The sequence below is a fragment of the Chiloscyllium punctatum genome, chromosome 39 (genome assembly GCF_047496795.1).
Source record: "Chiloscyllium punctatum isolate Juve2018m chromosome 39, sChiPun1.3, whole genome shotgun sequence".
Classification (NCBI taxonomy): domain Eukaryota; kingdom Metazoa; phylum Chordata; class Chondrichthyes; order Orectolobiformes; family Hemiscylliidae; genus Chiloscyllium; species Chiloscyllium punctatum.
In genome coordinates this window covers 45,298,635-45,442,813 of record NC_092777.1, presented here as the reverse complement: position 1 = coordinate 45,442,813, position 144,179 = coordinate 45,298,635, and the positions used below count along the sequence as shown (strand labels likewise).

The 144,179-nt window shown below is 43.8% G+C and overlaps 1 long non-coding RNA gene across 1 annotated transcript; it reads left to right on the top strand.

Moving 5' to 3' along the window:
• Window positions 1–36,501: 36,501 nt before the first annotated feature.
• Window positions 36,502–135,034, top strand: LOC140464229 (uncharacterized). The gene is made up of 4 exons (XR_011954887.1): window positions 36,502–36,601; window positions 53,319–53,429; window positions 97,920–98,005; window positions 133,763–135,034. It is a non-coding gene; the product is annotated as an uncharacterized lncRNA (long non-coding RNA).
• The last annotated feature ends 9,145 nt before the right edge of the window (window positions 135,035–144,179 follow it).

Below are 144,179 nucleotides of genomic sequence, written 5' to 3'. Positions count from 1 at the left end.
CACCTTTGCCCGGAGTATCACATTGATCCTGCAGTGGGCATAGCACAAGTAATGCATCCAATGAATTCTGTCATCAAAATAAACTTTTCCCTGTCTTTCTTTCATGCATCATCAATCAAAATTTGCAGTGGTGGGGATGGAACAGATCTACAATGAGAAGAGTTTATGCCATTCTGCACACTGGCAAGATGTGCCCAAAACATCAACATTACTGTCTGAGTAAATTGCAAACAATAAACGATTGCATCCAGATCTCCCTCATACCAGATCCAGCTCACTGTTTCCCACAGTAATTTTATTAATCCCCCAACACGGGGAAACATCTGTACTTTCTCACCACAGCTCAGTGAAGGATCCCTCCCCCTGAAGCGGAAGCAGATGGCACTCTCTCACCCAGCCACAGTGGGTCAAAGTACTGTGGGAGACAGCTCAGGCTGAAAACATATGTGCTCACTCAGACACAATCGAGAGAAATTCTTCAGTATCTGGTCATCACCCCCTGACCGACTTGGCAGGAACAGATGACCGCACTATATACTCATGACTGCAGACAGAGAGCTTGAACAGAGGCCCAATGCTCAAGGAAATTCAAAAGAAATTAAGAAAGGCTCAATGTATGTTTTATAACAAAAATAATTTACTGCCATTCCCTACAGCCTGGCAAAACCCATTATCCAGGAGCTGTGACCTATTATTGTTCTCGACTTCTCACCCACACTCTCTACAATGTAAGCTGAGAAAGTTGAAAATTGTGCACTGTTCCAGGCATCATGGATATTAAACAGTTGTGAGACATATCCCACTGATTGTTCTTGCACCTTCTCCACTGCTCTGAAAGAAGTAAGTATCAAAAATCTGGAAGTCCTACATGCTGTTAAAGGCATGCTAAGCCAAGAAACTCAAGTGTAAATATTACAAAAATGAGGCATAACATTGATCTAATTTGTAAGCAACACAAACTATGTCTAATTTCTCCCGGGGATCATCTTGTTTTTGTAGGTCACCTGCTAAGTCTTCAACTGCAACTACCAGAGGAGATGAAGAAGAGCTGTCTCCTGGATGAAATATGAGTCAGCCTCTAAAACAACAATAACACAATAAATAAAAAAAATTATACAGCACCACAGCGCTTGTCGGACATGGCATGCCCTGAACTGTTTCAGAAAATGGAACAAGGGGACGACAGACATCAAACATGAGCTGGGATGAAAAGATACCAAGCAAAGCTGCAAAAGTCACTATTTGAAGAAATAAATGTTGCAACATTTCAGAGTTAAGGAAGGTGTGGTATACGAGTCTGAAAGAGTTAATACCAAATAGTACCAAAAGCAGCTCCCACAGTGATGATGTCTTATGGACTCTCAGAGGGGTGAGACATAACATTCAGCTCCCCGTCAAAGTCTGTAATGATGTCTGTCATAGCAAAGTAACTAATTCCTAATATGAAATAAACTATGTCTTGTTAACTAAATAGGTCAGGAAGAGGTTTTTCTCTATCATACTAAACAAGCAGGGCTTGTCATTTATTACACTTAAAGAGAATGGTGTCAGTAACCTATATGCACAGGCTGGTGTGCACATACAACAGTAGGAAAGCATAGATTTTTCAGGAGAATACAGCAGAGTTCAGGGTCATTACCTCCGTCAGTGACGGTCGAGTAGAAAGCTGAGGATTGCACAGAAATACAAATTTGTAAAGTAAGCTGAGACACAGTACTGGGATTTTTTTCAGAGATGGACATGAGAGATTCCTAAGCAAGGACAGCAACATTTGATTTCAATGTACAGGAAGCATGTGAAAGTTGGCAATGTCTGGGATTTTGCCTGGGTGATATTTAGCATGATACAGAGTTGGGGCAGCTTAGGTGTTAAGGTAATGGAGTTGTTGCGGAGCGAATCTCTGGCAAACTGGGAGAGAGTGGCACATATTGTCCTGCCGGAAATATCGATGAAGGTTTCAGTGGCAAGTGTAGGTGAAATGGGGATGGGAACAAAAAATACTTTAATGACAGACTAGATATGAAGTTTGAAGTTCAGGTCATGGTTAAGTACAACAATGGGTAGTGCCTGAGAGATGCCCTTTCCTGAGAAGAATCCTTCAGATATTCAAGGATTGCTGTTCAGCAGGTAAACAGAAAAATGTAAATATCGTTCAACATCTTTACAACGTCACCAATATTTGAATTAATTTAACAGCTACCTCAATTGATAGGTGACTATTTTTTCCATGATATAATAAAGAATGACTTGCATTTACATAGCATTTTTCATGACCACTATACTTTTCAGAACAATTTACGGTCAATGAAATACATTTTGAATTGTAGTCACTGTTACATTGTCAGATACAAAGCAAATATAAATAACAAAAACCCAATGACGACAATGTGGTTATGATCAGATAATCTGTTTTTGTGATGTTGATTGAGGGATAAATATTTCTCAAAATATGAGGGTAACTTCTCTGTTCTTCAAATCAGTATCATTAGAAAATCTGCAGTAGGTGCAGGCAAATGTGGCCTCAATTTAGTATTTCATTTAAAAGGTCCTATATTGAACAATGCAGTGCTTTGTGAAAACTACACTGGAGGCTTGATTTTTACTCTCAGCTCCTCGATTGGAATTTGGTCCTAGAATCTCATGATTCAGACACAAGGGACTGAACCTTATGGTTTTGTTTTTTGGCTAAGTCCAAGTTCTGTGGAGTTTTTTGGAGGGATTTCTGCCATGCAGCCTAGTGGGTTCTCCTGTCGTATCTTAACCAAACGTATTGTGTTGTCTACCTTCCCCCTCATGGCATTCATCATATCTGATTCTGGCCCCTTCGCACCAGATGGCATCTTGCCAATGTGGCCAACAGTGTGCCACTCAACAATATCCGCAAAAAGTCCAGCAGCGGTTGCACCTGAACCAATTTCGAAAGTCCAACGTGCACCCAGAGAAATATGGCTACAGTGCTATGCTGCCCACATCATCCATAGCTTATGTGGTCTTCTCTACATCAAGGAGACCAGACGTAACCTCAGGGAATGGCTCACTGAGCATCGCAGCCGGATCCGCAGGGGCTGACCTGACCTCCCAGTCACTGCCCATTTCAATTCCCCCAACCACTCCCTTTCCGACATGACCATCCTTGGCCTCCTCCATTGTCAAAACAAACCACAGCTCCGATTGGAGGAACAACACCTTATCTTTTGCCTGGGTAACCTACAGCCCAGAAGACTCAACACTGAGTTCTCCAATTTCAAATAACCTCCCTTCCCATTCCCTGACTCCCTTCTCAGCCACTCCCCAATCCCTTCCAGTGCACTCTGCCACCAACCAGATCCATTCCTCCTATTGATCAACCAGGTCATACCCTCTATCTGTCTTCACCTATCCAAAATGGTCCAAAATGGCTTGTTGCTTGGGCTCCCACCTATGGGAAGCAAGTGTCAGTCAGATCCTGTCTGCCTGTTAGTGCCTGACCAGCTGACCTCTGTCATCAACAGGGCAAATTTCCCTCTTGCCCAATGCCCTTGTCGTCTTCCAGTGCACAACACACCAGGATGTTGCTGACATCGAGATTCTCAGAATAGCAGTGACAACCTTCAGCATGAATGGTGGGAATCTGCAGCTTATTTCAAGAATGGATGAAAAATTGGGTTAAAAGTACAAACTACAGAGGATATGAGCAGGATGTGATGGGAACAACTTTCAACTGGAGGGCACACTCACCTAGAATTTTCCAAACTGTTGAGCAAAGGCTGAGAGGCAGGCAGTGTGGGAGGGGATGGGTTTGTAAAAGAGTGAGAGATGGAGTCTGTGGTGGTTGTAACAAGGTCAACCAGATGAACCTCAGAGTATGAGCTCTGAGGCAGCTGTATAAGTGTCAAGGACTTTCCACATGCAAATAAAAGGTTTCTTGGTGACAGCCTTGGTGGAGTGATTTCAATGGCGACGAGAGAAAAGCATGCTCCTGAAGATGATTTGCTTGCAACAATCATCTTTGAGTTGGGGTAAGCATTTCTGGCGACGTGCTGTTATTTAAGAAACTTGACATATTCGATCGTGCTGTCGAAGACTGGGCCTAGCAAGCGGAAAGAATGCATTCGTTTTTTTCCGGGCAAATGACACTGGGGGAGATGACAAGCAATGAGTAATTCCCCTGACAGCTTGTGAACCTGCAGCTTTTTTGGTATTAGAAGCTTGACTTTCCCTGAGGCACCAGACACTAAAACCTTTCAAGAGCTAATGGATTTAGTTGAGGAATATTATGACTCCAAACCTCCTCTAATTCTGAGATGCTATCGGTTTTACTCAGCAGTTTGAGAACCAGGTGGGATACATGTCGGGATTTTTGACTAGATTAAGACGGCTGGTAGAGGAATGTGATTTTGATTTCACCCTTAATGAGATGCTGAGAGACCATTTGGTCTGTGGGATTAGCGATCTTACTATGAAAAAGTGCCTATGAGCTGAAGCCCAACTGGACTTCAAACTGGCTTTATCATTGAAAAATGCAGCAACTGGAGCATATGTATTTTGATGGAAGTGGATTCCCTCAGCAGTCCAACAGAGTTTGGGAAACACCACTTGATAACTGCATAGCCTCACTCAGGACATATTCTGAAGAGAGACCCATAGAAACACCCAAAACAAAGCCGAGCCTTGGCCAAATGACTAAAATTTTCTTCAGGATCTGCGCCAACAAGCCATTGTAGTTGCTGCTGGTATGCAGACACAAGCAACAAAAGAGTCCCACAAGAAGTAAGTTAAGTAAGAGAGGTCATAGGCTGGTATCCAAGAGTGTGCACACCCTGGAAAGTCCACCTACATCTGGTTTGAAACAGGGAAATTGCTTAGAAAAATCCAATAATCGTCTGGCTAAATGGTCACCTGGTTCTAGAATCATGGAATCCCTACAGTGAGGAAACAGGCCCTTTTGGCCCAACAAGTCCACACTGACCCTCTGAAGAGTAACCCACCCAGACTCATTCCCCTACCCTATGTTTAGCCATGACTAATGCACCTAACCTCCACATCTCTGAACACTATGGGGCAATTTAGCATGGCCAAATCACCTAACCTGCACATCTTTGGATTGTGGGAGGAAATCAGAGCACTCCGAGGGGACCCATGCAGACACGGGGAGAATGGGCAAACTCCACACAGACAGTCGCCCGAGGCTGGAATCAAACCTGGGTCCCTGGCACTGTGAGGCAGCAGTGCTAACCACTGAGCTGCTGGGTTCTAATGGAGATAGATACTTTCATTTATCTAAATGTCATGCTAATAACAGGGGAAAACTAATAAGGAGCACTTAGAGAACTTGAACATAGTCCTTAGATGTTTCTCCCAGGTAGACATTCACCTTAGAAGGGAAAAATGTGGGTTCTATGCACCCTTAAATAATCTACTCGGGCTACAAAATTGACAAGACCAGGTTACACCTGTAGGTAGATAAAGTGCACACGATCCAAGATAGCGGCTCCCACATCTGTAAGTCTTCCCTTGGACTGGTGAACTATTACAAAAAGTTCATACATGACCTGGCCCTCATCCTGGCACCTTGCATCAACTCTTTAAACAAAAAAGTCAGCGTTGGAAATGGTCGTGTAGTCAAGCCATACTTTCAGAGAAGAGTAGAAACAGCTATCATCCTCTAAGATGTTGGCACACTATGATCCCAAGCAAGATATGGTATTGACGTGTGATGCCTCCCCATATGGCATCAGGGTAGTATTAGCTCATAGGTAGCCCAATGGAAAGGAACACCCAATAGTGTACGCATTCAGGACTTTGGCTAATGCAGAGCGTAAATACATCCAGAGAGAGAAGGATGGTTTACCGGTCATTTTGGAATCAGGAAATTACACCAATACGTTTATGGATGTAAATTTGTAATAACAACAGACCCCAAACCCTGACTTGGTCTATTAAAGAGGACAAAGAAGAGCCGTTCATAGCTTCAGGCCAAATTTAGTGGGGGGTGGGTTCTAATCCTAAGCGTGTATTATTACAAGTTGGAACAATGGGAGGTTAAGTAGCAAAACCGGATCCATTGAGCCACCTCATGCTGTCAGATACACCATCAATGGCACCACCACTGAGAGAATCCGTAATGGTTTTGAATTTTCTGGACACACTTCCAGTCACAGTTGAAATATCAGACTTTGGACGCAGAAAGGTCTGGGCCTGGCAAAACTGAGACAGCTGGTAGCGATGGGGCAAACCAAAGGGCTGTTACAACCAGAATTGAAACCTTTTTGGAGCTGGAGAGACCAGATCACAGTAGACGGTGGCATATTATGGGGAACAAGAGTGATTGTTCTGAGCAGAGGTTGCCACCAGATACTGGCTGAACTCCACCAGGGTAATCCAGGGGTTTCCAAAATGAAGGCGCTGGTGAGACATTATGTCTGGTCACCAGGATTGGATGCAGGCATTGTCGTGCTGGTGGGGCAGTGTCCAGAGTGCCAACAAGGAGAAAAATTACCTCCAGCAGCTTCGTGGGAGTGATTGGGTAAACCTTGGACTCGTTATGCTTCGATGATGCAGGTCTTTTCATGGACTCGATGTTCTTAGTCACTGTGGGTGCCCACCCAAAGTAGCTGGATGTACATAGAGTTCATTCATCAAATATGGGGACAACGATGAAAAAAACTGCATGCAACTTTTACAGTATACAGACTCCTGGAAGTGTTAGTCACAGATAATGGGCCATCGTTTATCAGCAGGGATTTGAGTATTTCTTGAAGTCAAATGTATTTTGCAAATAAAGATAGCTCCATACCATCCTTCATCCAATGGTCTGGCAGAAAGAGCAGAACAAACTTATGTCCTGGGACTCAGGGAGAGAGATGTAATGATTGTAACTCACTTAGATCTCAGAATGAATTCCCTGAATGGGGCTGTTAATCTTTTCCAATCAGGGTTCCCTGGCTGACAGATAAGAACAGGGATGTCAGAGCCTGGGTGTCCTTGGAGAAGGAGCACGCGGGTGTCCACTGACACCCTGGAGTTGTGACTGGCCACTTGAGTGTTTCCTTCCCTGCTGGAGAGATTGGACTGGTTTTGTGACTGTGACCGTGCAAGGACTGTTCCTGTTCCTGTTGCTGCTTGGGGCCTGCCTCCCTGCTGCTGCCTGGGACTTGCCTTGGAGCCCCTCCCCAGGACCTCCTCCGCTGCTGCTGCTGTTGCCAGAGGCCTGCCTTCCACCACTGCTGCCTGGGACTCTATTTTGGGGGCTGCCTGGGACTTGCCTTTGGGGCCTTCCCCAACAGGTCTGCCCCACACCGCTGCGACCGAGGGCCTACCTGGGACTCGCCTGAGGCCTGCCTCCACCGCTGTTGCCACCTGAGGCAGGTCTCCACAGTCGTTGCCTGGGACCCCCCCAGCAACCTCCGCCACCCGGCGGCAGAGGATGGCGAGCCCGAAGGTCGCGGGGCCCAGCCGCACCTACGCCGGGGTAGCCGCTGCCTTAGGCTCGGCTGGCCCAGCCCCGGCTGCAAACCACACCCCCTTCAGGCACCTGACGAAACGCCTGGGGGTCAAGGCCTATCCCCACCCCAATATGACCATCGAGGCCTGCAGCAAGGCCATGGCTAGTGTGGTCGGCCCACTGGCCATCGTCGCTGCGGCCCGGATGTACGGGAAGGCCGTATTTTTCCTGAAGACCGAGCAGGCGGTCCACCTGGCCGTGGAGAGGGGGCTCGCTGTGGGCGGGACACATTTGCCCGTCGACCCTCTGGAGGTTACGGCCCAGAGGGTCGTGATCTCCAACGTCCCGCCCTTTATTGCCAGCGAGCTCCTTCTCCCCCACCTCACCACCTTGGGGGAAATCCGGTCAGGGATCCAGCCGCTCCTGCTCGGTCTGAAGGACCCCGCCCTTCGGCACATCTACTCCTTCCGACGCCAGGTGTTTATTTGCCTGGCCCGGGAGGAGGTCACGGAGGGCTCCTTTACCCTCCTCCACGAGGGCGCGGCCTACCGCGCCTTCTGGACGGCGGACGGCGTGCGGTGCCACCTGTGCCGCGAGGTGGGGCACATTAGAAGAAACTGCCCCACCCAGAAGGCTGCCCAGCCCGCGCCAACGGCTGATGGTGGTGCCGCCGCACCCACTCCCCCTCCCCCAAAGTCAACACCACAGGCCCCGGCACCGGAGCCTGAGCCGGAGGCTTCTGATCCTCCAGCCTCCGGCAGGGAGGGGGGTGAGCGTCCAGCCGGCCGGAAGGCGCTCAGGAAGGCGCGACGCGTCAGGCCCGCCCACGGGGAGACCACCCTATCCCCATCCCCGACACCAAGCCCACGTCCTGCCCCGCCCCGGCACGACAATGCCCCTGCGGCCGTGCCAGCGTCGCCCCGGCGCGGGAACCCTGACCCCCAAACCCCCGAACCCGTACCCGACCCTGACCCCACTGACCCCATGTCTACCCCCGACCCCCACCCTGACGGAGAAACCCCTGGGGCTGCGACGCCTGCCCCAGGCCCTGCAACACCTGGCCCCGGGGACCCCAAGCCCGGGCCCGAGCCCGAGCCCTGCCCCGCCCAGCCACACCCTGGCACTAACCTCGGGGGGACCACCGCTGCCCGACCTCCCGCAGCCACCGTGTCTCCAGGCCCCGGAGAGGGAACTGGGCCCCTGCCCCGCCCGCCATCACCTGATAAACCAGGGGCGGGGCAGGAAGTGACACGGCTGACCCTCCCCGCCCTGGCCACGCCCCCTGCCTTCCCCCAGCCAATCGTATTCCGGGAAAGGCTGGGGGGAGGGGCCTCAAGCCCCATGACCACCGAGGCGGGCGGGGAGGGAAAGGCCCATAAATCCCCCCCTGTCTCTCTGGGGAAGAGGGGCTGGCCCTTGGAGGGGAGAGACAGTCCTGCAGCACGCCGGCGGCGCTGCCCCTCTCCAGGGGACGGGCCCACGGGACCCTCCGACGATCCCGCACCGCGGCCTGACCTGCCGAAGCCCCCAGGGGCTGCAGCAGGGCTTCCTGCTGCCTCGACTCCACCGGCCCCTGGGGGGGACTTTGACAACCACGAGGGCCGCGGTGCGGGTGATGACAACGGACCCTTTACTGGGTCACCGAGCGGCGGAGGGGAGGTAGGTGTTATCCCCGCTCCTCCCTCCCAGACTGTTTTTCCGGGTGCCTTGGCCCTGGGGGACGACCTTTTCCTGGGGGATGACCTTTTCCCCGAGGAGCCAGGCGTCCCGGTGTCGGGAGGAGAGCGGGGCCCCGAGCCTCCGCCGCCCGACGACCCGAACTCGGGGCGCTCCGGGACGGGGTGCGCCGAGGAAGGTACCGCCGGTGACCCTGGGGGTGGGGTCGCCGGGGGTTCGAGGCCGGTTGGCGGCGCCGGACCAGCCCCCATCCTCTCGGTGGGGGAGGGGTCGGCGACCGAGGGCGACCTCCCGGAGGAGGGTTCGGGGTCGGTGGCGGACACCGGGGACGACGCAGACTCCGTCTGCAGTGACGTTTTTGAGTCCCAGGTGCCCCCCGCCGGTCTCCCCCTCATCCCCCTCGAGGAACTCCGGGAATTTGTCGAGGAAACTCGAGGTCGCCGGGATAGAGCCCAACTGGCGCTCGACCGCTGGAGCTCTTTTGAGAAAGTTTATTGGTCGGCCCACGCTGCTCACCAGGCGCCTGGGCTCGACGTCAACGAGCGAAAGCGAGTCAGGAACTTCCTGGGGGCACTCCTGGTGAGGGCGAGGGACTCCTGTGCCCCTCCCTCGTCCTCCCAGTAACTGTATTTGGTTTTGTGTACTGGTGGTGGTAGCACAACGCTTCCGACATGGAGACTACTATAGCCAGCCTCAACATCAACGGCAGCAGGGAGTCACAGCGCAGATTCCAGACCCTCTCGGTCCTTCGGGACGGGAGGTATGCGGTGTGCTTCCTGCAAGAAACCCACACCGCCCCGGGAGACGAAGCCACCTGGCTCCTGGAGTGGCGAGGGGGGGTCTACATGAGTCACCTCACCCGCAGATCTGGCGGGGTGGCTATCCTGTTGGCCCCGCATTTTCAGCCCGAGATCTTGGGGGTCAGGGAGCCGGTGCCAGGCCGTTTGCTTCACCTGACGGTTCGGCTGGGGGGCGCGGTGCTTCACTTGGTGAACGTATACGCTCCCCTGGCCGGGCCGAGGCAAGCGAGCTTCTTTCAAGAACTGTCCGCTCATCTGGCTTCCATCGACGAGAACCAGTGCGTCGTCCTCGGGGGAGATTTTAACTGCGTCCTCGAGGGCAGGGACCACGGCGGTGCCCGCACTGGCTGCGCGTCGGGGAAGAGGTTGGGGGACTTGGTCAAGTCCTTCGACCTGGTGGACGTCTGGCGGACTCTCCATCCCGACTCCGTCGCCTTCACCTTCGTGAGGCCTGGGGTCGGAGCGTCCAGAATCGACCGCCTGTACGTTTCGCGGGCGTACGCCTCCTGTTTTCCGAAGGCCTCCACGCGGCAGGTGTCGTGCACGGACCATCACCTGGTGTGGGCGGAACTCCTTCCGTTCGGCGCCAGGCTCGGCTCCGCGTACTGGCACTTTAACAACCTGCTGCTGGAGGACGAGCGGTTCCGGGACTCGTTTCGTCGTTTCTGGGCCGGCTGGAGAAGGAAGCGGGGAAGCTTCCCCTCCCTGAGGCTATGGTGGGACGTGGGCAAGGCTCACGTCCGCGTCTTCTGTCAGGAGTACGCGAGGGGGTCGACCAAGAGGCGGAAATCCAGGATCGCGGAGTTGGAGAGGGAGATGCTCGACCTGGAGTCACGCCTCGGTCAGCCCGACGCGGACCCGGCCCTGCGCGGGGTGTACGAAGAGAAGAAGGCCGCGCTCCGGGACCTGCAGCTCGTCGGGGCTCGGGGCGCGTACGTGAGGTCGCGGATCCAGCTCCTGCAGGACCTGGACCGCGGCTCCCCCTTCTTCTACTCGCTGGAAAAAAGGCGCGGCACCCGTCAGCAGCTCCTTGTGCTGCTGGCCGACGACGGGTCCCTCGTCTCGGATCCGGAGGGCGTCAGGGCCCACGTCCGAAACTATTACACGGCTCTGTTCTCTCCGGATCCGTCCAGCGAGGACGCTCGCAGAGTTCTGTGGGAGGACCTGCCGCAGCTCGGCCCGGAGGACGCCGGAAGGCTCGACGCTCCCGTCACTTTAGGGGAGCTGACCGGCGCCCTCGACCGGCTCTCGAGGGGCAAAACCCCGGGGCTGGACGGGCTGACTGTGGAGTTCTTCAGGGCGTTCTGGGACGTCCTGGGGAACGACTACGCACAGGTCCTGGGGGAGTGCCTAAATGCCGGACAGCTGCCCCTTTCTTGGTGCAGGGCGGTCATCGTCCTGCTGCCGAAGAAGGGGGACCTTCGTTCTCTGAAGAACTGGCGTCCGGTCTCCCTCCTCAGCACGGACTACAAAATCTTCGCCAGGTTGTTGTCTTCCCGCCTGGCTTCCGTGCTGGCCCACATGATTCACCCAGACCAGTCCTACACGGTCCCGGGCCGGAGGATACACGACAACGTCCACCTGGTCCGGGACCTGATCCATTTCTGTCGACGGGCTGGTCTGCCGAGCGCCTTCCTGTCTCTCGACCAGGAGAAGGCGTTCGACAGGGTCGATCACGAGTACCTGCTCGGGACTCTGCGGGCGTTCGGGTTCGGGACGCGGTTCGTCGCCCGGATCCGACTTTTGTACGCCGCCGCAGAGTGTCTGGTTAAAGTTAACGGGTCCCTGACGGCGCCCCTTCGCTTCGGGAGAGGAGTGCGTCAAGGCTGCCCCCTGTCCGGCCAGCTGTATTCCCTGTGCGTGGAGCCTTTCCTGCGCCTCTTGCGGAGGAGGTTGTCGGGGCTGGTTCTGCGCGGCGCGGGCACGGGGGTGGTCCTCTCGGCCTACGCCGACGACGTGCTCCTCACTTTCACCGACCCGGCTGACCTGGGGAGGATGCGCGAGTGCCAGGCCGTGTACTCTGCGGCATCTTCCGCCAGGATCAACTGGGCCAAGTGTTCCGGACTACTGGTCGGCCCGTGGCGGGTGGACTCTCTGCCGGAGGAGTTACGGGGGTTCAGCTGGAGTACCACCCATCTCCTCTACCTGGGGGTCTACCTCAGCCCGGCTGAGGAATCCTGGCCGGCCAACTGGCAGGAGCTGGAGGCCAAAGTCTCGGCTCGCCTGGGCCGCTGGACAGGACTGCTCCGAGTGCTATCTTACAGGAGTCGAGTGCTGGTCATAAACCAGCTGGTGGCCGCCATGCTGTGGTACCGGCTGGTCACTTTGGTCCCTCCTCCTGGCTTTGTCGCTGACATCCAGAGAACGTTGGTCGACTTCTTCTGGGACAAAAAGATGCACTGGGTCGCCGCGCAGGTTCTGAGTCTCCCTATCGAGGAGGGCGGTCAGTCGCTGGTGTGCGTCCGCACCCAGGTCGCGACGTTCCGCCTTCAGACCTTGCGGCGATACCTTTACGTCGAGCCTCCTCCTAGGTGGTGCGCCCTGGCGACGTATTTTTTCCGCCAGGTGCGTAACCTCAACTACGACACGCAGCTCCTGTTCGTCGACCGTGACGGTTTGGAGGTCGCCCTCAAGGTGCTGCCTGTCTTTTACCAGGACCTGATCACTGTCTGGAACATGGTCGAATCGCGTCGCGCCTACCCTCCGGCTGGAGTAGCGGCTGTCGTCAGGGAGCCGTTGCTCAGGAATCCGCACCTCCGTACTCGTGGGTTCGAGTGGCTGTCGGAGGGGAGGGCCGTGGCGGCGAGGGCGACCAGGGTCGGGGACGTGCTGGGTGCCGGGGGCCTGGGCTGGACGCTGCCGCAGGACATAGCGAGCAGGGCAGCGGTAGACGTCCGGTACGTGGCCACCGCCATCCGACGCCTTAAAACGGCGGTGCTCGGACCCGACGTAGTGCACCGGTTGGAGGACGCTCAGGTGTGCGGTGGGATCCCGTCCGCGCTCACCCCGGCCCGGACGGAATTTCACATTGGCCCCAAGGTCCCGTACTTCCCGCGGGAGCCTGTGCCCCACAACCTGAGTCGCCTCCGGAATTTTAATTTTGTCCCCTTAAGGGATATACAAAGGAAGGCCCTGTATCGACTGCTGCTGCACACCGTCCACCTCTTCTCCCTCATCCACCGTCCGGACACGCCTTGGCGTGCCCATTTGCCACCGGGCGGTGGAGATCCCCAGTGGAGGGCTCTCTACGCGGGAGTCCTCCCCCTTTCTCTCGGGGATCTGGGGTGGAGGGTGCTGCACGCAGCAGTCCCCTGCAACCGCAGATTGCGGTGGTTCACGGACTCCCAGCCCAACTGCTTGTTCTGTGGCGCCGTGGAGTCCGTGGACCATGTATATATTGGGTGTGGGCGTTTGCACTCCCTTTTTGATTTTCTTAAGAACCTCCTCCTCTGTTTCTGGCTGCACTTCAGTCCCACGCTCCTGATCTTCGGGCACCCGGTACGGAGGAGGGAGGGCAGGTCCGAGGACCTCCTCGTGGGTCTGCTCCTGGGCCTGGCCAAACTGGCCATCAACAGGTCCAGGCAGCGGGCCGTGGAGGGGGTCGTTAGGGCCGACTGCCTGCCCCTCTTCCGGGGTTACGTTAGAGCCCGGGTGTCCTTGGAGAAGGAGCACGCGGTGTCCACCGACACCCTGGAGTCGTTCAGGGAGAGGTGGGCGCCGCAGGGAGTGGAGTGCATCATTTCTCCCTCCAACTCTATTTTGATTTAGTCCCTACCCTCCCCTTCCCTGTTTTGCTCACACAGCATTGCCCTGTGGTTTGAAGGGCAGTGCTTGTCACTGGCCACTCGGGTGTCTTTCCTATCTTCCTGGTGGTGGAAATTGAATAAAGATTCGTGCACCTTGTGTCTCTCACTGTGTCGCACACGCACACGCACACACGCACGCACACACACACACACACACACCATGGGTGCTAGGGGGAAAAAATATGCACTACTGCAGTTAGGTGGTAGTGTGGGGGTTAGAAAAGAAAAAAAAAATCACTACATGAAAAAAAAGGAAAAAAAAATTTTAAAAAAATAAAAGAGAATTCTGGCTTTGGGGCCCATTATCAGTACTCACAGAGCATCAACTAAAGCCAAGTGCTGTGGAAGCTGGAAATCTGAAATAAAAAGTGAGTGCGAAAGAAACTCAGCAGACAGCACCGTCTGTGGAGAGGGAGACAGAGCTAACATTTTGACTCCACTGTGACCTTCTTTGGAAGTAGAGGAGTTATAACGGACTTGAAATGCTCTATGTGTTTCTCTCTAGACAGATACTGCCAGACCTGTTGTGTTTCTCCAGTAATTTTATAACAGCTGAACTCTGGTCAGATAGTAGGTGGTTGCATTTCTGTGATGTCACTTATTATGCCAATTCCTTTGGCACCCACCTGAGACCCAGTGAAATGGGTATCTAGGCACAATCAAATCTCTGTTCCCGAAGTGGTGTTTTATAAGTGAACTGAATCACTCAGGAATTGTCCAATTCAAGTGCACCTCAGAGAAATGCAAACAGGCAACTGAAAACATATTTGAAAATTATAACAGCGTGAAAAGCTGAAGCCGTTATAGCAACATAATCCACCTGGATTTAGTCGTTCATTTTAACCACATTGATTTGGTGCCAAAATATTGTTGTATGTAGTTAATTCGAATTTAAGTTCAAATTTAATCAGTGTTAAATAATGGTAGTTTATGTCTTCCGTGTTAATAGACTTACAGAACAGCATCTAACCGGGTTTGAACTGTGGCAGCAATCTTTATAATCAGCTATTGTTACTAGCGAAAAGAAAAGAATGATAATATAAGTACATTACAGACACACTAGAAGCAGGCAGGCTGTCAAAATGATATACTCCCCAAACACAGTACTGAATAAATAGAGGAAACTGAATGGCAGCCTGTGTAATATGGTTTTTATTTCCGAGAGTGAGTTATGGTCAGGCATATAAGTGAGAATGGGAAAAAAAATGACAAAGACTAGAGTTTGGTTTCTAACACTCCTGTCATATGTTTTACTTAAAGCAATGTGAATTAAATCTAGCTCTAGCTGATAATACACCTGCCTTCATGGCTCTAATTTGCATTTCATTCTCTCTCTCTTCCTCTCACTCTCTCTCTGTCTCTCCCTCTCACTCTCTCTCTCTCTCTCTCTCTCACACACACACACACACAAAGTCTTTCTCTAACTCTCCCTGTCATTGTATGCTCTCAGCTCTGTGCACGTGCAGTTTTTGTCGTGCCCTTTGCCTTCATCCTGCTGCGTGCCAAAAAAATGAGCTCTCTATTGTGCACACAAGCACAGGACAAGCTCCAACCATTAATTCAATTACTGTCACTGTTCTGATGTGACAATAACAGCTGCAGTCAATCCCAATATTACACAGTTTAAGTTAAAATTCTAATTCGTTGTGTATCTCAACATTATTTAGAATAATCGAAAATAATTTTGTCCTGCATTATGAACATGCATGTAAGTTTTTGATCTGATTTAATTGGTGAGTTACTTTACACCACGGGACAGTGAAACACAAATTGCAGTTTTGCAGCTCAGCACAAATCAGAAGTAAATTTATGCTGCTGTTTATCACTTAAAGTGTGTGACTACATAACTGCTTCATTGATTCTGTTCATAACCCTCACTGTCACTGACACCAAAAGTTACTTCTGGTACTGCGTGAGGAACTCATAAGTTCTTTCTATCCAAGATTGAAGTTACCCCTTTTGTTCCTCTTCCCTGAGTAATTCCCCATGAACACAACCTCCCAATCCACCACTTCTTAGCTCCCCTTCACCCATCATCTCCACCTGCCATCTTCCAGGCCCATCCACATTGCCAGTTCCAAATGTGCAAAGCTCCATCATTCTTTCTCTGGCCTCCAGCTCTTGTTTGGTTCATTTCTTCCAAGGTTCATCTCTTGCTTCTTCAGTCCTCTCCCAGCCTATCCCTGTCCGTTAAATTATCTGCCTTGGATAGTTATGTGCCAACATTTGCTCTTTCCTCAGCTACTTTTCGTCATCTCTGTCAAAACCCTCATCATCATCAATTCATTCACTCTTCCTTCTTATTCCTGCTGGATCTCCAACTTCTGACCCCTTCCCATCAGAGACTTCAAATTCTGTGTGACTGGTTGCAAACTGGACTCAGCTCCTGCCACAGCAGTGAGGCAGACATGGTTGAATTCACTGGCTATAAGCGACTCCAATCATAAAACAGGGTGTCCCTCTTTGACTCCTCTGTGGCTTTTATCATTCCACTACATCCCTTCTATTCCCTATCACTTCTTACCTTTCCCAGTGTCAAAAGTCTCCAATGTGTCCTTGCAGCTGCCTCAAATATTTCCCAACACCCACTAACTCCTGCCCCTTGGTGACAATGGGTTAAGCTTCAATACTGACACTCAATTTTACCTCTGCACTGGTATTCTATGTGATTTTGTCTGACTGCCAGCCAACACCAACTCATGTATATATATGAAAAGCAGGGAAAATGAGCATTTAGACCAATCAGTGTTCATTCATTAGATAGTAATGGTGATTAATGTGATATTGAACATTAGCCTCATGGTGTTAGCCTGGAAGGTGTGGAAAATCAGAAGTAACACCAACTGAGCCAAGTTAGTACTCTAAAAGAAAGTTAGTTTTATGACATGATTGAAATGACCCTACAAAACACGGTTCATGTCTCTATGCTAGCTGTTAACTTACTTCCTTTGGTATGAATCCAATTAGATGTCTAAATAGTTTAGAGCTTCATATAATTGGCAACTTCAATAAAGAGAATGTGGTTTTCAGTGTTTATTCTTGATATGCTTCTTTTGACCAACTGTTTGAATATCCATTTTGCCAGGTGGTATTTATCACACCACTTACGCTACACTGAGGATGACTCTAGTTTACACATTAAGCTTTGATAGGGTACAGTACCAGCCTTCTGTTAGTCATTTCCCTGACCACTGAGGGAAGAAAAACATTCTGTTAATAGTTTTAATACAGAAAAGTGGTGCGACTACAAAATGGGGAATCCATTTTACACTCACAGTAAATGACTTTGTAATTCCATCCCAATGTTTATATTTGGATCATTGGCAGCCAAAGCAAGTAGACTGGGAATTTGATCAGAGTTGCTCCCACTCTGCTACTGAAAAAGTAGCAGAAACCTTCTCTACAAGCGCTGAGTGGAACTTGTTCCTAGGAGATTCATAGCTGATGTGCTTGAATAGTAAAGTATTCTGCTTTTGCTTCCACTGAATTGATATCAACAGACTAATAGCCATATTATACCAATGTTTTTGGTGATGTTGGATTGAGGGACAGATGTTTGGCAGAACCTTGTAGGATATTCCTGATATCTCCAATGCTTGCCTTTGAAATGGTGTCACTGAACCTTTGCCATTCATCTGAACACTGTCTTGGCTTAATGTCTCATCAGCGATCTCCAACATTGCAGTGCTCCTTCACATCAGCCTTGGTATTTTGTGCACTCAAGCCCTGCAGCTGGAGTTGAAACCATGATATTGTGGTTCCTGATGAAAGGCTTATGCCCAAAACATCGATTCTACTGCTCCTCGGATGCTGCCTGACCTGCTGTGCTTTTCCAGCACTACACTCTTGACTCTGATGTCCAGCATCTGCGGTCTTCATTTTCTCCATAGTGCTACCACCAGCCAAAGCTGATTTTAGCACATGCAGGAAAAGGACAAACAGTAATATGCCAAGTTTCAGAAGAACCACTTTTAACTTACATCACCTAAGTGCTGAGAAAGGTTAGGTTTGTGCTTGTCTGTATCCAGTAACAATTTAATCTTCAATCATCCGGAATTCACTAAATAGTGATCAGAAAACAGAAGCTCAGCAGCCATTTCCTTCCAACGCCAGGCCAGACGATAACATATTTGTGCTGGTATTTTACAGTGCGTTTTTCATCTTCCTTGTGTGTCCTCGAATAGAAGTCAACACAATGATGCAAGGCTGCAGCTCCTGTCTCAGTTAACTAGAACATTAGCCAGCTATCTGCCAATCTGTCTGCATTCAGTTGGAACACCATCCAATTCAACTGGAATGCTACGCAACTCAACTGGAGCTCGTCTGATTCAACCATCCAATTCAGCCAGATCATCATCCAAACTGGGTGGAACTGTTGTTCAGTTTAGGAAAAAGTGAGGACTGCAGCTGCTGGAGATCAGAGTCAAAAGGTATGGTGCTGGAAAAACACAGCCAGTCAGGCAGCAGCCAAAGAGCAGAAGACTTGACGTTTTGAGCATAAGCTCTTCATCAGGAATGTGTTTCCTGATGAAGAGCTTATTCTCGAAATACTGCCTCTCCCACTTGTCAGCTGCTGCCTCACCAGCTGATCTTTTCCAACACCATACTTTTTGACTCAGCTAGAACACTGTCATGTCCGCTTCAATGGGAATACCTTGGAGCACACACAGAGGGACCCTTTGACTTGTATGTGACTCCATAAAACATTTTGGATTACTGGTGGCTATAACATTGTATATACATCTGATGTGTGTCACAAATTGGTATTATCCTAGCCTGTTATAAATCTTAAAGTTTAACAGACAAAAACAGTGTTTTGAGGAAGTGTAGTGCTCTTCAGACAAGATATTTTCAATTGTAATTCCCCTCATGAATTGCAGAAGAGAAATGTATCAAGGGTTTTCTGTATGACAGGTGTTTCACTTAACTAGCACTTCACATAAAAGTTAGTGTTTTACAAAATTTAGCACATTAATCAATATACTCACTTTAAAATAAACAAAAGGACCATTATCATTGATCATTGACATTAAACAGAAAATTGTCCTCACAGGAAGGAGATACAGACCATCTCCATCTGTGACAATGTCATAAAAACATATCATGGAGAAAAGAACTAGCAAAGTTTGGGAGTGCTGAAAGGACATTTTAGCATTTGACTGGAATCTTTGTTTTGTAGTCTGTTGTTTTTCTGGTCCTGGTGTAGTTCAGATTCAAAAAGGTCAGACACAGATTTTAGAGTTATAATTGGGCTGGTTGTGTGTGATCAGTCTGTTAGTAATATCACTGGTGTAGAAGATTTGCTTGTATGCAGCGCAGCACACTTGTGACAGAAGCAGAAATTTGCATTCAAGTGTTATGCTAAAGGGATGGGGATAATTAAAAGTGGCATTATATAGTAACAAAAATATGAATGCCTTTGGAAGGGTTCAACTGGTGTCTCAACAGATCAGCAGATTGCACCAAATCTGAAGAGGGAGACGATTAAGAAGTTACAAACAAAAGCAAAAGGAAATGAAAACAAAAGCTCCAGATGACAATTGGAACTTGGTCTCTCATGTGCAACAATTACTGAAGTGAAGATGGACCAAATGAGACAGCTCTGCGGATGGTGGTCCTTTGTATCATTTTACAGCACTAATCCCACAGGTCAACTGCAAAGAATTTCTGTAAGGAGATGAATCTAGGTGTAAGCTCGTAGCTGACTGTCACTGTCATGTCAATGGATGTGCCAGCTCCATATGCCATTAGCAAATGGCAGACATCCTTGTGCTGGTTTGGATTTGGCTTTGTAATGATCTAGATGCTGTTAAGGTATGGCATTGTCAGATAGTTGCACCAATGTCTATAGATTTGGTTGATGGCATCTAAATGGGTAATGCCAACCATGCTCTGCTGGCTGTTGTTCATCTTGGCAAGTCTTCCATCATGCACTGCCACTGACAAAGTGATATAATCAGTGACGGAGTACTGCCAAGACAGCACTCAGCACTTGTTTAGTCAAACATTTGTGTGATGCCATCCAGCCTGTTCTCTGAGCTGGTTTTGGAGACTCCTGTTGCCATAAGCAGTGTTGGAAGAGCACTGACTTGTTCCATGTGAAACCTTCGCCTCCCTTTTCCAAGTCGATTAAATCTGGGAATGCGCAGGCTGGATTTGGTTTTGAGATTTGTTTACATTTTTACATCTCACTTGACATAAATTCAAATACTACTGGAGAAAATTAAAAGCTGAAAAGATGGCTGAAGTACACAATATTACTGTGTCCTCATTATGACTTTATACTGCGCCATAACTAGTGACTGGGGATGCCCGGTTCACAAGGGCTTATGTACCATTCTGCTACACTTAAATGGATGTGATTATGTGTCATAGATTATATACATATATATATAATATATATATATCATGAGAGGATTAGTGATGCAATGTATCATTTGATTCTGAATTAGGTTTGCATTTTCACAATGAAGAGCTTCTCTGATACTGCAAAGATGGCAACAGAGGCTTAAAACCAGGAGTCTCAATGCCCAGACATGACCCACCCAGTATGGGAATGGGAGTTGGTTCCAAATTGCCCATCTGTGGTTAATAGAGGCAGCAGTCAATATAAAACAGTAGGTCCTTCCAGTCATGTCTGATTTCATCAGTCAGGAGTGGGAAGCATAACCTGTGCAGATTAGATCTGGTATGCACACGTTTAAACCTTATGGAGTCCTTTGGAGAAGTAAGACCATAAGGAAGGGTAACTAGGGAAAGGCCCCTTAAAGATCAACAAGGCTGCCAATATGTGGAACTACGGGAGATGGGAGAAGATACTACATGAGTATTTTGTATCAGTGTTTACTGTGGAGAAGGAGATGGAAGACAGAGAACATGGGTAATAAATAGTAACCGCTTCAAAAATGTCCATATTAGAGAGGAGGAAGTGCTGGATATCTTAAAATACATGAAGGTGGATAAATCCCCAGGCCCTGATCAGGGGTACCTGAGAACTCTGTAGGAAGCTTAGGAAGAGATCGCTGGGCCCCTTGCTGAGATATTTGTGTCATCGATAGCCACAGGTGAGGTGCAAGATGACTGGAGGTTGACTAACATGATGCCACTATTTAAGAAAGATGGTAAGGAAAAGCAAAGGAACTATAAACCGCAGACCCTGACATTGATAGGATGTAAATTGTTGAAGGAATCCTGAGTTCAGGAATTACACGTATTTGGAAAGGCAAAGACTGATTAGGGACAGTCAACATGGCTTTGTGCATGAGAAATTATGTCTCACGAACTTGATTGAGTTTTTTGAAGAAGTGACAAAGAAAACTGATGAGGGCAGAGTGGTGGATTTGATCTATACGGATTTCAGTAAGATGTTCAACAAGGTTCCTCATGGTAGATGGGTTAGCAAAGTTAGATCTCATGTAATAAAAGGGAGAACTAGCCATTTGGACACAGAACTAACTCAAAGGTAGCTGACAGACGGTGGTGGTGAAAGGTTTTTTTCAGACTGGAGGCCTATGACTAACGAAGTTCAACAAGGACTAGTGCTGGGTCTACTGCCTTTTGTTATTTATATAAATGAATTGGATGTGAACATAGGAGGTATGGTTAGTAAGTTTGAAAATGACGCTAAAATTGAAGGTGTAGTGGACAGTAAAGAAGGTTACCTTAGAGTTCAATGGGATCTTGATCAGATGGGCCAATGGGTTGAGGAGTGGCAGATGGAGTTTAATTAAGATAAATGTGAGGTTCTGCATTTTGGGAAAGCAAATCTTAGCAGGACTTATACACTTAATGGTAAGATCCTGGGGAGCATTGCTGAACAAAGAGACGTTGGAGTGCAGGTTCATAGTTCCTTGAAAGTAGATAGGATAGTGAAGGCGGCACTTGGTATGCTTTCCTTCATTGACAGTGCCTTGAGTATTGGAGTTGGAAGATCATGTTGTGGCTGTAGAGGACCTTGGTTAGGCCACTACTGGAATAATGCATGCAATTCTGGTCACCCAGCTATAGGAAGGATGTTGTGAAACTTGAAAGGGTTCAGAAAAGATTTACAAGGATGTGCCAGGGTTGGAGAGTTTGAACGGAGAGGCTGAATAAATTAGGTCTATTTTGAAGGAGCATTGAAGGCTGAGGGGTGATCTGAGAGATGTTTATAAAATCACGAGGGACATGGATAGGTAAATAGATAAGGTCTTTTCCCTGGAGTGGGGGAGTCCAAATCTAGAGGGCAAAGGTTTAGGGTGAGAGGGGAAAGATTTAAAAGGAATCTAAGGGGCAACTTTTTCATGCAGAGGGTGGTGTGTGTATGGAATGAGCTGCCAGAGAAAGTGGTGGAGACTGGCACAATTACTGCATTTAAAAGGCATCCGAATGGGTATATAAATAGGAAGGGTTTAGAGGGATATGGGCCAAATGCTGGCAAATGGAACTAGATTACTTGTAGATATCTAGTCGGCATGGAGGAGTTGGACCAAAGGGTCTGTTTCCCTGCTGTACATCTCTGACTCTACGACTTTATAAAATAGGAACAGGAGTAGGCTGTTTGGCCCTTTGAGCCTGCTCAGCCATTCAATAGGACCATTGCCGATCTGACATTCCTCCCACCCATTTTCCTTGTAATGCTTGATTCCTCGACTGATCAGGAATCGATCTATCTATCTCAGCCGAAAATAGACACAAGCTGTCTGTGTCAATGGATTCCAAAGACTCACAACCCTTTGTGAGAAGAAATTCCTCCTCATCTCAATCTTAAATGAGAGGTGATTGCATTGAAATATATCCAATTCTTAAGAGGCTTGACAGAGTAAATGCTGAGAGGATGTTTCCCCTCATAGGAGTGTCCCAGGCCAGATGGCATCATCTCAGAATAATGGGGTGCCAATTTGGACTGTGGGAGGAAACCGGATCACCCAGAGGAAACCCACGCAGAGAATGTGCAAACTCCACACAGTCAGTCGCCTGAGGCGGGAATTGAACCCGGGTTTCAGGCGCTGTGAGGCAGCAGTGCTAACCACTGTGCCACCGTACCACCTTTGCTCATAAGATAATCCCTCCATATCAGAGATCATCCTAATGAAACTTCTCTGAACTGCCTCCACTGAAATGATTTATTTCTTTAAATAAGGGGACCAAAACTACTTAGCAACACACTATAAAGTTGCAGTAAGACTGCTCTTCTCTTATACTCCCAAACCCTTAAAGTAAGGGTCAATATTCCATTAGCCCTCCTGATTACCTGCTACACTAGTGTACTGCCTTTCTATGTTTTGTACACAAGTCTACCCTAGTCCCTTTGCACTGCAGTTTTCTGCGTTTTTCTCCCTGATCCTCACCTTCCTGCCCACCTACCTTCGTATACATTGCATCATCCTCTGCCATTTCTTCCACCTATAAATGCATTGCACCACCAGAGATATATTTCCCTCCCCACCCTATCCGCTTTCCACAAAGACCATTCCCTCCACCTCTCTCTTATCAGGTCCACACCCTCCCCACCCTCCACCAATGCACCCTCCCCTCCCGGCACCTTCCCCTGCCACCACAGGAATTGTAAAACCTGTGCCCACACTTCCCCCTCACATCCGTCCAAGGCCCCAAGGAGCCTTCCACATCCATCAAAGTTTTACCTGCACTTCTACACATATCATTTACTGTATCCGTTGCTCCCGATGCGGTCTCCTCTATATTGGGATGGTAGGACGCCTACTTGCAGTGCGCTTCAGAGAACATCTCTGGGACACCCGCACCAACTAACCACACCGCCCCGTGGCTGAACACTTCAACTCCCCCTCCCACTCCGGCAAGTACATACAGGTCCTGGGCTTCCTCCATCGCCACTCCCTAACTACTCGTCGCCTGGAGGAAGAATGCCTCATCTTCCGCCATGGAACCCTCCAACCCCACGGCATCAATGCGGACTTCACCAATTTCCTCATTTCCCCGCGCCCCCCCCCATCTTACCCCAATTCCAACCTCCCACCTTGGCATCGCCCTCATGACCTGTCCTACCTGTCCATCTTCCTTCCCACCTATCCTCTCCACCCTCCTCTCCAAGCTATCACTATTATCCCCAGCTCCATCTATCTATCTCAGCTACCTTCCCACCAGTAGCCCCCCCACCTTCCCCCAGTCCCATTTGTCTCTTCACCTCCTTGGCTCACCAGCCTCATTCCTGGTGAAGGGCTCTTGCCCAAAATGTCAATTCTCCTGCTTCTTAGATGCCGCCTGACCTGCTGTGCTTTTCCAGCACCACAGTTCTGACTCATTTCTCTTTCCATGCCAATATACTACCTCCAACACAGTGGAGGTAGTACCTCCTATCTTATGAATTAACCTTTTGTGAAGTATCTTATTTTTTCAGCAATGTCTTCTGAAAGTGCAAATGCAACACACTTACTGGTTCTCCTGTATCACTCTGGTTGAGACTTCCCTGAAAAAAATCCAATGAATTAGTCAGACATGATTTCCCTTTCATGAATCCATGTTGACTCTGCTTCATTAGTTTATGAGTTGAGCAACCTTTTGGAGAGGCAAGGTATCTTTATGAATCTGATCCTACAATATTTTTGGTAGAGGTGGTGCATTTGGAAGTAAGGCATTTTTTGGAATTGCTAAAAGTAGACATGAATGTGTGTGGAAAGTGTAACTATGGAACAATGAAGCTCATTGGAAAAATCAAAAGAACTGTCAAAAACAGTGGTAAAAATAACTATAAATCTGTCAATGCCTTTACTAGTTAAAATATTTGAGAAAGAACTGTGCAATGTAAAAATACATAATTGTTTATGATTGCACTCTGTTTGTGGACATAAACTTGAGGCTTATCATTTCTTGATTAGTCCTTCATGGCTGATTCACAACTTTTAATTATCGCATATGAGTATCCACAATTTTACAATTTAATTGACAGTTTCAAGAAGTCATGACTCTTTGATATGGGTCTATTAATTGCGATGCTTATTGTTACGGGGTAAAACATTTGAATAAAATGGTTTTATATGGGATTAGACACCTGAATTAAATAATTGTTTTTATCAGGTATTATGTTGTTGATGAAGTGCATGTATAGTGAGTAGGTTTTTATGAATTAGTGTTCTTTTTTAAAATAAATAAAATTTGCAATAGGCAATACTTTTATTTATTTCATTTCATCATGAGGTCTTCCCAGAGTGGATATTGAGGAATGGGCATGGGGGTGTTTATACAAATAGAGGTGGGTGAAGAATATGGGTTGGCATGAGTTAGGACTGTTGGCATAGAGCTATACGGGGAAATGGAAAGGGGGCATAGGTTTCAATGAAAGACATGAAAACCCTAGAAGTGGATATAGGGGACACAGGTTGGTATGGAGGCTATGAGAGAACATTGGGGTCTGTGGTGAAAATAGATTGATGTGGAGGGTGTGGGGGATGGGTAGAGGCCATGTGGTCACGTAGTTGACATGGATGGAATTTGGAAAGTGTATGGGCATGCGTGTTGGGAACTGCTTTACAAAAAATTTATAGGCGGTGCCAGTGTCCAAAGACAGTTCTACCCAGTCTGCCTCTGCACATGGCGACATCTGCACTAGTTCTGGGGTCACTTACCACCCAAGGTGCCAGAAATCACATCCCCCACAAATAGAAACCCAAAATGCCAGGGCTGTCTGCCTTAGGTACATCCTGAAAAACGCCTGTTTACGTTCACTTACCTGGCTTCGGACCTGATATTACTATCGGTACTGATACTACCTGATATTGGCAGCGATTCGAGTGCCACAGTGACCAGGAAACTGTGGAACTGTCAGGTAGGACTCTCAACTGTGAAGGTAGCAAGGCATTACAGCAGGAAGGCTGAGTAAGAGTTCTAAGGGAATGACCCACAGCAAGGAGAAAAGCTCCATGCAACTGTTCCAAACAACCAAACGTTTGTTTGTTTGATCACATAAACCCTCAAGACATAATCTGGTTTGCTGACATCCTAAGGAAACTAAGGTTTTTTAACATAGCATCTGCAGTATCTGGTCTTTCAGGTTCCACCCTGTGGCATGTGTCTGAGGTTCTTCAACTATCTAGTATTTTGTTTCAATGTCTAGGATCTATTCCAATCAGAGAGTGGGGGCAGATGGTAATTACTGTTGCTATAAGGGGAGAGGGATCATCTATAGTCACTCCTGCTTATCATCTTTCCTTAATAAACACAATGTTTGTATAACTTTCAGTCACCTTTACTTGATAGGAACAAAGGAAGCTGACATTATGCTGTGAACCAGCTGTTGTGGTTATAATCCATCCTCAGTAGAAAAGATGGATTCATTTCTCTCAGGGAAGATGCAGGAGAGCAGTAATGCACCAGGTTTGAAGCTGACACACTGCAAGGTGTCAGGCCCACAAATACTATTTAATGAAAGGGTTAATTGGGAGTGAAGATACCACCAATGTTAATTGGTGAGGAGGAGATACTGACTTTTCCATTCCTCTTTGAAAACAGTGTTGACGAAGATGCACCAAAACCTGAAGATTTTCCTATTGCTAGTGTGGCTGTTACAAAAGAAATGATTCCAACTGATACAAGACTTAAAACAACTGTGCATTCCTTCAAGATCTAAGACCAGAGGGCTCAAGTTTAAGGTGAGGAGTAAATGTTGAGAGGGGATCAGAGGAAAACCTTTTTTTTTCACCCATAGCATGTAGAAATAAGGAACACACTGTTGTTGTGGTTCTGTTCGCCGAGCTGGGAATTTGTGTTGCAGACGTTTCGTCCCCTGTCTAGGTGACATCCTCAGTGCTTGGGAGCCTCCTGTGAAGCGCTTCTGTGATCTTTCCTCCGGCATTTGTAGAGGTTTGAATCTGCCGCTTCCGGTTGTCAGTTCCAGCTGTCCGTTGCAGTGGCCGGTATATTGGGTCCAGGTCGATGTGCTTATTGATTGAATCTGTGGATGAGTGCCATGCCTCTAGGAATTCCCTGGCTGTTCTCTGTTTGGCTTGTCCTATAATAGTAGTGTTGTCCCATTTGAACTCATGTTGCTGTCTGCGTGTGTGGCTACTAAGGATAGCTGGTTGTGTCGTTTCGTGATGCACCAGGAACACACTGCCTGAGATGGTGGTGGAGGCAGGTACTCTTACATGGCTTATGAAGTACCTTAATGAACACTTAAATTACTAGGGCACAGTAGCTTATAGACCAAGTGCAGATAAGTGAAATTTAGCGTTTATTGTCGGCATAGAAGGGTGGGCTGATAGGCCTGTTCCTACGCTGTGAGACTCTGTGATTATGATGCAGAAACCACAAAACAGATCAGTTATCTCTGGCTGATAAATAAAGTTAAGGATTGTATAAGATTAAAAGAAAAAACATAAATTTCCAGAAACAGTAGTGAATCTGAGGATTGGGAGGTTTTTCAGAATACACCAAAGGAGGACCAAGAGACTGATAAGGGAGAATAGAATATGAATGCAAAAATCATAGAAGTGGAATTATAAAATCTCCTGTAGTATGTAAAGAATAATTGTTTGTCTAAGACAAACGTGGTCCATTATAGGCAGAGTCAGGAGAATTTATAATGGGGCATAGAGAAATGGCAGATAAGTTAAGTGATTACTTTGTGTCTCATTTCACTAAGGAAGGCCTCGGAAGTCTCCCAGAATTAGAGACCCAAGTGACTAGGGAGAATGAGAAGTTGAAAGAAATTAATAATAGTAAGAAGCTTGTCCTGGAGAAATTAATGGGGCTGAAATTTGATAAGTCCCCAGGTTCTGATATTTTAAACCCCAGAGTGTTGAAGGAGGTGGCTATGGAGATAGTCAGTGCATTGGTAATTATCTTCCAAAATGCTGTAGGTTCTGGAATGATTCCTGTAGATCAGTAGTTCCTAGAAAATGTTACCCATTATTAAACAAGGGACTGAGTGACGAATCAGACAACTGCACACTAGTTAGCCTTACCACAAAAGAAGGGAAAATGTGAAAATTTAAGGATATAATAAAGGGACACTTGGATATTAATAAAATGATTGGCCATAACAAGCTTTGATTTGTAAATGAGCAATAGTGTTTGATGAACTTGGTATTTGTTTGAGGATGTTACTGACAAAATTGATAAATAATGTCACTGGACACAAGATACTTGGATCTTTAGAAGGCTTTTGATAAGGCCTCCACAATGATTGATTAGCAAATTAAAGCTATGATATAGGAGGTAATATACTGACATAGTTTAAGGATTGGCAAACAGAAAGCAGAGTAAGAATAAATGGAACATTCTCAGATTGGCTGGCTGTGACAAGTGGGATACAACAAGAATCAATACTTGAGACTTAGCTGTTCCTAATAAATATGAATGAATTGGATGTAGGGACTAAGTGCAATATTTCCAAATTTATGGATAATACAAAGGCAAGTAGCAATGTGCATTGTAAGGAAAATGTAAAGCAGCTTCATGGAAGGAGGATTTGGACAGGCTTAGTCAGTGGGCAGGAACATTGCACATTAAATATAATGTGAAAAAATGTGAGGTTATCTACTTTGTAGAAGCAACATATGTTAAAGGAGGTTTGAAAGTATAGATGGACAAAAGACACCTAGCTGTCCTTCTTAATAAGTTTCTGAAAGTGCAGGTGCAGCAAGTTATTAGGAAGGTTAATGGAATGTTAGCTTTATCACAAGAGGTTCTGAGCACAGGAGCAGTAAGGCCTTGCTTCAATTTTAGGGGAGCTTGGTTAGACTTCACCTGGAGTATTGTGTACAGTTTTTGTCTCCTCACCCCTCAGGATGGACATTATTGCCTTGGATGGAGTGCAATGAAGGTTCAGTAGACTTGTTTCAGGGATGGCAGGTCTGTCCCATGAAGAGAGATTAAGCAAACTGGACCTGTCAGTCTCAAAGAATGAGAGGCGATCTTATTGAAATCTACAAAATACTGAAATAGATAGAGAAAGTAAATGCAGATGTTACCCCTGGTTGGGAATCTAAAACTGGGCAGCAATTTAAAAATAAGCAGGATGTCAGTGAGGACTAAGCTGAGGAGAATTTCTTTTTATCAGAGGGATGCAAATCTTTGGAATTCTGTCCTCTAGAGAACTGTAGAAGCTCATCCTTTGAGCATGTTTAAGGTAGAGATTGGTAGATTTCTGATTATCAATGGTATAAAGGCTTATGGAGATAATATAGGAAAAAAGCAATGCAATTGTATTGTGAGATCGCACAGGCTCAATGAATTAAATGGCTGACTCCTGTTCCTATGCTCCTTTGCAGAACTTTGCAGGGCGGCACGGTGGCTCAGTGGTTAGCATTGCTGTCTCACAGCACCAGGGTCCCAGGTTCACTCCCTGTCTCGAATGAGTCTCTGTGTGGAATTTGCACATTCTCCCCGTGTCTGCGTGGGTTTCCTCCGGTTTCCTCCCACAGTCCAAAGATGTGCAGGTCAGGTAAATTGGCCATGCTAAATTGCCCACTAGTGTTAGGAGGGAAATGGTTCTGGGTGGGTTACTCTTCGGAAGGTCAGTGTGGACTGGTTGGACCGAAGGGCCTGTTTCCACGCTGTAAGTAGTCTAATCTAAAACTCCAGTTCGAATGAATAGAAGTTTTGCATGATAAAACAGAACCTTCAGTGTACGCCCCATCAAGAACATAGTCTGGGAAAGGAAGACTTAGAGAATGAAAAAGAACTGTTTCCTAAAGAAAGCAAATGTCTGCAGCAGCTACTTGATAAGGTAACAAAAGAAAATGAAGACCTCCCAATCTCAAACTCCAACATGGGTAAGCTACTAGCAAAAGGTCAGATTTGCATTAAGGTGACTCAGTGTGAACAAAAACAACTGCTTCAAGAGCAGGAAGAGTTGATATTGGTCTGCAGGCAAGTAGTTAGATAGAAAGAAGGAACTCATAGCTCAAAACACTGGTTTGGCCACAATTGGAGTTCTGCTGCGAACTGGTCACAACTTTCTAGAAAGAGTGTGATTGCACTGGAGAGTGAGTGCAGAGGAGATTCACCAGAATGCTGCCTAGGCTTGAGGGTCTGAATTATGAGGACAGACTAGATAAACTGAGATGAAGAACAGGTAGCCCACGCAGTCTTTTGGGCTTTGCTGACGCCTCATTTAAATATGTGGACATATGATTGATAAACGTACAGGCCTGTATATACAAATGATAACTTCTGATCTCTGTATGCAAATGTTTACGTATGTATGGCATGACCAACTGTACAGACTATCACATTTTTTTATGTATAAAGTATATTTTTGAAATAAAAAAAAGACTAGATAAACTGAGATGACCAAGTTGATGATCCTCCAGGCACACTTGATTTTCATCTCGGTGTGTGTCCCGGAGAGCAGACCGTAGAGCATGGAGTCCCGCGTCACGGAGCTGCTCGGGACGAACCTTGACAAACATCACTGCATTTGTCGCCAGACTTCCTTTACATAGGCACATTCCAGAAGGAGGTGTGTGACAGTCTTGTCCCATCTGCAGATGCTTCGTGGGCAGCGTGCAGTGCGGAGCGGCAGAAAACCGGGCGTGCATAAAGGATCTCACAGGCAGAGCCCTTCTCACCACCAGCCAAGCCATGTCTTGGAAAGTTCTGGCAATGAGGCATTTTGCCAAATGACTTTGACAGTCTGCCCAGGGAACTGCTCGACAGGATTCACCCTCTCCTTTTCCTGAAGGGTCGCAAGGACACTACGTGCTGACTACTTCCTGATGGACTTGTGGTCAAAAGTGTTTTTCTTCATAAATTTCTCTACGAAGGACAGGTAATACGGAATGGTCCAACTACTTGGAGCGTTCCGCGGCAGCGAGGCCAGGCCTATCCTTCACAACACCGGGGACAGGTAGAATCTCAGTACATAGTGACACTTTGTGTTTGCGTACCGGGGATCCATGCACAGCTTGACGCAGCCACACACAAAGGTGGCCATCAGGGTGAGGGTGGCATTGGGTGTGTTTTTTCCCCCATTGCCCAGAGCTTTGTACATCGAATCCCTTTGGACCCTGGCCATCTTTGATCTCCATACAAAATGGAAGGTGGCCTGGGTGACTGCGACGGCACAGTTTCTGGGAATAGGCCAGACCTGTGCCACATATAACAACACTGACAGTGCCTCACACCTGATGACCAGGTTTTTACCCGCGATGGAGAGCGATCGTAGCTTCTATCTGCCCAGTTTCTGCCTCACTTTCTTGATATGCTCCCCCCAAGACTTGGTGCATGCCCCAGCCCCTCCGAACCAAATACCCAACACCTTCAGGTGGTCAGTACTGACAGTGAAGGGGATGGAGGATTTGTCGGCCCAGTTCCCGAAGAGCATGGCCTCGCTCTTGCCTCGGTTGACCTTGGCCCCTGAGGCCGGTTCAAACTGGTCACATATGCATATGATTCTGGATTAGTGGTGCTAGTGGTACGCAAACACAAAGTGTCACTATGTACTGAGCTTCTACCTGTCCCCGGTGTTGTGAAGGATAGGCCTGGCCTCGCTGCCGCGGAACGCTCCGAGTAGTTGGACCATTCCGTAACACCTGTCCTTCGTGGAGAAATTTATGAAGAAAAACACTTTTGACCACAAGTCCATCAGGAAGTAGTCAGCACGTAGTGTCCTTGCGACCCTTCAGGAAAAGGAGAGGGCAGATCCTGTCGAGCAGTTCCCTGGGCAAACTGTCAAAGCCATTTGGCAAAATGCCTCATTGGAAGAGCACAGCAGTTCAGGCAGCATCCAAGGAGCAGCGAGATCAACGTTTTGGGCAAAAACCCTTCATCAGGAATAAAGGCAGAGAGCCTGAAGTGTGGAGAGATAAGCTAGAGGAGGGTGGGGGTGGGGAGAATGTAGCATAGAGTACAATAGGTGAGTGGGGGAGGGGATGAAGGTGATAGGTCAGGGAGGAGAGGGTGGAAAAGGAGATAGGCAGGTAGGAGAAGTCCGGACAAGTCATGGGGACAGTGCTTAGCTGGAAGTTTGGAACAAGAGTGAGGTGGGGGAAGGGGAAATGAGGAAACTGCTGAAGTCCACATTGATGCCCTAGGGTTGAAGTGTTCCCAGGTGGAAGATGAGGCGCTCTTCCTCCAGGTGTCTGGTGGTGAGGGAGCAGCAGTGAAGGAGGCCCAGGACCTCCATGTCCTCGGCAGAATGGGAGGTGGAGTTGAAATGTTGGGAGTTGAAATGTTGAAATATTCCTGATGAAGGGCTTTTGCCCGAAACGTTGGTTTCGCTGCTCCTTGGATGCTGCCTGAACTGCTGTACTCTTCCAGCACCACTAATCCAGAATCTGGTTCCCAGCATCTGCCAATCATTGTTTATACCACATATGCATATGAGTCTGTGCACGGGCAGCGGATCCAAGCAGAAAATGACGATGTCATCCATGTACACGGAGGCCTTAACCTGCAGGCCCCCGCTGTCAGGAATAGTCACCCCTCTCAGACTCGTATCCTCCCTGATGGACTCGGCAAATGGCTCTATGCAGCACACAAACAAGGCAGGAGAGAGAGGGCAGCCCTGCCTGACTCCAGATCTGACTGGGAAGCTATCTGATTCCCACCCATTCATTGAGACTGCACTGACTATGTTGGTGTAGAGCAGTCTGATCCAATTACAGATTCTTTCCCCAAAGCCCATTTTGGAGAGAACATCTCTCATATACATATGTGATATCCTGTCAAAGGCTTTCTCCTCGAAAGGCTGATGAGGCAGGTGTCCGACCCCCTGTCCTGCACGTAGGCGATCGTATCCCTGAGGAGTGCGAGACTCTCAGCAATCTTCCTGACCGGTACAGCACAGGTTTGGTCAGGGTGGATCACCGATCCCAGAACAGACCTGACCCGGTTGGCAATGACCTTTGCCAAGATTTTGTAATCTGCAATTAATAGTGAGATTGGTCTCCAATGTCTGATTTCCTCCCTCTCCCCCTTCCGCTCGTAAATGAGGGTGATGATGCCTTTCCTCATGGATTCACTCATGGTACCTGCCCGAAGCATACAGACATACACCTCCAGCAGGTCCTGGCCAATCAAGTCCCACAGAGCGGAATAGAGCTCAACCGGTAAGCCGTCGCTTCCGAGAGTTTTTTTTTCGAAGGACTCGAGGGCCTTGGTCAGCTCATCCAGAGATAGCGGCTGGTCCAGCCTCTCCCACGTTCTGTCGTCTAAGGCCTCCATGATAGAGGACAGGAATGACTGGGAGGCCGCGCTGTCGGTTGGCTTCGCGTCATACAGACTGGCATAGAAGGATTTGCTGATCCTCATGACGTCAGCCTGCGATGGCGTTATTGAGCCATCTTCTTTCTTCAGGCTGCTGAGCACGGAGCTCTCTTTGTGCACCTTCTGGAAGAAGAAACGTGAGCACGTCTTGTCCTGCTCCACCGAGCGGACTCTGGACCGGAAGATTATGTTGGAGGCCTCCGAGGCAAAGAGAGAGGCTTGCTGGCCCTTCACCTCCTGGAGGTCCTCCGTGACATCAACTTCCATTGTCTGCAGCAGGAGCAGGTTCTGCATACTTTCCTGGAGTTGGGACAGTTTTCCCTGCCTCTCTCTCTCGCCTCTTGAACACTATTGAGGATGAAGAACCTCTTGATGTTCCCTTTTACTGTTTCCCACCAGTCCTCCGGGGACTCAAAGAGGGGCTTCACGGTTGTCCAACCTGCGTAATCCCTCTTGAGCTCCTCGATGTTTCCCAGGGTCAACAGCTTGGTATTCAATTTCTATGTTCCCTTACCAGCCCGCTGCTCGTCCTGTAGGTGACAGTTGGCCAGCAGGTGGCAGTGCTCAGAAAAGAACACTGACGTCGGTGGATCTGACCGAGAGCGTTCGGGACACAAATAGGTAATCTATCCTTGAGCGTATAGACCCGTGACTGGGTGTATTTATGCTGCACTCTGTCTGCAGGGGTGCTGAAGACGTCATGCAACTTGGCATCTTTTACCGTGTCCACCAGGACTCTGGACAGGGTGTCCAGTGTACTGTCCCCCCCTGCCGGATCGTCTATCTGCATCAATGATACAGTTGAAGTTTCCGGCCAGAAAGGCCGGCCTGGACATAGCCAGCAACAGTGGAAGCTGCTGCAGGACGGCCAACCGTTCACTCTTACCCATTGGGGTGTACACATTAATCAATCTCAGGGGAGCGTTTCTATACATGACATCAGCGACGAGGAGGCGCCCGCCCACCACCTCCTTGACCTCAGAGATGATGAAGTTGCCTTCACGCAACAAGATACCCAGGCCGGAGGCGTGGCTATCGTTGCCCCCCCCCAACCAAACTGGTGGCCCATGGGCTCATGAGCTCGACCATCTCCTGTAGCTGCTGAGGGTGCAGTATCCCACACTCCTGAGACGCTCTTTGGTCTGTCCAAAACCTGTTGATCTTCCAGCTGAAGGAGTTGATCCCGACTGAGTGTTGCAGACTGGCACATTCCAAGGTCCAGGACTACGTGTTGAGGGATGCACTGAAGCTTGGGGCAGCTGCCGCCAAGGTGCAGTGGGGAAAGACCACCGTGTAACGTCTGCCTGCCAAAGAACAGGAGGCCCACGCAGTAAGGGGGCTTCACTGACGCTTCAGTTAAATATATGCATAGTAAGTGTACAGGCCTGTATATAGGAATGATTACTTTATCTCAGTATGCAAAGAAATGGAATGTTTACGTATGTATGGCATGACCAATTGTACAGATCATCAAAATATTTTTATGAATAAAGTATATTTATGAAATAAAAAAGAAGACGGACTAGATAAACTAAGATGGTTTTACTTGGAGCAGCAAAAGATGAGAGGGACCCTTATAAAGGTGTATTAGATTATGAGGGGCAAAAATAAGATTGACAAGAAGGCAGAGGAGTCAAATACCAAGGGCAGAGATTCAAAGTAAGAGATAAAGGGATAAGAGGAGTCTGGAGGAATTTACTTTCACCCAGAGGGTGGTGGGAGCCTGAAAAGAGGGTTTGAGTTGGAAACTCTTCTAATATTTCAGCAATGTTCAGATATTCACTTGCCTCCAAGGCAATGGGTTAAGGGTTTGGAAATGGGGTTTGTACAGTTAAATCTTTATTGACTGTTGTGAAGATGATGAGCTGAATGTTTGGTTTCTGTGCAGTAAATGCCTTTGAGTTTAGCTTTAGAAGAATATCTTGCAGAACATTTATGTATGTCATGAAATAAGACAACCAATGCTTTCAAGAAATTGACAAAAGAAACGTGAATTATTATCCAAAGAAAACATTGTGCTATAATAATAAGTGGAGGAGGAGATCCTTCCAAACCCATGACCACTGCCATTTAGAAGGGCAAGGGCAGTAGCTCTACGGAATACCACCACCTGCAAGTTCCCTTCCAAACCACTCTCCATCCTGACTTGGAAATATGTTATTGTTTCTTCACTGTTTGGGAGTCAAAATCCTGGAGCTCCTTTTTTGACAGCACTCTGGGGGCCCCTGCAACTCAAGGACCTTAATTTCAGTTTGCAGAAGACTATCCCTGAAAAGCAAGCCTTTGGTAATGACCGAGATGAACGACAGAATATTTATGATCCTTAGAAGAAGGAATAAGAAAATATGTAAGGGAAATTGTAAAAATTATAGCCTCAACTTTGAACTATTCCAAACTTTTGGGTGAGATTAAGCATTGTGGCAGATGACAGACTTCGAATGTCTTGTGATCGTCCTATCTTCCATCAAACCTTCAGATCAGAATATTGCAGAGGAACTTCTTTTGATCTTACCCCCAATAAAGAAATCCCAAAAGGCTCACTTTCATGGTGCAGAACTCTTAAGATGGAACGTGGATCTGAGTGTGTACAGTCCCACTGTCTTGAGTTCAATATCACCCTGAATAAAGTCTGTTGCTGTTCACCTAACTGTGTATAGACCTAACATTACTGCAGAACCTATAAAATTCTGGCTTACAGACAGTAATGCTACAAATGAGGTGAGCTGAGATAGCAAGATGCATCTCGTGATGTATAGGTGATGGAGCTATGCTGGATCGAAATCATCATCATACTCTCAGCTAATCAAGAACGTTAATCCCAAATTCTGTATATGTGAAATGTACAAAGATATTCTTGGATTGTATGAGTCTCATCCAGACTTCATTATGATTGGGCAACATCATTTAATACTTAAAATTGGAGTCTACCTGTTTTTTTTTTGCAATTTTCTTATGTATACTTGTTGATAATAAATAATTCCTTCAAAGTTAAATGTTAATGAACTGATTTCAGCTTTTAAGAATGATTCATAAAATATTAAGAGTGGGTGTTAATTACTTGCCTCCAAGACTGAGAGCTGGTTTTCTCAGTTTCTATATTCTGCTTGGCTGGTGTTGTACAATTCCATTCACAAGGCTGCAGCAGAACTAAAGATGCTGAAAGTAATTTGTCCATTTTAGCTCAGCCTTTCGCTTATTTTAGCTCATCCATTCAGAAATACCGTACAGTTGTCAAGCCTTCTTCATAAACAGTGAGCGCTCACTTATTTAGCTTTCAAAGTTTATTTTGCTGACTCCTCACTCTGAAAAAATAAACACTGCTCCGTGGGGAAAGATTTCGTCTAAGCACTAAGTTTAGTGAAATCGTAAACCCGTCTTTTATAAACGTGTTTACGATTTTGCTATGCTTAGCTCACAAGAGAAAATAAAATCTTCCCTCCATATGTTTAAAAGGGTGTTGCACTCTGCCTCGCACTTTCTGCTCATAAATCTCACTTGTAATATTTCCCCGATGTTCAAAGCCTTGCACATTCTCCAGTCAACACCCCGCCATGAGGAGGCAGTCTTTGTGCAGTGGCGGGTAGTTCGGGCTCTGCAATTCAGTATTGAAAAAGGAAATAGAATTCCTTCTAAACCTAAAGGCACATTTCACATTCCTGACATGATATCAAGAGGCAGAGCAATGAAACAGCACAAGAACCAAACTGAAAGTATTCAAGACCTGCCAAGTAAGTGCAGAGCAAGAAATATTTGTGAAAAGCCTGTTTTACAGCTGCTTATTTCCAACTATGTATTAATAGTTCCTGTAATTGATTCAGCGAGTTTTATGGTAGAATAGGGGAGTTTGAACTAATTAAAGCACCACACTATTACCTCATTCTTTAATTAGCTCCCTGTCCCGTAATCCAGCATAAGATTCACCACTGTCTCATTAAGTGTTAATTCCCTGCAGTAATTATCATTTGGTTACCTTGCCGTGTCTCACTACATTATAATGTGCCTTCCTTGTTTGCAAAGGGAAAAGGGAACCTAATGTTGCTCCAAACCATGGCAGACACCAAGTTAATTCAAACTCCCCACAAAGTCCTACCTTAACGACCATGAACAAAGCTGTTCTTTACAATGATATAAAGTTGAAGATACTAGTTGAAATTAAGAACACAAGCCTATGTAACTGTAGGAGGCCAGCTGCAGCCACGAGGGGACAGGTTGCTGTTTTTAACCATTCAAAGCTAGAGAGGGTAATTTCAATGCTGTAAATTATCAGGACACTGGGCAATGAAACTATCAACAGGGCTTGGCAGAATAAAATTAAATTTGTCATAGTTGTAGATGTAGGCCTATTGTTTTAGTAGTTTGGAAACTTAAGTATTATGGGGATCAAACAAAGGGCCGAATGTCCTTCAAGGTGTCAGGATCATCAACACTAAAACTTTATTATCTTCATAATTCATTGTTTTGTACAGAGAGACACAAGAGGAAAAAAGGAATTTACTACATTTGTGGTAGTGACGCATCATTGTAAATCACTCTGACTAGATATGCAGCTGCCAATGCTGGGCCAAAACCAGTTCTGTCTAGTTTTGGGGAGCGCTGGTCTGCCTCGCCCCCTTAGGAAAAAGAACAAAACCACATCATGCTTGCAGATGCTGATTAGGAGAATATGTATCATCGCAGCAGGTTTAACCCTTGCAGGTCTATAAAACAACAGGCCAGTGTATTTATGGAATGTAAAAGATCATTTCTTTCTCTATTGTCTGCTTCCCACACTCCACACTCCACACCTTGGGAAGGCAGCCCATCAACCTCTCCTGAATTTTATGAAGTGTTGGCATCTTTCCATCTATAAGAGTTGATGAATATGCACAAGTATTGCACTTTGGTGTCCGTGTGTGTCTCGGAGACAGGGTGGTGGCGGACAGCATTCGAATGTGAAGGCCAATCCATGAGAGGCAGGTTCTGCTGCAAGTGCCAGATAATGTTGTAGCTCACTGTTTATTTTGTTAGTACATGTTGTCAAGTTATTGCACCCACTGGTCATTGTGCTGGTCCGTGCAGCACTACAGGAAGAGGCTAGTGACTCCCAGTACAACAGTCAATGTTTAGAGACTTTGTGTCATGTTTCGAAGCATCCTGCCATTTTGTCGTCTTGCTCCAGTTCCCTCACCATACCGAACGTTTATTGGTATGCACCTGCTTTCCATTGTAGGGACATGGCCTAGCCAATGAAGCCACCTCTCTTTGATTAGTGCCAACATACTTTGGCAGCTCTGCCGTTAGTATATAGTGCTTTCTCTCATAGAGATGTGCAGCATGGAAACAGACCCTTCGGTCCAACCCGTCCATGCCAACCAGTTATTCCAACCCAATCTCATCCCACTTGCCAGCACCCGGCCCATATCCCTCCAAACCCTTCCTATTCATATACCCATCCAAATGCCTTTTAAATGTTGCAATTGTACCAGCCTCCACCACTTTCTCTGGCAGCTCGTTCCATAAACATGAAAAAGTTGCCCCTTAGGTCTCTTTTATATCTTTGCCCTCTCACCATAAACTTATGCCGTCTATTTTTGGACTCCCCCACCCCAGGAAAAAGACTTTACCTATTTACCCTATCTGTGCCCCTCATAATTTTGTAAACCTCTATAAGGTCACCCCTTAGCCTCTGACGCTCCAGGGAAAACAGCCCCAGCCCGTTCAGCCTCACCCTGTAGCAAAAATCCTCCAACCCTGGCAATACCCTTGTAAATCTTTTCTGAACACTTTCAAGTTTCACAACATCTTTCCGATAGGAAGGAGACTAGAATTGCATGCAATATTCCAACAGTGGCCTAAACAATGTCCTGTACAGCCACAATATGACCTCTCAACTCCTGTACTCAATACTCTGACCGATAAAGGAAAGCATACCAAACACCTTCTTAGCAGGACTTATACACTTAATGGTAAGGTCCTAAGGAGTTTTCCTCAACAAAGAGACCTTGGAGTGCAGATTCATAGATCCTTGAAAGTGGAGTTGCAGGTAGATAGGATAGTGAAGAAGGCGTTTGGTATACTTTCCTTTACTGGTCAGAGTATTGAGTACAGGAGTTGGGAGGTCATGTTGTGGCTTTACAGGACATTGGTTAGGCCACTGTTGGAATATTGCGTGCAGTTCTGGTCTCCTTCCTATCGGAAAGATGTTGTGAAACTTGAAAACATTCAGAAAAGATTTACAAGGATGTTGCCAGGGTTGGAAGATCTGAGCTACAGGGAGAGGCTGAAAAGGCTGGGGCTGTTTTCTCTGGAGCGTCGGAGGCTGAGGGGTGACCTTATAGAGATTTACAAAATTATGATGGGCATGGATAGGGTAAATAGACAAAGTCTTTTCCCTGGGGTTGGGGAGTCCAGAACTAGAGGGCATAGGTTTAGAGTGAGAGGGGAAAGATATAAAAGACACCTAAGGGGCAACATTTTCACGCAGAGGGTGGTACGTGTATGGAATGAGCTGCCAGAAGATGTGGTGGAGGCTGGTACAATTGCAACATTTAAGAGGCAGTTGAATGGGTATATGAAAAGAAAGGGTTTGGAGGGATATGGGCCGGGTGCTGGCAGGTGGGACTAGATTGGGTTGGGATATCTGGTCAGCATGGACGGGTTGGACCGAAGTGTCTGTTTCCATGCTGTACATCTCTATGAGTCTATGACCTTCTTCACTATCCTATCTACCTGCGACTCCACTTTCAAGGAACTATGAACCTGCACTCCAAGGTCTCTTTGTTCAGCAACACTCCCTAGGACCTTACCATTAAGTGTATAAGTCCTGCTAAGATTTGCTTTCCCAAAATGCAGCACCTCACATTTATCTAAATTAAACTCCATCTGCCACTTCTGAGCCCATTGGCCCATCTGATCAAGATCCTGTTGTAATCTGAGGTAACCTTCTTTGCTGTCCAGTACACCTCCAATTTTGGTGTCATCTTCAAACTTACTAACTGTACCTCTTATGTTCGCATATAAATCATTTATGTAAATGACAAAAAGTAGAGGACCCAGCACCGATCCTTGTGGCACTCCACTGGTCACAGGCCTCCGGTCTGAAAAACAACCCTCCACCACCACCCTTTGTCTTCTACCTTTGAGCCAGTTCTGTATTCAAATGGCTAGTTCTCTCTGTATTCTGTGAGATCTAACGTTGTCACCAGTCTCCCATGGGAAACCTTGTCGAACACCTTACTAGAGTCCATATAGATCACATCTACTGCTCTGCCCTCATCAATCCTCTTTGTTACTCTTCAAAAAACTCAATCAAGTTTGTGAGGCATGATTTCCCATGCACAAAGCCATGTTGTCTATCCCTAATCAGTCCTTGCCTTTCCAAATACACGTAATCTTGTCTTTCAGGATTCCCTCCAACGAGGCTCACTGTTCTATAGTTCCCTGGCTTGTCCTTACCACCCTTCTTAAACAGTGGCACCACGTTAGCCAACCTCCAGTCTTCTGTTACCTCACCTGTGACTAACAATGATACAAATATCTCAGCAAGAGGCCTAGCAATCACTTCCCTACCTTCCCACAGAGATTTAGGGTACACCTGATCAGGTCCTGGGGATTTATCCACCTTTATGCATTTCACAACATCCAGCACTTCCTCCTCTGTAATATGGACATTTTTCAAGATGTCACCATCTATTTCCCCACATTCTATATCTTTCATGTCCTTTTCCATTTTAAATACTGATGCAAAATACATGTTTAGTATCTTTCCCCATTTTCTGCCACTCCACACAAAGGCTGCCTTGCTGATCTTTGAAGGGCCCCTATTCTCTCTCTAGTTACCCTTTTTGTCATTAATGTATTTGTAAAAACCCTTTGGATTCTCCCTAACTCTATTTACCAAAGCTATCTCATGTCCCCTTTCTGGCCTCCTGATTTCCCTCTTAAGTATATTCCTACTCCCTTCACCATCATAGATGTCATCAACATCTTCATTAAAGCAGGACTCTAAAAGACTTTTGGGGAAAATTGGCTGTCCACCAGACCTCTTCCATTCCTTCTATGACAACATGCGCAATGCTGTACAGTTTGATGGCTCCACCCCTGAGAATTTCAGAGTGAAGAATCCAGTAAAATAGGGCTGTGTCTTCACGCCACTTTGTTTGGAATTGTCTTCTCCATGCTCTGGACTCTGACAACCGATTTTGGCTGACCAGTCAGGCTTGCAGAGTGATTCACCTGCATGTATTGAAAGCAATAAATATTGGTCTATGGGACCTTGTTCATTGTCGAACATTTACATGCTCTGTGCCTGTTTTATCTCAACAAAATAGGTGATAGCCACTTGGTAACTCATTTCACAGGGTAATGTCTTGACCAATTGGATTTAATCTGCTAGCTTTAAAAGTTAAACAAAGCCTGGCAGTTAACTGTCAATCATGATGAATGGATGCATTTTCCATGACAATGCCTCAACCAAGAAAATTAATCATTCTCTCATCTTGCACACTATAACTTTTGATTTTCCCCATAAATTATTTTTACTTTTGTTTTAGAACATAGAACATAGAACAGTACAGCACAGTACAGGTCCTTTGGGGCCCTCAATGGTGTGCTGAGCATTTATCTTAATCTGAGATCAACCTAACCTACACACCCCTCAATTTACTGTCATTCATGTGCTTGTCCAGATTAAATGTCCCAAATATCTCTGACTCCATTTCCACATACCCAACACTCTCTGCATAAAGAACCTACCTCTGACATCTCCTTTATAACTTCCTCCAATCACCTTAAAATTATGATCCCTCATGACAACCATTTCTGCCCTGGGAAAAGTCTCTGGCTATCTACTCTGTCTATGCCTCTCATTACCTTGTACATCTCTATCAAGTCACCTCTCTTCCTTCTTCTCTCTAGTGTGAAAAGCCAACCTCTCAGTCAACCTCTCTTCATAAGACAAGCCCTCCAATTCAGACAGTATCCTGGTAAATCTCCTCTCCACCCTCTTTAAAGCTTCTACTTCCTTCAGAAAATGAGGTGACTGGAACAGGACTCAATATTCCAAGTGTGGTTGAACCAAGGTTTTATAGAGCTGTAGCAAAACCTCATGACTCTTAAATTCATTCCCCCTGTTAATGAAAGCCAAAACACCATACGCCTTCTTAACAACCCTTTCAACTTTAGTGGCAACTTTGAGGGATCTATGTACGTGGACCTCAAGATCTTGCTGTTCCTCCACATTGCCAAGAATCCTGTCTTTAACCCTTTATTCAGCATTCAAATCTGACATTTCAAAATGAATCACTTTGCATTTATACAGGTTGAACTCCATCTGTCACTTTTCAGGCCAGCTCTGCATCCTTGTCAATGTCCAGTTGTGGCCTGCAACAGCCCTCAACACTGTCTACAACACCTCCGACCTTTGTGTCATTGACAAACTTACTAACCCACCCTTCCGCTTCTTCATCCAAGTCATTTATAAAAACTACAAAGAGCAGAAGCTCAAGAACAGATCCCTGAGGGACACCACTGGTCACCGACCTCCAGGCGGAATACCTTCCATCCACTATCACTTGATGTCCTCTGTCAGCCAGCCAAATCTGTATCCATACAGCCAAATTTCCCTGTATCCCATACTTCCTAACTTTCTTTTCCTTTTCTTTAAAAGTCTTTAAAGCCCTGGTTGCAGTGGCATCATTGACAGCAGGCCCTGTGTGGATGAAGATGACTACATGAGCCGAGGGAGCAGTGAGTAAATGTTGAAGGGTAGATGTCCGGTGGTGGCAGCAGCAATGGCAGGATGAGGGGGATAAGGCTCCATCCTAGCCCTGGTTCTCCTGGAGAGCAAGGAGCAGATCCCAGGTTTAATTCCCTGGTCCAGACTCACAAGCTGAGCCTATGCTCCAGTTCTGTGGCTAAGCCTGTGTGCTTAACAGCAGAGACGGTGACAATTTTGGTCCCAGTGCAGGACTTTGTGGCACCAGCAGTAACTGCATCGACGAGCTCAGCCCAGTGTGAACCCAAGGTGGCGCTGTTGGTGGAGTGAGATATTGGTAGAGAGTGGCAACTGTTTGCTCCAGCAGCAGTGGTGTGGCAAATTATGGTTGCAGCATTGTTGTCCTTTTACCAGCATGGACCTGAGATTGAAGTTGGAGCTGTTCCAAAGGCCACCTAACGTTATTGATATAAGACTGCAAGATTAATGTTATAGTTTCATTTTTTTGGCTTCATATCCTGTTTTCTGCATATTAAGATGGCACCTTTGTTTATAACTTGGAAAAGTGCATGACCCTCTTTAGTGTGTGTGTGTCTGTCTGACTGACTGAGTAGTAAGTGAGAGACACAATGCTAGGTTTTCCAGGCACACGTGTAAATAAATAATCCCCTTTATTTAACATCGCAAAAGCTTATTTAAACTGACCATATGGTCGGGTATTAATGCACACACATTTACCTTTTCAAAATCGGACAGCCAGCCAGTGAAAGGAAGAGGTCTTTCGACTATTTCTCATTTATGCCTGGAAGAACACCCTAAAGCCAACAACATTATTAAGTAACTAATAGAACAATTAATTCTCAAAGACCAACTTCCTAAAATATCACTATTACATAAGTCAGGTTTTGGGCAGTTCTAGTTACACTAAGAAAGAAAGAGGAGCAGGTTTTAATAGCATTCATCTGTTAAAATTATACAGCCACAGTGTAATGGAAATTTCCCTCAGTGGGACCGTTGAGTAAAAAGCTTCTAACACAGAACAATACAAGGCAAAAAAAATCAGATTTTATCATTGATTAAAAACTGCCTTGTTAGATCAAGCCAGAAATGTTTAGATTAGATTACTTACAGTTTGGAAATAGGCCCTTCAGCCCAACAAATCCACATCGACCCACCCAGACCCTACACCTAACGCTACGGGTGGACGATGCAATTATGTTGACTTGGCAAAGAGCAGAAGGAACAGATGGAACCAAAGTGCACACCCACTACTTCAGCAAACACATCTTACCCCATCTCTGGCAGATGATAGGTGGAGATGATGATATTCTTCAAGTCTTCCAATAGGACAACTCAACATTTCACCAATTGAGGAAGGGAGTATTTAAAAATCAGGATCTCAAACCTGAGACCAAGGTTATGGTTTCCTGGGCAGTGGGTGATCCCTACACTCCTACAAACCACAGCGTCTTGGATAACTTACAGCAGGAATCACAAAGGACTGGAGAAGTACCATCAGACATTTAGTAGTAAGAAAGGCAATCCAGGATCCTTAAAAAGCCACTACTTTACTCAGAACTCAGTCACGGCGGGAGCTTCCCAGAAGAACAACTTCAGGAGTGTTACTGAAGCATCTATGAAAAGGTCAGACATCCTGATTGACTGATGGGAGTCACTGGATTACGACCAATCACAATGCAGAAAATTCATTCAGCAAAGCATTGCACACATTGAGAGAATTTAAAAGGAACGTGTAGAGGTGAAATTGGTGTGTCAGCGATATAACACAATCCTCCAAGCAGCTCTCCTACACAATCCTCAAAACATCACTTGCCTCACATGTCTGCACATTGTGCATTACATTTATCAACCTTCTCAGAACACATCGAATCAAACTGGAAACAAGTCAGTTTTGATTCCAAAGTTCTGCTGTGGCAATTCCTATATTGGCTGGAGCTGCAGAATTAGAACATTTCAACAAACCAAAATTCTGTTTCCTTTATTTCAAATTATCTAAATCTTGCATTTATGTGTGATGAAGATTGAACAGATTGGTAATAGGGTTGTGACTTTACCTAGTGCCCTACAATGGGCTTGGTCTGAAGTGCTCAAATTTCTTTCATTTTTCAATTTGATCTGTTTATGCTGCTATATTTTTTCAATAGACAGCACCATGAATTGGTACCTATTTAAAATGAACCCATACCATAAACTCACTGAAGCAGTTTGGCAATGCAATTAACAATGGCACTGAACATGTGGTCAACCTCTTTGAGCATGGATTGTCTGAATGTGAGGAGTTTGTCCTTGCACATGGCTTCAGTGTTGGTATGTCTTCATCGTACATCAAAATGGAACTGGGATTTGCTGAGGTAGAATCTTGTGACCTCAATTGCCCCACCACAAACTACCAAGCAGCACCTACTGAAGACAGTGAAGCCTTGAAGGCATGCCTTGCTGATCCAGTATGCACATATTGCAGGACTCTGAATTATTTGTCTGATTTTCACATGCAGCAAGAATGTCTGGCAGTGTTGCGTGGCTTCAAAGCCAACCTAAACATACATATCAGTAAATCCGACTAACAGACTGGAATAGTCATTCTTACCAAGCGTGACTAAATCAACAAAATGCACACTATCCTTAATGACAGGTCCAAATTTGTATTTGTTGGATATGCTGCTCAGCATGACTGGACAGCCTTACTCGAAAGCAAGATAAAAAAGAATTTCCTGGAATCGTGTAAGGATTCTCCTCATAGCCCATTTATGTGTTCGAACTTCCTAAGACACAAAAATTTATGTCCCTTTATGAAGTATCTTGTCTATGACTGGTTCTGCACAGCATGGACTGGCTAAATAATCAAATAAATGACCGGTTATGTGCAAGTTTCCTTAAATGGGGAAGGATCCCTTCAGATTTGTGAAGACCGTACAGGACTTGCATATCAATAGCAATACAGTGTCCATGTGCTCATTTAACATTAGGAGTCTATTCACCAGTGTACTACAGGAAACCACAGGGCATCTGCACTGCTGCATGATATGTAAGAATTTCTTAATGGGCTCTGTTCAGTACTCAAATTCATGCTTAAAATGGAACAGTCAAAAGATCCCCTTCCTCCACATTCTAGTTGAGAAATTAGACTGAAATTTCTCCAACTGTTTATCATAAGCCTACTTGTCATAAGATACTTAATGATTACTGCAGTTCCATTCCCTATATGATTGACTTTGTCAGCAACCTCTTTAATAGGGCTCTGCACATTAGCTCACCCTGCAAAAGTGATGCTGACATGAGGAGCATCAAAACTGTCCTGTTACCCTGATTAGAGGGGAGCACTTAATTCAGTGACTGGTGTGTGATGCACTGTAATGCCAATAGAATGGGTTCAATTACTGCACTGGCTGAGGTTACCATAAAGGATTCTCCTTCTCAGACTTATCCTTTGTCTGAGATGAGGTGACCCTCGGGTTAAATCACCACAGAGTTGTCTCTCTGTAATTAAACCCTATGGTCTGGTAGGGCTATGGTGACATTTACCATGGTTAGCTCATTTCTCATTGTATATTGCACAACCTTATGTGAAAGGCCATAAGATCAAGTAATTCTTGGTCCTGAAAAGAGCGTGATTACCCTGGAAGGGTAAGGTATCTCAAATGTTTAAGCAGCAAGTGAAGCCGCTGTTTCACCCTGTTGTTATGCAGGAGAAAAATGAGTGGTGTTCAGCACTAACCGGATGCTGCTATCAAGCCAGAAAGGTGTTCTCCCTGTCACACCAATGGGCAATGTGGTATATGAATATCAGAGCTAGGCTGATGCCAGGTATGGAGGCTTTTTGTCTCAAAGACTGGCAGGTTGTAAAGACCAACAAATCCCTTTGGCTGTTTGCAAGAAGCAAACTATTGACTGTTTCCAACCTGCCCATGCTTGAAAAATGCACAAGACAGTGTCCAAGTGTGTCTCTGCGATTGAACGACATTTGCTGGTTAATCCTAAATGAGCAGAGAAATATGCTGACAAGCAATGTAGGATTGTTAGTTGGACTCACTGTGTGGCACTTCTCCATCAACTGAAGGCTGCATATAATAATATTTAGGCTCCTCTTTTTTGCTGACAGAAAGAACATATGCATGCCCTGTGCCTGTTTCAACTCTGCAACGTTTGCTGATTCATTTCTGAGGATGATGCCTTGATAAATCTGAGTCAACTTGTCTGGTTTAAAATTTAAACCAAGACTGGCAGTGAACTGTCAGTCATCATGAATTCACATATTTGGTTCACGCATGTCCTTTAGGGAGATAAATCCGCCAGACATGGTTTGGCCTACATGTAATTCCAGACCAGCAGCAACTCCTCTGGTCAATTAAGGATGGGTAATAAATACTGCCCTAGCCAGCAACTCTCAAATGCATGTATGAATATGAACAAAACAATTGTGCACTCTTCTCGGCAACTTCTCTATCAATCAGAGTACACTTCCAAACCATTCAGCACTCTTCTCATGTAGTGTAGATGTTCATAGAATCCATACAGTGCAGAAAGAGGCCATTCAGCCCATTGAGTCTGCCTTATCCTCCACCCAGATATCACCCATCCTCATAGCCCCACATTTAGTATGGCCAATTCACCTAGCCTGCACATCTTTGAATTGCAGGAGGAAACCCATGCAGACAGCTGCCCAAAGCTGGAATCGAACCTGGGTCCTTGGCACTGTGAGGTAACAGTGCTGATCACTGTGTCACCATGCCACCCCTCTTTGCATCTCAAGTGCTGGTTTTCCCCCATACATTGGTAATTCTCTGAATTGTCCTGATGACTACAGGATAAAAAGACTTGACAAAATGTATCTTTTTTTTTAGCTAGACTCAAGTACTGTCCAACCAAATGACAATTTGTGAATCAAAAGTGAGAAATGAGAAATGGATCCCACAGTGATTAATAATGCATTGCACTCATTCCCAATTTAATTCTTCTTTGTGATGTCATGGACGAAATAAACATTGTAATACATGATGGGGTAGAACTTCCAACCAGCAAAATATATGTCCAAACACTTCAATTGCCTGCACTATATTCTTGTGCCTTACACTTGAATAGTGATAACCTGACAGCCTTACATTTCTAAATCTGCAGAAGGTGGGAAAGACCATTCATCAGTATTATTTAGAAGAAACGTGCAGAGCCAGGCTTTACTTTCAAGAAGGTTTCAACCAGCAACAATTTAGCATATTTCATTCAGACAGAACCTTAATGACAAGTCTTTTCACACATTACTGTAAAAGCTGAAAGGATACAGTCACTGCACCATTTCAACCTCTTATAGTGCAACATACTCTCTTCTGGAATCTTGATTCCTCTGACACTGTATGTTCTTTGTTCTGTAACTAATTTACTGTAGCTTTCAATTTACAAATAGTTGGGTGAAATCAGATAGTTTTGCATGACAAAGAGTATGGACAGAATTTTACCAGCCCTCGTGAGCTGGATTTGAAGGTGGAGACAACAGTAAATTGTGAAGGTTGCCTGTCAGGTCTGAGCCCAAAAGCATTTCTCTCTCTCTCACTCTCTTCTGTGCCTTTACAGGAGGAGGGAGACAAATGGGAGTAGTTGCCTGGCCAGTAACCCCAGACAAAGAATGATGCAAATTTGGAATAGTTGCACAGAATGGCAGGCATTCTCATGTAAGGCACAAAGGCTGTAGCAGTCATACCAGCTCTGTGAGGTGGTGAAAGTGGACTTGGATTCAATGCATTTGTTAAGGCTGCAGAGATACTCAGAGCAACTAGAAATACTGCAGTTACTGGAAAAGTTCAGCAGGTCTGGCGGGATCTGTTGGGAGAAATCAGAGTTAGCATTTCAGGTCACGTGACCCTTCCTCAGAACTCGACCCAGAACATTAATTCTGATTTCTCTCCATGGATGCTGCCAGGCCTGCTGAGCTTTTCCAGCAATTGCTACTTTTGTTTCTGATTTACAGCGTCTGCAGTTCTTTTGGGTTTTTATTGAAGTAGAAGCACTGCTGTCTGCACCTTTCCATTGGGATATGAAATAATGGAGGCAGGTGCCTGTTCTGGTCACATTCCTTCACCTTTAGGATGCTCCATGGACAATACTCATAGCTGCAGTGGCTCCCTGCTGACCCATCAGGTTGGCCATCAGCAGCATTCACACTGGTCCTATCGTCGGAGCAGCTGGACTGGTCCATGAGATCTTGTGTACCCCCCTGCCATCCCTGATTGGACAGCAAACAAGGAGGTGACCTCTTAAATGGATTCCTCCTGTAAGATGCCCCATTGGTGTACTTCGGTCCTGTGCATCTCTGACTGAGAAATGCCTCAACTCCTGGAGGTTTTCCAAGAGCATGAGATTCTACCTGACTTACGTCATTTACGCAGCTCCTAGAAATGAGTGGAATTGACTGAACCATCAGCTAGTCTGACGGCTCCGTTTCTCCTTAGCTGTAGACACAGAATACGGGTATCAAGAGCTGATCTGCCGTCTGAGCACAATTTCTCCAGGAAGTGAGTGATTCACAGCAGTTTGACTTGGCTGGAATGTAATGCCAACTCATTTCAAACTCACCGCTGCAGTTGCAATTACAATGTTAGCATTCAGCTGACATTGTGTGACTGTGCTCTGCAAATATTAAAATCCGAACTGCTGCACCATGTAATTCTGTACACGTGGAGATTCACAGATCTGTACAGTGCTGTTGCTGCACCTGGGCACTGGTCAGAGTTTTCTGCATTCAATTAACAAGGCTTCACTGGCATTCTGCTGCTGCTGACAAACCAGTGTCAATCTAATGTTGAAGTGAGATATTTAACATTGACCTCCCTCATTACTATCTAATTATGACTAACTAGAGATTTGGAGGAGGTTTTCAACTTGCCACGAGTTAAATTGGTCTTTGAGGGTCATATGTTCCAAAGGAACAAAATTTCACAAAAAAATGCATTTTTATATATCTGCAACATGTTGGAAATATCCCAAATTTTCAGTATGACCCCCATGACATCAGAGACGACAGTGCTCCACGAACCACCTCTATGATCATGCTCCTGTTGGCTTTCCTGATCACTCATCAAGGAAGCTTCACACAGAATTCCTGTTTTTATGATACACTGTTAAATTGACAAGGTGCTGCTGGTGCCAGAAGAATAATATAATGTAAGAGACATACAACTCCAACTGCATCAAGGTTTAACCCAGAAGCAGAGCAGTAAATAAAATTTGTAATTTCCTTAAAAGGTCTGTAGGATCTGTAATTGATACCACGAAAGTTTGAAAATGACTTTTAAGAGTTTGCACCAAATATAATGGAATCAATTATAATTTGGCCCAAGTAAGCTGATGATCTTTGAGTATAGGAGTTGGGAGGTCATGTTGCGACTGTTCAGAGCATTGGTTAGGCCATTTTTGGAATACTGCATTTGATTCTGGTCTCCCTGTTATCGGAAAGATGTTGTTAAACTTGAAAGGGGGATTCAGAAAAGATGTACAAGAATGTTGCTGGGGTTAGAGCTATAGTGAGAGGCTGAATAGGTTGGGGCTACTTTCCCTGGAGCATTGCAGGTTGAGGGCAACCTTATAGAGGTATATAAAATCATGAGGGGCATGGATATGGTGAATGGCCAAGGTCTTTTTCATGGGGTAGGGGAGTCCAAAACTAGAAGGCATAGGTTTAGGGTGAGAGAGGAAAGAGTTAAAAGGGACCCAAGGGGCAACTTGTTTGCACAAAGGCCGGTGCATGTATCAAATGAGTTACTATAGGAAGTGATGGAAGCTAGTACAGTTACAACATTTAAAAGGCATCTGGATGGGTAAATGAATAGGAAAGCTTTGGAGGGATATGGGCCAAGTGCTGGCAAATGGGACTAGATTAATTTAGGATATCTGGTCGGAATTGATGAGTTGGACTGAAGGGTCTGTTTCTTTGCTGTACATCTCTATGATTCTATGACCATGTAGATGTACCAACATGAAGGCAGTGAGGAAAGAAAACTATATGACCTAGCTGACTGGCAGACAAAACAAAACAGAGCTGCAGGCAGAAAGAAGAATTTCGAGCAGAGGACCCAAAAAGTGAGTGTGTTCACCACACAGATGCAGTAAACTTGGGTGGATTTGGTTTAATTTCTCCATGGACATCATAGGACATGATGAATGGCAATCAGAGAGATGGAAAACAAATGCAGCTTCACCTGACCAGGGACAAAGCCCAGCAACCTGTATTTAAATAGTGCTTTCAGCATTATGAAATGTCCCAAAGAACTCCATTGGTCTACTGTCTCTGACTCCAGCCATAGGGCTTTTGCCCGAAATGTCGATTTTCCTGCTCCTCGGATGCTGCCTGACCTGCTGTGCTTTTCTAGCACCACTCTAATCTTGACTCTGGTTTCCAGCATCTGCAGTACTTGTTTTTACCTATATGCTACCAAATAGCTGGATTTCAAGATAGATCTTAGCGGAGGAAAGTAGAACTTTGAAGGTCACGTTTTCCAGTTGAACTCTGTTCTCCTAGAGGCAAGGCACAAATACAAAAGTACACAAGGTTCAACCACAGGAATTTGGGAAGAACCTGATATTCCAGTTGTAGTGGAGTATAGAGGGTAATCAGGACTGGTCATTGTTAATGTCGCACAATTACTACTTCCAAACTTCCTTCACATATCTCTGGGATGGGATTGTGACCACTTTCACATCAGGGGACTCTGCACTGTAAGTAAGCTGCCAGTCTGAGACTTGTTCCGCCCAGCATGTCCTCAGTGTTTGATTATGCTCCCCTCTGAGTTATTCAGGCATTGGTACAAGCTCAGGCCCCACTTCTTAGTAACTGTTAAACCATGTTCATGGTAGCACTGTACACCGTGGTAAGGATACAGAATAGGAGGCTTCAAACTTTACAAGGTTCGATTTCTGACCAGAAGACAAGCACATAATCACTGAGCTTGCTTATTTTAGATGCCTATCTACATATTCAGCAAACTTTATCATTGTATTCAGGTTGCCTGGCAACCTGCTGGCATCCGTCAATCACTTTTGATGAAATTCTGTTTGAATGTGTTCCACCTTCTTAGCTTCATGTTGGCTCTAAGACTGTTCTGCTCTCAGGGAAGGGAAATGTATTCAGCTCTAGTCCAATTGATCAGCTGTATCTGAAATGGCTAAAGCAGCTTCACATGGAATGGGAAAACTAATATTTCAGCAAAGTCCTCAAAGGTCAACACAGTTTTACAAACAAAATGTCTAATAAGCACATTTTTCTCTTCCTCACCCCCCTCCCCCCACAACCTCCAAGTTATTTAAAGTACCTTGCTACGTGTGTTTTTATTAGCAATTCAAGTTGTTGTTAATCGCATCGCTTGCTTTTCTGTGAACTTTTCATTAAACCAGCCTCCAAGTTGGATATTGATTTTTATTTTGGAGCCCAGGTGGATGCTGTCAATTGAATGTTAGTGCACAGGAAGGATGTGAACTTGGATAAGGGGCAGAGGGAAAGCAACTGATGGCTTTGCACCTTTACTTGAGCACCTTCAGAGGAGAAGGGGGGAAAGCAGTTTTCCAAAAGTCGTTCACTGACTGACGCTGTGCAGGTAAAATTGACCCAGTTTAAGAACCTTGATGTGGAAGTGCTAGTGTTGGACTGAGATGGACAAAGTCAGAAGCCACATGACACCGGGTTATAGTCCAGCAGGTTTATTTGAAATCACAAGCTTTCGGAGTGCTGCTCCTTTGTCAGGTGATGAAGGGCCTGCGCTCCAAAAGCTTGTGATCCCATATAAACCTGTTAGACTATAACCTGGTGTCGTGTGACCTCTGACTCTGTTTAAGAACAGCTGGGCAGAAGGACAAAAGCTGATAATTTGTAATTCATGGGAGTGAACAAGGCCTGTAACAGGTGGCGACAAATGTGGGCGTCAATGAGAATAAGTGCAGCAGGTCAGAATTCAGTCGTAATCCTTGGATAAAAGAAAAGAGGACGTCATAGTCTTTGTCCATCTGGACTCTGAATGTAAAATTATTGTATCAGTCTTTAAAAAAAGGCATTTGCAAAACAGCTCTCTCCATGGAGTCACCTCTTGTGTAACTGTGACACTGTAGGCAATGTTATTTTGCTGGCAGCCATAACTGATTCTATCCCCACTGACTCTGCACAGTGCTTGTATCAAATTGTGGAATTATATGCAGAGTAGGGTCTTTAGTGTGATAGATGTTGGAGACTAGGAATGAGCTAGCCCATTTATATGGACAGCACCACACGCTCACTAATTGAAAGACCATGAACTAAACGTAATGTAAGTTTCTGGTAAATGACCTCAACAACAGGGATGTCTTTCACCCTCATCTTAAACAGTACCTCTTCCTGCTTTGCTGCAACATTACAGATTCTCCTACACCATCTGTCCTTCTGAATGGAGTTGCCAAGTTAGTTCCAATTAAAGATAAATTAAAATGAAATATGCTGTAGGCCATTGTCCTCTGGGAAAGGATTAAGATTATCCAGACTAATTTTCCACAAGGAATCTTTTTTTTTAATTCTTTCAGTGATATGGGTTTCATTGGCTGAGCTACCATTTATTGCCCATCCCTAAATCCTATTGTCCTAACATAAAGGATCGAGAAAGGAGAGTATGCTTAATTCTCTTGAATTTACAAGATATTATTTCTTGCAATGTTCAAAACAAATCGAGCCAAATGTATTTGCTCTGTTTAGATCCAATATTGTGCTTCTTCCTCCCTCACAGGATGAAACTGGATAACAAATTTCTCCAGAAATCAACAGTGGGGATGTAACATGATTGTTGAGAGGAGATCTGTGATGACTGGACTGAAGCATGCTGAGAGAAGTGAAGCAGGTAAGCTTATGAATTATTCACAGCTACTTACATTAGAGCAATCGTTATAGATTTCTTTTTAAATAGATGTAGGAAGTTGCCTTGAATCATTGATCAGAAATTATGAACATGGTGGAGGGGAAGAAACCATGTGACATTTTCCAACCATACAAACCTCAAAGTAGGTATTTACTGAATGTATGCTATTTTTTAAGTGCTCCACTATCCTCACTTCTGACCATATCATTGCGTTTGAAGCTGAGACTGATACCAATGAAATGTTGGCTTGAACAAAAAGACCAATTTGTATGTCAAACAATTGTGCTTCACAAAGAACAAACAGTTAAACATACGCTGCTATATCTTTTTGTGCGGTTGTTAAACTCAACAACTGTGATATGAATAATTTAGGGACATTGACTTACCAAATTACTCCATTTGCTTAGCTGCGCAATCCACAACATAGTCTATTATGAACATCTGTGTTAATTTGTAAAGCAATGACTTTCATTTATATAGTACCTTTTGTAATCACAGGACGCCCCAAAACTGTTCACATCTAGTGAAATACTTTTGAAGTGTAGGCCCTTCTGTAATGCAGGGAATAGATTGGCCAGTTTGCACACAGCAGCCCACAAATAACTATTTCATAATAAATCAGGTAATGCATTTATGTGATGTTGACCAAGAGATAGCTATTGATCTGCACCTAAAGAAAGACTTCTCTGTCATTGTTGAGAGCTGTGCCATAGGATCTTTTGTGTCCACTGAGACAGAAGGAAGGGCCTCAGTTTAACATTTCACCTGAAAGTGCACATTTTAGCACTCCCTCACTACCACCTGGAGTATAAGCCTAAATCTTGTGCTCAAACCATGGAGTGGCACTTAATAACAAGCAATGCTGCCTTAACTTATGATCATTCAGCATGGTCACAATATCCAATTTCTATATGAACAAGAGAAGGCTGTCCAGAAAAACTACGAGAGTAACAGTAATTCCGAAGTGATCTTTCCTCTGTTTGTTCCTGTTGGCAATATCAGTATTTTGTGAAGTGTGTGTTCAATTTCTGGTGGAATAGTACAGTTTTTCTTGGCATTTTTGCCAAGGATAATCCAAAGCTAGCTGTACCAGTTGATCTGTTGATGAAGAATCTGATCTAAACCGAACACCAACAATATTCAAAAAAATCCTTGAGCTTTTATCCTCATTAAGACAATAACAAGGATAGTAACAGTTAAATTGCCTGTGCTTAGGTAAAATCTCCAGCTTCAATACCAGAGACAAAGGCTGTTGCACAGCTGAAGTTCGATGGTAGTACAAGAATGCTTATGGGTCAGCCAAAGCTCAGTAGTAACATTCCTGTCTCAGTCTTAGAGGCCATAGATTTAAGACTCACTCTAGAGAGGTAAGCCCAGAGTCCTAGGCTGTTGTTCCAATACAGCAGGAAGAAATTATTGCACAGTTAGAAATGACATTTTTCAGATCCCAGCTGCCCTTTCAGGCAGAAGAAAAAGATGCCATGATGCAACTTGTAGAGGAATTGGTCTTTGGATTGGCTTCTAACTATATCTTTGGTACCTTGTAAGAGGCTGGAAATCTACAGTTTGTCAACTGATCATCAATTTAAAGTGTGGTGCATATGGTCACCATATTATTTTGATTGTAGCATGGTGACAAGCTAGTTATGGATCGAAGAGTTGAGCCCTACATTTTAAATGGAAACACATCGAGGCATTAGTCACTGCTGTGTTTTGACTGACTCTGGGGGATGTTGGTGACTGAAAAAGGGCAAAGTTGCAAAGGTAAATGCAGCTTTCACAGCCCTGGTTGTAATTTGGCCAGAGATCAAGTAGATCAGGGCTGAAGCAGGCGATAGTCAAGATTAGAGTGGTGCTGGAAAAGAACAGCAGGTCAGGCAGAATCCAAAGAACAGGAAAATAGACGTTTCAGGTAATCAGGCATTTGTCTGAAACATTGATTTTCCTGCTCCTCAGATGCTGCCTGACCTGCTGTGATTTTACAGCACCACTCTAATCTTGACTCTAATCTTCAGCATCTGCAGCACCATTTATTCTTTGAAGCAGGCGATAAACCATCCTCACCCCAGCAACTTGGGACAAAGCCAGTTTTAAATTCTGGTGTCTCATCTGCACAATGCAAGGCAGATGTCTAATTTGGAGACAAGTGGTAACAGGCCAGTGCCAATGGGAGCGGCACTGAAGTAAGATGAGGAAGTAGGAGGTGTCAAATTATCTTGGGAAACAAAAGAAAAGGAAAAAGTAATAAATGAATTTACTTTATAATGTAAGAGGATCAACAGAACTTCCCAGGACAAAATGTGGGCAAGCTTTGAGAGGCATTTAAGGTATGTGAAAATACTGAAGCTGCTCTTCTTGGAGAGACGAAGATTAAGAGGAGAATTGATGGAGGTTTACATAATAATGAGAGGTCTGGACTATATATGGAGAAACTGTTCCCATTGGTAAAATTGTTGAGAATCAGATAAGGTGGTCACCATCGGCTAAAGAAGGAATGGTGAGGATAAGGAAAACCTTTATGTAACGTGTGGATCTGGACTGCCCCGCTTGAGATTGTGGTGAACACAAGTTCAACTGAGACTTTCAAAAAAAATTGGACAGTTCTCGGAGGTGAAAAGATTTGCAGGTTGACAGGAAAAAGATGGGGGGTGGGAAGAGATGAATTGTTTTTGCAAAATGTCTGAAAGTCTTCCTTCTGTTCCATAGCTATTCTATAATCCAACCTATTTGTTTTGGAACTTTGCAGAAAAGAAGTCAAAACAATGGCATTTTTAAAGGGAGAAGGACAGATAATAGGCAGCAAAAGGTCAGTGCAGGAGAGAGAGAGAGACCAAGAAACCCACTCTGTAAACTGACACAGTAGTGAACCTGTGCAGTTACTGCATTTGCTGTTTGAATTCATGTATCACTGGACATCAGAGTGTGTCTAAGAAAACTTAACAAACAGCGAAATTCACAACTGATCTTGGAGGAACCAGTTTTGGAGAGGTCACAGCATAGAAACAGATAAGTGAATAGTTTTAAGTATAGTCTTGCTGTAAATTGACAAAAGTGAGTAGAGTGGGTTCTTTCTTGATTGCATGTTTTATGACTTAATACTTAAGTCATAAGTATTAAGTTAGCCTGGAGCACTGTTTTGTCGAGGAAAAGATGGTGCTATTTTCTGGGTCTATAGATTGGAAGAAGCAAAAATGGCCTTTAGTAGAGTGATATGCTCCTCTTGTTGGATGTGGGAGTTTAGGGAGGGTTTATGTATTACTGAGGATTACATCTGCAATAAATGCCGTTCGTTGCGAATCCTATCAGATTGAATGGATCGGTTGGAGCGACAGAGGCAATGAGGAATTTGCAAGAGCAAGGGCGTGTGATGGATGGTAGTTATAGGAAGGGAGAAAAGCCACAGATACAGTCACAAAAATGGGTTAATCTCAGGAAAGGTAGGAAAGGTAGGCAGGTAGTGCAGGAATCATCTGTGGCTATCCCCATTTAAAACAAGTATGCTGTTTTGGAAAATATAAGGGGATGAAGGATTCTCAGGTGAATACAGCATGAACGGCCAAGTTTCTGGTATCGAGACTGGCTCTAATGCAATGAGAGGTACATCTGGTTCCAAGAGATTGATTGTGATAGAGAACTCTCCAGTCAGAGGCACAGTCAGACGTTTCTGTGGCCACCAACAAAAAAATCAGAATAGTGTGTTGCCTCCCTGGTGCCAGGATCAAAGATGTCTCAGAGAGGGTGCAGAATGTTCTCAAGGGGAGAGGGTCCAGCAGGAGGGCATTGTACGACATAGGAAGGGGAATGGATGAGATTCTGAAGGGAGAATATCAAAAATTAGGCAGGAATTTACAATGGAGGTTCTCGAGGGTAGTAATATCTGGATTACTCCCAGTGCTACAAGCTAGTGAGGATAGGAATAGGAGGGTAGAGCAGATGAATTCATGGCTGAGGAGCTGATGTATGGGAGAAGGATTCACATTTTTGGATCATTAGAATCTCTTCTGGGGTAGAAGTGACCCATACAAGAAGGACAGATCGCACCTGAATTGGAAGGGGACTAATATACTATCAGGGAGATTTGTTAGAGCTTCTCGGGAGGATTTAAACTAGTAAGGTGGGTTGGGTGGGGCGGGACCCAGGGAGATAGTGAAAAAAGAGATTAATCTGAGACTGGTAGAGTTGAGAAAAGAAGTGAGTCAAACAGCCAGGCCAGGCAAAGGTAAAGCAGAGAACAAGGTAGGACTGATAAATTAAACTGCATTTATTTCAATGCAAGAGGCCTAACAGGGAAGGCAGATGAACTCAGGGCATGGTTAAGAACATGGGACTGGGATATCACAGCAATTACAGAAATGTGGCTCAGGGATGGACAGGAATGGCAGCTTAATGTTCCAGGATACAAATGCTACAGGAAGGACAGAAAGGGAGGCAAGAGAGGAGGGGGAGTGGTGTTTTTGATAAGGGATAGCATTACATCTGTATTCAGGGAGGATATTCCCGGAATTACATGCCAGAAAGTTATTTGGGTGGAACTGAGAAATAAGAAAGGGATGATCACCTTATTGGGATTGTATTATAGACCCCCTAATAGTCAGAGGAAAATTGAGAAACAAATTTATAAGGAGATTTCAGTTATCTGTAAGAATAATAGGGTGGTTATGGTAGGGGATTTTAACTTTCCAAACATAGACTGTGACTGCCATAGTGTTAAGGGTTTAGACGGAGATGTGTATCTATTAGGGAAGGTGCAAAACTTAACCTACTCTTGGGAAATAAGGCAGGGCAGGTGACTGAGGTGTCAGTGGGGGAGCACTTTGGGGCCAGCGACCATAATTCTATTAGTTTTAAAATAGTGATGGAGAAAGATAGACCAAATCTAAAAATTTAAGTTTTAGGTTAGATGAAGGCTAATTTTGATGGTATTAGGCAAGATCTTTCAAAAGCTGTCTTGCTGATTGCAAGTAAAGGGACGGCTGGAAAATGGGAAGCATTCATAAATGAGATAATGAGAGTCCAAAGAAAGTATATTCCTGCTAGGGTGAAAGGAAAGGCTGGAAGGTATAGGGAATGCTGGATGACGAAAGAAATTGAGGGTTTGGTTAAGAAAAAGAAGGAAGCACATGTCAGGTATAGACAGGATAGATCGAGTGAATCCTTAGAAAAGTATAAAGGCAGTAGGAGTATATTTAAGAGGGAAATCAGGAGGGCAAGAAGGGGACATGAGATAGCTTTGGCAAATAGAGTTAAGGATAATCCAAAGAGTCTTTACAAATATCTTACAGATAAAAGGGTAACTAGGGAGAGAATAGAGCCCCTCAAGGATCAGCAAGGCAGCCTTTGTGTGGAGCCACAGGAGTTGGGGGAGATACTGAAGGAGTATTTTGCATTAGTGTTTACAATGGAGAAGGACAGGGAAGATATAGAATGTAGGGAAATAGATGGTGACACCTTGCAAAATGTCCATATTACAGAGGAGGAAGTGCTGGATGTCTTGAAATGCATAAAGGTGGATAAATCCTCAGAACCTGATCAGGTGTACCCTAGAACTCTGTGGGAAGCTAGAGAAGTGATCGCTGGGCCACCTGCTGAGATATTGTGTCATCGATACTCTCACATGAGGTGCCAGAAGACTGGAGGTTGGCTAACATGGTGCCACTGTTTAAGAAAGGTGGTAAGGACAAGCCAGGGAACTATAGACCAGTGAGCCTGACATCAGTGGTGGGCACGCTGTTGGAAGGAATCCTGAGGGATAGGATTTACATGTATTTGGAAAGACAAGGACTGATAAGAAATAGTCAACATGGCTTTGTGCATGGGAAATCATGTGTCCTGAATTTGATTGAGTTTTTTGAAGAAATAACAAAGAGGATTGGTGAGGGAACAGTGGTGGACATGTTCTATATGGAATTAAGTAAAGCGCTCGACAGGGTTCCCCTTAGGAGACTGGTTAGCAAGGTTGGATCTCATGGAATACAGGGAGAACTAGCTATTTGGATACAGAACTGGCTAGGTAAAAGTCAGAGGGTGGTGTTGGAGGGTTGTTTTTCAGATGAGAGGCCTGTGACCAATGCAACGCCGCAAGGATTGGTGCCAGGTCCACTACATTTGTCATTTTTAGATGTGAAATGTTTTAGATGTGAACATAGGAGGTTTAGTAAGATTGCAGGTGACACCAAAAATTGGAGATGTAGGGCATAGGTTTGCTCGCTGAGCTGTAGGTTTGATATCCAGATGTTTCATTACCTGGCTAGGTAACATCATCAGTGGTGACCTCCAAGTGAAGCAAAGCTGTTGTCTCCTGCTTTCTATTTATGTGTTTGTCCTGGATGGGGTTCCTGGGGTTTGTGGTGATGTCATTTCCTGTTCATTTTCTGAGGTGTTGATAGATGGCATCTAGATCTATACGTTTGTTTATGGTGTTGTGGTTGGAGTGCCAGGCCTCTAGGAATTCTCTGGCATGTCTTTGCTTAGCCTGTCCCAGGATAGATGTGTTGTCCAAGTCGAAATGGTGTTTTTTTTATCCATGTGTCGGGCTACGAGGGAGAGAGGGTCGTGTCTTTTTGTGGCTAGCTGGTGTTCGTGTATCCTGGTGGCTAACTTTCTTCCTGTTTGTCCTACGTTGTGTTTGTGGCAGTCCTTGCATGGAATTTTGTAGATGACGTTGGTTTTGTCCATGGGTTGTACTGGGTCTTTTAAGTTTGTTAGTTTTTGTTTGAGAGTGTTGGTGGGTTTGTGTGCTACTAGGATTCTGAGAGGTCTTAGTAGTCTGGCTGTCATTTCTGAAACTTCTTTGATGTACGGTAAGGTGGTTAGGGTTTCTGGCTGTGTTTGGTCTGCTTGTCGTGGTTTGTTCTCGAGGAATCTGCACACTATTATTTGAGGATCCGTTCTTCTTGAATACGTTGTATAGGTGGTTCTCCTCTGTTTTCCGATGTTCGTCTGTGCTGCAGTGTGTGGTGGCTCATTGGAATAGTGTTCTGATACAGCTTTGTTTGTGTGTGTGTTGGGATGGTTGCTGGTGTAGTTAAGTATTTGGTCAGTGTTTGTTGGTTTTCTGTCTACGCAGGTTTATAATTCTCTCTTGTCCTTCCTTTTGACTGTGACATCCAGGAATGTGAGTTTGTTGTCGGTTTCTTCCTTCTTGGTGAACTTTATGCCTGTGAGGGTGTTATTGATGATGTTAAATGTCTCTTCTATCTTGTTTCATTTTGTGATGACAAAGGTGTCATATACGTAGTAGACCCAGATTTTTGGAGGTGTAGAGGACAGCGAAGAAGATTACCTCAGATTACAATGGGAACTTGATCAGATGGGCCAATGGGCTGAGGAGTGGCAGATGGAGTTTAATTTAGAACAATGCGAGGTACTCTATTTTGGGAAAGCAAATCTTAGCAGGACTTATATACCCAATGGTAAGGTCCTAGGGAGTGTTGCTGAACAAAGAGACCTTGGAGTGCAGGTTCATAGCTTCTTGAAAGTGGAGTTGCAGGTAGATAGGATAGTGAAGAAGGCGTTTGGTATGCTTTCCTTTATTGGTCAGAGTATTGAGTACAGGAGTTGGGAGGTCATGTTGCGGCTGTACAGGATGTTGGTTAGGCCACTTTTGGAAAATTGCGTGCAATTCTGGTCTCTTTCCTATTGGAAGGATGTTGTGAAACTTGAAAGGGTTCAGAAAAGATTTACAAGGATGTTGCCAGGGTTGGACGATTTGAGCTATAGGGAGAGGCTGAATAAGCTGGGTTTGTTTTCCTTTGAGCATCGGAGACTGAGGGGCAACCTTATAGAGGTTTATAAAATCATGAAGGACATGGATAGGACAAAAGGACGAAGTCTTTTTCCTGGGGTGGGGGACTCCAAGCTAGAGGATATAGGTTTAGAGTGATAGGGGAAAGATATAAAAGAGACCTAAGGGGCAATGTTTTCATGCAGAGGGTGGTGCACGTATGGAATGAGCTGCCAGAGGAAGTTGGGGAGGCTGGTACAATTGCAACATTTAAAAGGCATCTGAATGGGTATATGAATAGGAAGGGTTTGGAGGGATATGGGCCAGGTGTTGGCAGGTGGGACTAGGTTAGGTTGGGATATCTGTTTAGCATGGACGGGTTAGACCAAAGGATCTGTTTCCGTGTTGTACATCTCTGTAACTCTATTACTGTATGATTGTATGAATCACTCTGATCAGGATGTTGTTGAAGCAAAGACAATGAGCATTACCATCATTAGCAAGAAAATCAGGAAGCAACTTCCAGCTTCTTACTGCAGGCAGAATGACATGGAGCAAGCAGGAGGTTTCTGATTGAATTGTTTCATCCCTTCACCAGCTTTCCTGTATGGGTATGTCACTGAGAGACCCCAGACTCAGACACATGGAGGGTGTGAGGTTATTGTGGTAACCCATTAATTGCCCATAATATGCTAGAAAATGTTAAGGTTTGTCAAATCTAGACTAAGCAAACTTTTAACTGCAGAAGTAAGTCTTAAATACTACTGAATGAAAATCTAAAAGATGCTTGAAATCATAAACAAAAACAGAAAATGCTGGAAAAACTCATCAGGTCTGGCAGCACCTGTGCAGTGAAATCAGAGTTAACGTTTTGGGTCTAGTGACACTTCTTCAGCACACAGTAAATAACCTCTGACAATGGCAATTTATTTTCACAAATATGGAGTTTCATTCCTTTGGATTTTAAGTTTTTAAAAATAATTTTACTTTTTTGATATTTTGTCTCTCATCCTCTTCATCCATCCTTCTATTTCTCTCTTTGTATTGCTTTCTGTTCATGATTTGAACTTGAGTTCAATAATCTAATTTACACTTCCTAGTTTAAACATGATGCTCCTTTGTAAGGATTCTTCAACTTGATTGGTTGAGGAGACATGTTGTTGTTTATCTTGTTCATTCATATCACAGGTCCCCTGCAGAGGGCACCATATGTTTGGGGCTCCCAGTGACTGGAAAATGCCCCACAAAATGCTTTTGGGTAGCTACAAGCCTAGTGGACACCAAGTGCTGCTTGTTCATCACTTCCTGCAAAGTCCAGATCTCATTTTTATTTGTTATTGAGATATTTGAAAGTACTTGCTGTGGCTGCAGAACATTCTGAACTCTTTAGGGATTCTGGCAATACACTTTGTTCTTTATGGTGGCCTTTCTGGCAATTCTACTCCCACCGAAGGAAAAGGAGGAGGAAGGAGCCAAAGAACAGCAACTGGAGGGAAAGCAATTTGGAGGAACTCTTCCCTATGGCATTTATAAGGTTCTAACAAAATTCCTGTAGTTCTCAGAGGAGAGGCACACAGACATGTCATAGTTCACAGTCCCAAACTACAACAGTAATCACACTTCAAAAAGTGCTTCATGGTTTGTAAAGTGCCTTAGGACATTGAGTTATGAAAGGCGCTACATTAATGCTTTTTATAATTCTTTAATTGTTTGGTTCAGTGGAGGGTACTGGAACTCTGATCATCTTTGAGTCGGTTTACTCCTGCCGCAATGATACCAGGAACACCAGCCTCATTACTCCCCCATGTTAAATAGGTAACTGATGCCACGCATGCTGGTGACACATGCCTCTGCAAGTAAACACTATAGCATCCATTGAGGTAGAAACTGGCACATTCACAGAGTTCCAATTCCATGCATCAATACCCATATCTATTGATAGTGCAGTCCTTCAGATTTTTTGATTATCACAGGAGATCTCTGGTGGGCATCGAATACATTTAGAAATTTCAGATGCCCAGCAAGCATCTTTCTTTTAAAGCTTGGGTATAAGTATAGCTTGCACCCCTACTCACTTCAGCAGAGCTGTGTTGTGAGAGTAATCTCTGCTACTTTGTGCTTTCCACTGACACTTGCACACCTCTTCAACTATGTATCCCACAGCAGTACCAGGCTCATGCCATGGTACTTGGAAGTGGCACAGAATGTGGATGGTGCAGCTTCTGGGGCAATACTGGCAAATGTTTGACCCTCTGCTTATGCTACAGTCACGTGAAAGCTCCACAAAGAGGAAAGGAACAATGGTTTTCATGTACAGTGGCAAGTGCAAATGGTAGCGGTCAAAGAACAACTCAGTGCAGCACCAGGTTGTTGTACTGAGCATACGTAACTAGGAAGGGAGTATCATGGTCGTTTGGGGTGTTGCAGTGCTGTACAGAGTGTGAGAGATATGGGGGCAGCAGTTACCTTTGCAGTTCTAGTGAGATCATTACATTTCTCCTGCACTGCTGCTAGTTCCTGGCCCCATGGCTTGCAGTATCTGCGTATTCCTCCATCTTTCCAAGAGCCTTTTCCATGGCTGCTGTTAAATCTGGGGGCCCAGTGATGCCCAGAGGGAAAGAGGGCCTCCCATTTGCTGCAGCCTTGCTATATAAACATGTCCAGCGCAGCATGAGAGACTGAGAGGGCTCTGGTTGAACCATACTCCAGAGTATATTTGTTTGTTATCTATCATTGACAAATGCATCTTTAAGACACTGCCTTTAAATTGGAGGTTTGGTACTGGGACCACATCGATCTCCCTTAAATTAGGCTCAATCATGAAAATGGCATGGGCACCATTGAACAGACAAAGTGAAGGCCATGCCCATTATTCACCTAAGTTCCATCAAGTACAATAAACCTTTTCCCTAATTGCCAATATTATTCATTTTAATTGTTGGCCAGTTTTTTGCGAAACCTGTCCCCTAAGTATCATTGTTACAATGGCACAGTGATCAATAACGTGTCTCACAGATTTCATGTCTACAGTGTTACAATCACAGCAAAGGAGGCCATTCAGGCTGCTGTGGGTCTACTGGCCCTTTTAAGAGCTCTCCTGTCAGTCCCAGTGCATTCCCTTTTCATCATGGCTGGACAATTATTTCTTTTTTAACTATCCTGTATCCAATCCCTCTTGAAATTTACTATTGAATCTGCCTCGACCAACCTTTCAGAGAATGCATTCCAGATCATCGCAAGTCACTGTGCTAAAAAACTTCGGCTCATCTCCCCTCAGTGGTATATTTTATTGATTGGAGTGTAAGAATGTCAGAGTGACTCATTGATCAAATATCATCCTCGCCCCTTGTTTACTAGAACTTGCTCAGAAGTTGTGTAGAATTCCAGGGCCAGGCCTGCTCATGATTAATTGGCCTTTTGCAGGCAGAAGACAGGAGCACCTTGTAAATAATTGAAAGTTCAAAGCAAAGCCTGACACATTGAGTACTGCAGATGATGAATGAGTGAATGATCATGGCAGCATAGTAGCCACTTAACATCGGACATCGCCTGGAAAATTCTTGCACTACTTTCACTACAATTGCAAGCTGTTGGTTTGTGAGACGAAATGGCAATGCAGAGTGCTTCAATTTCTCTTGAAATAGTGCCTTTTTCCATTGGTATCATGCTTTTTATACAGATCTGTATCTGCCTGTGGTATTTACTGGGTGAAAGCTAAATGATGCATACCTCAGACTTAGTGGTGTTGTCAGGTTCAACTGGATATACTCTCAACTGGCCACGTTAGAGAACAAAGGATTGTGTCGTATATTCAGCACTGAAACGTGTACCATGCCCAGCAGAGCAGGAAAGTCAATCAATGGGTTCAACAAGCTGTGTTGTATGTGGATTCTTTTTCCTGATCCCTCCCTATAAATATTGTAGTTGTGTAAGTCCTGTACACTTCATAAATAGTGCATGTCTACTGTATAAATAACAGACAGCTCCTATGTGGTATGTATGTTTTCAATTTGCTGGAGTAATGTTTATATGTATTAATATAGTGATTGAAACTCCTTCACTGCATTGGATATAAATTCACACTTATTGAACATTTTCTGGTAGACTTTCCTAATGCAAATTATGTCAAACTTGTTTATTCTTTATGGTAACATTGTTGTAAAGTTTGCCACCTTCCCTTCCACACCAGCAGATTTGCTCTCGGCTGCCATAACCTCCAAATGCGAGTAAGATGATAAAACATAGGAATAGAAATAAGCCATTCAGCCCATCGAGTCTGCTATGCCCTTCAATGAGATCATGCCTGATCTAATAATCCTCAACTCTACTTTCCTACCTTTTACTGACTAAAAATCTCAGCTTGAATACACTTAATGACCCAACTTCCACAGTCCTCCACGGGAAAGAATTCCACAGATTCACAACCTCTCCTCTGATTATTTATGATACAGAAAAAAACAAAACTACAGATAAGTTAAACCTTGTCTCTTTGCATGAACACATTGTGTTCAGATTTTTAACATGATCTCACACATTAACTGCAGCTTCTGCTGAACCATATCTCCAAATTGGGGAAGAGGTTTGGTGAGGGAGATGCTGAGGTTGAAGAAGAGAGCAGTGTGATACATGATATGTTGCTGGTATTACACTTAACCAGGCAGAGATGGGTACAATGCACACATCAACTTGTAATAGATACTGTCAGTGCTCAGATTTCAGAAGACATTGACCACCCCTGAACTAGTGTTTGTCAAATCTCCTCCTAAAAAGAAAGGTTCGTTTCAGATTGCTCATAATCTCAGGACGTCACAACTTACTTTGTTGCCAAGTGTTTGTTGTAAGTGTTGTCACAGGCAACTTAAAATGGGCAATTCACGCACAGAAAGCTCCTACAAACTGAAATGTGTCAATTACCAGGCCTTCTACTTTTACAAAGTTGAGTGAAGGATTAAGCTGATGGCAACTTCCTCCACTCCTCTTCGAACTAAAACTGTGCTTTTTTAAAAAAAAAAGTCACCTGAGGTGTCAGCTGGGACGCATCTCACATGAACAGCAGGCCCTCTGACAGTGCAGACTACTCTTGTAGTGCACTGGAGTATCACCCTAGAATTTGTGCTGAAGTGTGTGAAATAAAGCTTTAACCTAAAACTCTGACTCGGAGACAGAGTACGAGCCATTGAATTATGGCTGAGTCTGGCTTTGACTGTCTGGTTTCTGAGCAGCTTATTGTGGAGGTGTTTATTTCCGTGTCTGATCCAGGAGATGAAGAACGGTAAGCCTCACTCTAGGGGTAGGCATTCTGGCAATCCAGTGACAGCAAAGGGCCACTCTCTGTGGTGATTTAGAGATGTATTTATGTATGATCGCAGACATCTATTGGCAGTACTTTGATGGATGTCAAAACCTTGGCTGCATGCAAATGACCTTGACTTTAGACATAAATTTCCAAATTGCAGGCTTCGAAAGTCTTGTTAAACTTGAAGGTTGAGTATGTTTGAGAGCTTGTTCCTACTATCGTGCAGCAACGGCTGCGTGTTCAATTCAGGTACCGATCAGAACTGACCTCTTTTTACATTGTTATTTCACAGCAGCCTAGCTCTTATCAGTGGCAATGATCCAAGATGCTCACTTCCCACTGATCACCTAAGTTTTAAATGTCAGCAGAGACAGTACCAACCAGAGCTTGGTCGGAATGTACAATTATTCCACACAAATGCAAAGTGCTATCGATTTTTTTGGGCTCCCTTGTTGCTGTTTTCTTCAATCCATCAGTGCATGCAACTCTGGATAACACTGAGAGTATTTTTGGCACTGCAATTGTTGAACAAACTATTTAGGCATGAATAGAGTGTAGGACATGTTTGCAACAGTAATAATCTCCTGTTGCAAGTTTAAATTAAAGATGAAGATTTAAATATGTTGCAAAGTACACTATCCAGAAGAGAAAATTCACATCATTGGGCTATTCACTGTTTCAAAATATTGATGTTTATGTTTGATGATCCAATCTGAGGCTAGCCAATGTTTAGGCACTTTGTGGGAAGGTGGGGAGGGTAGGGTCTGAGGATGGCGGGTGGCCGCAAGAAATCATCACCATGACTGAACGGTGACACGCCAAATAAAGTGAAGACGTCACAGACCTCCCACCAGTGAAATGTGATTGACGCTTGGAGTTACTGTTGGCACCACAGTGGACGTGCTGGGGCAATTTCATGGAGGGGTGGAGAAAGAGGCAAAAGTCAGTCAGGAGAGAAGAGGGATGTGGAATATGAGGCAGTGTTCAGGGCGATGAGTAATTGGGTGTGGGGTGCTGACAAACAGAAGTGCGAGGCAGTAAGGATCAGAAGACACAGATGGGGATGGTAATCAGGATGCTTGGAGTAGAGTCATAGAGTCATAGAGATGTACAGCATGGAAACAGAACCTTCGGTCCAACCCGTCCATGCTGACCAGATATCTCAATCTAGTCCCACCTGCCAGCACCCGGCCCATAGCCCTCCAAACTCTTCCTATTCATATACCCATCCAAATGCCTCTTTAATGTTGCAATTGTACTAGCCTCCACCACTTCCTCTTGTAGCTCATTCCATACACGTACCACCCTCTGTGTGAAAAAGTTGCCCCATAGGTCTCTTTTATATCTTTACCTTCTCACCCTAAACCTATGCTCTCTAGTCCTGGACTCCCTGACCCCAGGGAAAAGACTTTGCCTATTTATCCTATCCATGCCCCTTATAATTTTGTAAACCTCTATAAGGTCACCCCTCAGCCTCCGATGCTCCAGGGAAAACAGCCTGTTCAGCCTCTCCCTGTAGCTCAAATCCTCCACTCTGGCAACATCCTTGTAAATCTTTTCTGAACCCTTTCAAGTTTCACAACATCTTTCCGATAGGAAGGAGACCAGAATTGCACGCAATATTCCAACAGTGGCCTAACCAATGTTCTGTATAGCCACAACATGCCCTCCCAACTCCTGTACTCAATATTCTGACCAATAAAAGAAAGCATACCAAATGCCTTCTTCACTATCCTATCTACCTATGAACCTGCACTCCAAGGTCTCTTTGTTCAGCAACACTTCCTAGGACCTTACCATTTAGTGTAGAAGTCCTGCTAAGATTTGCTTTCCCAAAATGCAGCACCTCGCATTTATCTGAATTAAACTCCATCTGCCACTTCTCAGCCCATTGGCCCATCTGGTCAAGATCCTGTTGTAATCTGAGGTAACCCTTTTCGCTGTACACTACACCTCCAATTTTGGTGTCATCATCAAACTTACTAACTGTATGTCTTCTGCTCGTATCCGAATCATTTATGTAAATTACAAAATGTAGAGGACCCAGCACTGATCCTTGTGGCACTCCACTGGTCACAGGCCTCCAGTCTGAAAAACAACCCTCCACCACCACCCTCTGTCTTTTACCTTTCAGCCAGTTCTGTATCCAAATGGCTAGTTCTCCCTGTATTCCATGAGATCTAACCTTGCTAATCAGTCTTGTTAAAAATGTGTTGCTGGAAAAGCGCAGCAGGTCAGGCAGCATCCAAGGAGCAGGAGAATCGACATTTCGGGCATGAGCCCTTCTTCAGGAATCCCCTAGAAGATTTTAACCTACTGCGAATCCTCTTCCAAGGATGCCTTCCTTGAAGAAGCTCTCTTCATCTGCAGTCCTCACTTTCTCCTAATCAGTCTTGCTAATCAGGTAAGATGATTGAAATTTAGCTTGTTGTAAGTTTGAGGTAAATAAACAATTTTAAGATACATTTACCATTGCCCCACTCCCATAGGAACTCTCGAGAGTCTCGCTTTACACTCACCACAAGGTAGACAGACACAAACCTTCTGTATATTGCTTTCCTTTCAGGACCCCTCTCACTTACTGCCTGGTATATCTGCAAGGAACACCGATATGCTTGCATGCACATTAATGAACTTTTTTTTCATACTCAGGTACATCTAAATTTGAAATGTCCAAAATAAATCAAATTCATATAATCTGAAAATTAACTATGACAAATTTAGGCTAGTTCAGGTTTGTAATTTGATTACACCTGGTGTGGATGACTGATGATGTAAAGGGTGGAAAAATATAAGCCAAATAAATGAGTATAAATAAAAAAAAGTTGCCTGCAGTCCAGAACATAATGAAAACTTTTATCAAATCAACATTAAAAAAGGAAGTCATCCTTTTGAATTTCTGAAATAGTGGTGTGAGGGCCTGTATAAATACTATAGTGTTGTGATCGGAAATTTCACTGTAATCTGTTCAGCCAGGCTAAATTCAAGCTCTTAGCTGCTGAACTGGAGACTCCAACTCCCAGCGGCTTGGCAATTTTAATTCAGTAAGTAACACATACAGAGTAAGAAGATCTCAAGGGAGATTGCTGGGCCTTGTAGATTTCACTGATTGCAGGACTCTGGCTAGAATAGCTACAATGGGTCTCAGGTCTCAGTGCATGAGTTATTGAGAGATAGGAATAATAGTCAGCCATGGTGAGATCTAACAGGGTTCTATCAAAGCTGCCTACTGCATATTGTGTAAAGTAATGATTCTGAAAGGGTTAATGCTGAATTAATTGATTATGTCATAAGGACTTGGTTGGTTATAGCAGAATATTTTAGAATGTTGAACAAGTCAGACCTGTTAGCCTATCTATAATCTTTGAAACAATGTCTCATTTACTAATGAAGCTTGTACTTGATTGCTATCATGCAATAATGATGGGAGGTGATGGCTCGGGTGGACTATTAATACAAAGACTGAAGTAATGTTTTGGGGACCCGGGTTAAAATCCCACCAGGGCAGATAGTGCCATTTGAATTCAATATATTAAAAAAATGAAATTAAGAATCTAGTAATGACCATGAATCCATTGTTGATTGTCAGGAAAAATCTATCAGGTTCACTAATGCCCTTTAGAGAGGGAAATTGCCATCTTTACCTGGTCTGGCCTACATGTGACTACAGACCCACAGCAATGTGGTTGTCTGTAAACTGCCCTTTGGGTAGTTAGGGACACAGGCCAATACAGGCCAATCCAGTGATTCCCTTATCCCATATGTGTGTCCAGCCATCATGCCCTGCACCATGTCCAGCCATGTTGTTAAAGACTGGGTTACACATTGATTTCATCACTGCGAAAAGAGACAAAGTGGTGTAATCTACAAATGACATCAGTAACAGCTCTGATACATTTGTGAGTAACAATTGAGAGATCCCAAACAGATCCCCAGTGGATCCTTGGAAGGAGCTAGTTACACTGAATTTCAACACTGCTGCCAGCTTGACGGCCACTAGGATAGGATAGCAGCCATCCCTTCAGCTGGCAGGTCCTATTTCAGCAGGTGGTGTATTTCTGTAACAATGTCCCAGGACATCCTCAATCTGTGCTGGCACTGTTCCTCACTTAATCAACGGAAATGGCATCTAGAACGGAAATCTGTGGCCCTCTTGTACCTCCAGTCCATAGTGTTGGGACTTTCAGCTGTGACCTCTTGATGTGGAGGCTATTCATCATTGTCTGCAGGGTTCTGCTAGTCCTGGGCTTGCTGTGCCTCATCTGTACCTTCCCCATTTCGCTGCACCTTCATTGCATGTTAGTGACAGAGACAATAACCCCTGCGGTGGTTGGATCCATCAGTCACACTTGCAATGAACCCGTGTGGGGGACATAAGAAGTCGACCAGGTCCTTAGTAACGTGAGCAATTAGCATTCAAATCACTCACATGACAATACTCCTGCATACAGCACTCTGATAAGAAGGGCTGTGGAGTATCTCCACATGGAACTTGAACCTCAGAATAGGGGTCATACTGCAGATGAATGTAGCACTGGTCATGTTGCAGAGAGACAGTGGGGGATTGTAAATGCTGGATGAGTGTGAGACCATGTGCTCCCAGCCTCACATCACCATGATATGATATGGAGGAGCCAGTGTTGGGCTGGGGAGGACAAAGTTAAAAATCACACCACACCAGGTTATAGGCCGACAAATTTGTTTGGAAATGCTAGCTTTCGGAGCGCTGTTCCTTCGTCAGGTGGTTGTGGAGTATAAAGATCATAAGACACAGAATTTAGAGCAAAAGATGACAGTGTCATACAGTGATATATTGAACAAACCTGGATTGTTAAGTCTTTCATCTTTTAGAATGCAGGTTTTCATTCATTTTTATGTAAACCCAGAACTTCTTTTAAGTCACCTTCTCAAGATAACATAAGCTTTGATTTTAAAAAGTGACATCTCAACTCAGACAATGCATTAAAGGTATGTGGTCAGAGTCTGTCTGTATCCCAATCTTGAGTCAGACTGATTCTATTTTCAAAGTAGGAATTTATAAAATGTTACATGGATTGACTGCATTGACTGCCTGCAGCTTGTGCGTTTTTTGAGCAAAATAGAATGTATCTGCACATGCAAATTCACCCCATGGACTTGTATGAGTGTGTGCGTGCATGAGACAGAGAGAGTGCGAGTGTCTGTGTGTGTGTGTGTGCACACGCACACATTAGAAAGTGTGTTTGCATGTGTGTGAAAGCTTGGTAAAGTATGTGTGTGAGTGTGATGGACTATAAACCTGTGAGAAGGTGGGTGTGGGGTGGCGGGGGTGGGGGGGGGGGGGCTGTGTCTGTGTGTGTGCACGTATGAGAGAGAGGTTTGTTCAATATATCACAGTAATCTTTTGCTATAAATTCTGTGTCTTATGATCTTATACTCTACAACCACCTGATGAAGGAATGGGTGCTGAATCTAAGGTAGAATGTGTTGGCGTTGGACAGCATTCAGAGGAAGTTTTCAAAGTTTGGGAGACTTGTAGCTCGGGTGCTTGTTGTGGTTCTGTTCGCCGAGCTGGGAATTTATGTTGCAGACGTTTTGTCCCCTGTCTAGGTGACATCCTCAGTTCTTGGGAGCCTCCTGTGAAGCGCTTCTGTGATGTTTCCTCCGGCATTTATAGTGATTTGAATCTGCCGCTTCCGGTTGTCAGTTCCAGCTGTCCACTGCAGTGGCCAGTATATTGGGTCCAGGTCGATGTGCTTGTTGGTGTCCAAGATGGAAATCCAGAAGTCAAAGTGGTGAACCGGAGTTGGCAAGTGCTCACACAGATTTCCATCCAGCTGGGAATTCTTAATATCCAGTTTTGTTCTTGTTTTCCCTTTTTCAGCAGTAGTGTTTGTTTATTCCCCAGCACCCATCTCATGTGTGTGCAGATGTAGGACACAGTGAAGCACAATGAGTGGTGCAGAGATCTTTATTCATATTCCACCACCAGGAAGAACAGAAACACCCAAGTGGCCAGTGACAAGCAGTGCCCTTCTCATCAAAGGGCATTGCCTGAGTGATCAAAAAAGTGAAGGGGAGGGCAGGGGCTAAATCAAAATAGAATTGGAGGTGGAAATAAAACACTCCACACCCCACATTGCCCACCTCTCCAGGTTTCTATCCGGTGGCCAGGAGAATGATGAACTATATAGTACTGAGGCAGGGCTGAGTAATAACGAGGGTGATATTAATCCCTGTGAATAGGCATCTTACCACTTGCTGGAAAGTATCACATCCCGCCATCCAACACTTGGTTCCAAAATGGAACTTTTTGATCGTCTTGTGAAAAAGGCCCTTGTTGAAAGTCTCACCCAGTATTTCTGAATTTCTCTCCATGGCTCACATCATGCCTGGATTGGGAAGACTCCATGCTAAATTGCCATTCCTTCCTGATTACTGGGTCAAAATCCTGGAAAAGCTTTCCTAACATGAGGTTCACCATATGACTGTGCCAGGCATGGCGGTCATACCTATTGGTAATTATTGATTAGCAATAAATGCCCGGACTTCCAGGGATGCCAACATTCTATGAATAAAGGTAAAGTAATAACCTGACCCATCAGATAAATATTCTAGTCCTCACATAATACAGCATACTGGCAAAGATGAAACTTAGTTATTAACTAAAGTAAAGCTGCTAAATGAATAAAAAAAACAGATGGGTGAGTGTGGTTATTTTAAAAAGTAGTTTTTTATCTTGAGATTCAGATGGCAATAAACAAGCTCAACTTTACTTTTGTAGCCTGCATCAATTTATGAACCTTACTCATACTCAAGGATAACGTGGTTCCCCTAACTTGTTATTTAGAAACTCATGTTCTTTTGCTGGCTGCTGCTCAACAGCACAGTGGCATGACTGTAACAGGGAGATGAGGCTGCCATCAGCATCTTTTCGTTTATGGTCAATATGTCAAATTAGCTTTTATGCATTTTCCAATCATTCCTCTCCAAAGGCTCTGCCTATGGCTGAATAATGAGGACCAAACACAGACAAATGACTGCACAATATGCCTTTCACAGAGCAGAAACCTTCCAAGACATTTCGTGAGCAGACAGAAGAAGATTCATCCAGAAAGGGAGAGAGTAGGCACGTGGGTCTGCTCAAAGAGATGGGGGTGATAGATGGTTCCTCTTTGGGATGCTGGAGAGCTCAAGTGGGACTGAGGCTCGGCCATTGAGGCTGTGACAATAGGGATGGGCAATAACTGCTACCTAGCCGGCAATGCCTTCATCCCGGGAATGAATAAAGAAAAAAATCAAAGGCACAATCGGTCCAAGCAACTATATGTGATGCACATGGCCATTCTTCCCATAAGCCCAAACAATGAGCATTGACGGGCTATTTAACCATAGTGGCTACCACAGTTGCCACCAAGTATTCACACTTTTGAAAGTACTGCTCCTTGTTTCTATTTTAGCATTGAAGTTTACTGTTGCATTTAAATCTCTGCCTGAAAAGATTAGTTAGCTCAGCACCAATTGTGATTCATTTCTAGAACATCTACCTGTTTAGCACTACTTCCTGTCCTGCTTTAAGTCACCAGACCTTTAACAGGCTGAAGGTTTTCTTTGTAGCTATTAGCTGTTGATCTTACCGTCCAGGTTCTCTTCAGAAATGGGTGTGGGGATGGGACAGAAAAGAGAGTCCGGGTTATCTCAAAGCCAGATACTTTTAATCAGCTTTATTCATCAACAGCCCAAAAGGATGTCAAACTTAACATAATGACTATGTAAATCTACCATTCTTCACCAACAGTTCAGAACAGCAAAGCATAAAGAGCTAAATCTCATAAATCTGGGACAGCTGAAAGGTTGCTTATTATATGGCCAGCTGCGTAAATCCCCTTCTGTACCACAGCTGCAGATTTGTACTTGTGAATTCACAGCTGATTCACAGCAGATTATTAATACAAACCAGGTGCTCTTATTTGCTTCAATTTCAGATCCCAGTAAAAACTCCCAGTTCTGGAATGTCAGATGGAAGTCAGCAGTGGAGCAATGGGATTTACATCGGACTTTCTGGTAAATAGGCAAATGTGAAACTTTGAGCCTTTCTCAGATAACAGGGGAAATACCAGTGCTTAGGTTAGGCTGGAAACTGACACTTGCCCAGCAAGCAAAGTGAGCCAAGGCAACAGCTCAAAGAAAAAGCAAAGACTGCACACAGTTCAGAGCGTTGTGAACTGAAAGGGAAACACAGCGTTGGCAAGGGCAGAACCTTTTCATATTGGATAGTGGCAGAATGGGGAGCAGTGTGTCAGGTCCACAGTGAAGCACAGATCCCTTGATCTGTGAAGGGCTTATTGTTGATGAAGGGCTTATGTCCAAAACATCGATTCTCCTACTCCTCGGATGCTGCTTGATCTGCTATGCTTTTCCAGCATCACATTCTCGACACAAATCCCTTGAGTCAAACATAGAAAGATAGATAATGTATTGTACAGAGAAGGTCATTAGTCCATTGTATCTGCGCAGGCCAGAATTGGGCCATCCAGCCTAATCTTATTTTAACCTACTGCGAATCCTCTTACAAGGATGCCTTCCTTGAAGAAGCTCTCTTCCTCCCTCTACAAGGTATCTTAGCCTGCTTGGCACACTTTCCTCATTCCTGAAGAAGGGCTCATGCCCAAAACGTCGATTCTCCTGCTCCTTGGATGCTGCCTGACCTGCTGCGCTTTTCCAACAACACATTTTCAGCTCTGATAGTGAGAACACCATGGACCAGGTTAATAGGCTTGAACAGACTGATATTAAGAAAGTAGATGTGCTGGAAATTCCTGGAAGCATCAAGATAGATAAGTTCCCAAGGCCAGACCAGACATATTCAAGGTTACTATGGGAAGTGAGGAACGAGATTGCTGCACCTCTGGTAATGATCTTTGTATCCTCACTCTCAACAGAAGTAGTACTAGATGATTGGAGGGAGGCGAATGTTGTTCCGCTGTTCAAGAAAGGGAATCGGGAAATCTCTGGGAACTACAGACCCGTTTTATGTATTTGGTAAGCAAGGTACTGGAAAGGATTCTGAGACATAGGATTATGACTATTTGGAAAAACATAATTTGATTAAAGATAGTCGGCATGGTTTTGTGATGGGCAAGTCATGCCTCACAGGCCTAATTGAATTCTTTGAGGATGTGATGAGACAAGTTGACAAACGTCGAGCAGTAGATGTGGTGCATATGGATTTCAATAAGGCATTTGATAAGGTTCCCCATGGTAGACTCATTCAGAAAGTTAAGAGGTATGGGATACAGGGAAATTTGGCTGTCTGGATACAGAATTGGCTAGCCAAAAAAAGACAGCGAATGGTAGTGGATGGAAAGTATTCCGCCTGGAGGTTGGTGACCAGTGGTGTCCCGTAGGGTTCTGTTCTTGGGCTCTGCTCTTTATAGCTTTCACAAATGACATGGATGAAGAAGTGGAAGGGTGGGTTAGTAAGTTTGGCGATGACACAAAGGTCAGAGGTGATTTAGATAGTGTTGAGGGCTGTTGTAGGATACAACAAGACATTGACAGGATGCAGAGCTGGGCTGAGAAGTGGCAGATGGAGTTCAACCTGGATAAATGCAAAGTGATTCATTTTGGAAGATCAAATTTGAATGCTGAAAACAGGGTTAAAGACAGGATTCTTGGCAATGTGGAGGAACAGCAGGATCTTGTGGTCCATGTACATAGATCCGGCAAAGTTGTCACCTGAGTTGATAGGGTTGTTAAGCAGGTGTATGGTGCTTTGGCTTTCATTAACAGGGGGATTGAATTTAAGAGCTGCAAGGTTTTGCTGCAGCTCTATAAAACCCTGGTTCGACCACACTTGGAATATTGTGTCCAGGAAGGATGTCCGTGCTTTAGAGAGGGTGCAGAGGAGATTTACCAGGATGCTGCCCGGATTGGAGGCCATTTCTTACGAAGAGAGGTTGAGAAAGTTAGGGCTTTTCACACTGGAGAGAAGAAGGAAGAAAGGTCACTTGACAGAACTTTTCAAGGTAATGAGAAGCATAGGTAGAGTAGATAGACAGAGACTTTTCCACAGGGCAGAAATGGCTGTCATGAGGGGCCATAATTTGAAAGTGATTGGAGGAAGGTATAGGGAAGATGTTAGAGGTAGGCTGTTTATGCAGAGAGTGGTGGATGTGTGGAATGCACTTTCAATGGTCGTAGCAGAGTCAGATATTATGGACATTTAAGCTACTGCTGGACAAGCACATAGATGGCAGTAAATTGAGGAGTGTGTAGATTGGGTTGATCTTAGATTAAGAGAAATGCTCAGCACAACATCGTGGGCCAAAAGGCCTGTACAGTGCTAGAACTTGTAACTACCAAGTGACATAGATAGAGCAAAAGTAAATTAAAAATGTTGACATAAAACATCACTAACTTGTGTCCACGGGTAACAGGAAGCCAATTGCAGTGAACATGATGTTTAAGCGATATTCAGACTAAATATTCATATCCAGATATTCAGTTAGATACTCAGGGTGGCTCAGAGGTTAGCACTGCTGACTCTCAGCACTAGGGACCGGTTCAATTCCAGACTCTGGCAACTGTCTGTGTGGAGTCTGCACATTCTCCCAGTGTCTGTGTGGGTTTCCTCTGGATGCTCTGGTTTCCTCCCACAGTCAAAGATGCTCAGGTTCAGTGGATGTTCCATGCTAAGTTGTCCGTTGTGTCCATGGATGTGCAGGCTAGGTGGATTAGCCATGGGAAATGTGAGATTATGGGGATAGCATTTGGAGTGGGATTCTCTTCTGAGCAGACTCAATGGGCTGAATAACCTCTTTCAGCACTGTAGGGATTCTATGAAAGCAAGTGTGAAATGCAACTTCCAGCAGAGTCTGTGCCTAGTACTCAACTTGCCACGTAGTTGTAACACAAGGGGTTGATTTGAACCCCCAGCAGATGGACAGGGCAAGCGCACAGCGCTGTTGCAAGGTTGAGTCATGGAGTATTTTCATTTCCGGACCCTGTCAGTTATCTGACTAAAGTGGGCTGAAAGTGTCGATGTCAAGGGTGAGCTGCTCAGTCACAAAGAGGAACTTTCAGCAAGGACTTAGTGGAACTCTGTGGGGTTGCATCATTGTAATGTTAGCTTTCTCAGCCATTGATGCAGTGAGCAATTAACAATTAAAAACTGAGGCCAGCAAGATTCCAGAGAATTCCAGTGAGAATGAACATGATGTTTTAGAGTTTCATTCTGAAAATTTCCCTAAATTGGTAATAAATATTATGCTAATACCATTTAGGTCAGGCCTTTGCTGATTCAATTCATATTGTCTAAACAAACAAATTTTGATCAAACACCTCCCTAACGGCCAATTTGGGCTGCATTTCTTGGGCCCACTTCCAATATAATGCTAATTTTTATGTGTATTTACTGTCAAGTGTGAAATGGCAGAATTACCTTGACACCATCTGCATTTCTGTTAGGAGTTTAATATTGCAAGTAAACACAAACTGCTAACGGGTAGAAACACATAAATTGAACAAATGATAAGAAATGGATTGCATTCAATTAAATTACTGTTCTGAAATCACTGAACCTTAAACTAACTGTGTGTTACAAGTCCCAGTTTGATCAGGCTTTAAATCTGACTAATTGTTGGGGGCTTTAATTTATTACTAACACAACGTTTAAAAACAGCATGTTTTGGTTTCAGTGGCTAAAATTGGTGACTGTAACACGGTTGAGAATTCCCCATCGACCTTAAAATGTTTAGAAATTACCAGAACATCTCATGTGGCACAGGAGGTTGGTGCATGTGTTGGTTGCAAACGAAGGAAGCGGTGCAGCAATTTCCTTAAAGAAGCAGATTTACAACCTGAAATCCAAAGGTGACAGGCGTTCACAAGGGGATCTAACTTTCCCTAATGCATCACCAGATTTCTGTACCTGTTTGTTTAGTTACCAACATTTCTGTCACTGTTGAGAAATAGTTATTTTTGATATTATCAACATTTCTGTTACTGGTGAGAGAGGACATCTAAAAATATTGTTTGAAAATTACAAAGGAATCACCTGGAGGTTATCAATATTTCAGGATATCCCCTGAGAAAATTTAAAGACTCTTTTTGTGGAGTCCACTATGTTTAATTGCAATGCGTATTCTGAAGTCCAGGAGCAGAAACAGTTTCCCCATTTACTAATAAAAACCTGTAAATCCAGGACACAAGATGAAGAAGAAATGAGTGGAAAAATGAGGGTATTTTCCCTCACTTTATTTTTGTTATGGTTTCCAGTGTGACAAATTAGCACTTTATAATGCCTCTTTCCTGATGAAGGGCTTATGCTCGAAACGTCGATTCTCCTGCTCCTCGGATGTTGCCTGACCTGCTGTGCTTTGGCAGCACCATACTCTCAACTTTGATCACCAGCATCTCCTACTTCATAATGCCTGCGGAGTACTGAATGCACCTTCAAATTTACACGTACAAGCTATATGTAATCATGCAAAATGCAAGAAAAATCCTACAGCATAATGCTCTGAATAGGAACAGCACAGCAAGGAGGACAATATAATTCAGCTAACACCTCTCTGCCTGTGGGCAGATGCTGAAAAATATGTCCTACCCTTAGATTTTCTATTTTTTGACACACCCTTTCTGAAACAGCACACATAGGTGTCAGGACCATTGCTCAATTATTCTGCGGCACAGAGCACTTGTCCCACAGTGGCCTGGTTCTTGATTCAAAGTCAAAAAACAAAAATTAGGCCTACGTTTTCCTCTTCTCCTTTTCTCATGCAGTTTTAACTAAAGCCTCACCGGGAACAGCTATTATCAGAACGCAGAATGGCATGATGCAATCATTGCGTTGCACTAATATCTGGTGACAAAGCAAATGTGGCTCACAAATATATGAATTAGGGAGCAGGAATAGGCAACTAGGGCCCTTGAGTCAGCTCCATCATTCATTAAGGTAAGGTAAAGTTGGTCTGGTTACTTCCTATTCCCATCCTTACCCAATAACCATTTAACACCTATATCAAGAAACTATTGAAAACACAGCCTTACAAATATTTAAATGTTTTGCTTCCACCACCACTCCAGATCCTCTGGGAGAAAAAAAATCCTTTCATCTTTGCTTTAAATGGGCAACCCTTTTTGGAAATAATTATCCCTTGTTTTCCACACAAGGGAACATCCTTTCCACATCCACCCTGTCAAGACCCCTTAGGATCTCGATGTTTCAACCAAATCACACTTACTCTCCTGAATGCCAGTGGATACAAGCATAGCTTGCCCAACGTTTTCCTCATCAGACAAACTTCCCCATTCTAGATGTTAGTCTAGTAACCTTCTCTGAACTGGTTCCAATGCATTTACACCTTCTTTAAATAAGGAAATGAAAGATGGAGAGCAAAACTCTACAAAGAGGTGATGTAATCAATACCCAGTAAAACTGAAGCATGGCCTTCCTATTTTTGTACTAAATTCCTTTCACAATTCTATCAGCTTTCCTAATTACTTGCAGTATCTGCAGACAAATATTTTGCAATTCATACACTACAACATCCAGATTCTCTATAGATGAGGTCTTCGATCTCTCATCATTTGGAGAATATATATTTTTAAAATTCTTCCTGCCAAAATGGACAATTTCCCAGGTTCCAAGTTGTGCTCCACTTGCCAGAATGTTACCCACTCAATTAATCTTATCTACATCCTTTTGTAGTCCTCTTATATCCTCTTCACTGCTTACTTTCCCACTTATCTCTGTTTCATTAGCAAAATCAGCAACTGTACCTTCAGTCCCTTCATCTCATTCATTCACATAAATTAAATAATATTGACACTCCCAGTAACAATCCTTGTGGCACACCAATCATTAGATTTTGCAAACCAAAAATGAGCCATGTATACCTACTCTGCTCGCTGTAAGCCAGCCAATCATCTATCAAAGACAATATGTTACCCCGTACATTATGAACTTTTATTTTCTGCAACAAACTTTGATGTGGCATTTTATCAAATGCTTTTTAGAAATCTAAATTTACTGGTTCCCCTTTATCCCCTTTATCCACAGCAGATGTTACTTCTTCAAAAACTCAGATAAAATGGTTATATGTTGCCTTTCACAAAAACATGCTGCCAGATTATCTTAATTTATTTGAAGTGCCCTGCTATAACATCTTTAATAATAGTTTCTAACATCTTCCCTATGACAGGTATCAAGCTAACAGGCCTATAGTTTCCTTCTTTCTGTCTCCCTTTTCCAATTAAAAACGTTACATTCACTATTTTCCAATCTCATGGAGTCTTCCCAAAATAAGGAACTTCGGAAAACTCTCCTTCATCTCAGACAATCCCTTGTGGTTGAGAATGACTTGTTTCCACATTAGGTGACTGCAGAATCCAATATATAACATACAGCTTTTGTTGTAGAGTGGCAGGTGGTAGTTGGGGCAATGGGACGGGGCAATTCTTGGGTTGCCCTGTGCTCCTTTCTCTGTTGACCCTTGACTTCAATTTGTCATTGGTGATGAGATTTGGTGTACAGATCCTTCCCAGATGCTTTCCCTCCACTTTGGGCAGTCTTAGGTCACTGTCTCCCATGTGGCAATAAGGATATTGCACTTTTTTCAAAGAATCTTTGAGGGTATACTTGAAGTGTTTCCTCTACCTTCTGGGGTCAACTACCCGTGGCAAAGCTCTACATTGAGCACTTATTTTGGGAGTCTTCTGATAGGCAATGTGGACAATGTGGCCTTCCCAGGGAGATGACTTGGCATGGTCAATGCTTCCATGCTGGGAATGTTGGCTTGTGTGAGAACATGGATGCTAGTGAGCCTATTGCACTACACCACCAGCTCCCCTAATAATACCATTCCCATATTAATACCTTTCTCTTGCCTTGATTGACAACATCTTTCCAAATTTGATTCCTTGCCCCCACTATTTGGTTTAAAATCCTTTCTATTTCCCTGGTTATGCAGTTCATGTGGAACATCAGCCCCAGCACATCTTAAGTGTTGCCAGTCCCATTGATCCAAACCCTACTTTCCCTAATACTGTTGCCTGTGCCCCACGAACTGGAACCCATTTCTAGAGCCTTGTAAGGAAAGTTGTGGAATAAAAGGTGCTGTAGCAATATGGATACAAAATTGGCTGAAGGATCAGAAGCAGAGAGTCAACATTAATGGGTAGCTTTTGTGCTGTCAAAATTTTACAATGGAATTCTCCAGGGATGCATGTTTTTGCTTAAAAATGATCTTAGTGAGAAGGGGACAATTTCAAAGTTTGTGAATGATGCAAAATTTGGGAGAAAGGCAAACTGTGAAGACAGAGTAGAACTTCAAAAAGGGCACTGAGACTGGGCAGATAGGTGCCTGATGAGCTTCAATGTGAAGAAGTGTGAGGTGGTGCACTTTGGTAGAAAGAACATGGATATATGTATAAACTAAAGGGATTTATTCCAAAGGATGTACAGGAGCAGTGAAACCTGAGCGTATATGTACATGTTCCTGTACTCCTGCCTTCTGGGTTCTCGTCCCTCCCTCATTCATAGCCACTCCTTCCTTATCTACCTGCCAAACTCAGAAAGTTCTTTCCATAAAGATTTACAAGGATGTTACCAGGGTTGGAGGATTTGAGCTATAGGGAGAGGCTGAACAGGCTGGGGCTGTTTTCCCTGGAGCGTCGGAGGCTGAGGGGTGACCTTATAGAGGTTTATAAAATCATGAGGGGCATGGATAGGATAAATAGACAAAGTCTTTTCCCTGGGGTGGGGGAGACTAGAACTAGGGGGCATAGGTTTAGAGTGAGAGAGGAAAGATATAAAAGAAATGATAAAAGAAACCTAAGGGGCAACTTATTCACGTAGAGGGTGATGCGTGCATGGAATCGGTGGCCAGAGGAAGTGGTGGAGGCTGGTAGAATTGCAACATTTAAAATGTCTGTTCAATGAATAGGAAGGGTTTGGAGGGATATGGACCAGGTGCTGGCAGGTGGGACTAGATTGTGTTGGGATATCTGGTCGGCATGGACGAGTTGGACCAAAGAGTCTGTTTCTGTGCTGTACATCTCTATGACTCTAAGGGCTGTGACTCCAGGAATAAAGTGTCCAGGTAACTTTCCTTCTCCCTGATGCATTGCAGTACCTATGTTCTGCCTTTAGCTCATAAACACTGAGCCAAGGCTCTTTGAGCCACAAATGCCCACTGCAGACATGTCTCCCAGGGTCTCACTGACATCCAGGAGCTCCCACACTCTGCAGCTATGACACATCAACTATCCCACAATTCTTAATGTCTCTGAATTCACTACTTAACTATCCCTAGCTTATTTATTTCCTATTTTTAAATATTTTATTAAGCTTACTATCAGATCAAGACTAGTTTTAGCCATAGTAACAGAATAGACCTTAACCACTTACTAGACACCCACAAACAGCTAGTTTCTTGTCCTGTACTCAGCTATGAAACAATTCCTACAGGATGAAAAAGCAAAGGAGCACCTCCTTCCCCTCACTTCACTATTCACCAAACTGCCAGCACTCAAGTCAAGCTCTGACATTAGGCCATTCGTTCCCCAATGTCAGTCAGGTCAATCTGAGGAAGATGATGGATGGTGAGTGAGATTGCTCCTCGCAGAAAAAAACCAGAGCAAAAGTCGGTCTGTTCCAGCATTAATAACTGATTGCAGAGTGAGATCGGCAGAAGCCTAGGGGGAAGAGGGGCGAGCGCCTTCCCACTTTCCTGGCTGAGACAGCGGGTTAGTGGGGACCTGAAAGGGGGGTTATGGGGGTGGGGGAGGTGGTGTTGGTGGAGGGAAGAACTTAACTGGAAGGACAACATTCACTTTGATGGATCAAACATGAAACTAAAGATACAAAACAGTGCAAAAGGGAGCCAGAATAAAATAATTAAATGTGTTTGTGAGCTTTATGGCATAGGCAGTTAACTGGCAGTTTGCTGCTCTAGTTTTTCACTGGAAGCAAACCAGAGTAAATGGAGTTGAAGCTTCACTGCAGAACTTTTGTCTGGATAGTTGTGGGCTGTGTGACATCATTGAACTGGAACTCCCATTGCATAGGCATGAGAATGCATTTCCATTGCCAGGATATGTCACAATTGTAGGAGAAAAGAAATGTTTTTTTTTCTGTCCATTACCTCATGGAGTATTGAATTAATGTAAAGGAGCCAGGCTTAACTTTAGCCTGGCTTAACTCTGGCTCATGCTTACTTATTGTAGGTCTCCACAACAAGCACAGAGTCCTTTTTTGGAACAATTTGTATGGGACGAAACTTACTGCTTTTTTTTCATAAATTAAAAGACACAAGCAAAATATTTAGGGTATAGTAAAAGACTTAAAGCTCAGATTGATGTGTCCCCAAGAGATTCATTCTGTGTGAACAGGAAGTGTAAAGTCCTGATGTGAACAGTCCGTACTCTGGGAATCCTTGTGCAAAACAACTTATCTTTTTGATCTTTGATTTGTTTTCATGTTGGTCTTTTAATTCCCTGGATTTGGGAAAAGAAAGATGCTCAAAATTCCTGCTTCTTACTGTTCTCTGCGTGCCTTGCTGGGTGGATGTGAAGGACAAAAGATAGTTTTCAGGATAAATAGACTCCAATACTCAATGCCAAAAATTCCATGCTAATCGCAAGGTTTGTGAAGGTTTGTAGCTCAGGTTGAGGTTTAGGGTGTAGGTTGATATCCAGACGTTTCATTACCTGGTATCTAGGTAACATCATCAGTGGCGACTTCCAAGTGAAGCGAAGCTGTTGTCTCCTGCTTTCTATTTACATTTTTCTCCTGGATGGGGTTCCTGGGGTTTGTGGTGATGTCATTTCCTGTTCTTTTTCTGAGGGGTTGATAGATCTAGGGGCATCTAGATCTATGTGCTTGTTTATGGCGTTGTGGTTGGAGTGCCAGGCCTCTAGGAATTCTCTGGCATGTCTTTGCTTAGCCTGTCCCAGGATAGATGCGTTGTCCCAGTCGAAATGGCGTTTTTTTCATCCGTGTGTAAGGCCATGAGGGAGAGGGGGTCGTGTCTTTTTGTGGCTAGCTGGTGTTCATGTATCCTGGTGGCTAACTTTCTTCCTGTTTGTCCTACGTAGTGTTTGTGGCAGTCCTTGCATGGAATTTTATAGATGACGTTGGTTTTGTCCATGGGTTGTACTGGGTCTTTTACATTTGTTAGTTTTAAAAACTCAGCAAGCAAACCTACACCCTAAATTCCATGCTAATAAGGGCTATTTGAACAATCTAAGCATGAGAGAAGCCGTACTTAAGGAAGGAGTTTAACCCTAAGAAGAACATTAGAGGGGGGGAAAGGATGTGGAAAATTAGCAGGAGAAAGAAAGAAAAAGAACAGAGTTACCACTTGAGTCAGTCCTCCTGCCTTCAGCTGTATCATCACCTCTCAACAAGACTTAATGTCAACATAATGGGACTTCATACTGTCCTCACTTTACATTTACTGGGTCTGACTGTGTTTACTCCATTGTGCGATAGCCTCAGTCCAATAGTTTTACAATTTCCAGGGTAAATTTGTGGCTGGCATCTATTGACCATTTTGAAAGCTGAGTAAAGGCAACCCAGAATTGCTCCCTGCATAGTTACTTATAGCTTAATTGGCAACTAATTACAGATGTGATTTGATTAAGAGAAATGCAAGCCAGTCTTGGAAGTTCGACAGCTAGCTGTTTGGAAACACCAGCAGAACTGCATTGAGTCATACAAACTAACAAGATCTCTTCCTTAGAAGGCTTTGGAAACAGAGTTCTGGAATATATTTAAGGCAGAAAGATAAATTCTTGATGTAAAGTGTTGCAAGGGTATTTTGGCAGGTGAAAGCATGGAGTAAGCAAATCAACAATGATCTTGCTGACTGGGAGGACAGGTTCCAAGGATCCAGTGATCTATGCCTGCTGCTAATTGGTGTGTTTGTAATCTGGGTTTAGTCCTTCATTTGTGTTGCATTGACCAACCTCAGCTTGCATTGCAATAAAAGCAAAATAATGCAAAGCAACCAAATCATTCAAGATTCTCACTGGAAAGAAGCATTGACATCATCAAGCTTTGTAGTAACAGTTTGGATTTTGTAATCAGTGGAGAAAGAATAGTGCACGCTGAGCATTGTTCAGACCTGAGGACTGTCTGTCTGTCTGTCCATCTAGCGTGGTGCACCCTACAGGGGGCCCATTCCATATTTGAGCAAAGTCTTTCTCACTCACCAATCAGATTGAAGATTTCTCACAGAGCCAAGTAGAGTTCAAACCAGAAAGACAGGTTTAATTAAATGACAAATCATATGTAGAAATTGAAATAAAGGGAGAGAAAGAAAAAAAACTGAAATGGAGAGAGAAAGAAATAAGACGCAGGAGGAAAACACTAAAAGGATCCAGTGTCAAAGCTGGGGCCTCCATCCTGGTTCTACATGATTCAGTCCTCCAACCAGACACAGTATTTATTCACTATGCCAGTGGGGGAGCTCTGCCCCATTTTTTCTGTGTTTGGTTTGACATAAGACCCTGCCAGCAAATGTGTTTTTTTATGCCTAGTAACAGTGACGCAGGTGGAGATGAGGCAAGGTTATCTGCTTACAATACAGCCACTCCCTTGCTACATAATTCCCCACAGAGTCATAAAACATTAATCCAGTGACAATAATGAGCCCGAAGGCATTTTAGATTTAAACCTAAAACCTAGAAAAAAACACAAAGCACGCACTTTCCTATTTATCACTGTCCAACTGAAACCAGTGCGACATTTTGTGGTATATTTTCAGCAAAGATAGATTGCATGACAAGTCAGAATGCCTAGATTGAAATGGTGGTAGCAGAGACATCTATTTCCAGTCTGTTTTCAGTTTTCCAGTCTGGTATTGATGTGCTACCCCAGGGAATAGAGAGTGACCACTGCTATGACTTTCTAACAGCTACTCCTTCATGAAATCAGTGAACAAGCTCAGAAGTTGCCACCCTGGAGATCTGAAAAAGGGGTTTCATCTTCCATCAGCACGTTGCCCTTCTGTCAGAGTGACACTTTGTTCTCTGGCTACCAGCTTTTGAATGTATGTTCCAAACTTGGATAAACACCATTATTGTTGCATTGTTATGCTTGTGAATGTCATCCCTCTAATTGGCAGATTAATCTCAAATTAGTAAAACAAAAACTGAATGCAAATGAGGAATTTGTGCAGGTGGATGAATTGGAAAGACCATTACAGCTGAATCTTGACCCAGATTTGCCAATGACCAGCTAGTCCTTGGAACTGGATCACTTGGAGTTGTGCAGCAGGGACCCCATGAAATCCCAGACATGGCTCACTCTGGGAATTCTCTGGGAAGTTGAAGATCCTTATGGGCAATTCCTCTGCATTCAAAACGACCAAAATGATAGTGAACATCAGAGAAATCGGAGGGTTCTATTTTAATTCAGTAAATAGCTCCCCAGTGAAAGTTTGATAGTTTAAAAGACAAGCTAATTTCTGGGTGGCTATTAGGATGACATCCCCAAGTTACCACAAGTACTCCCAGCTATAGTTTCTATAATCTCTTATACTTTCGGGATTAGTCCTGCACCTGCTGCCCCCAACCTCCCACTGGCCAAACCATGCTGGCACCAACAACCCCTTCATCCACTGACACTGACACGCCTTCACACATGGACAGTCCCCTGACACGGACACCCCCTCTACCCACTGGCACTGGCACGCTCTCCACCCACTAGCACTGACATCCCCTCCACCCACTGGCACTGATACCCACTCCCTCCACTGGCACTGACACCCCATTCACATATGGACACCCCCTGACACTGACACCTCCTTCATCCACTGACACTGACACCCCCTTGACTCACTGACACTCCCCTGACCCATGGACACTCCCCCCTCCAACCCACTGAAACTCTCTGCATCCACTGACACTGCCTCCACTCGCTGACACTGATATACCTTCCACACACTGATACCGCCTAATGCCATTGACACCCCCTTCATCCACTGGCACTGACACACCCTTCATCCACTGCCACTGACACCCCTTCACTCACTAGCACCGACACACCCTTCACCCACTGACACTGACACCCCCTTCACCCACTGGCACTGGCATCCCCTTCACCCACTGGCACCGACACACCCTTCACCCACTGACACTGACACCCCCTTCACCCACTAGCACTGACATCCCCATTCACCCACTGACACCGACATCCCCTTCATCCACTGGCACTGACATCCCCTTCACCCACGAGCACCGACACACCCTTCACCCACTAGCACCAGTATACCCTTCACCCACTGGCACTGACACACCCTTCACCAACTGACACTGACACAGCCTTCACCCACTCGCACTGACACCCCCTTCATACCACAACCCTTTAACCCACTGGCACTGACACCCTTTTCACCCACTGACACACCCTTCACCCACTGGCACCAATGCCCCCTTCACCCACTGGCACCGACATCTCCTTCACCCACTGGCACTGACACACCCTTCACCCACTGGCAGCGACACCCCCTTCACCCACTGGCACCAGCATCCACTTCACCCACTGGCACTGACACACCCTTCACCCACTGGCACCGACACACCATTCATCCACTAGCATTGACACCCCCTTCATCCACTGGCACTGACACCCCCTACAGCCATTGGCATCCACTGGCACTGACACCCCATTCACATATGGATACCCCCTGACACTGACACCTCCTTCATTCACTGACACTGACACCCCCTTGACTCACTGACACTCCCTTGACCCATGGACATCCCCCTCCACCCACTGAAATCATCTCCACTCGCTGACACTGATATACCTTCCATACACTGATACCCCCTAATGCCATTGACACCCCCTTCATCCACTGGCACCAACACCCCTTACCCACTAGCACCAACACACCCTTCACCCACTGACACTGACACACCTTTCACCCACTGGCACCGACACCCCCTTCATCCACTGGCACCGACACCCCTTCACCCACCAGCACTGACACACCCTTCACCCACTGGCACCGACACACCCTTCACTCACTGGCACTTACACCCCCTTCACCCACTAGCAGCGACATACCCTTCACCCACTGACACTGACACCCCCTTCACCCACTAGCACCGACATACCCTTCACCCACTGATACTGATACCCCTTTAACCCACTGGCACTGACACCCTTTTCACCCACTGACACCCCCTTCGCCCACTGAGACCGACACCCCCTTCACTCATTGACACCCCCTTCACCCACTGGCACTGACACCCTTTTCACCCACTGACATTGACACAACCTTCACCCACTGACATTGACATCCCTTTCATCCAGTGGCACCTACACACCCTTCACCCACTGACACTGACACCCCCTTTACCCACTGGCACTGACACACCCTTCACCCACTGACACCTCCTGACACCCACTGGCACTGACACACACTTCACCCACTGGCACTAACACCCCCTTCACCCACTGACACCAACACCCCCTTTACCCATTGGCACACCCAATGGCACTGACACCCCCTTCACCCACTGACCCCCTCCATTACCCAGTGGCACTGACATCCCGTTCATCCACTGACACTGACAGCCCCTTCATCCACTGACATCCCCGTCACCCACTGATGGTGCCACCCTCTTCACGCACTTACACCCCGTTCACCCACTGACACTGACACTCCCTTGACTGACACTGCAACCCCCAACCACCCCACCAAACCATAGCCTGAAAATCCTCATTCACCCTATTGTAAACACCTCCTACCTGCTGGTCATCACCCTGCTCCCACCCCTCATTAATAAATACACCACCAGCCCTGTCACCACCTCAACCAGTGACCCTGATATCCAGTTCACCCCCACCCCCACCCCCCAAACTGGCTGTGAAACACCACCTTCAGGCCAACACCTCCACTTCACCCCCATTGCCACCTGTACTAAGCTGTCTGTCACTTACCTGGCACTCTACCCACCTGGCACTCAAGACACTTGGTACCCTAACCAACTGGAACTCCAACTATCTGGCACTCTACTTGCTTGGCACCATAATCAACTGGCACCCTACACATCTGGCACCCTGCTCAAATGTCACTCTATCTGACACCTGGCAGTCTAATCATCTGGCACCCTTATGTCCTACCCACATGGCACCCTAATCCCTTAACCAACTGCCACTGTGCTAGATATCAGCCTATGCTTTCCACTTGTGAAGAAGCAAGGTCAGGAATTCCCGTCTGGAATTGCGGATCTCAGTACTAACATAAACACAGGATGAGTAGTGTGGCAATCTGACCGTGATGCCCCTACTTGAATAATCTAGACTATTATGTTTTACCCAGGCAGACACACTTCAATATTTCATGTGGAGAAAGAAATTTGTCCAAGTGGGTCTGTCAATAGGCAGGACTTGATCTGTTGGATAACTTAGAAGGCAATACTGGGCAGAACTGAAGCAGGGCAGGCAGATGTGATTTCTAGCAAGATTGTCTCACCATGCATAAATCACCTATGTTTAAGAGGTTAGGTTTTAGATCAGCTATAACATCCAAAACACATTAGAACTAAGGCTATACAATAACCAACTCGCTGAATGCCAAGACTAGCCCAGATAGAAGGCTAAAGCTGACCAATCAACTAACCAAACATGTGGAACACACAATATGTGGCATGTATTTATTTATCCATAAATAATAGCACTAAAACAGAGGAAATGGCATTGTAACAGGACTCTGAAACAGCTGACAGATTCTGTTGCTCTGATTGATTATGTGGACACAGGTCCCCAATGACCCCCTCATTAATGGAAAGAGATTCCAGGCAGGAGTTTAGAATCCCACGTATTCCCTGCCAATTGCCATAAATTCTACTTGTTTTATTTCTCCTCTTCTCCTTTGTGTTGACCCCGTATTGTGTTGACCCTCAGGCTTTCGGCCTGAATGACCCTTTCTTCAGTGGAAACAGTAAGGTTTCTCGGGCTGCTAAGAGATTAGAATTCTGATTAATTCAAACCAAAGCCAAGTGTCATGTTATGGGTGGCGTAGTGAGGGGGGAGGTTTGGAAAATAAATAACTTTAAGCGGGGGGGTTACGATGTAATGTGGCTCTCAGCATATAGCCTAGAACACCTCTTATTACAACCCAGCAAATAAAGGGGCTGGGTTGCTGTGACGTGTTTGGGTGCAAAGGTGGAACTAACTGAGCTATCTTCTTGCAAATTATTGACTCCCATGAACACGATACTCAGAATAATAATAGTCAGGGCAAGAACAAATGCAGAATTGTTAGGAGTAGCCAACTCCAAGAGTATATTTTTAGAATGTTGTAGCAAAGTAAAGAATTTGTTAACTAGTCTTTAGTCCTCAGATAAACATTAGAAGTATGACATTGGAACTAAAAACAGAAAACTAGCATGCTGAAGACTCACACATCCTTTTGTACTCTAGGTTTTGTTTTTGGTTTGTTTTCACTTGAACGTCGAAAGATGAGTTGTGACCTGATAGAGGTTTCCAAAATTATGGATGGAGTGGATGGTTATTTTTCCCAGAGTAGGAATGTCCATTATTAGGAGACAGAGTTTTAAGGTAAAATGGGGATAAAGGAGTTGTGTCAGGCATATTTTTACACCGAGAGTGATAAGCGCCTGGAATGTGCTGCTAGAGGAAGTGGTGGAGGCAGGTACAACAGCAATATTTAAGAGGCACATTGGTAGAACTATAGAAGGATATGGACTTTGTAAGGGCAAAAGGTTATTCATCTAGAAAGGCATCATGTTTTGGTGCAGTCTTGGTTTTCTCTGAAAGGTATGTTCCTGGGCTGTTCTGTTCTTTGTTCTTCGTTTTCCGGGAGCAGTTCCCGATTAGGGTCAACACACGGGTGCATTGAGCTTATCTGGATTTCAGCTTCGCCCTCCTTCCAGTTTTAGGTTATCTTAATGTGAAGCAGAAATTTATATCATTCACTGTCGGTCAAGTTACATTCAAAGCCACATTCTTGAAAGAAAGTCTAATCATTGCACTAGGGAAAATCTTTTGAGAGAAATGAATGCCCTCGATGTGACGGAAGGTGAACCTGAAAGGTTAGTTCTGTTTCCTTTTCCTTCAAGGCTGCTTGACCTGCTGAGTATTCGTGGCACTGGCTGTTTTTATTTCAGATTTCCAGCACCCGTAGTATTATGCTTTTGTCTTGGTTGGGTAGCCTCCTTAAGTTGGAAGGGAAAGCAGATGCCTTCGACAGATAGTGCTCCCTTCTGACCACCAGGGAAACGGATACATAAATCAGTCAACACAACCTATGCTTCCTTGGTTACAAAGGGTTGATCTCGGGTCTGATACAATATTCAAAATACATTGTGATATGGCATCATCACTCCAATTATAACACTGTTTCTGCCCAACATAGACACAACAGCCCACACAAATAAATAAAACATATGGAGCTGGACAGGGACACAGAAGAAAATCACCTGCAATATATTAAAGCATTCAGAACAAATGTGTTTTTACACTAACATATCAGGAATTACAAAAAGTAAAACTGGTGTGGGGGATGTCCCAAAAAAAATGCTTAAAACATATATATGTCAATGACTCCTCTACTGTTTGCAGATGTTTCACGTAATAATGTTGCTGCCACATGACTATGTTCACATCAGCAGAATAGACAGAACACCAAGCATTGTTCTAAAGATAGATCCAATCTAAGTCAACAGAAACTTACTTACTTGAAGGAATTGTCCTAATTCAGACAAGAATCTATTTATAAGTTTGCTTTAGAGCTCATGTTTTGTTTCTTATTTCAGGCTCACTTTTTAAAATCCATTTATGGAAACATGGAGCAGGCCAACAGTGACATCACTCCGTTATCTCTTGTGGGCTGGGTATGAGAGGACATGAAATTCTCTTCCTGATGTCAGTCATTGAATCTGGACTTCCAATTTTTATTCACTCATGGGATATGGGCATCTCTGGCTAGACCAGCATTTATTGTCCATCCTGAATTGCCTGGACTTAAGAGTCAACCACATTGCTGTTGGGACTGGAGTCACATTTTGGCCAGACCAGGTAAGGATGACAGATTTTCCTCTCAAAAGGAAATTAGTGAACCAGATGGATTTTCCTGACTTTGACAATGATTTAATTAGAATCTTATTTCTAGATTCTTTATTGAATTTAAATTCCGCTATTGTCACCGTGAGATTTGAACCTATGTCCACAGAACATTACCTAAGTTTTTGAATTAACAGGCCAACGATAATACTTCTAGGCCATTGTCTCCCCCAAATATCAATCAAAAAATCCGTAACTGCATTTTAAATATGAGTTCAGTGGCTATATCCTGGCAGCTTAATAATCCTCTCCATATATGTTAGAAGTAGCAGCCAAGAGAGCAGGAGGGACATGCTTAGGGGGAAGACAAACCCCCTACAACAAGACAGAGTCTACACTGTTAGTTTTCAAATATATCAATTCCTATTCCATAGGCTAAACTGGTTTCAAGCCAATTTGGGCTGTTTCCAATTTTCCCAAAATAGATATTTCAAAATGTGAACAGACTCCAAAACCTGTTCCATAAAAACAACAGAATTAAAGTATTTTAGAATTTTACAATTACCCATTATTTCCCCATTTCCCCTGTGCCAAATGGGACAAGCTACATTGCAGGGAAAGTCTTCCTCAAGCGGGATCACTGATTGGTTAAGTATTACCCTTAGAGGTCTATTTAACTATCCATTGAAATTAACGTTGATCAACAAGAGAGCAACATGACACAATCAAGCAGAGTCATAGAGATGTACTGCACGGAAACAGACCCTTCGGTCCAACTCATCCATGCCGACCAGATATCCCAACCTAACCTAGTCCCACTTGCCAGCACTTAACCCATATCCCTCCAAACCCTTCCTATTCATATAAAAATCGAGATGCCTTTTAAATGTTGCAATTGTACTAGCCTCCACCACTTCCTCTGGCAGATCATTCCATACATTTACCATCTTCTGCATGAAAAGGTTGCCCCTTAGGTCTCCGCTCACCCTAAACCTCTCACCCTAAACCTATGCCCTCTAGTTCTGGACTCCCCCACCCAGAGAAAAGACTATTTATCCTATCTATGCCCCTCATGATTTTATAAGGTCACCCCTCAGCATCCGACATTCCTGTGAAACAGCCCTCAACATGGTTTTGTTAAAGAGAAATTGCTGTCGAGAGTGTGGTGCTGGAAAAGCACAGCAGGAATTCCAGATGAAGGGCTTATGCCCAAAACGTCAATTCTCCTGCTCCTAGGATGCTGACTGACCTGCAGTGCTTTTCCAGCACCACGTTCTTGACTCTGATTTCCAGCAGTGGCAGTTCTCACTTTGTCCTTAAAGAGAAATTGTGCTTGACAAATTTATTAAATTCTTTAAGGATGTAACAAGCAGGTGGATTTTGGGAAACCAGCCAATGTAGCATATTTGTATTTCTGAACTGTATTCGATAAATATTGTATAGTATGATGCCATGGTGTTGGGTGGGATATATTAGCATGAGTAAAGGATTGGCTAACTAACAGGAAACAGAGGGTCAGGATAAATGAGTTGTTTTCAAAGTGCCAAACTGTTTGCTAGCTAATTGTAACAGTAAATTATACAGAAACAGATGCTTGGAGCTACTAACATGTTTTCTTCTGAAAAAGAGAAGGCACCTGAGCAGAAGGGTAGTTTTGGTTTAGTTTTTTGAAGTCTTCAACTTGTGAGAGTTGTTGGAAATCTCCAGGCTGTTAGAATTTGACTGAAGTATCCAGGCTCTAGGAGCTGAGAAGAAAACTGAAACATCTTCCAGCAGACCAAAGGGCTGAATGACTCATTGAGAAAGAAATTAAAACATTAAGATCAGAGTGATACTTCACTGAGATCAAGTGACTGTAAAGGAAATTTCTAGGATAAAGGTTTGGATCCTTCTTTTTGCTATCTGTTTTAAGGTCTTTTTTTTAGATTAGATTAGATTACTTACAGTGTGGAAACAGGCCCTTCGGTCCAACAAGTCCACACCAACCCGCCGAAGCGCACCCACCCAGACCCATTCCCCTACATTTACTTTGCACCTAACACTATGGGCAATTTAGCATAGCCAATTCACCTAACCTGCACATTTTTGGATGGTGGGAGGAAACCGGAGCACCCGGAGGAAACCCACGCAGACACGGGGATAATGTACAAACTCCACACAGTCAGTCGCCTGAGGCGGGAATTGAACCCGGGTCTCTGGCGCTGTGAGGCAGCAGTGCTAACCACTGTGCCACCGTGCCGCCCACAAGTTTTTAAGTTTTGGCATTTTTTCTTCTGTGTAATAAATGTGTATACTTTTGCCAAAAAAGGAACATTGGCAACCTTGTGTGAATATGTTCACTGACTGACCACCACCTTCACCAATTTGCAAAAGTAAAACAGATGATCTAGCCAGGTTTCAAACTGGGATCTGACTTGTCCAGTCTTACCATTAGCTGGGATTGTTACATCTTGTACTTCTGATAGGAAACATTTTACAACAATCAAGTCAACACAAAACAGTTCTGAAGAAGTCATTTCAGACTCAAAATATTAACTGTTTCTCTGTCCTCAGTTGGTGCCAGATCTGCTGAGTTTCACCAGCATTTTCTGTGTTTGTTTCAGATTTCCAGTACTTGGCTTTAAGTATTTGAGGGTAGTGCTTACATTCCTGTGCATTTCATTTAAATACTGTAATATTTTGTTAAAAGTGTAGAGGTTAACCAGAGAAAGAGGCTTTCACTGGATCTATAAAGTTTACAATTGTGTTTTCAGCAGGTTTCAAGAGTTATAAGTCAAAATGAAACACAATGGTCCAATCATTTTTATTTGTCCCTTTTTAAGTCAAATTTTCTTTTGCTAAATTAGTCTTTTGTCTTGAAGGCACTGATTGTTTAATGGGTACAGTTCACTAGCATTAAGTTCCTCTCAATAGTTTGGGCCTGTTTCTTCTTGGCCATCTTTCAGCCTTCAGAGTGACTGTTGCTAGATTGCTTGGTCATGATGCTAGGTATATCCAGTTACCTCCTCATTCAAAATCAACACATAAAGTCCCTGTACATCAGACAAGAAGCTTTGTTCATATTCCTCTTCCTAAATTAGTGTCCTTGAGAATACAGTCCCTGCTGTGATTAGCTAACTTATAAAAACTTATACTTAGCTCTCCCACTATTATTGACTGTAGTTATTTACTTACATATCAAGCCAACATCTGTCTATCAGCAATGCTTTTTTTATTTCACCCCTAATCCCAATCAAACTAGCAATGTTTTTACGATTTATAAATTCATTCTAGTTTGATCAGACATGACAACAAACAATAGTGTTGAATCCAGCCCATGTTCTAATCATTGCAAGAATTTTGATAAAAGTTGATTTCCTTATCCACAATTCCAGTGACCTCGAAGACATCAAATTGAGTTGAAGGCATTATCAAAAGTGTGTTTTACTAAATGACTAGTTTCTTTTGGCAGAGCTCATAACATTTATTACACAATTCAAATATATTTTACTTAACCAGCATAACCATACATCTGAAAACAAGCTCAAACAGTAACAACTAGTCAGCACAATTTACATTGACATACATAGGTAGAATTGACATCATTTTGTACTGCAAACTTCAGTGTCTGAATTTGAATTTGCAAGGTTGGAAGTGGAGACAGCAGCTTCCAGGAGGGACACATCGACAATTCAGTCAGAAACAGCAGAAGAAACAGAGAAGGATGGGAAGGATTTCACTCTGTTGATGAAAAGGCCACACTGACATATCTTCTCAAAATATGGACATTGCAAACACCTTTGCAAATTAAATTTTCCAGTGTATCATAACTAAGGCTTCCCACCTATTCCATTAGAAAGACCAGGATTCTTTAATTCCCAGGAGATCCAACCACCATATCTGCACTAGTAGTTCAGCGATAATGTCTCTACCTCTGGCCTAGAATTTCTAGGTTCAGGACCCATCTACAATGGAGATGCCATACCATGTCAAAACAGTTTGATAAAAATAATGATGCCTGCTGTTATTTCCTAAAATCTGACCAGGCACTTCATGCCAAAAGGAATAAAGGCAATGAACCAGCTCAGAGTAAAATCTCCATATTAAAAATAAGCAAACTAGCCTTTGATAATTATTAGCTTCCTTTTCATCCAAATATTGAACATAAATTTGTGAAGACTTCATAATCAGATTATAATTTATATAGATTAGATTCCCTACAGCATGGAAACAGGCTCTTCAGCCCAACAAGTCCACACCAACCCTCCGAAGTGCAACCCACCCAGACCCATTCCCTTACATTTACCCTTGACTAACACCAAGGGCAATTTAGCGTGGCCAAATCACCTGACCTGCACGTCTTTGGATTGTGGGAGGAAACCAGAGCACCCGGAAGAAACCCATGCAGGCACGGGGAGAATGTGCAAACTCCACACAGACAGTGGCCCAAGGCTGGAATTGAACCCCGGTCCCTGGTGCTGTGAGGCAGCATTGCCAACCACTGAGTCACTGTGCCGTCCCAAGTAGCCAGCGAGGGAAGGAATCAGCAGGTCCCGAACCTGCGTGGGAAGCTCCAAAGGATTATTAAGCCATCGCCTTAACCAGTCAGCCATGACTACATGCCGCATGGCTTAACTTAGAACAATGAAAGATCCGGGCCGGGTGGTCTTGAACCACCAACCTTTCGGTTAGCAGCCGAACGTGCTGACCAGTTGCGCCACAGAGACTTTCAAATAGCTTGACAAATAATGGAAAAAATGCATGAGAAGTGACTTTACAAATGAGTTGATTTCAATATTAAGCTCAAATTTATCACCAATGAAAGGGTAAACCTCATACTATTTTCAAAGTGGATTTGTGAGATAGAGATTAAAGTTCATAAAAATAGTGATTGAAATGTTGCCAGCACAATAGACATACATTCATTTAGGTTTCTTATAAAGCTCAGCAGCAGCCATGTAGCTTCAGTGCTAGGATATCTGGCGCCCACGTAGATAACCTGAAATTGAATCCCAGGCTAAAGTAAAATTCCCACTCTAATTTCTCATGACCTGCACCATTCCATACTCTTTACCGAACTTGGATTGAAGGAAAGGGACACAGCTCGAGAGGTGAACTGCATGAGAAGTATTTCAGTGATCTTAAAACATGAAGCCAAATCTTAAACCTTATGGATTGGTGTTCAAGGAGATTAAAGCAGCGTTTCATTTCAGATGTATTTCTGGACAGTTATGTGGAATGCTTAAATGCTAAACAGGATTTTGCCTTGCTGCTATAGAGTGCCACTGTACTGCAGTGAGCATTGATTCATTCCCCCCCCCCCCCTCCACTGCTTCCATATTTGTGACTGTGATTTATGTTGCAAACTGTGGGCTACAGCTGTTGTTGTTGTGCTTAAAGATGGGATTCATCCACTTTTTATAACAGAACATAATTTTTCTTGCCTAGCCCTCAACCAGAATGCTGTCACATCGCTGCACAGAATCCGTCTTACATCACGCTCAGGTGAAAACAATACCACAATGTGACGCAGGGTAGGAAAATATATTTGTGATTAATCTTCTGTTGGTGACAAACTAATGCTGATTCAGGACCTTCTCCAGTAACTTATGACTTGATTAACAAGCTTGGGATGTACACCAATGAATATTTTTGCCCAACAAGGTCCTGGTGATAATTTCTTTGATGGAAGAGTGTGAGTGGGAAAGATATCCCAAGAGTCAGTTGTTAAGAAACTGTGTCTTGCCCACCTATATCTTAGTTAAGAACAACTTTGAGAACCAGACTTGTTGACCAGCAGTTCCCCAGCCCCGTTGAAAGGCCTGTGATTTATCAGAGCTTCCCATAAGCTGGCATAACCCCTCCTGCAGTGTTCCATGACTAGATTCAGTACAACAAAAACATTCCCAAAAGTTCAACTCTAATGCCAAATTCAAAGTGGGACATCATTTAGTCGTTCAGATGAAAACAAAAACTCAGCCTGACTCAACATATCCTGTTTAAGGAAATGGTGCAAAGTGCAGAGAAATAGACTGTTTTGTCAGATTTGATTTATTCTATACCAGCGAAAATAATTTTGGACAATTCATCACATGTTCACCTACACCCTCAATGTTTGATATGCGATGCTGTTGGCAGACAGGATCAGGTAGATCAGGAGCAGCTTTAATTATTTCTCCCCCTCACATTTTATTCTGCCTGTGGACCATGAAGATGTGTTTCATGTGTATCTGGATATTTTGTGGTGTCTCAGTGTCTGTAAAAATGCATCGGATTCTCTTGCAGTCCAACTACCTTTGCACATTATATAGTAACTTGATAATTTTATGATGCATTCCAATTCACTATCAGTTAAAGGCGTACACGATCAAATTCCTTGGTTGGCCACAGCAGATACATGCAGTCTATAACATTTGAGACCTTCCCTTACATGTTAACATTTATTTTAAACCTCTGGATACTGCTTTGATCCAATTTAAACTTGTTTCCCAGTGGGAGGCTAATCTAAATTTTGAATAGATTTCATCCTGTGCTCATTCCTATCTAACAGCTGACATTCAAAAATGAGAAAAAAATACGGCAGAGCAAACATGTTAACTGATAACAGATGTAGAAATATTTTTTGTTCAAGTTACACTAAATTATATGGTTGAAGAGGTTCTACTAGAGGACATTGAGTTCTCTGACTGCAGGCATGTTTCTTTCTTTAAGGGACTACAATAGTCCAGATTTTCCCACAGGAAGATTGTCATTCTTACAGCAGAGACTGGAGGTGCACTGTGACCATGCAGACCAACACAACTGACTCTGCTTCAATGAGGTTTCAACTGACTGACGTTACACAGGACATACTAGAGGACTAAAACTTATTCTAACTCATGGGTAACTAGGACACTGAACACCTCTCCTTGACTACCCCCACCTGCCTGACACACCCATTCCACAATTGGTCATGGTATGCATCCCCTACCTGACATCCCCAACCCCACCCTCATTCCCACTGACCTCCCCCTCCCTTGCTGCCCCTGACCTGACACCCCTCCCACCCCTCAGCCCCACTGACTTGACAGCCCCACTCCCACTAACCTGACAGCCGTCATCCCTACTGACCTGACACCTCTCCACCCCTCAGCCCCACTGATATGACACCCCCCCACCCCTACCCGAATGAACTGACAGCGCCCCCATCCCCACTGACATGACACCCACCCAACCCCTCAGTCCCACTGACCTGACATCCCCACCCCATCCCCACTGACATGACACCACCCACCCCCCAATTACCTGGCAAGCCCCACACCCACTGACCTGAAGAGCCCACGCCCACTGACCAGACACCCACTCCCCTCAACTGGACAATACACAACCTATCAAACCAGCCTGCCCCTCCAACCTATCCCCACCAGACTTAAGACCCAAACCCCCTTACCATTCCAAAGCTCACCCTAAACCTACAACCCTAGCCCCTCTATGAACTCTTGAGTAACATTCTCCCAGCCCATCATCCCAACTCCTGAACCCCCCCCCCACCCTAACCTGACTTGAACCTTTCCTCGGATTGGACCCAATTTCAGCCCCAACTATAACACACATCCCCACCAACCTGATTACCCTCCCCACCCCATCCCTAACTACTCACCTATTTACCGCCCACCCCATTCACCTGGAATCTGTGACCTTCACCCATTTAGGCACCATACTCCCCCCAACTCTTTCAGCAGTCGTCAAAGTGGCTGCAGGCCCTTTCAATCAGATGGACCTCCTGCCGAAAAAGTGAGTGCAGATTCCATGCTGATCTCTTTTGCTCCTACCTCCATGAAATCCTGGGCTTGTCTGTGCTGCTTTGAGGAAGAATGTCCCTATCCAGGAATTTTGTGAGGAGGACCCCTCAAAAGGCAAGTGTCCAATCTGGATCAGAAGTAGAGTGGCCAATCCCAAATCTGGGCCAATGTTTTGTGTCAGATAATTGCAAAATTTTTTAAAGCACCCCCAGTACCCCAAATTCAAATGACAGCAGCCATGAGAAGCCTCTATAATTTTCATGATAGTCGTGTTTGTCACCAGTCCAAAAATATAATTTGCATCAGATCTTCAGCATTGAAAGATATGCATTATCATTGCAAATACATTGCTGATATTTCTTCTGACGGAGATGATCGTTGAATAGTGAGGCCAGAAGTCACTGCTGGTAATAGTGAACATTACTCATGCCCAACATGGGATGTAGTGTCAGAACTGGACTCATATTTCAGACAAGTAAACCAGAGTCAAATGCTTTAGACCTTTTTTAGAATGCAATTTTTTTTTAGCAGCCCTTGTTTTGGCGAGGAGCATCTTGCTTTCTTTTTTACAAAGGAGGGATAAGCAACAGACATCGATATCAGTGGCACCATTACACAGGACGGCATCAGTAAGATGCCAGGGTTCACCCCAATTGAATGGATATCATCATTGGGACCCTGAGCAAATGTGATTGCTGCAGAACCAGGGAAATATGCCCTGGAACACAAACAGAGATCGCTGGAGACACTCAGCCGGTTTGGCACCACCGGTGCAAAGAACAGATGAGCTAACGTTTTGGGTATGGATCCATGAGCAAAATGAGTTTAATCTTAGGGATTAGGGATAAGCTTAGGGATAAGCTTAGGCTTTGACAAATGAAGAGAAAAGATGTGTATGTGCACAGCATATCTTAAAGGAGATCACATTATTGTCATGTGGACAAGAAAGTGGCCAATTTACAAAAAACAATAGATTAGATTAGATTACTTACAGTGTGGAAACAGGCCCTTCGGCCCAACAAGTCCACACTGACGCGTACCCACCCAGATCCATTCTGCTACATTTACCCCTTCACCTAACACTACGGGCAATTTAGCATGGCTAATTCACCTGACCTGCACATTTTTGGATTGTGGGAGGAAACCGGAGCACCCAGAGGAAACCCACGCAGACACGGGGAGAACGTGCAAACTCCACACAGAGAGTCGCCTGAGGCGGGAATTGGACCCGGGCCTCTGGCACTATGAGGCAGCAGTGCTAACCACTGTGCCACCGTGCCGCCCATAAATAGGTGATTTAATAATTTGTTTTTCATGATATTTGTTCAGGTGTAAATATTGATGCCAGGAAGGTGAAAAGATACATTCATTCAGCAGCTTTTGTGACTTTGATGTAACTCGGTTTGAAATGTGGGACAGAACCTTCCATGAACCAGTCAGTCCTGGGGGTTTGAGCAGTAGACATCAAGCGGTTTGCAGTCACCAGATGTTGGGGAAAGACCATAAGACATAGGAGCAAAATTAGGCTATTTGGCCCATCAAATCTGCTCCTACCATTTGATCATGGCTAATATATTTCTCAACCCCATTCTCCTGCAATCTGCATGAAACCTTTGAGAACCTTACTAATCAAGCTCTGTTGTTAATACATTCAGTGACTTGGCCTCCTCAACCTCCTGTGACAATGTGTTCCAGAGATTAACCACCCTCTGGCTGAAGAAATTCCTCTCATTTCAGTTCTCAAAGTCACCCCTTCACTCTGAGGCTGTGCCTTCGGGTCCTCATCTCTCCTGCTGGCAGAAGCATCTTCTCCATGTCTACTCTTTCCAGGCTTCTCAATGTTCTGTCAGTTTCAATAAGATTCCCCTTCATCCTTCGAAATCTCATCGAGTACAGATCCAGAGTCCTCAACTGCTAATCATATGACAAGCCCTTCATCTTGGAGATCATTCTTACATCTCCTGTGGACCTTCAAGGCTAGCACATCCTTGCTTCGATATGGGGCCCATAACTGCTCACAATATTCCACATGTGATCTGACCAGAGCCTTATACAGCCTCAGCAGTACATCTCTGCTCTTGTATTCTAGTCCTCTCAAAATGAATGCTAACATTGCACTTAGCTTCTTACTGCAAAGTGAACCTGTATATTAACCTTAAGGGAATCCTGAACTCCTAAGTCGTTATGTGCTTCAGATTTCTGAAGCCTTTCTCCATGTAGAAAATAGTCTGCACCTGTATTCTTGCTCCCAAAGTGCATAACCTCACACTTTTCCACATTGTATTCCATCTGTGAATTCTTTGTCCATTCTCCTAGCCTGCAAGTCCTTCTGCATCCATGCCATCTCCTTAGGACTACCTTTCCTGCCCCCTATTTTGTGTCATAGAGTCATAGAGCTGTACAGCACAGCTGTACAAGGGCGGCACGGTGGCACAGTGGTTAGCACTGCTGCCTCACAGCGCCAGAGACCCGGGTTCATTCCCCGCCTCAGGCGACTAACTGTGTGGAGTTTGCATGTTCTCCCCGTGTCTGCGTGGGTTTCCTCCGGGTGCTCCGGTTTCCTCCCACAGTCCAAAAATGTGCAGGTCAGGTGAATTGGCCATGCTAAATTGTCCATAGTGTTAGATGTAGGGGAATGGGTCTGGGTGGGTGCGCTTCGGCGGGTCGGTGTGGACTTGTTGGGCCGAAGGGCCTGTTTCCACACTGTAAGTAAATGTAAGTAATCTAATCTAATCTAAAAAAAAACAGACTGTTGCGTCCAACTCATCCATGCCAACCAGATATCCTAAATAAATCTAGTCTCATTTCCCAGCATTTGGCCCATATCCCTCTGCACCCTTCTTATTCAAGTAACCATCCAGATGCCTTTTAAATGTGCCAGCCTCCACCACTTCCTCTGGCAGCTCATTCCATACACGCACCATCTTCTGCGTGAAAACATTGCCATTTAGGGTGAGATGAGAAAGATTTAAAAGGGACCTAAACCTATGCCCTCTAGGTTTGGACCCCCGCACCCCAGGGAAAAGGCTATTTAAACCTATCTATGTCCCTCATGATTTTATAGACCTCTATAAAGGCAACCCCTCAGTCTCCAATGCTCCAGGGAAAACAGCACCAGCCTATTTATCCTCTTCCTACTGTTCAAACCCTCCAAACCTAGCAACATCCTTCCAAATCTTTTCTAAACCCATTCAAGTTTCACAACATCCTTCCAATAGGAGGGAGATCAGAATTGCACACAATATTCCAAAAATGGCCTAACCAATGTCCTATACAGCCGCAACATGACCTCCCAACTCCTATATTCAATACTCTGACCAATGAAGGAAAGCATATCACAGTAAAAATTGATGCAAAATATTCATTTAGTATCTCTCCCATCTCCTGTGGTTCCACAATTAGGCTGCCTTGCTGATCTTTGAGGGGTCCTATTCTCTCCCTAGTTACCCTTTTGTCCTTAATGTATTTGTAATATCCCTTTGGATTCTCCTTCACCCTATTTGCCAAAACTATCTCATGTCCCCTTTTTGCCTCCCTGATTTCCCTCTTAAGTATACTTCAACTGCGTTTATACTCTTCTAAGAATTCACTTGATCAATGCTATCTATATCTGACATATGCTGCCGCCTTTTTCTTAACCAGTATTCCCTACACCTTACCAGCCTTGCCTTTCACTCTAACAGGAATATACTGTCTCTGGACTCTCATCTCATTTTTGAAGTCTTCCCATTTTCCAACCATCTCTTTACCTGTAAACATCTGCCCCCAATCAGCTTTTGAAAGTACTTGATTAATACCATCAAAATTATCCTTCCTCCAATTTAGAACTTTAACTTTTTGGACTTGTCTATCCTTTTCCATCACTATTTTAAAACTAATAGAATTATGGTCACTGGCCCCAAAGTGCTCCCCCATTGACACCTCAGTCACCTGCCCTGTCTTACTTCCCAAGAGTAGTTCAAATTTTGCACCTTCTCAAGTAGGTACACCCACGTACTGAATCTGAAAGTTTTCTTGAATGCACTTAACAAATTCATCTCCATCTAAACCCTTAACACTATGGCAGTCCCAGTCCATGGTTGGAAAGTTAAAATCCTCTACTATAACCACCCTATTGTTGTTACAGGTAACTGAGATCTCCTTACAAATTTGTTTGAGAGAAAGTGTGGAGTGCAGATGCTGGAGATCAGAGTCAGAAAATGTGGCACTGGAAAAGCACAGCCGGTCAGGCAGCATCTGAGGAGCAGGAGTGTTGATGTTTTGAGCATTAACTCGTGCTCAAAATATCAACTCTCCTGCTCCTCGGATGTTGCCTGACCGGCTGTGCTTTTCTAGCACCACACTTTTTTTGCAAATTTTGTTTCTCAATTTCGTGCTGAATATGGGGGGGGGAGGAGGAGGGGTGGTGGTGATAGGGGGTTCTATAACACAATCCCAATAAGGTGATCACCCCTTTCTTATTTCTCAGTTCCACTAAATAACTTCCCTGGACACATTCCCAGGAATATCTTCCCTCAGTACATTGGTATTGCTATCCTTTATCAAAAACGCCATTCCCCCTCCTCTCTTGCCTCCCTTTCTATCCTTCCTATACCATTTGTATCCTGGAATATTAAGGTGCTAATCTTGTCCATCCCTGAGCCATGTCTCTGTAATTGCTATAATATCCCAGTCCATGTTCCTAACCATGCCCTGAGTTCATCTGCCTTCCGGGTTCGGCATCTTGCATTGAAATAAATGCAGTTTAATTTATCAGTCCTGCCTTTTTCTCTGCTTTGTTCCTGCCTGCCCTGACTGTTTGACTTGTTTCTTTTCCCAATTGTACCAGTCTCAGGCTGAATTCTTTCCTCACTATCTCCCTAGGTCCCACCTCCCCCACCACCCCCACACGTTACTAGTTTAAATCCTCCCAAGCAACTCGAGCAAATCTTCCTGCCAGTATATTAATCCCCTTCCAATTCAGGTGCTTCTGATACAGGTCACTTCTACTCCAGAAGAGATTCCAATGATCCAAAAGTGTGAGTCCTTCTCCCCATGCACCAGCTTTATCAGTCGCCAATTCATCTGCTCTATCCTCCTATTCCTACCCTCACTAGATCATGGCACTGGGAGTAATCCAGATATTAATACCCTCAAGGACATCCTTTTTAAATTTCTGCTGAACTTCCTACATTGTACCTTCAGAATCTTATCCTTTTTCCTTCCTAAGTTGTTAGTTCCAATGTGTACAATGACGTCTCTCCCCGTTGAGAACATTCGGCAATCTCTCTGAGATATCCTTGATGCTGGTGCCGGGGGGGGGCAACACACCATTCTGATTTTTCACTGTCAGCTGCAGAAGCACCTGTCTGTACCTCTGACTAGACAAGCCTCTATCACAATTAATTGCTTAGAACCTGATGTATCCCTCATTACATTAGGGCCTGTCTCAATATCAGAAACGTGGCTGTTCATACTACATTCACCTGAGAATCCATCACCCCTTGCATTTTCCAAAAGCTGCATACTTGTTTGAAATGGGGTTAGCCATAGAAGTCTCCTGCTTACTTGCCTACCCGTCTTACCTTTCCTGGAGGTAACCCAGCTACCTGACTGTGTCTGTGACTTTTCGCCCTTCCTATGATTGCCATCCATCACTCCCCCTAGCTCCTGTAAATTCCTCATTGCCTCACTGCCACTCCAACCGATCTATGCAATCTAATAGGATTCGCAACCTAACACACTTACTGCAGACATAAACATCAGTAACGTGGAAAGTCTCCCTAATCAAGCACATCCGACAAGAAAAGCACATCACTCCACTAAGGCCAGTTTTGTGCTTTAACGATCTACAGACCCAGAAAATAGCACAGTCTTACTGCTCTAAAAAAAACACTGCTCTAAAAAAACACCACTCCAGGCTAATTTAGTCCCTATGTCTTATATTTTAAATTTTAATCAAGAAACAGATCTCAATAAAACATATAACCAAAAAGAACCCGCTCTACTCACTATTTAAAAATAAGACAGTAAGATTACACTTACAAACTGTGCACTTATCAGCTCCTGTGCTGTGGGCTCTCCCACACAGGTCCGTCCAAGGTCAGCTATGAATTTCAAATCTTGTGTAAGTGAGAAACTTGGGTGTGTGGATTGGAATAATTGTGCTGTGACATAGATAGGATAATGATGGAGAGGCAACAACTCCAAATGCAAGGGACTGATCTGATATAGCATGGCAGGCAATGGAGTACTGTGGTAGGGGGAGTTTAGAAGTCACCACCACCCTGCCTTCAATGGGGGTACAATGAATTGCAATAGTGGACATGGCTATGTGGTAGATTAAAGGATGAATGAGAAATTGGGGGCGGTAAAATAGTGATATTAATAGTTAGATATGAGTGAGATGAGAAAATAGGAAATCTCAAAGCTATTGGGATTTACAAGGACAGTGACACAAAAGGGTATATGAAGAGTTTGTGGAGGGAATCTTCCTTTTCAGGTGGAGCCAGGACTCTCTCTCAAGAGTGTAACTTGGAAACAGTTTCTTCATCTACCAAATCTCTACAGTGCAATACCAATGAGATATGGCTGCCAGCATACTCACAGTGGGTGGGATGAGTCTGTGAGGTGGGTCCAATTGCGTTAATATGAGGCAGTCCAAGGTGCAATTGCGTAAATCAGGCATCTGCAGCTACAATGACAACATACACCTCCCTCAGGTTACTCTGCACATGCAGCTCTTGTGTTGACTAAAAATGTATCTTACAAACATTGGTCAGAAGCAATCATGGCAATGTCATTCATCATGAGAAATGAATCATCTTTTGTGAGGCAGAAGGGATAGCAGGTCACCTTAAAAGTGCCACCTGCATTTGGCAATTCTGAACACATCCCGAAGGTCCCATAACTATATAAGGGTGTGGAGCCACTCTCCTTTCAAAAGAGAGTATGTAAGTACTTGAGAACATGGGCCCTGATAATCAATGTTGTATTTTGTGGCTGATGTGAGGGTTGGAGGCAAGGCAGTGGTTCTCCTCATAGATTTACAATATTCCCAATTTATTTGCACAAGATTTGTGACACATAAGGTCGAATATCTCTGAGGTATATGCAGAGGGATTTCACATCCCTCCTTCATGTCTTGCTGTATTGCAGCCTATGCTAAAGCTTCCTTTGTGTTTGATATGACTGCTCAAGAGTCACATCATTAATGAGGTGTTACGTTCCTGAGACTTCCCATGTACAGTTCATTGCAATCATGCTGCAAAGGCAAATACTATCGACACTGTTGCAGTCCTAAAAAGGCAACATAAACAATTTGAGAGATTCAAAGGCATCAGAAACAATAGTATTCTCCAGGGGATGCCGAAGATATGAAGAAGCTGCAACAGAAGATAGTCCCAGAATGCAGAGGAGGTTTAGCAGGCCCTGACGGTATTGACCTTGCTGTTATTTCCTCCAAATAACCAAATCAAAGTGCAGATATAGGCTGGGGTTGGCCTGGGACACCATGACAGATAGGTGTCATGTGCTGGAGTAGAGTTTGTGCTCTGAAGAAGTGATTGGTCCTCTATCCAGTAGCTGTCAAGGTGATAACCACATTTAATTTTTATGCAATTGGTGCAGTCCAATCTTCCAGTGGGCACCTGTATGGAATCACCTGATCCGCAATGCACAAATGCAGCAAGGATGTGACAAATTCAATTTATGCAAGATTACACCACTGCATCCATTATGCCTGTGTCAAGGTCAGTGTTGCAGGCCGGGCAGTGAGATCTGTAAACAGCATTGGCCTCAGGTGCTGGGCACTATCAACTGTACACATGAGGATACTCACATAAATATGTATAAATGTTGAGAGTGCTTTATTACAATATGACTGGATTCATTAATGGATTGCATTTAATCAATTCTGAAGTGTTCTTCAATTCATTCCAGGTAACTTGGAAACTGCCATGATGCCTCAATCTTTGAATTGTTTGAAAGGCTGAATGCCACCCAAAAGCTGTCCCTACCTGGAGACCATAAGGCCATAAACCATTGGACAGATAGGAACTTTATCCCCTTGAGCTGCTCTGCAAGTCAATGCATATAATCACCAAATCAACTTTCATGCATTATCTACATAAACAGTGAGACAAGAGCCATCCTCTCCACCAGTGGCTGATGATACCATGAAGGACTACCTGACTGAGGCAGAATGCAGGTACAATACAGTTTCTAACAGGGCCATTGTAGAGCAGACAGTAGGGGTACTCAAGATGAGGTTCTGAGGTTGGATTGATCTTGAATGGTCCTGGAGTACAGTGTCAAAACGTGTGGCACTGGAAAAGCACAGCCAGTCAGGCATCATCTGAGGAGCAGGAGAGTCGACATTTTGGGCATAAGTCCTTCATCAGGAGTGTTGGTTGGGAGGCGGGGTAGGTGGGCAAGGGGTCTGAGAGATAAATAGGAGAATGGTGCAGCTGGAGTGGGAAGGTAGCTTGGAAGGTGGATGGAGGTGGGGGTAGAGGGGAGGGTGGAGCAGATAGGTGGGAAGGAAGATGGGCAGAAAGAACAGTTCAAGAAGGCGGTGCCAGGTTGGAGGGTTGGATCTGGGATAAGGTGGGGGAAAGACAGATGAAGAAACTGGTGAAATCAATGTTGATGCTGTGTGGTTGGAGGATCCCTAGGAGAACATTCTTGGCACAGTGTGCTGTGCTCTGCATAACTGAAGCAGGCAAAGAGGGAATACAATGGGATGAGGAACTGGGAGAGCAGCAACAGTGTTCTGAGGAGAATGATGAGGACATTGGGAGGAACATCACTTTGATCATGATAGAGTGATACGGCTTCAGGCAGACAGAACTTCATTGAGCAAGTTTTGAGAAGATTTGTAGCTCAGGTTGAGTTTCTGGATGTAGGTTTGCTTGCTGAGCTGCAAAGTTCATTTCTAGACATTTCGTCACCTCACTAGGTAACATCTTCAGTGGGCCTCCAGGCGAAGCAATGCTGATAATCCTGCTTTCTATTAATATGTTTGGGTTTTTTTGGGTTGGTGATGTCATTTCCTTTGGTGATGTCATTTCCTGGTCTTTTTCTCAGTGGGTGGTAGATGGGGTCTAACTCGATGTATTTGTTGATAGAATTCCAGTTGGAATGCCATGCTTCTAGGAATTATCGTGCATGTCTCCGTTTGGCATGTACTAGGATGGATGTGTTGCCCTAGTCAAAGTGGTGTCCTTCCTTATCTGTATGTAAGGATACTAGTGAGAGAGGGTCATGTCGTTTTGTGGCTAGTCGATGTTCATGTATCCTGGTGGTTAGTTTTCTGCCCATTTGTCCAATGTAGTGTTTGTTACAGTTCTTGCATAGTATTTTGTAAATGATATTAGTTTTGCTTGTTGTCTGTATTGAGTCTTTCAAGTTCATTAGCTGATGTTTTAGTGTGTTGGTGGGTTTATGGGCTACCATGATGCCAAGGGGTCTGAGTAAGAGGATTAAATTACAATTGCAGGATGCGGACAAGAAAGATTTCTTAGCAGCATGAGAACCAACACTAAAAGATAACCAACTCACAGAAGAAATCCAGCTAACTATCAGACAGATAGATGCACCAACATTAAGCAGAAAAAAGGAAGGAAACACACTCAATATACAAGAAAGGAAAGCACTGGAAAGACTAAACAAAAATAAAAACATTGTTATCCAACCTACAAATAAAAGGACACTTGACAATCATTCAAAATTGAAGAGACTACATTGAAAAGTGAACACATTACTTACAGATACCAATACTTACCAACAAGTATCAATAGACCCGACCCCACAACTAGAGAACCGAATCACAGCCCTACTCAAAAAACATCAGAAATCTGGAGAAATCAATAAAACTGACTTCCAAAAAAAAACCAGATGGATCCAACACACCAAGCTTCTATGGATTACCCAAAATGCACAAACCAGGAGCACCCCCCCAGGCCCATAGTCTCACTACCTGGAACACCAACTTATAGATTGGCTAAGGAGCTACACTAAAGACTAAAACACTTAGCAGAAGACTCGCGCCAATCCATCCACTCCACCCAAGCATTCCTGAAGACCGTCAAAGACACTAAGATAGAAGAGGATGAAATAATGGTCTCCTTTGAATGTAATTGCCCTGTTTACATCAATAAACATTAACCTAGCCAAGGAAACACTGACTACACTATTAGAAGACCCAAAGACACATACATCAAACATCACTAACTTCATCAGCAAGGACAGTATCGTCAAGCTAATGGACCTATGCCTTACCACACACTTCACCATCAACAACAAAACCTACAGACAAACTAATGGAACACCCGCAGGATCCCTGATATCAGGGTTCTTAGCAAAGGCAGTAATACAGAGACTTTAACAAACAGCTCTGCCAACCATCCAATCCAAACTTTGGGTCCGCTACGTGGATGACACCTTTGACATCACTAAATGAAACAAATAAGAGGAAACCTTTAAGGCTATTAATAATACCCTTACTGGCATATAATTCACGAAAGAGGGGAAAACAACTACAAAACTTCCATTCCTAGATGTCACAGTGGAGCGAACAGCCAATGGGGAACTTCAAACTAGCGTCTACAGGAAAACAACACATACGGACCAAATATTGAGCTACAGAAGCAATCATCTCAACATCCACAAGCAAAGCTGCAACAGAACATTATTTCAACAAGCGAACACACACAGCAGCACAAAGGAACTACGCAGAGCAGAGGAAACTCACCCATACCATGTATTCAAAAAGAATGGATACCCAATGAACATAATCGGCCGATTTCTCAGCAACAAATCCAAACAAGCAGACAAAACACATCCAGAAACCCTAGCCACTCTCCTCTACATCAGAGACGTCTCAGAAATGACTGCCAGACCACTCAGACCCTTTGGCATCATGGTAACCACAAATCCACCAACACACTAAAACAGCAGCTTGAAAGACTCAATACAGACAACAAGCAAAACGAATGTCAATTACAAAATGCCGTGCAAGGAGTGTAACAAATACTACATTGGACAAGCAGGCAGAAAACTAACCACCAGGATACATGAACATCGACTAGCCACAAAACAACATGACCCTCTCTCACTAGTATCCTTACTTACAATTAAGGAAGGACACCACTTTGACTGGGACAACACATCCATCCTAGGACAAGCCAAACAGAAACATGCACGAGAATCCCTAGAAGCATGGCATTCCAACTGGAACTCTATCAACAAGCACATCGAGTTAGACCCCATCTACCATCCACTGAGAAAAAGACCAGGGAATGACATCAGCACAGATAGTGACATCACCAACCCAAAGAAACCCAAACATATAAATAGAAAGCAGGAATTATCAGCAGTGCTTCGCTGGGAGGCCCCCTGAAGATGTTACCTAGTGAGGTGACAAAATGTCTGGAAATGAACCTTGCAGCTCAGCAAGCAAACCTACATCCAGAATTTCATTGACACCTGCAGTGAACAGATACGTTGGATGAGCATATCGTTCAATAAATTTAGACTTTTGTTATCACAAAGGCAAATAGCTCCTGTTTATGGGAACTAGCAAATGCATTTTCTTTGTTACTTGTTTCTTCACCTTTCCTGTTGTGCAATAAAAGTTACTATTATCCACTGTTTGAGCATTTTGCAACATTTGCTGCTCCCATATTCAAGAACAACAGCAGTCTGTTCTGATAGGTGTGAGGGAAAGATTAGCACTCAGATAGGAAGGCATCCTAACAATGTACAGCACAAAATAAAGTAGGCTTTCTTCATGATCAGGTATCTGAGAGCTAAGCAATGCATTCTGCCGTGACCATTATCTGTCGGAGATGAAATTCCTTCTCACCTACCCATCATTGTTCAGCTTTCAGCATCTGCTGTTTCACACATGTTGCTAAATGGGCTAGCAATGCTATAGTCATGTAATGTCTAAGTTTCCACAGTCAGCACTTAAGCACCCTTTTTCTACAAGATCAATGCACCATGAGTCAGCATTTAGATGCTAATGGGGTATTGGATATCACCTATCCTTAAAAGAATGTCCTGTAAGGATCATAGGTACAACAAAATTTGTCTCCAGAGAGTATGCAGTCATGAATGAGCATGTACTCAAACACACAATGTGGCCAGAAGTGTGAATATGACAGGACCTATCACAAGATGTTCTTATTAATTATCTAATCAGTAATTTCCTCACTGAAATAGTAGGTCTTGGCTGCACTCACGAATGCGAGGGTTGAAGGATATGCAAAGTCTATAAATATCCAGCATGTTTCTCACAGATAAGGAATGCCGTGCTGCTCTAACTTTGGTCCTTCTTGGGATGTATGAAGAGAATGCCTAACTGTGACCTGGACTCCACGTCCCCTCATCCTACAGCTAAAATAACAGTCTAGCAGACAGCTCTCAGGGCTGCTGCTAAATTCATCGCAGTGAGTCCTATGCTTAATTCAGGACATGTTTGCTCTTTGCACTCCACCAGCTCTCACTAAGTTGTCAGTCCAAAGCCTTCAACCCATTACTGTTTTCTCCTACCTTCTCGTTAACATTGCAGATATCCCTGCATATTCTCCCACCTCTTGTTTCCCCCTCCTTCCATTATTGATCTGAAACCATTGAAAGACTTGGGATTTTGGGACACTGAATTGGCACTGACTGTGTAGATTTGTTTCGATGAGGCCCAAGGACACAATTAGGATGTTCCTAAGTCCTCCTTCAGTCCAGATCATCGATCATTTCAGATGGTGCCACGTGTTCTTGAATTCAAACCACACAATCTGCCTCAGTTGCTCTTTTTGCAATGCCGTTTTGTGAATCAGGGTTAGTTTTCCGAGCATTTGAATTACAATACTTGCATTGCACACGTTCAAGCCTTACCGTGAAGCTTACCAAAGATTTCTCTTTTATAATGGAGCTGTTTAAAAATATGAATTGTTTCCTTAGTTTATCTTTGAAGGATTGCATCTGAGCTCCAAAGGTGAACTTAGCCGCCTTGGCCAAGTCATTGCTGTCCTTGACATGAATCGTGTTGAATCTCTGTCAAGTCATTTTCTTTCTCTTGTATAATTCTGTGTCTATTTAACTGGATTACTATGACTTAGATTAATATAGCACCTTTAACACTATTAAAAAAACATGAAGGAGGAAGGATTAAATACTGATAGAAAAGGGACGACTGAAGCTTGAAGTTTAAGGAAGCCTTTAAAGGCAATGTGTGGAGAGTTTTGGACTTAATTATAGAAAGAACTGTAGAGCATTAAAACCAAAATGTGCAGACTCTATTTCCAACAGTGAAATGACGGGAGTGCAAGGAGATCAGGATCGAAGGTTTAACCTAGAGAGACTGCCCAACACTCATAATATTTGAATTCCATTGAAATCTCAAAATTTCCTTTCAATCTGTACTTTGAGGTAACGATCAGAAAATATTCTATAAAACAGTTTAATATGTGAATTAATATGGTGATAAGGTAGTAGAATGTTGACTAGTGCTATACATAGTGATAAATATGAATTACCGATATTCAACTTGCGTTATCTGATTTTACACCTGAGAACTTTAAAATCACTTTTGAAAGGACAAATATCCATCTAAGCTGACTGCAATGATTACCGGGCTAGCAAAACCATCAGTAAACCAAGATCAGTCTGACTGAAACTCAGATGTGTGATCAGTGGAGTGCCACAAGGATCGGTTCTGGGTCCACTACTTTTCGTCATTTACATAAATGATTTGGATATGAACATAGGAAGTATAGTTAGTAAGTTTGCAGATGACACCAAAATTGGAGGTATAGTGGACAGCGAAGAAGGTTACCACAGATTACAATAGAATCTTAATCAGATGGGCCAATAGGCTGAGAAGTGGCAGATGGAGTTTAATTTAGATAAATGCGAGGTGCTGGAAAGACAAATCAGGGCAGGATTTATACACTGAATGGGAGTGTTGCTGAACAAAGAAACCTTGGCTTTTGCCCGAAACGTCGATTTCGCTGCTCCTTGGATGCTGCCTGAACTGCTGTGCTCTTCCAGCACCACTAATCCAGAATCTGGTTTCCAGCATCTGCAGTCATTGTTTTTACCTCGCAAGTAGATAGGACAGCAAAGAAACCATTTGGTATGCTTTCCTTTAATGGTCAGAGTATTGAGTATAGGAGTTGAGAGGTCAAGTTGTGACTATACAGGACATTGGTTAGGCTACATTTGGAATATTGTGTGCAATTCTAGTCTCCTTCCTGTCAGAAGTATGTTGTGAAACTTGAAAGGGTTCAGAAAAGATATACAAGGATTTTACCAGGGTTGGACGATTTGAGCTATAGGGAAAGGCAAGGTGGTATAGAGACAAGGTCTTTTCCCTGGGATGGGGGAGTCCAGAACTAGAGGGCATAGGTTTTGGATGAGAGGAGTAAGACATAAAAGCTAACTAAGGGGCAACTTTTTCACTCAGAAGGTGGTGCGTATACAGAATGAGCTGCCGGGGAAGTGGTGGAGACTGGTACAATTGTAGCATTTAAAAGGCATCAGCATGGTTATATGAATAGGAAGGGTTTTGAGGGATATGGGCTGGATGCTGTCAAATAGGCTGAGATAAGGTTCGCATATCTGGTCAGCATGAATGAGTTGGACCGAAAGGTCTGTTCCGTGCTGTATATCTCTATGACTCCAAATTGAATTAAGGCCAGTTTTGATGCTATTGGACAATAACTTTCAAAAGTTGATTCAGAGACACTTTTCCCATGTAAAGGAATGGTTGGAAAATGGGAGGTCTTTAAAAATGAGGTAACAAGAGTTGAGAGACAGTATTTTCCTGTTAGTGCGAAATGCAAAGCTGGTGCAGAATATGTTTGCTATTGACTTATGATTTCAGTCTACATTCACAAACACCAGTACATTAGCAACAGTTGGAACTTATTGTTACGACAAGACACATCTCATTTTTCTTCATTTTTTAGTTTCTCTTTAGTGGTCTCCATTGTTATGTATGTAATGATTCTGAAGGGGTTAATATTCATATCACATTAGCTCCACCCATTCTACTGAAGCCATACACACTGGGTGGCAAGGAGTTCCAATCTAGCTTTAGGAGGGAGCAGATCTATCTGTACCTGCTCCTTTTGGTCCTAGCAATGATGTCCACCCAGGTGTAGTTGTACTTGGGGGCGATCATGCAATAATCCTTATTGTTACCCAGGATCAGTGCCTCTCATTTCAATACTCCCTGGTGGTATATTTGCTGCCACTAATTACTTAGGCCCAAGACAAACCAAAGACAAAAGGATGATTGGTAACTGTGAACTATCACCTTGAACAACCTCTTACCTAGTACCACACACTCGAGGAGGAGGCAAATACCAAAAGGTGGTCATCTGGGAACATGTCACATTCGAATTACTGTCACTCTTAGACAGTCACCCAAGTTTGAGGATCCAATGTTTCCACTCTAATTTGATGTGTTCTCAAGTATCTAGATTGTGTGAATTTGCAAGAAACTTACTGGACTTACATCAATAATGGTGCCATGAATTTGCAGGAAGGTGACCCAGAGACATCCAGTCAACTTGTGCTATGTCACACCATCAACCTGTGGTGAATGTGCATGTTTCGAATTCAAACCGCTTGAACAATATGAAGGCAGCCTTTTTCCAAATTTGTGAATGGAAATATAGTGGGTGGATTATTTCTGACATATATTATAATAGACAATAGACAATAGACAATAGGTGCAGGAGTAGGCCATTCTGCACTTCAAGCCTGCACCACCATTCAATATGATCATGGCTGATCATCCTCAATCAGTATCCTGTTCCTGCCTTATCTCCAGAACCCTTGATTCCATTATCCTTGAGAGCTCTATCCAACTCTATCCGACTGGGCCTCCACTGCCTTCTGGGGCAGAGCATTCCACACACCCACCATTCTCTGGGTGAAGAAGTTTCTCCTCATCTCTGTCCTAAATGGCTTACCCCATATTTTTAAGCTGTGTCCTCTGGTTCGGGACTCACACATCAGTGGAAACATGTTTCCTGCCTCCAGAGTGTCCAATCCCTTAATAATCTTATACATCTCAATCAGATCCCGACTCAGTCTTCTAAACTCAAGTGTATACAAGCCCAGTCGCTCCAACTTTTCAACATAAGATAGTCCCGCCATTCCCGGAATTGACCTCGTGAACCTATGCTGCACTCCCTCAATAGCCAGAATGTCTTTCGTCAAATTTGGAGACCAGAACTGCACACAATATTCCAGGTTCGGTCTCACCAGGGCCCTGTACAGCTGCAGAAGAACCTCTTTGCTTCTACACTCAACCCCTCTTGTTATGAAGGCCAGCATGCTATTAGCCTTCTTCACTACCTGCTGTACCTGCATGCTTGCCTTCATTGACTGGTGTACAAGAACACCCAGATCTCTTTGTATTGCCCCTTTACCTAACTTGATTCCATTTAGGTAGTAATCTGCCTTCCTGTTCTTGCCACCAAAGTGGATAACCATACATTTATCCACATTAAATTGCATCTGCCATGCATCTGTCCACTCACCTAATCTGTCCAGGGCACCTTGTAATCTCCTAACATCCTCCTCACATTTCACCCTGCCACCCAGCTTTGTATCATCAGCAAATTTGCTAATGTTACTATTAATACCATCTTCTATATCATTAATATATATTGTAAAAAGCTACAGTCCCAGCACTGATCCCTGCGGTACCCCATTGGTCACCACCTGCCATTCCGAAAGGGAGCCGTTTATCACTACTCTTTGTTTCCTGTCAGCCAAACAATTTTCAATCCAAGTTAGTACTTTGCCCCCAATACCATGCGCCCTAATTTTGCTCACTAACCTCCTATGTGGGACTTTATCAAAGGCTTTCTGAAAGTCCAGGTACACTACATCCACTGGATCACCCTTGTCCATCTTCAGAGTTACATCCGCAAAAGATTCCAGAAGATTAGTCAAGCATGATTTCCCTTTCATAAATCCATGCTGACTCTGACCTATCCTGTTACTGCTATGCAGATGTGTCGTAATTTCATCCTTTATAATTGACTCCAGCATCTTTCCCACCACTGAGGTCAGACTAACTGGTCTATAATTTCCTGCTTTCTCTCTCCCACCTTTCTTAAAAAGTGGTACAACATTAGCCACCCTCCAATCCACAGGAGCTGATCCTGAATCTATCGAACTCTGGAAAATAATCACTAACGCATCCACGATTTCTTGAGCTACCTCCTTCAGTACCGTGGGATGTAGACCATCAGACCCCGGGGACTTATCAACCTTCAGACCGAACAGTCTCTCCAACACCAATTCCTGGCAAATATAAATTCCCTTCAGTTCAGGTCTTTCAGCCACTGTTACCTCTGGGAGTTTGCATGTGTCTTCCCCAGTGAACACAGATATGAAGTACCAATTCAACTCTTCTGCCATTTCTTTGTTCCCAGTAATATATTCCCCTGTTTCTGTCTTCAAGGGCCCAATTTTAGTCTTAACCATTTTTTTCCCTTTCACATACCTAAAAAAGCTTTTACTATCCTCCTTTATATTTTTGGCCAGTTTACCTTTGTACCTCATTTTTTCGCTGCGTATTTCCTTCTTAGTAATCCTCTGTTGTTCTTTAAAAGCTTCCCAGTCCTCCGTTTTCCCACTCATTTTTGCTATGTTATACTTTTTCTCTTTTGACTTTATATGTTTCTTAACTTCCCTCGTCAGCCACGGCCACCCCCTGCCTCCTCATAGGATCTTTCTTCCTTTTTGGAATGAACTGATCCTGCATCTTCTGCATTATACCCAGAAATAACTGCCATTGTTCCTCCACTGTCATCCCTGCTAAGGTATTGCACCATTGAACTTTGGCCAGCTCCTCCCTCATAGCTCCATAGTTCCCTTTATTCAACTGAAATATTGTCACTTCCGATTGTACCCTCTCCATTTCAAATTACAGATTGAAGCTTCTTGTATTATGGTCACTACTTCCCAATGGCTCCTTCACTTCAAGGTCCCTGATCAATTCTGGTTCATTGCACAATACCAGATCCAGAATTGCCTTCTCCCTGGTAGGCTCCAGCACCAGCTGTTCTAAGAATCCATCTAGGAGGCACTCCACAAAGTCTCTTTCTTGAGGTCCAATACCATCCTGATTCTCCCAGTCTACCTGCATGTTGAAATCCCCCATAACAACTGTAGTAACATCTTTGCGACAGCCCAATTTCAGTTCCTGATTCAACTTACACCCTCCATCCATACTACTGTTTGGGGGCCTGTAGATAACTCCCAAGAGGGTATTTCTACCCTTAGAATTTCTCAGCTCTATCCATACTGACTACATCCCCTGATTCTATGTCCCCCCGCGCAAGGGACTGAATATCAACACTTACCAACAGAGCCACCCCACCCCCTCTGTCCATCATTCTGTCCTTACGAAAGCACATATAGCCTTGAATATTCATTTCCCAGGCCCTGTCCACTTGAAGTCTCAGTTATCCCCACAATATTGTAGCTGCCAATTTCCAAAAGAGCCTCAAGCTCATCCATCTTATTTCTAATACTTCGTGCATTCATATATAGTATTTTTAATTTGTTACTGCCCTCACCCTTCCTATCAACTCCTATTTCACTCAACCTTACAGCATGATCCCTTTTTGAGTTTCTAAAAACACTTAATTCATTGAAAAGCTCTTTATAACTTTTTCTTATTTCATAAATGTACTTTATTCGTAAAAATATCTTGATATACATACCTAGTCGCTAAAGCAGTTTGATTCTAAAGCATATGAAAAAATAAACATTGGAGTTTGACCGCATCCAACAAACAAACCCAAAGCATTTCATATCTGTATGGCACAGTGGTTAGCACTGCTGCCTCACAGCGTCAGAGACCTGGGTTCAATTCCCGCCTCAGGCGACTGACTGTGTGGAGTTTGCACGTTCTCCCCGTGTCTGCGTGGGTTTCCTCCGGGTGCTCCGGTTTCCTCCCACCGTCCAAAAATGTGCAGGTCAGGTGAATTGGCCATGCTAAATTGCCCATAGTGTTAGCTAAGGGGTAAATGTAGGGGTATGGGTGGGTTGCGCTTCGGTGGGTCAGTGTGGACTTGTTGGGCCGAAGGGCCTGTTTCCACACTGTAACTAATCTAAAAAAAATCTAAAAAGATGATATTTACATGCGTTTGAGGCACCAGGAGGTTCCGCTACTGAATGGTCTCCTACTTAACTTCGGCAGAAAGACTTTAGGCAGTGTCTTTCTCTGATGTATCTTGGCAGCAGCTACCCCAAGCTTTAGTGCATCCCCTCAGCACATAGACAAAGTCTCTTCCCTGGGGTGGTGGAGTCCAGAACCAGAGGGCATAGGTTTAAGGTGAAAGGGGAAAGATATAAAAGAGATTTAAGGGGCAACTTTTTCACACAGAGGGAGGTACGTGTATGGAACGAGCTGCCAGAGGAAGTGGTGGAGGTTAGTATGATTGCAACATTTAAAAGGCATCTGGATGGGTATATGAATAGGAAGCTGAAAATGTGTTGCTGGAAAAGAGCAGCAGGTCAGGCAGCATCCAAGGAGCAGGAGAATCGACATTTCGGGCATGAGCCCTTCTTCCTGAAGATGCTGCCTGACCTGCTGCGCTTTTCCAGCAACACATTTTCAGCTCTGATCTCCAGCATCTGCAGTCCTCACTTTCTCCTATATGAATAGAAAGGGTTTGGAGGGTGGGTGCTGGCAAGTGGGACTGGATTAGGTTGGGATATCTTGTCGGCATGGACAAGTTGGACCAAAGGGTCTATTTCCCTACAGTACATCTCTATGACATAGTCCTGAACCTTGGAATGTGCCAACATGCAACACTCGGTCAGGGTCAACTCCTTGTTCTGGAAGACCAGCAGGTTTCAGACAGACCAAAGAGCGTCTTTTACTGAATTTATGGTCCTCCGGGTGCGGTTGATGTTTGTCTCCATGTACATCTCAGGGAATAGATGAACCTCAACTAATACCACTGCATCTTTCTCCAGATTTCATTTGCAAAGGCACATTCCAGCAGGGGATGTGTGACCGTCTCCACCCTCCTCATACCCACTTAGAGGGCAGCATGTGGTTGTGCAGAATGGCTGGGTGGACATGAAGGATCTCACAATAGTGCCCTTCTCACCACCAGCCAAGCTGGTGCTGATTGGTAAGCTCTGGTGATGAGGCATTCTGCCAAATGACTTTGACAATCTGCTCAGAGAACTATACAGTAGGATCCACCGTCTCCTTTTCCCTTAGAGTCTCAAGGACACAACTTGCTGACCACTTCCTGATCGACCTGTGGTCAAATATGTTTTTCTTTGCAAACTTCACCATGAAGGACAGGTGATACAGAACGGTCCAACTACTTGAAGCATTCTGCGGCAGCGAGGTCAGTCCTATCCTTCACAATACCGGGGACAAGTAGAACGTCAGTAGGTGGAGATACTTGGTGTTTGAGTACTGAGAGTCCATCATAGCTTGATGCAGCCATACCCAATGGTGGCCATCAGGACGAGAGCAATGTTGGAGACATTCTTACCCTCCACCCCAGCCAGAGTTTTGTAAATAGAGTTCCTGTAGACCCAGAGCTGAAAACGTGTTGCTGGAAAAGCGCAGCAGGTCAGGCAGCATCCAAGGAGCAGGAGAATCGACGTTTCGGGCATGAGCCCCAGCCTAACTTAGGTCCCAGATGCCCTCACATAGTACCTATTTTTGTAAATTTTGAAAATATACCTTATTCATATAAAATAGTCACAAAAGCAGTTTGATTCTATATAGTTGGATATCAAGTAAATAAACAAAATATTGGACTTTGACTCGATCAAAATAAAGCAAAGACCTCTCTTAGACATATCAGATTAATGTTTACATTAAATTTTAAGCACTGGGAGGGTCCAATAACTGAACAGACCCCCATTTAACTTCGGCTGGAAGACCTCAAGCAGTGGTTTTTCTCCACTGCACTTTGATGGCAGCTGCCTCAAGCTTTAGTGAATCCCTAAACACGTAGTCCTGGACCTTGGAGTAGCCAGTCTGTGATACTCAGTCAGGGGTCAACTCCTTGTTCTGGAAGACCAACAAGTTTCAGGCAGATCAAAGAGCATAATAAAATCTTGAGGAACACTACAGAAAGGCAAGCCTTTTGTTCATCATACTATCACCCCTCTATGGAATAAACTTTACATCTGATTGCATGTGTCTGGAATCATGAATATCTAATTAGGGTAAAACTGACCTGAAAAATGTGCATTAGCACACTCCACTTCATTGTGTCACAAGGAGACTTTAAATTCACTAAATGCACCCCACTGTTTTTTTAAAATTCAAATGAGCTGTGAATTCTGCAGCTGAGGTCTCTTGATTTGCCCCAGGTTACAAGTAATAGCTCAAAAACGATACAAACAGAAGTTACTAAATAGTGTCAGATCCAAATATACTCGATTTATTGAATAACATCACCCACTTTAAACTGAAAGGACCAATTCTACTCGAAGTAACAGCTTTGGTTTGAAATTTTACAGTATCACTGAAAATATAAAACTCAAGACATATCAAAAAAAGTCCTGAAATAACATGCCCAATATATAAATATATCTCTCTATATATTTACACTTTCTGCAACTCTGAGAACCATATTTTTTTAAAAATCACTGATCCATGGTGTACAGTCAGGTGGTCACCCAATATCTCAAGGGATCAGTGTTAACTAAAAATAATGTAACTGCGCATTCATCACTGCAGTGACAAAATCACATCCAGAGTGGGCTTCTGACGGGGTGGGTTTCTGAAGATCTGCTCATTTTGACTTGCCATTGATGTAATTTCCTAAACTTAGAGTGAGCAGCTTTGATTGACAAGCTAAATCTATGCATCTCTTAAAAACATAGAGGAATAAAAGCTTACAGCTCAAAGATATTTCCACATATTTCCGAGTTCTTGACTTCACAAGAAAATGGCTTGCGTGCCACCATTTACTTTGAACTAAGTTGTGCAAAGGGGGCAAATAACTATGCTTAATCCTTAAGTAATTTGCTTAGACAAATAAGTACCGGCAAGAGATAGTTCAGAACAGTTGATTCATTACACAGTCTTTTCTGTGTACTTCAGCCAGCAGAAGATTTTGCCCATTGGGCAAGAACATATACTTCATATGTTTCTTGATATACAAAATAATAACAGCAATAATAAAAAAATAGCAGTTCAGGCAAGGACAGAAAGGACTTTGAAATAAGAGCATTAGCAAACAATCTACTGCATCCATCAGCTCCAGGGGAAATGGAATAGTGCCAGCAAAGTCCATTGAATCTCAAAAAAAACCACAAGCTATTGAAGGCAAGTTAAGAAAAGAGTAAATTCTCTATAGAAGTGAAAATCAAGTTCTCTTCACCTGCTGGAAAGCTCCCTCAATTATTGAACTTTTTTTCACTGAATCGTGATCCCAAACAATGCAAAGTGTCGATTTACACTTTACTCAGGCTCAGATATTATCCAGACTTTCACATGAGCCACATTTTAACTCCATCAAATCCTACTGCAGAGTCAGAACAGTTCTGCAGATAGTTTTTGAAAAATGCATTTCAGTTCCTCTTGAAAGCTGACTTTGACTAGATTCTGAAGCTCCTATTTGCCACTGGGGCCTGCCCTTGTGATTGTAGATTGTTGAACCCAGTCAGTCATTCTGATCGATAAGTGATCCATGGAGAGAAGATGCCTCTCTTTCTGTTTAAAGATTCAAAGAGGCATTCCACAGCTAATTAGATGGCTTTAATGTAGCATCTCGACATCATCTTAGAGGCCTTAAACTCCTGACTGTATAGTTACAGCTTGACATCCCTTGATCACTGGGCTATGTTGTCTTTACCTCTAGTTGGTGAATAGGAATTATAAATAATGAATGAATTGTAAATGGACACTGAATAGTTGCATTGTGCAACATAATCTGTGCATTCTTGAGGAACTGGAACTTAAAACGGTGGAATCTCTTTCCTTTATTACAGAGTGGTGCTGTCAGAATTTGCATGCAGTCCAAAATGGGACAATGTCCTATAAGTACATCAATTTTTGTTGCCCTCTTTAAAAGTGTAAATGAAGCTTAACCAAGTTCACTATAAAAGCTTCAATTAACTGCTGTACTCACTGTGACATGTTCTGTGCGATTCCAGCATAATCACCTCCCTGAATTTGGGAGGACACTGTCACATTTAGAGAGATAATGGCTTGATAGCAAGGGAAGCTGTGTACATATCTGAAGCTTGCAAATTTTCAGCCTTGGCTCTTCAATTTGAGCACACCATGCCTTCAGATAGATGAGGATAGTTCATTCTTGAAAGCTAGTGATCTCTAAACAGATTCCCTTGATTTCTTCAGGGAGACAGGAGATCCTGCCCGATTCTACTAACGGGTCCCACCCTGCATGCAGAAGTTAGGTGAGATTTTTATACAGTTGTATTTTTTTAATCTGTTTTTCAAACACTGAATAAGGTGGAGGACTGTATGGGAAGGGATCCATTAAACAGTGGTCAGAGAAAAATTGTGATTTTGTTTTCATGCAGCTATGAGTTTGCACTTCATAGCAAATGGCACAAATCTTCTGCCATAGGTGATTTGTACATTTATGTCAGTGTGAAAGTCATCATTCACTAACTGCGTCAAGTTGAAACTAAATGAGATTCACCACTTGATAAATTAAGTAATTGGAAGATTTTGTAACCGGCCTATAAGGTTTTACTTTACCTGTTGTAATCATGAACATCATTATGAGTCTAATTAAAGCCCAAATGGTGATAGAGATCAGAAGAAATTCAGCAAAGTTAGGATTTTTGGACAAAATTCATTTTGCATTTGTGATTGTGGGAAGAAAAAGCCACAATATTTACTGACAAAGGTAATTTTCCTCAAAGTCTTTTAATATATATATCAGACTGAAGATCTCACCTTCACTATTTGTTGCATATTATTTACGACTACAGAATTAAGAAAAATGAAACACTGGCAGTCACCCCATAACAATGTTCTTTGCATACATTTTTCTACAGTTCCTAAAATACCTAACGGAGTATAATAGTATAATAGAATCCCTTTGTTGCTTTTTTACAATTCACAAACTAAGAAATGGAGCAACAGGGGTTCACTTCACCATCATTTTTTTTTCCCCCCAAGAAAAACATCCAAATTGAACTACTATGCAACAAAAGCACCATGAAATGAGTAAATCACATTTTGCAGTAATGGCTGCTGCCATTTTGCAGAGATTTTGATTACACTGTCTATTTAGAGGGAGCTGTGAACATTCGCATCTAACTGTTAGCCCGCAGGAGGGCTGAACAGCAAAATAAATCCAGACGTGCGCATAAATGCATTACAGAAAATTATGTCCTCTCAAATCAAAATTTTTGTGTGATATGTGAGCTTCTGACTTTCATTTGTGAGCATTATTTCCTCACAGGCCTTGTAGACCTCAAAACAATCATTAATGTACAATAATTTATGGAACTATTCACTTTCTCTTTGTTGTTAGTGTTGTTAGCCTGGAAATAAAAAAGAACTTATAAGAAGTGACAATACGCCAGAATTAACAATAAACTAGGAATATGCTCAGATTAAAAAGAAGAGGGCACTATTGAAAAGAAGTGGCATTTTATATACAGAAAGTGTACTGATGGATGAGAACCAACCATTATTGAATGAAATAACATTAAGTGGGGTCTACTGTGCTGCTCAGTCCTGGCTGTCAAAGCTACACGCAGTGTATTTAAATTAAATTTATAAATTTGCCAAAATAAAATATCTGCTTTACGAAAGCAGGAAATAAGCACCCCACTCTAGTTCAGTGAGATAACTCATATATAATTGGACATTTACTTTTCAAACTTCCCACAAAAGCTGTGCACCATAAACCTGTAATGAATTGGAGTTCAGATGTTAAAAAGCAGATTTGTAAAGCTGCTTATCAATGTCACCTGAATGTGTCATTTTTTAATGTGCATTGTTATTCACAATCTGAGGAAGTACTTGCACAATGGTGAGATGTGACTTGTGTGTTTTCATGTCTCTGTATGGCATGGATCTATATGAATGGGGGTGGGGGGGGTGGGGGGGGGAGGTGTGGTACCTTTCATTGTGCACTCAATATGCAGATACCTTTAAATTTGTTTGCATGGCCATAAAGAGGCTATATCTTAAAGGACACAACCTGAAAGATGAAGGGCTTTTGCCCGAAACGTCGATTTCGCTGCTTGTTGGATGCTGCCTGAACTGCTGTGCTCTTCCAGCACCACTAATCCAGTATTTGGTTTTCAGCATCTGCAGTCATTGTTTTTACCTTGTTGATTACAACCTGCAAATAGCCTACACTGTACCTTCCAGATTGTTAATGGCAGATTAAGGAAATATTAGCAATTATGGAGGTGTCAATGGGATGGGAGTATGGATGTGTTTGAGGAGACCTGTGCATGATGGAGTGTTGTGCATGCTAAGGAGGTGTGTGAGCCTGAGAGGGAATGTCATTGTGTGTCGGTAAGGTATGAGGTAAGGTAGGTAAGGTAAGGTATGTGTGAGATGTGATTGGGTGGATACATGTTTCTGAAGGGTAGGTACAAGTAGGGTGGGTGTGCGTGAATCAAGACTGGACGTGTGTGTGTCTGTATCTGTATAGGGTGGGTGCGTGTGTGGCTGTATGGTGGGTATGTGTGCTTGTGGGGGAGTAGGGTGTATGTGTGACATGGTAGGGTACATGTGTGTGAGTGCAGGGTGCATATGTCTGTACATGAGGGTTAGGCTAGCTGTGTGTGAAATGGAGTAGGGTGTATATGCATTTCTGGAATTTAATTCCCTGCCGCCATAATTTATCAAAATCAACCGAGAAAAGTAAATCATGTAACATACTATATGAAGTGAAATGGGTTTGTGCTGTATAGTTTGCATTGTCACATTCAGCCCTATGTCCAAAGACCTGATTTATTCAGCTTGTTTACCTTTCTTACACTCCAGGTTGTCATTCTTCCCCTACCTAAAAATTAATGTCACAGATTTTCCTAAGGCCTTTGCCACTCCCTCTCCCTCTTGAATGCCACACTATCCCTGAGGCCTCTCAGTCACATTACTTGGCACCATTCTGTCTCACATACACAATTAGTATTTCATTATCTCAAACATCAGCAGCTCGTGAAGATCAGCTGATAAAATTTCATATCAACACTCATTCTGATGTGTTTTCAAGCAAGTATTTTAGTTTTCAAAACTCGAGCGTGGGAAATCACATGAAAAAGATGACATTTTTTGTGAGTACTCCTTGGGGCTACTTAAAGCCTTATAGACCAATTATTTACTAAATTTGAAAAGCTGTCCTCCAGTCGGTGGGTCGAAGACCACAAATACTTTTGTGTTGTGATTCTTGAACTCATTATTGAATCAAAGCTGTACATTGGGATTTACTTTTCTTGTCAGGTTCTTAACATAAATTAACACCCAGAATTTCCACCTACTTACATGGTTTGTGTTGTCCTATGTGGAATGCACGTTCCCCCTCATATTCCATTAACCCAAGGCTGAAGGAACCATAGATATATACAGAGAGAGTGCAGCAGTTCACATGACTAAAAACAATTGGCTGAACCTGGCCTGCTTGACAAGCATACCCATTTACGACAACATAATTACGGAACATTGTAGAGTTGCCCGGACTGGAAAGGTTAAAATTCCAGCCACCTCTTGATAATGCAATGTATGGCTGCTCCCCTCAGATCTACATTTACCAGTCAGTTCGCAATAGAACTTTGGGGTGCCACAACTCTAGGAGGCGACAACCTTGCAGTATTATCACTGACTGTTAATCCAGAGACCCAGACAATGTTCTGGAGATGCAGTTTTGAATCCTGCCATGGCAGATGGTGGAATTTGAATTTAATAAAAATCTGGAATTAAGAATCTAATGATGACCATGAATGTATTGTCGATTGTCAGTAAAAAAGGTCAAGAGACCTTGACAGAAGGAAATTGCCATCATTATCTGGTGTGTCCTCTATGTGACTCCAGACCATGAATGAATAAAACAAAATTGTCTGTTTCAGGTACTGGATTGAATATGCCACAGGGGTTGATTTTTTTTTTGATCTTTCATTCCATAGGATGAGATTGAAGTCCCCATCACCTAAGAGTGGTCGTGAGCATGTTCAGTGGTGACTGACTGTCTGTCCCACCAATGGAAAACTTCACGAGATTGACACCCAATCAGCTGGTTAAGTGCTGGGGCCTGTGAGCTTCTCGGCAAATTACAGGCCTTGATGTTTTAGTCTTGCATTGCCAGAAACTGCCAACCAATCAGAGGCCAGCAACTGCTGGGTACTAGAGCTCACTGCTAGGATCCTATTCTTCAATGGATCCATTTGTGAGAAGGTGGATCTTTTTATTTTGGATCCTGAGATGTGGTGGGAGGAGGGTTGGGGATGTCAGAGGCAAGATTAGGAGGCTGACTTTTGCTGGCCATCTCTTGCCCCTTGTATTCCTGCTTACAATGCCCTTTATCAGGGTAAATGAATCTCTGCTTTCAACTCAACACTACAGGCTGATTACCCAACAAGCCACTTCTCCACAGCCTTCTTGTCAAGGGTGATGTTTAGACTCCTGGTGAGTATGTCAGTATACCTTTAAGAGATATGCTCATGAAATTATCAATGTGCCACAGCATGTGACCTAATAGATGAAGGTCTCGTACACCATCATACCTTGAATTACTTGAAGCATGACATGCTCCTGGAGCAGGCTGCACTGTGTAACTTACTTGCTTATTACTAACCCAGACCCAATGTCGCTGAAGAATGCAATGTTTGTGAACAATAGTTAGCTGAAATAATTATCTATTGTATTCTTCAATGCCACAGGGATATCTGCACCTAGTTTCTTATGAGAGATAAAATAAACATTGCAGCATGAGTCAAAATACTCTGCTAGAGGTAAGATCACATCACCAGGAAGACAGGCAAGCAGGCAAGATGTATGTTGTGGCCTGTAAATGGCTATTTATTGGTCATGTAGGACCTTAATTGCTGGTGAGTTAAATATGTGCCCAGTGGGGCTGCCTTTCACTTAATTGCTGAGATGCCAAGAAGGAACAAGTATCTCTTCAGGGCCAACTTGCCAAGTTATTTGCCCTTCTTGCTCTCACCACCTCCAGGGAGAGAAAAACTTCACCCGTCTTCCAGAAGCTAATTATTGAGAAACCCTATTTTGGTAATAAGCACTGAGCATTTAATGTGCCAGAGCACGTTGTGCAGAGGAATGGGCTGACTGCGTGGAATGTGAAGAGTTGGCCTTTTACTTAATCTTGCGGGCAATAATTTAACATTTAACCATGTCCAATTTCAATAATGTTCCACAGAAGCATATTGTGACAGTGTCAAAAACAGTATGTGGATGGGGAGGGGGACTTGCCCAGATTGTCCCCACTAAGTTGTGTCTGCAGTCAGAGAGCTGCTGAATCATTATCCTCTTGGCTTGTCACCAGGACATTTGGAAGATTTCAGAATTCCTTTTTGTATTTCCTTTGTGTGTGAAGTCATCATTTTTCATCTTCCACCCTCCAAAGTTTCCTGCTTCCGTATGGATAAATTATTATTTATAACTGTCATCCATCATTCATTTCTTTTTCTGGAATTCTTCATCTTTCAGCTCTTTTTGTTTGCTCTTTCTTTCATTTTATTAAATTTCTTTTTCTCTCTCCCACTTGGTTCCTGTCCATAGCTTCTCTCTCTCCGTCTCTCATTTCACACAACTATGCACTCTCATGCATACACACAGAGTTGTAATTTATTTGGAGTTAATGAGTAAAGGCAGGGGCCAGTATTAGCTTCATTACCTTCCATTCGTCATACTCTCTCCTAATGGAGGAACCTCCATGCTGAGACCCTAATGGTTACATTAAATTAGAAACCTCTCGGTTCTTTTTTTTTGAAAAAAGAAAAATCTATTTTGATGCAGGCAATTTCTCCTTTAGCTGATTAATCATGAAATGGACTCTCCCTTGCAGAACACACTAATTCCTCTGTCAGGTTCAAATGGGGAAGAACCTGTCCTTTTTCGGAGACAAGTAACAAACTTGTATGCTAATTACATATTTGACCGGAGCTAAATGGCACTGTCTGAATGGGGGGCAAATTAAGAAACCAAGTTAGTGAATTAAGAGGAAGCCCATTAAAGATTACCTGAGGGGAAAGTGAATGCAGTCTGTAATTTCAAGCATACGTTGTGCCAGCAGTTGTAAATCCCAGCAGAATCTAATTCACTTGGCAGTTACATTCAGCCGTGTGCCTTTTCCTTCTTTATCATCTTACACCTGTTTGATGTGTATTTAACTCATTTCGCAGTTTGCTTTCATCTAGCTCCTGAAATGCAATAAATCCTTCAACACAGGTGACAGAATTCTAAAAAGTAACATGATTTGATGCTCCTGGTTTTGTCCATACAGTGTGTGCAGGTCCCCTGGGTTTATTCACATTGGCATTGGTGCAATGCGAGTTTTGCTTCCCTCTTTTATACTAGATTCAGAATCAGGGTTTACTCTGCACAGAAATGGAGGAAGTCTCACTCAAGTTTCACTCCAGATTTAAATCAGGCCTGTGCTCCAGATTGCCAATACAGAACGTTAGCACAATTGTGAAATATAGAACCTGTTCACTTTCCTACTAATGTATAGTGCAGAGCCTTTGCATAAACTGGCAACAAACACTTTTAACTGCAATTAAATGTGCATTATTCTTCAGTTAGATGATTCGGTTGCACTGTTTTCTCTGCATGGATCATTTGGATCTTTCTTTAGTGAAAATGATGAACAATCAGATGCACTTCACCAGAAGCTGGTCACTGTCCCTCTGTATCCTTCCATTAGGATTGGTAGTACACATGAGCACTGACTTCTTCATAACCTTAGTTTGAGCTGCTCGTGGTATTCAGGCTGGGTTGCTGAGAAAATGTGGAATCCAAAATGGACTAGGCTTTCCTGGAACTGGAAGTGATGTTGCAGTGAATTAGATTGTGTAATCTTTTCCTTTCCCTTGAGGAAAATATATTCTTTCAGGGTAGCACAATGGGTGAATATTTGTCTGAAGCTTGATGGGGTTGTGCAACTGGAGAATGCCCACCAGGTCATCAATCTCAGATGATGGCTACATGGATTGTTCTAATCCATTCGCCAAACTTTAGTAAGTGGATCAGATTAAAGAAAACCAGAGAAATTGGGGATTGGAAAAATTATCAGGAATCTCATAGTAATAGAGATAAAACACTATATATGGTTTGTTTTTGCTTTAATGATATTTGGGAATTTTGTCATTGCAAGAGCAAGTCATTTTGAAGGGAAATGGGACATTTTCTACTTTGGGAGCCTCACAATCAGTGATAAAATCTGATCTGTGATCATGGAATTAAATATGTTTCACCTGAAATGTTGTGCTTTTCGATTGTATGAATATGAATGTGACTTGTTCATTTCTGACACCAGTCATCCAGTGGTTTTTTGAAGGGGATTAACTGATTTTATATTCATGCCAATGTTTTTTTTTGTCTCTAAAGCTAATGAGTGAGTGAAACAGCAATTTAACAAAAGAATTCTAATAGCACATTATTTTTAAGGCAAGAAGGCAAAAGAGAACGAAAGTAGGCACAAGTTTAAAGGCAAATATAATCCTTTATTTAAAAAAATTGGCAAGGGCAACAGAAAACAGAGGAAGAAAAGCAGCGTAATGAAATTGGGTCAATTTTCCTGTTGTTTCATATCCATTTGGCATTTAATTCCTCTAAATGTAGGATTAAACAGATTTCATTTCTTTAGGCTTGGCTGGAGTTGAATCCAATGACCAGTGTGTCAATCCATGCAGCAATAACTAAAACATCAATAGCTGTCGCTAACGAATGCTCCATTTTATTTCCCAAGAAACAATGCACTGGGGCACTCTAGTGCTCTGGCTGGATCTCAGTTGGGTGTAAACACAAGCAAAAAGTTCAAATCAGGTATGGGCCCTGTAAAACAATTATTTTAATTACTCCCGCAAGCATTACAGATGACTGGCTATCGAGTTAGAACAGGATCAGGTTCCCTCCTTAGCCCTGACATGTTGTTCAAAGTTAATCAGTAATGGTTGTTTGGACATCTTAGAGGAAGAGAAGCTGGTAATCAAGTAATTGAAATTCAGCCATGGAGTCACTGTCTTCAAAAGAGGAGAACAACAAGGAAGAATGCTGGAAAAAGGTTTCAGCAGGCAAGGAAGGTTTCCCTGGCTGAAAGATGCAGATTTCACTCAGATCAGTCTCTGCCACATGTGCATAAGTGTGACAGTCCCTTCCCGGATATTCTCTTTCAAATAACCCAGGGATATTGCAACCCAGATATTGAATGAAGGATCAGAGTGCCTCATGGCAGGCACTTTTGAAGCAGCCTCTGTTCCTGGAGATTTCAGACCTTTGCTGTATCTGGAATCCTACATTAAACAGCTCGAAGATGTGGATGTCCATATAAGGAATAAACGTGACAAAGTTTCATGGCCACAAAATTTGGCTTTTCAGCACTTGGCATGTATGCTGGAAAGGTTTCTTTGGCTTTGTGATGGTGTCAATGCTGTGCACTTCTGCTGTGAGTCATGCTAGACACCATTGTAGGGGGGACGTTAGCAGGTAGACAGCAAGCAAAATAACAGATGGTGATATCTATCCATCTTAGTGTTTATGGTTGATTTGATGCTCATGCTGCCATTTTAGAACTTCAATTTTCCAACTAATCCCCTCTCATATAAACATTCCCCCACATTCACAGTCCAGAGTCAAAGACTGTGGTGCTGGGAAAACACAGCAGCTCAGGCAGTATCTGAGGAACAGGAGAGTTGATGTTTTGAGCATAAGCTCTTCATCAGGAATGTTGCAGGTCTAGGAGAGTGTGGTCCTGAGTTGGGACAGGGCTGACTGCAGGGAGAGTAAGTGGCAGTACATGGCTGCGAGCACAGAGCACAGGATCCAGAGGGAGAACCTTTTCTAGAGGCTTTGGATTTGCTGTGGGTACTGGTTGTTCTGGTCAGGCCCAAATTATGATGGTCTGCATGTAGGCTGGAGTCCATGCAGGATCAGTCGGTTCCACAGGCAGGCGCTGAGGAAGGAGATGTGGCTGTGGTAGAGGCTTGCTTCAAAATGTGGCTATAGAACTTCAGGGCAGAGGAGATGACCTGGAGGGTGCAGTGACAGAGAGACTCATTGTAGCAGGAGGAAGAGAACTTCTTCAAGGTGGGTATTCTTGAAAGAGGCTTTGCAGTAAGGTTATAATCAACTGAGAGAAAGTGAGGACTGCGAATGCTGGAGATCAGAGTCAAAAAGTGTGGTGCTAGAAAAGCACAGTCAGTTAGGTCGCATCCAAGGAGCAGGAGAGTCGAGTTTTTGAGCTTAAGCTCTTCATCACATTCCCTCAACTTGAGTTCTGAGGGTAGACTGAAGAAGTTGGGACTGTTCTCTCTGGAGAGAAAAAGGTAGAGAAGTGATTTGATAGAGATTTTCAAAATTGTGAGTGGGCTGAATAGAGCAGATAGGGAGAAGCTGTTCCCACTTGCAAAAGACAAAAGGTAAAAGAGGGCATAGATTTAAAAAGGATGTGCAATCGAAGGAAGAGTGATGTGAGAAAATCTTTTTTTCACCCAGCAAGTTGTTCAGGTCTAGAATTCACAGCCCAGGAGTGTGGTGGGAGCAAGTTCAATTGAAGCATTCAAGAATGCATTGGAGATTATTTTGTGAGAAATGGTGTGCAGGGATATGGCGGAATGGTAGAAAATTGATCCGAGGAAATAGAGCTGGTGTAAGCTTGATATGGGGTGAATGGAATCCTCTGCGTTGTGGCAATTCTATGATATAACCTTGCACAGTTCATAAGATATAGCAACAGAATTTGGCCTTTTGGCCCATCGAGTCTGGTACGCCATTCAATCACGGTTGATATGCTCCTTACCCCCATTTTCCTACCTTCTCTCCATATCCCTTTAATCCATTACCAATTAAAAACCTGTCTAACTCCTCCTTAAATTTACCCACTGTCCCAGGATCCACTGTACTTTTGGGTAGTGAATTCCACAGTTGAGCATGTGTTCAGCATGGCTGTATAAAAGGCACAAACTACTTTTGGGTTAGTCACTGATTGATTTCTCCTAGCATTTTGCTGTAATTGCAGATATTTACGGTGGTTTATAGGGCTTTTTAAATTTAACCTTTCCAGGAATTGTTTCAGCAGGCATTGAAAGGCTTGGTCATCAGTTCAAGCATTTAGTATAAACCACTTTGATCCCAGACACAGCTGCAATAGTGGACATTCCCTTATGGAAAACAACATGGGTTGGGAAAGTGAACAGAAGCCAGCAGAACAGGGCAAGCTGCTGGAAGTGGGAGGCGGAACAGAGGTGAGAAGGGATCACAGAGGGAGCACATATCCAGCCAGCATGTTCAGTTTCCCACCTGATCGTCAGCAAGTAACAATGTATAAAACGTCTTTCTTTCAGGAAGGATGTCCTTGCTGAAACCTCCCAGGGGCTGCAGTCACAGAGGAGTGCAGAAACAACATGGCATGCAGCATGGAAGGTGACCATGGCCAGGAACGTTGATCTGCTCAGAACTACACAGGCAGGAAGAGTTGATCATTGCAAACAGCTCACCATCCACTATTTCATGAGAGATGCGACTTGAGGCTATGTATTCCAAGACAACTGAGCACAATTTATTCTGTCTGATCGGAGAGAAGCAGAAAGACTGAGTACTTGGCTTTGTGAGGGTTTGCAGGCTGCATCATGGTGCCATTGACTGGACACATGTTGCTTTGAAATTGGCCCATGTCAATTCTGAAAGGATTCCACTTAGAGTCATAGTCATAGAGATGTACAGCACAGAAGCAGACCCTTCAGTCCGACTCGTCCATGCCAACCAGATATCCCAACCTAATCTAGTCCCATTTGCCAGCACTTGGCCTATATCCCTCTAAAGCCTTCCTATTCATGTACCCATCCAGATGCCTTTTAAATGTCGTAATTGTACCAGCCTCCACCACTTGCTCTGGCACCTCATTCCATGCACGCACCACCTTCTGTGTGGGCCATACACTGAGTATCAGACAGGCGAATACAGTACAATCTTGATTATCCAAACGTCAGTTATCCGAATTTTGGATTATCTGAATAAGATCTCAAGGTCCAGTTAAAAACGGCATTAGGCAACTCAGCATTCAGTTAAATGGCATTATGGCTACATTGCTGAATAACCAAGAAATGTTCGATAACGAGCACTCAAATTGCCATTTGTTTACTAGAGATCAGTTATCGGTTAAACAGCATTATGGCGTGTTTTGCTGGATAACCGAGAAATGTTCGGATAACCGGCACTCATAAATTACCGTTTGTTTATGATAAGATCGAGTATCCAAACGATCAATTATCCGAACAAAATACTCCCCGTCCATCTCGTTCAGATAATCGAGGTTCTACTGTACTCAATGTTTTGGCAGCAGCCATAATGCTTTCATTTTTGGCAACCTGAAGTGCCATCTGCATCTGAGCCACCATGTCAAAGTAGGCGTTGACTACTGGGTGATAAGAGCTGCCTACTGATAGCATGACCTATGACTCCTGTGTGCAACGTAAAATGGACAGGACATAAAGGAAGCAGCATGGCCACAGCAAATGGGATTGATCCGATCAACAAGGTCCTACCAGCTGCACCACTTTTGCAGGAAAGTTGTAGCATTCAAGGAAGGTATATAAACATTTATGGCTCCCACCATCATGAGCATTAGCTAGACGCTGGCACCAGAACTCTCAAGTGCTAGTTTATTGAAAACATTCCTCGCTCATTTTCTCGGGTTACGGAATTTGTCTTTAAACATGTTCTGGTTATTAAATATGGCTCTCTCTACAATGTCACATGCAGTTCTATTTCTCACTTAAACTGGTTCATTATTTCTTGCTGCAATGAAAACAATAAGATGCCAAGCAATGATGTTCTGCATGGTTCATGGACTGATACTTTTGGTTCCAGCATATAGAATGCCCTATATTTGAACACCTGGGTATCCTACTCAATGTGCATAGTGTCAGAGAATCATGCTCTGTTGGTGTCACCTACAGTTTACTTACCTATTTCAAAGTTAATGGCAGGGGTGCAGTCACATCATTTGTATTTGGCAGCATAATTCAACGCAGATTATTTGGTGACTCTGAAAGATCTTTAAAAAAATTATCATTCTTTCCTACTTCCAGTACTTTATCGTCAGCGAATAATGATAGCGAGCCTTATTTCAACTATGACTAACTACCACTAGTTGAAATGTGTAATTGAAAATTACAATTGAGCATTATTTCCACTATCCAGCCTCTCATTATGAGATTAATTTGCTCTTGATCACTCTGCCATAGCCGTTAATACCAAAAGGATAATCGGAACTGACAAGGAATATGACCATTAAATCCACCCAAACACTTCCACCAGTAGCACTGTGCAAAGGGAAACAGTCTTATCATTTTGAGAATTGCAGCAATTACTATTCATGTTCTATGATGCTGCCTTTTGCTAAGGAACTGTGTCATATATGTTCTCACTCAAATGTGAGGTATTGTCTATTCAATACTGTACTTATCGTTGTCTCATTTGCTTGGGGCAGAAGTGACAGCACGTGGCATTTTGAACTTCCTCTCCACTGTTTATTCTGCAAACATTTCCAATTGTAATCAGAAAGAGGAATAAAAAAAAAGTCTGACTGAGCTCGTGGGCATGAACGAAGCCTTGATAAACCCCCAGGGTTTCAGTCAGGATGTATATTGCATTCCTGCAAAGTGGATGGCATTTCTGATTAAATTTCTCATTCATATTCCTCCTTTACAGCTGCCAGTGTTTGCTAATAATCTTAGACCAACATTCAACCATTAAACCCTACACAAAGGTCAGACAGAAGATGGGTGGGGAATGTTAGATGGAATGCCAATGGGTTTTGAAAAACTTTTCTGCAGAACTTGGTTGCAGAATTTCGTTTTGATGACCTAAGTGGGCTAAATTGTCTCTTGTCAAACATCTACATAATTAGAAAAATTGTGTATAAACACTGAATCCCTGCACAGGAGAGAAATAATGAAGTATTATACTTCTCATATTGCTTCAAATAAACAACTGCTCTGTACTGATTTTCTAAAAAACGCACAGCAAAAGTCCCACAGAAATTCAATCACTTGAGAGGCTGTCAATCACTAAGCACCATTTATTTTGTCAGAATGGTTTAAACTACCATTTTGGATTCAGAAATTTCCTATACAAATCTAACAGAAAACAAAGAATTGTCAATGCCAGAAATCTGCAACCTTTACAGATAATGGTAAGATACTGGGGAGTGTGGCTGAACAAAGAGACCTTGGTGTGCAGGTTCTTAGTCCCTTGAAAGTGGAGTCTCATGTAGATAGGATAGTCAAGGAGGTGTTTGGTATGCTTACCTATATTGGCCAGTGCATTGAATATAGGACGCCATGTTGTGGCCGTATTGATTAGGCCACTTTTGGAATATTGTGTGCTGTTCTGGTCTCCTTCCTATCAGAAGGATGTTGTGAAACTTAAAAAGGTTCAGAAAAGATTTACAAGAATGTTGCCAGGATTGGAGGATTTGAGCTATAGGGAGAACTGAAAAGGCTGGGGCTCTTTTCCCTGAAACATCGAAGGTTGAGGGGTGACCTTATAGAACATAGAACATAGAACATAGAAAAATACAGTGCAGTACAGGCCCTTCGGCCCTCGATGTTGCGCCGACTGAAGCCTACCTAACCTACACTAGCCCAATAACCTACATATGCTTATCCAATCCCCGCTTGAATGATCATAAAGAGGGAGAGTCCACCACTGATACTGGCAGGGCATTCCATGAACTCACAACCCGTTGAGTAAAGAATCTACCCCTAACATCTGTCCTATACCAACCTCCCCTTAATTTAAAGCTGTGTCCCCTAGTAACAGCTGACTCCATACGTGGAAAAAGGTTCTCACTGTCAACCCTATCTAAACCCCCTAATCATCTTGTACACCTGTACCAAATCTCCCCTAAACCTTCTCTTCTCCAATGAGAACAGCCCCAAGTGCCTCAGCCTTTCCTCATACAATCTTCCTACCATGCCAGGCAACTTCCTGGTAAACCTCCTCTGCACCCGTTCCAGTGCCTCCACATCCTTCCTATAGTATGGCGACCAAAACTGCACACAATACTCCAGATGCGGCCGTACCAGAGTCTTATACAACTGCAACATGACCTCAGGACTCCGGAACTCAATTCCTCTACCAATAAAGCCCAGTACGCCATATGCCTTCTTCACAGCACTATTTACCTGGGTGGCAACTTTCAAAGATCTGTGTACATGGACACCAAGATCCCTCTGCTCATCCACACTACCAAGTAGTCTACCATTAGCCCAGTAATCCATCTTCTTGTTACTCCTACCAAAGTGAATGACTTCACACTTAGCTACATTGAACTCCATTTGCCACCTTTCTGCCCAGCTCTGCAACTTATCTATATCCCGCTGTAACCTGCCACATCCTTCTTCGCTGTCCACCACTCCACCGACTTTCGTATCATCCGCAAACTTGCTCACCCAGCCTTCAAGCCCCTCCTCCAGGTCATTTATAAAAATGACAAACAGCAATGGTCCCAAAACGGATCCTTGTGGAACACCGCTAGTAACTGTACTCCAAGATGAACCTTTACCATCAACTACTACCCTCTGTCTCCTTCCAGCCAGCCAATTCCTAATCCAAACCTCTAATGCACCCTCAATGCCATACCTCCGTAATTATTGCAGTAGCCTACCATGGGGTACCTTATCGAACGCCTTGCTAAAATCCATATACACCACATCTACTGCTTTACCCTTGTCCACTTCCTTGGTCACCTTCTCAAAGAACTCAATAAGGTTTGTGAGGCACGACCTGCCCTTCACAAAACCATGCTGATTATCCTTGATCACATTATTCTTATCCAGATGTTCATAAATCCTATCCCTTACAATTCTCTCTAAGACTTTGCCCACAACAGAAGTGAGACTCAGTGGCCTATAGTTACTAGGGCTGTCCCTACTCCCCTTCTTGAACAACGGGACCACATTCGATATCCTCCAGTCTTCTGGCACAATTCTTGTAGACAACGACGACATAAAAATCAAGGCCAATGGCTCCGCTATCTCCTCCCTAGCTTCCCAGAGGATCCTAGGATAAATGCCATCAGGCCCAGGGGACTTATCTATTTTCACCCTTTCCAGTATTCCCCGGACCTCTTCCTTACGTACCTCAAGGACATCCATTCTAATCACTTGTGACTCAATATTCACATCAGCAACAGTGTCCTGTTCCTGAGTGAATACTGATGAAAAGTATTGATTTAGTGTCTCTCCAATCTCCTCTGCCTCCACGCACAACTTCCCACTACTATCCTTGACTGGACCGATACCTACCCTAGTCATCCTTTTATTCCTGACATACCTATAGAAAGCCTTTGGGTTTTCCCTAATCCTACCAACCAAGGACTTTTCATGTCCCCTTCTCGCTGCTCTTAGCTCTCTCTTTAGATCCTTCCTGGCTACCTTATAACTCTCAATCGCCCCAACTGAACCTTCACGCCCCATCTTTACATAGGCCGCCCTCTTCCCTTTCACAAGGGATTCCAATTCCTTATTAAACCACAGCTCCCTCACAAGACCCTTTCCTCCCTGCCTGACTGGTACATACTTATCAAGGACATCCAATAGCTGCTCCTTGAACAAGCTCCACATATCATTTGTGTCCTTCCCTTGAAGCCTATTTTTCCAATCCACACATCCTAAGTCATGCCTCACCGCATCATAATTTCCCTGCCCCCAGCTATAACTCCTGCCCTGCAGTGCACACTTATCCCTCTCCATCACTAGAGTAAAAGTCACCGGGTTGTGGTCACTGTCCCCGAAGTGCTCACCTACCTCCAAGTCTAACACCTGGCCTGGTTCATTGCCAAGAACCAAATCCAGTATGACCTCACCTCTTGTTGGTCTGTCTACATATTGTGTCAGGAAACCCTCCTGCACATATTGGACAAACACCGACCCATCTAACGAACTCGAGCTATAGTTTTCTCAGTCAATATCTGGGAAGTTAAAGACCCCAATAACACCCACCCTATTACTTTCACTCTTCTCCTGAATCATCCTTGCAATACTTTCCTCTACATCTCTCGGACTATTAGGAGGCCTGTAGAAAACTTCTAACAGGGTGACCTCACCTTTCCTATTTCTAACCTCAGCCAAAACTACCTCAGATGGCAAGTCTTCCTCCATTGTCCTTTCCACCGCTGTAATACTATCCTTGACAAGCAATGCCACACTTCCCCCTCTTTTACCCCCACCTCTGACCTGGTAAAACATTTAAACCCTGGAACCTGCAATAGCCATTCCTGTCCCTGTTCTACCCACGTCTCTGTAATGCCACAACATCGAAGTCCCAGGTACCAACCCACGCTGCAAGTTCACCTACCTTATTTCTTATACTTCTGGCATTGAAGTATACACACTTCAAGCCACCTTCCTGTTTACCGGCACCCTCCTTCGAGATCGATGCCTTGTTCCTAACCTCCCTACACTCAAGGTCCTGTACCCTAAAGCTACAGTCCAGGTTCCCATGCCCCTGCAGAGTTAGTTTAAACCCTCCCAAAGAGCACTAGCAAACCTCCCCCCAAGGATGCTGGTGCACCTCAGGTTCAGGTGGAGACCATCCTGTTTATAGACGTCCCACCTTCCCCAGAAAGAACCCCAGTTGTCCAGAAACCGGAATCTCTCCCTCCTGCACCATCCCTGTAGCCACGCATTTAACTGTTCTCTCTCCCTATTATAGAGGTTTATAAAATCATGAGGGGCATGGATAGGATAAATAGTCTTTTCCCTATGGTGGGGGAGTCCAAAACTAGAGGGCATAGGTTTAAGGTGAAAGGACAAAGATTTAAAAGGGACCTAAAGGGCAATGTTTTCAAGCGGGAGGTTGTATGAGTATAGAATGAGCTGCCAGAGGAAATGGTGGAGGCTGGTATATTTGCAACATTTAAAGGGCATCTGGATGGGTATATGAATAAGAAGGGTTTAGAGGGATATTGGCCAAATGCTGGGAAATGGGACTAGATTTATTTAGGGTATCTGGTTGGCATGGACATTGTTTTTGTACATCAATATGACTCCACAGGTACAGAGTAAACTCTCCACAAGACCCACAATGCACTGTGACTAACCCTAAGTGACTTTGTCAGTGTGGGAAGTCTGGGAGAAAGAAGGTCCTCCAGTTCTAATGGACTTAGAAACCTCACACTGTCAAAGGCAGAATTAAAGTAAACAGTTTTCAATCTGGAGACTTACCAAACCATTACACCTGAAGAGGACTCATTCTATGAGAATAATGAAATCTCCAGACTACGCGAAATTGTGAAGTCAGAGCTTTGTGGATAGGTGGGCTAGTGGTAAATGTAATTATATTCACAAAGGCGTAATGTTAGTAAGAGGAATAAAGTTTTGGGAGAGACACTGCATTAACATGTTACGGTCTGAAAGGGATAATGCTGCGGAGTACATTAAGCTCTACCCAATACGTCTATGTCACATGGAGCTGGGTAGGGGGAGCAGCTTTTGATTTAAGACCAAATAATGAGGTCTTCCTCAGAGTCTCAGTGATAATTTCTATCATATCAATGCAACATGTAGTTAGCTGCCATCATATTATAAACTACGTCTTCTTTAAGAAAATATTATTGTCTTGATAAAATGCTTGGTTTTTATTTCAAGCACACTAGACCCTGTAATACTAATCAAGAAAGAGGACGGTGGCCTCAAAGCCACGAGACAGATCTTACAGCATAATGATCTGTATTCATCTGACAACTTATGGATAAAAGGGCAGAATTGCATCAAGCAATTTGGGCTTCACACAGACCTTAAACTGAGAGTAGAATCTCTACAGTTTGAAAGCAGGCCATTTGGCCCATTGAGTTTTCACTGATCCTCTGAAGAGAATCCCTGCATTCCTCATGGCTAATCTAGATAGCATGCACAATGGACAATTTGGCCACTCCACCTAACCTGCATACCTTTGGACCGTGGGTGCAAACCAGAGCACACAGGAAACCTACAGAGTCACCAGGAGAACATACAGACTCTGCACAGATAGTCACTCAAGGCTGGCATCAATCCCAGGTCCCTAGCACTGTGAAGTTGCACTGTTCGCCACAGAGCCACCGTGCCACTCCTTGTAGTATAGGAATTCACTGCCAAACTGCATAATGACAATCGGGCACAGAATTTGCAAATTCTGGTGAGACATGAATGGCAGAAGAAAAAAAAGCCTAAAATAAAAGCTAAACGGTGAACTAATGTTCTTGCTTTGAGAAACAGTGACAGATGTTGGCACAGGAGGCAGAAGAAAAATGTTGTTATGATCCTTTGATGGTGAGCTGAACATTACTGCCAAAGTCAGCAGCCAACTAAGACCCATGGCAAGTTGCCTCATTATTGAAGAGTCAATAATGAAAATAAAACTCTTCTGAAAGCGGCTTGCAACGATTTCTTTAATCATACAAATAGTTAAAATCTACATTTTAACAGGTATTTGAAATTTCAGCTGTTGGGGCAAATTTGTGCTGGGACTTGTGGTAAGGATACAAGAGGGTAGAAACTCGAGCTGTTAATTAGCTATGGTCCATCTAAGTTGTCTTCTGCCAATCTGTTAGTCACATGATGCAATGATAATGGGTCTATACAATGTGAACAATTGAGAATAAGGATCCATTAATACTGCAAGCTTAAAATCAATGCTGAATTGATAGCACAAACACAGAGCCACATCCCTGAATGGATAACACAGACTCAGTCATATCAGTGCTTCCATTTACTTTAAATTCAAGGCAGTGTTTGACCTGCTTTATAAAGTATTGAGATCAATTGGACCTCGGAACCTTAAATTAATTGTTTAGAGATTAGAGACACATATTTAAAAGTTCTAAATTTTATCTGATGTGCGCACATACGCAGACATGTTCTGATTTCTGTAGTTACTACCAGACAGGAGCCAGGTAATTTAAATAGTGTTCTGCCTGGTTTGAATACAAATTGCAACTACAGCTCTCAGCTGAAAAATACATGCACCTCAAGTGGCTTTGCAGGTGGACGAACACAAAATTTATTGCGTTATTTTGTACATTTCATTTTGCTTAAAGATGTGTAAATAATATTTTACATTTATGAAGCCTGTATCTTTAAGAAAGGGCAGCATCCTCTTCTGCTGTTTATCAGATGGCAGGACTCTGGAAAGTAGTGAGGATCAAAGGGACCTTGGTGTGCTTATCCACAAATCCCTGAAGGTAGCAGGGGAGGGAGGTATGGGTGAGATATGTTCCTATATTACTTGAGGCATGAACAGGGAGGTTACACTGGGACTGTGCAGGATGCTGGTGAGGTCACAATTGGAGTATCACGTTCAGTTTTGATCACATTATAGGAAGGATGTAATTGCACTAGAGGGGGTGCAGAGGCGATTTACCAGGATGTTAACTGGGCTGGAGGATCTGAATTCTGAGGAAGGCTTGGATAGGCTAGGTTTGTTTTCCTTGGAGCAGGACAGGTTGAGAGGGGGCCTGAAAGAGGTGTCTAAGATTACAAAGGTTATGCGCCAAGTGCTGGAAAATGTGATTAGTGTAGCAGAGTGTTGCTGACTGGCACCAACATAATGGGCCGAATAGCCTCCTTCTGCTCTGTAAAATTCAATGAATTTATGAGATGATATACCTCTTGAGCAAAGTTGTTGCATTAGTGATTGTCAAGCCATTGTCAGTTTAAGAGTGATGAGAGACTTGAATAAAACAATCAGGAGCTGTGCTCAGGGTCCCAACTTGTATCCTTTACTTACTAAATAAATTTATACACATAAGTATATTTAATCCCAGATTATACAATGCCATTGGAGATCTGCTAATTAATATTACATTTGTACTGCATGACAATAATAGGTTACTGCTAAACTTCGATCATGATAATTAATGGAGAAAAACATTAATGCCTAATTAATAATCACAGCCAAGCATTTCAACATTTTTTCTCATTCTTCTCGGACTTCCTTTACAGACTGCTCACTTCGTCAGATTTTAGCTGTGAAATGTGAGTCATGCACTAAGCAAGTTCTCTAATGCAGAGAGTATAAGGTCAGCCAGAGATTTGGCCTCCGGGCTCATCAACATTATTTGGGTGGGCTTGAGCTTCTGGCAGGGCTCCACACAAACCCAGTCAATAAGGATACACTTTGGGTTTCTTGCCTCACTAGCAGTGTCCTGAAGGAAAGCCTGCGTCTGTGTGTATGTGTGGGAGAGGAGAACTTGGTAAAGGACTGATACGGAAACATATGACTATTAATGAATTGAGGCCTTCACTTAATTAATATTTATTTTTTTTTGGAGAGGGGTGTGGTCCTAATACAAGCTCCCATACTCACTTCATTCCAATAGCAGCTACATGTTTGTGCTATCACTTGGATATTGTTAATAGCACACAGCCTTTCTCCAAACATCATTCTGTCCCCTGGAGTGTTGGAAGCAATTTGGGGGCACTTCCAGCTCCATAAATTAAGAAAATCAATAGCCATTGCAATTTCTAGTGTGCGTCTGGTAAGAATTCTTTCATGTGAGTAAATGTTACTCGTCTAAATAGAGGGAACTTTGTGGAAAAGATAACATATTATTAAGGGTATAGGATAGTAATAACATCATTTTCAAGAAGATTATGGTCATTACTGACCCTGAACTGCTCATTACCGGCCTAAGCAAAGTGAGGGATGATTATGAGACCCTCAGGGTCAGTAATGAGTATAATGTCCAAACAAAATTACTATATAAACCTCACTGCC